This window comes from Nelumbo nucifera, chromosome 3 (assembly GCF_055504915.1).
Source record: "Nelumbo nucifera cultivar China Antique chromosome 3, China Antique-T2T, whole genome shotgun sequence".
Taxonomy (NCBI): domain Eukaryota; kingdom Viridiplantae; phylum Streptophyta; class Magnoliopsida; order Proteales; family Nelumbonaceae; genus Nelumbo; species Nelumbo nucifera.
Genome location: NC_142651.1, coordinates 58,805,823 through 58,950,001, shown reverse-complemented (window position 1 = coordinate 58,950,001; position 144,179 = coordinate 58,805,823). Strand labels below are relative to the sequence as shown.

The 144,179-nt window shown below is 37.5% G+C and overlaps 1 protein-coding gene and 1 long non-coding RNA gene across 9 annotated transcripts; one reads left to right on the top strand and one right to left on the bottom strand.

The window, feature by feature from the left end:
* Nucleotides 1-8,073: 8,073 nt before the first annotated feature.
* On the bottom strand, nt 8,074-11,307 carry LOC104602156 (uncharacterized). 2 transcript variants are annotated; one of them, XR_002022926.2, is made up of 3 exons: nt 11,166-11,307; nt 10,775-11,078; nt 8,074-10,473 (listed from the first exon to the last, which is right to left on the bottom strand). It is a non-coding gene; the product is annotated as an uncharacterized LOC104602156 (long non-coding RNA). The 2 variants fall into 2 exon arrangements; XR_736036.3 differs by having other exon boundaries at nt 8,074-11,078.
* Nucleotides 11,308-35,979: 24,672 nt separating this feature from the next.
* Nucleotides 35,980-100,842, top strand: LOC104602155 (uncharacterized). Of its 7 annotated transcripts, none has more exons than XM_010265749.3 (9): nt 35,980-36,351; nt 36,755-38,022; nt 40,683-41,388; nt 41,497-41,583; nt 57,436-57,603; nt 85,634-85,731; nt 98,755-98,854; nt 100,290-100,388; nt 100,475-100,842. In XM_010265749.3, exons 1-9 carry the CDS (start codon nt 36,262-36,264, stop codon nt 100,535-100,537), a joined length of 2,679 nt encoding a protein of 892 aa, XP_010264051.1. In that variant the 5' UTR covers nt 35,980-36,261; the 3' UTR covers nt 100,538-100,842. The 7 variants fall into 7 exon arrangements, with proteins under 7 accessions (XP_010264051.1, XP_088757209.1, XP_010264050.1 ...); XM_088901083.1 differs by having other exon boundaries at nt 57,403-57,603; nt 85,634-85,718; XM_010265748.3 differs by having other exon boundaries at nt 57,403-57,603.
* Nucleotides 100,843-144,179: the final 43,337 nt, after the last annotated feature.

Here is a 144,179-nt window from a genome sequence, read left to right as displayed (position 1 = left end):
GAGGCAATTGATCTTACCTTTGTGCTCTATAGTGAGAAAAATGGATTTCACCTTCGTGGTCTGTAGAGAGAGAGAGAGAGAGAGAGGGAGGGATGCAGATTCAGTGAGGGAGTCGAGGTTCGTGGGAAAGCGAATCAAGGTTCGAGGGAGAGCGAGTCGAGGTTTAAGGGAGAGAGAGAGAGATGCATATTCATTAGAGAAGGAATTGAGGTTCGAGGGGAGAGAGAGAGAGTGTTAAGGTTTGAACTTGGAACAAAAAAATAGAATGAAAAAGTGGGGTACAAATATTTTTCATGCTGCAAAATACATACATTTTTTGCCCCAGACCCAAGCTTCATTCTGGAAAGAATGAGCCTTACAGCAAGAAATTTTTATCCAAACACCTTAGTCTCATGCATTTGTCTAAAATGAGCGAGAATTAAAAGAATGAAGTCCAGAGCGGTGGCATGGCCTAAATTTCTGCAAGAACCATGTCCTATAATCACTGTAAAAAAAATTTAGCTTCACAAAGATTTTTGACCAAAAAAATGAGAGGGTTTGGTGTTGATAAATCGGGTTGGATTCAAATGTATGTATTGCTTTTCATCTGGTGCCAGATGTCAGTCATCGATTGGTGGAAATAAATCGTCAATCGCTGACACATCTTCAACTCTTGGCTTTTCTATTTACAAATGCAAAAAATAATGGGGAAGAGAAATGGAGTTCTTTGTTTTTTTAATTATTTTGAATAGAAAATCAAAATAACGGAGAGGGGAGTAGGGGTGTCAATTGGATTGGATTTGGTCCAATCCGGTCCAGTCCAATTTGAGTCCATTACAAATGGATCTGGTTCAATCCAGTCTAATGAATATTTTGGACCATTTTGGACTGGTCCAAAAATTGTTCAATCTGTTCAAATTCCTGTTAATTTAGATTGGTTTCAACTCAAACCTGGTCCATTGACACCTATGTTCTTATTTTTTATAAATGGACCAGATATTGACTCAATCTAATAGAAATTCATTATGGATGAACCAGGTCCAAGCCAATATGTCATATTAGTCCGTCCAGTCCATCCAAATTCAATATGTCTTATTGGTCCGTCCAATCCATCTAAATAGATTTTGATTTGGACGTAATCCAACCCAAAACCGGTCCATTGACACCCTAAAGGGGAGCTTCTCTTTTATTAATTTCAAATATTAAATGGGTGCATACGTGTTACAACACGGTCGGGTGACCAGCCCAAGTTGTAAAATGTTGTCTTCAATTCATCCTAACCCTAAGTTTTCATATGTTTCTAAACTAAATAAAGTTAAATGTTAGAAACAAAAATCTTGTATCTCAGCTCAATAGTACCTCTAAGAGAAAAGATTTAATGGCAGTCGCTCCTACCAACTCGCCTCCTATATCTTTTATTGCTCCCCCTATCCACTCTCTATTTGTTTTTCCAAAAACTAAATTCCTCCAATACCCTAATAGGATATGGTTCCATGATCATTACCTCTCAGAGCATTTGGGCAAAGTTTAATCAATTCCTATTATTATACATGTTTATTTTCTATTATTTAGTGACAAGATGATGATTCCAATGATTGAATTCCTATAATTGGTGAAATGGATTGTTGGATAACTATTCAGGAAAATATTGATAAAAAAATTGTTCAAGCAAATAGAACAGAGGTGGATTTGTTGAGATTCAGGTTTTGAATCAAAGGGTGATTCGAGAATAATTTTAGTTTGGTGTAATGAAAACTACAGGGATTAAGAATACTGCTAGTTAGATTGGGATTCACTTTTTATCAAGGTAAGTAGCTAAAGGGTTCTATTAAAATTTGACAAAGAAAGGAGGAGAAAAGATAGATATAGATATAGTAAGAAAAACTAGAAGTATAGTAGAAGGTATTGTAAGAGAAAGATTATTTAAATGGTTGTTTGGCAATTGAATTCCTTTAATGATGAACTTGAGAGATGTCATAAGTGAAGGCTGGAGGGTCTCCCAAGGGAAGGCTTTACTTGCTAGAAGAAACTGGATAGAAGAGCTCTCCCCTATTGTAGATGTACCATTAGCCAATGCTCAAGAATTTTGAAATTATGAATGAACTATGTGTCAACTTTGATTCTGAGGCATCTAACAACTGATAGCAAAAGGCATTCACGGAAGTATGCAAGGAACTTTTTGGAATATTGTTGTTGTAGAGGCGTTGCTTTGTTTATAAGTGTTTCATTAGGTATGAATGGATTGAGAAGACAAAAAAAAAGAAGATTTATGATTTTGTTTCCTTAATTTTTTAATAAATTTAGAAAAGAAAATTAAGTAAAAAAGACAACCCAAAAACAAGTTTCTCTCCTATAACATGGCATGGACCAAAATTATTATTTTTTTCTATGAGTCCATATCAAATTTTCAAATTGAAGAATTCACAGAACCAGATAATCAGTAAGATATCTTACCAACCATTTGGTTAGCACTTGCTTTTTTGGTATCAAATTCAAATTTTCAAATTGAAGAATTCACAGAACCAGATAATCAGTAAGATATCTTACCAACCATTTGGTTAGCACTTGCTTTTTTGGTATCAAATTCAAATTTTCAAATTGAAGAATTCACAGAACCAGATAATCAGTAAGATATCTTACCAACCATTTGGTTAGCACTTGCTTTTTTGGTATCAAATCATTGCCTTTGCCCAGATAGGGGTTGTACTTCATTTTTCATTTTTTTTTGACTTCTTTTGAAGGGTTACACAAAGGGGGGTAGCCCATTACCCCCCACCCAAGTACAGGCGGGATTCAATCCCAAGTCTCCGTTATGACCAATAGGAAACCTTACCAACCAGCTAGTGGGCACCTTGCTAAAAAATAAAATATGGCCCCTATGAGAGCATAGACAATGATTCAATAACAAAAGAGTAAGGTGCCAACCAATTGGTTGGTATATAAGATCTCCTGCTGACTGTAGTTGAGACTTGAGATCGAATCCCACCTGCACCTAGGTTGGGAGAGCTATGGGTGATTTTTTTTTGGCATAGTACAACACTTTTCCCGCAACAATCTAATAATTCTTCTCAAAGGTGCAATGATGGGAGCCGATAGCATGGCTGGAAGCCGCATGTAAGTAGCATTGTTAGACCTTGGAACAACTCAATCCGTTCTATCTCGGCTGCCTACACCGATCTTTCCTCTCTATAATCTATTGGACTTTAATCTCACTAGAAGATTAAAATCCAATTGGTGTTTGATTGATAAATTACATGAAAAATACACTTACACATGCACCTTAAAAGTGGTTTTAAATTTCCACTAAAATTAGTTCTTTAACTTGTTTTCTTTTCTTTAAAACCTAATTCCACATTGGAAAATTATTGAACTTGATTTGATCTTTTAAATATGAGCTTGTTCACACTCCTTAAAGTTATTGAGAAGAGAATATAGAGATTTGCTACCACACAATGGGCATGTACGCGTGAGCGTGCATGTGTGTGGCACAATGAGGCAATTTATAAGTGCACTTTGCTCGCACCCTCATGATTCACAAGAAGTAGCATTAATTTTTTTATATAAGGAGGTGATTCACAATTAATCAAATAGCAAATTGTGATTTTTGTAAAATCACAAATTGTAGATGGCTGTCTTTGTCAAATTGTAAGTCGCAAGTTATGAAATTTGTAAAGTTGCAAATCGTATACTATGGATTTTTTTGCAAAATCTCAAAATCACAAGATATGTGAAATCGCATATGGTGTGATCCGCACACAAGGGTGCATTTGAGGCTAAACAATGACCATTGACATTTTAAGTAAATCCAATAGTCATGACTTGATCGAGTGTGATTAAGGGACATTATTCAAACATTAAAAGTCTTAACCATTAACTAACTATGAATAGTCACAAAGTTTGAAAATAGTGACTGCACAAAGAGCTTCTTCAAATCAACACACTATAAAAAAAACTAGCCTTTGGCAATAAGAAAAATTTATTCTCAATATAGGAAAAATTGTTACCAAATGTTTTACTTACAAGTGAACAAGTCGTTGCTAGCGGAGCCAATGTTAGAAGTTTTAAACAATAATCAAGTGTTGCAAAATATGTTTTTCCACAACAATTGGCACTAATAGTGGTTTGCAACAATTACTTGCAATTGTTGCCAAAGTTTCTGTTTTAGCAATAGTTGATAAAAATCGTTATCCATATAGATTTTTAGCAACAACTAATTACTTGTTTTGCAACAATACCGTCCCCAACAATCATATTTATTGTTGCTAATTGTAAATTTGCAACATTTGGAGAATTGTATCTAATAATCATTTTAGGCAACAACCCTTGTAGACTGTTATTGAATGACAATAATTAAGCAACTGTTGTCCCAAAGTTCCAAATACAACAATCATATTAGTTGTTGCCAATTTACAATTAATTGGCAACAATTGAATAATTGTTTCTCATCAATATTTATGGCAACAGGCTTTGCAAATTATTGTTAAATTAGCTACAATCAATCAATTGTTACCTTAAAGTTCCATACACAACAATCAAGTTAATTGCTGCTGACCAGTTGTTTCTTATAAATATTTTAAGCAACAAACCTTGTAGACTGTTGTTAAATGGGCAATGATTAAATTGGTTACATTTCTTAGCACCTATATAAATTGTTACAAATATTATAATACCTATTGTTAAAGACCAATTAACTATAACTAAAAATAAATTAGGAGTCATTTGATAAATGTATATAGTATAACATACTCACTTTAAGCAACTAAATGAAAATGCACCTATGAAATGCATATGTAACACATTAAATTATAAAAGATAAAAATTACATCCTGGCTATAATTTATTTTCAATTGTGTTAAAAATATATTACAATTTCCAAATTGTTATCATATAAAATTAACAATACAAATTTAATCCAATGTCTCCATCCACATATTTGGAATTGTGCCTTGAGCTAAATAACTATGGTAGCTAGTTGGTTGAAGATGTTGAATAGTTCATGAGAGGTTGATTCCACATATTGAAGAGCTCCAACTTTGTTCTACATCTAACTGTCTTGTAATGGGACATTTGGAGAAAATCTCAATCCTTCATAAAATAGAACATAATAAGTCAAAAACAAAATAAAATGAACCAACATCAGGTATACCACAAGCTAGCTATTATATAGCGGAAACACGGCCAAAGCCTAGTTGAATTGGCTACGAATGCTTCAAGAAGCAATTTAGGCCAAAACCTAGTTGAATTGGTTAGTTATTATAAATGGCAGTTAATTGAATGTTATTGAATGCATTTTTTTCCTGTTTGCATGCTCTAGTAGAATTTAGATTGTGAAACTTACTCATATATGCCCTTGCAGTTGTTGGGTAATCAACCACAACCCCACATTACAAGAAATTGGGGTTTGGATGACAAAATTTTTTAAATTTGTTGTTAGATGTAGTAATATTGTCCGATAGTTTATACTTATTTGTCAGCATGCCTATTCATGGGCCGAGCTTGAGCTTGGTTTTTTCCAAAATTTGAATGGGGCCCGACCCAAAGCCTGAGCCCGACACAGTATAAGCCAGGCCCAAAGCTTGGATTGTGAATAGGTGTATTTATCAACAACTTTGATAGATTTATTGTTTTACGGAAACCAATTTTATCTATCTAGGAGGTTTAAATGAACCATCTTTATATTATGCATTTAAGGTGATGAAATTAAAGACTGAGTTGATGGTTCATAGAACCATCATTATAATTAAATATTAGACCGACGGATTTTTCACTTTAAGCCAGTGGTTCAATGAACCACCGATTATAACCTATTCACATTTTTTTTATCAAGAATCAAAAAGGGGGAGGGAAAAAATGTGTGACCATGCGAGGGAGGAAATTTGAGTGGAAATCTCTGAGCTTGGTTTCGGTATTTAAAGAATCCAAATACGAGGGAAAGAGGGAAAATGCGAGAGAAATGCTATAGAATATGATCTCAAGCAGAAATCTTTGAGTTTCCCCACCCATTCGTGATTTTTGATAAAAGAAAAGAGGGGAAATACGAGAGGTACGCAGATGGAATCTCGAGCAGAAATCTCTAAGCTTCCACGTTCCAACAAGTTCAATCCGTTTTGTATTTATCAACAAGAAAATAATCTTCTTTTTTCTCCTTTCTGCAAAGAAGGGTTTAAAAGAAATCATCGGGAAAGAAGAACAAAGCTCTTTATTCTAGTAATATTCTTCTTATTTTAGTCATTCTTTTCTTTTCTTAATATTTTGTTAATTTTTTTGATAGTAGAATATATAACATGAATGACAACACTCTGACACATTCCAACATATACATTGTAGATTTTCAACAAATCTAGTGTGTTCTCTGATCAGTGATCAATTATAGAGCTTTCAGATAGAATCAAGGTCAATTAGGTATGTTTTTTTTTAACAAAGGACATTTTTCCACTTGAATAGTGGTTGAAGAGGTTAATTCAAGTAACGTATTTCTTCTCTGATGGTTACTTTTGAATGCTTGTTAATGGAATTTCTAGTAATAAATAGCCTTTCTTATTAATATTATTAATTATTTTAGTAGTAACCATAAAGAATTTAACAAATTACATACTTTACAATCAACTTTTTTTACCCTAGAAAACTAAGTTTTGCCAAGATTAGTGGGTCTCAAAACCATATGTACTTGTGAAGTACATGGTTTGTTTCACTTATAAAATCAGTGATGAAACATCATTTAGTGGGTCTCAAAACCAAGACTGCCCTCAAATAGGGAATGGAAAACCAATTCCAAAGGTATTTTGTGAAATTAACAAGTAAAAAAAACATGGTGATTAACAAATTTATAACTTCCTATGCTAAGAAGATGCTTTGTATTCTAGTTAATAGAAGAATGAAAATTTAAAAGATAGAATCCACGTAAAAAAGCAAACTTGCAATGAATACAAACTTGGCATTTACTCAGCAATAAGAGCTGGCTACACCTACAAGTTTTTTCTAAAACCAAACAAAATCCCTCTCCAAACACCCTGTACCTTGAAAATGCTAAACAACCAATTGGATGGTTTAGATAGAAACAGGAATCGGAATTGGAAGCAATTGGAATAGGGTTTATTCCCAAGGGAGGAAGAGGGAATGGCCTTTTCCTTAAATAGGGGAATGCCATTCCAATCCCAATTCCAAACCCCTATTCCTTAGAAAGAAAATGAGGCCTAAAGTCTTTGGTATGGTTGTCTTTTCAGTCTTTTCCTCAGATTAATTTTATTTAAGGGTCATTATCTAATGTTTGTCCTGGCTTTTCACTGTTTTGAGAGTAGTGGACTGGATATAATCCTAACCTATGTCATTTGTTTGTAAAAGGTGGCCACTCTCAGATTTAAACCTTCATTCTTATTCTCATTAGACTAATATGTTACCATTGCCCCAAGCAATCACCCCTATTGTAGATATAATGAAAGGTAATTACCCAATGGTGGTCCCAACTATCTACGATCTTAGGAGGGATAAATTGGATATGAACCTAAACTTTGGCATTTTTTTCATACAATGTGTTTGCTCATGTTGCTTTCATGTTGATGGCATTCTCCCTTCATTGCCATAAACGATATGATCTTGGTAAAAGTTTTTGTAGAGTTCTTATATTGGGTAGTGGCTCAAAATAACTTAACTATCAATTGGTTCATCTCATTTGGCTAGTTAAGGCTTAGCATTCTCTTTAGTTTCTGAACTTATTCATGTTCTTATATATCTTCACATCCAACTTTTAGTGCTTGCTAGTCATAATTTTACTTGATTTAGACATAAAATTTTGTAAAATACAATAAAAGAGATATATGAACATGAGCAAACTTTTGTTTTCTCCCACTCAAGGTGCAACCTCACTCTTAAGGCTGCGTTTGGAAGGAGTACGAATACAAATTTGTAGAGTGCAAAACAAAAATGTTTGGTTCATGTGAGTGCAAAGTGGTTCAAGATTTACATACCCACTTTGCACTCAGCTCATTTGTTTTCAAAGATGCAAATAAGAATAGGATTTTTGTGGATGTTTGGCCTTTTCATCAATGCCAATACAACTGTCTTGCTACCCAATGGTGTTTCAACTACTCATGCCATTAAACAAATATAAAAAATAACAGATTCATTAATAAATTATAAAAAATAAAAACTGGGCAGAGATGAACTGGCTGAACTTAACGACTTATTGAAGAAATCCTTGTTACATGTAGCTATTAGTTTTCTCCCAGCCACAAAACCAAAAATTGAACACCAATAGTTAACACATACATTAGAGGCCATGGAAATCACATATGCTCCAAGGAAATCACTTCCTAGTTCAGCTACAACACGGCAATTCTCCTCTTGGCAGTTCTCCTCTTGGAAGTTGACCTCTCAAGAGCATTAATTTCCCATAGTTTCCTTTTGACCTCTTCTGTCAAATGTACTATCATATATGCTGCCAGGCGCCAGCCATAGAGTTGGGTATGAAAGAAAGTTGCTGAGGGGGTTTCTCACTTTCTTGTTAACTCAGAGCTGAATCAGAGCTTGACCCCACAGATGCATGATGAATCAATGTCATTTGAAAGAACATCTTAGCATGAGAAATCTTGGTTTAATTAATAAAGATAAAGATAACTCATCAAACTGGATTTCTAAAAAGGACTAAGCCAGTTGAAAGAACATCTAAGTTTCTACTAACATACACTTAAAACTAAATTAAGCCCTATAAAGTCAAAGAAGCACAATTGATTACTACAAATACAGAACAAAAAATGTAAAAAAAAAAATGAATAACCATATCTGAAATTGCCTCTTTAAATGACTAAAATCCTTCAATAATAAGTGATCCTAACTTTTGGCAAAAACATGCAGACCACAAGAAAACATGTCTAGAAAAAACCCACAGAAATGGCAATGAACATGCTGATAACAAAACATATGATACTACAGATTAAATTATGGGAATACATTATAAAGACATTAAGAGGCAGAGGGTAATATCAATATTTAGATGGTCTGCATCTAAATGGTCTGCATCCTCCTCTGATTCTTCACGTAACACACATTTGTTTGTTAATTTGATATTTCTCTCCATGAGCTAGTCTTGCATTAGGATCTTGACAAGGGCCACTACTAAGTGAATGCTTCCCTTGGAGGAAGTAGATTGCCTCCGATCTTTGTGAAGCCTGCAGTACATTTCACCAACCCTTTGCTACTATTTTGGAAAAAGGGGATAGCAGGTCCCCTTGTCTTAATCCCATAAAGCTTGGAGAGTAGTCCTTTTGTGATTCATTTAATCAAAATGGAGAATGAAGTTATAGATAGCCTGTTGTGCATAAGGTGAGATAGAATAAACAATAAAACTTACAAATTACAATACCACATGCCTCTACCTCTCTCTAAGAGAGTTTTTTTTTTTTTGATAAATTTCTATCATTTATCAAAAAAAAGCCTCTCTCTAAGAGAGATGCTTTATATTAACACTAGATTGTCCAAATTGTAAACTAGAGCACAATGGGTTGATATTACAGTTGAAGTCATTGAATATTATTTTCTTGTTAAGGTATCTCATTCCTCCTACTCATTATAGTCTAATTACTCCAATGCTTCTCAAGCTAGCACTAGCTAGCTTTCCAGGAAAGAAATGATGTAATCTTGGTAGCAACATGAATAATTAATCTGTAGAGCTTCTCTCAAACAAGGTAACTTGAATACGGTGGTATACTAGCACTCCTACACTAACAAGGATCCAATTTTCTTGGACTGTACACACAATGCTTTCAGCTATTACTTACGTCAACACAAATTTTCAACTGATTAGGTAGTACTCATGGAGACAAATGGATCTTAGCCAAGACAAAACCAACATGGTACTTATGGAGGGCAACAATTCTTACCCTAAGACAACCAATCATCAGGTCTACCTCTCTACACATTCCCCAATCACAATGGTATACTACCAACTCAACAAAAACTTATGTATGAGAAAAAGATATTACACCATTGAAGACTTTTAAAATATCAAATAACTGAATGAGGACACCAATAAAAAATAAATGAATAACTGAATGATGAAACAAATGCAACTTAAAACAAACTGCCTCTAGACAAGACAAAAGACTCCCCCTTACTAAAATATGTACTCCCTTAGGTATTTCATCAAACATGTACATGGCATAATGAATATTGCTGCTTACTGCAACATGCATTGCCAAGGATCCACCAATAAGGAAATGCTGCAATTGAGGGTTCCATAACCATACTAACATCAAACAGCCATTATGCATCTTACTTGCTGTAATCAACGATACATCTCAACAAACACTTGCTGCTTACCAGCCCAAGAAAAGAACCCCTGTTCTTGTAGGTATAGATCTGAAGTTCCACCAATTTGGTCTATCCAGAATCTGCTAGAAAGCTGAATATGAATTCTAGCAAGAAGAACTATAACCCATTCTTTCCTCTTGGAGGCAACAGAAACAGCAAACTACAACTCGCTTAACGAACACAGTATATCTGATTACAAAAAAAAAAAAGCTGAGCAGAACTGCATGAGAAAAAATATGGCTAGAATGAAATAACTAATAGCACATAGAAGATTTGTTCACCGGAGCAAACAAGAGGCTAAACTAAGATTTAGAGTAGTGATATTGGACCACCAGGACTTTTCTAACACAAACCAATGAGAGAACATAGGGGAAAGAAGACATACCACAAGTTAAGACAAAAACCCAAAACACCAAACAAGGCAATATTAAAGTCTTCAAATATAAAATTTTCTTCCTCAAATACCACGTTTAGACCCTGAATGCCATACCTTGCTGAAGGCGATTCATGAGAGAATCGTGCACAGTCCCGTTTGACCGAGATGTGAATGCCCGTGATCTGCTCGGTATAGTGATGGATTTCATGGCCGACGTCTAACCGGCATGAATACGCCGACATGAAACGAGTTCCCCGCGGAGCAATACTCCTAACAATTTGAAAACTCCAACAAGGTACAGGATTTTATCCATCTTTTTTTTTTTTGGCTCAAAAACCTCTGTGGTATCTATAATAAGAATTCTCGTTCCACAATTCAATCCTCCACTCTTCCAAGAATTCTCGACGAGGGAAGTGACCTAAAATCGAAAAGAAAATCAAAATGAAAGTTCAGATCTCTCATTACCTTGGCAGATGGATGGATTTGGAGTTCAGAGCCCTCTTACCTTTATCGCAGAACCTTTCTCTTCTCTACGGAACTCTCGAAGAGAAAACAGTCGAAACCTATCTTATTTACTTTGAACAAAATCGTGGCAAAATTTTCTTCATTTTTTATAAAGCAATATTTTCACCTATTTTTTATGCAAATCTTGGTCTATACGCATTTTGCATCGAAAACAGGTGTATTTTTGAACTTTCAAACGAATGCAAATCTGAACCGGAATGCAAATTTGCAACGGTTCAGATTTGCACTCCAACCAAACGCAGCCTAAGGAAAAATAGAATTACATGAAAATACATATAACTCACTAGAAGAGAGATTAAACAATTACAAAAGAGAATAATATACTGTAGAAAGGTTGGTTGATCTAGCTCTTTGGTTTGTTTATTACTATTTCATTCAATATTGGTTGGTTTTGTGTCTTTCTCTATGTGAGCATTATTTGAGTTAATTCATGAGTTATTTGTGAGTGATGATAAAGATGTGATTAGTGAAAATATAGTGATTAGGGTATTTCTTTTCTCTCCATTAGCTATCAACGAATGTATTTTATATTCTTTTCTTTATTTCATGATTAAAGAAAAGATGTGATTAGTCGTCTCTAGCTTAAGTGGGATCCATTTAATGGTGGGTCTGGAAATATTAATCTGTTGTGTCTATGAGGTAGTTGGTGTTTGACCAAAAAATTGCACTTAAAACCATTTGTCATATGGTTATACCAGAAAATTGCACTTGGAACCACTTGTTAGGCCAGCAATAAAACTGTTCAAGTAGTTGATCTTGTCAGACAAACATTGGCTAATGACTGGGAATTAGGCCTTTTAGGTATAACCAACTATTATTGTGTCAAACAGAATAAGCCCAATAAATAATAGAGCTGTCTCTAAGCATGTTACTTGTGTTTTTTCTTTTGAAGAAAAGAGATTTTTAATTATACAACCTATAAGATATGGGTTGAGACAATGTCTATCTATTTCCTTATAGGCGGGGTGGGTGTACCACATATCAGGCCATCCAACCAAGTGACAAGTTGAGAATTAGTGGCACCCTTCCATAGTAGTATGCGATTATGACATGCTAAATCACCATTGAAATTAAAGGATAAATTATAAAAAAAAAAATGTGCTTTTGAAGTAGGATAGTGAATAGTCAGGGGACAAGATGTCCATAGAATGAGAATCTCTGAAATAAGTATACTAAGATGGATAAGTGGTGAGAGTCAAAAGGTAAGTGAACTTAAAGCAAATCCCAGATTTTTTTATAAAGTAAGGGGATCACTAAGCTTTTTAATCATGACACCATTTAGTGATGAAGAATGTATGGCTGAATTTAGTGAAGGGGCCATTGCTTGGTGCAATTGTAAAATCTAACGCTGATAAGTGTGTGAGGGTTCAAGTCTGAGGGCATCTACTTTGTGTAAAAAAACAATTAGGTCCATATAGAGACCGCCCTTCCCAATATTTTGGATAGCTAGAGACACTATGGGTAATGGTCCTTCAATGGAAGATTTGATGAAGGATAACTTAGAAATAGTTGAAGTTTTTTACAAGATGTGAAAAAGTCCAGTAACATGGTTAAAAGTAGTGGGAAATTTTTGAAGACTTGTACTTTGAGAAAAGATATGATGCATGGAACAAAATGGAAGGAAAATATATTCTTTGTTGAGTCCAAATGATTTGGATGGAGTGCAATGAATATAAAAGGGGATATGGTCCTGATGTTGTTACCATTGTTACTCCTACTGATGGTACTAATATGCAAATTGATATTTTTTGTGTCAATATGAAAGAGTATAATGCTTCTTGGTTCTTGTGAAGCTTTAAGGAATCTGTGAAGATTAGCAATTGAAGGTGTAGTCATGTCATGAACTTTGTCACACGCAAGTTAATGGACTATGGTCCATCTAAACTTATGCAAGTTAATTCTGTTGCTAATAGCGTGGTTAGATTGGATGTAGAAAGACCTTTTTGAACACTAAGAACTATATACTTTATGAGATACATGTAGCCATACCAAGAATAATCAACAATAAAAGATGTAAAATAAGAATGTTGGTTGTGTGTCCTAACATTTAGGGGATCACATACATCCATATGTTTAAGGTTCAATGTGCCTCTACTTCTTTTAGGCTTACTTGTAAATGGTCATTTTGTCATTTTGCCTTGAAGGCAAGGTTTACAAATTGGTAGATGTTCTACTATTAGAGAATCTAGAGTATTATTCTTCACCAACTTTGTAATTTGTTCTATATTTATATGGCCAAGTCAGTAATGCCACAGGCATGTTGAATTAATAGTTTCTCGTGTTCTTTTCATGGGGATGTATTCTGAGGTTGTTTCAGTCACACTTGTTTTTAGAGAATTATAGAGTACATAAAGACCATTCTTAAGTTCTCTATAAGTAAAGAATTTGTTATTCAATATAACTATAATCTTATTACTAAATAAAATAGAATAATCATCCTTACGTAACTTAGAAATTGAAATCAAATTTCTCCTAAGTTATAAAACATAAAGACAATCTTTTAGGGTAAATATCTTTTCTGTAAAAACTAAATCTACTGATCTTATAGTAATAGTTGCAATGGTTGCAAATGTACCCATGTAGAGCATGATCTCATCATCACTCAGTCTTTTGCTTTCCTTGAACCCCTACAAAATGTTACATGCATAAGTAGAAGCCCCATAGTCAATACACCAAGAGGCAAAAATGACCAACATGTTAGTCTCTATGACTTGAGTTTCGAAAAAACCTTTTTTTTTTCTTCTTGAGGAATTCTAAATATTAAGGACAATTTCTCTTCCAATGCCCAGTCTTCTTGCAAAACTAACACTCATATAATGATCTGTCTCTCTTCTACTTCTTTGAATTACCACCCTTATTTTGAAGCCTCTTCTTACCCTTATGTTTTTTCTTGCTAGATTTATCTTCTTCAATAAGCATGGCTATTGACTTGTCATTTTTAATCAATTCCTTGACCTTTTGTAACATATTGCTAAACTTTCACAATCTAGCTTTTAGCTTGTTCATGTTATAGTTGAGGATAAGCTGGTTAAAGGATGTGGGCAGAGAGTTCAATATGGCATAAGTTTTTTGTATCATCATCTAATTTAAAGCCAAGAGCCTCTAGTTCATTTACGAACCCTACCATCTTCATGGCATGGTCATGAACCGACTGGTTCTCAAACATCTTAGTTGATCATCAACAATTTGAGGACCTTTTGTCATGCAAAATGATACTACTCATACATGACCTTCAAGTTACCCATGATTTATTTATAAGATATTATTTTATCAAATTATCTCTAAATAGAGTTGTTTAGTGAGGTGATGATATAACAATGGGTAAGAGAGTTATTCTCTTCCCATTCCTGATATTTTTTCTTTCTTGCCTTAGAAGCTCTTTCACCAGGACGTTCTGATGCCTTGTCGTTGGCAATTATGTGTAATTTTTTAGACATAAGAACTAGGTTAAGGCTACGGATCCAGTCTGTGTAGTTGGGTCATCCCTTGAGTTTGTTATCATCTAGCAGTTTAGCGAATGGTTTGTATGTCATTTCTAACAAATGGAATGAATAATTAGTCCATGACCCGATTATTGTTTCATGTTATCTACCATAAAATGAACTTTTATATTCCATTTCCATTTGTTTAACTCTAAGATTTCCCTCTATCTCAAGGATGTAGACATTATTGATGCCTCTAGAAATGTGGGAAATCAATAGCGGCATGAGGCCAAGTGTTTTAATTGTATAACCCCATCACTTTCTATTGAGGATCATAAATCCACTCATGTCTCATGAGTTTCCCCTTTGGCCTCCACCAGAAAAGGTTCATAGTCATTTTATGTCAAATCTTTCTAACCGATAAGTGTTGGCCCGTTATGTCAGAAGCCCCAAGGTATCGTGAAAGAGTCTTCCATTTTAGGATAGGCCCCTCCCATTAATCTATGACGCTTCTATCATCCAATGAAGCAATTCAACTGACCGCCTTAGTGAAACAGATGGCCCAGTTTTATGGTATATCTCTACCCACCAATTCAGTCTACTTTCATGCTAATGGTTGAAAGCCTTTAAAGATGTCATCTTATGATATTCCCTATCTTCTACCACTTATATTATTGATGAGGGAACAACTATATCAGTCCCTATGTTGGTTTTAGGTCTTACCACAATGGCTCCCATTGACTTTCACAAAGTCATATTTAAGTGGATCCTAAACGGGCTAAGGTTTCCACAGGTTCCCTCTTTAGAGGGGAAATAAGAGAAGGGCCCATTATGAGGGAGATCATTCAATGATCCATGAACATCATGGCAATAATGTGCATTCAGCCACGAAGGGCGTAGAGAGCCACATAAAGTCTTTGTATGGGTCAATCACTTATGGCCCATGTACAAATCACATTCATATAACACATCACACATAATTGATCAAGAATCAACTTAAATCTTATAAAACTCAAATCCATTTAAATTAATACATTATCATCACATTATTGGACCCAATTATCTAATAAAACTTATCTTGGTATATGAGCCCAACTGTAAAAAGCAGTTCGGTCTATGCTAAAATGGGCTTATCTTGCTTTAATCTAAACCCATGTAAGGTGGACCAAAACTAGATCAAATCGGCCTAGGGTTCGATGCCCAAAACATGCATCAATTCATAAATATTATGATCTAAAAAATCTCATGTATGATTAACAATCAAATCAGAAAATAATCAGCAATATAATAGAATTAAACAACTAGGGTTGATAGCGTGATGGTCCGAATTTAATCCTGACAAATTGCAAGAAACCATCGATCTACTACTTCCACATCAATCTCTTTCTCCATCGTTCTACACGATCTCTGACCTGTTCTCCAATGTAAACAAATCTGAAAAAATGTGTTGGATGATATGACTCCTAATTCCTAGACGAATTTCTTCATCAAAATTGCTTCTTTGGCAGCCTCACTAGCAGCAATGTGCTCAGCCTTAGTCATGGATTCTATTGTGGACCTTTGTTTAATAGTTTTTTAACTCACTACACAGGATCTCAATATAAAGATGTATCTAAATGTAGACTTTCTATCATCTGGGTCAAATTGAAAGTTTACATTTATATATATAACTGATCATTTATAGTGAACTACCAATGAAGATAAGGAAATAATCTTTAGTTTTTCGTAGGTATTTTAGTATGTTCTTCATAGTTGTTCAGTGTTCTTGTCCTAGCTTAGATTGATATCTATTCACAACACTAATAACATGAACAATGTCATGTTGAGTGCACAACATAGCATATATGATGCTTCCTATAGCAGAGGCATAGAGAACCATTCTCATGTCCTCTATCTCCTCAGGGATTTAGGTGACATTCCTTTGGAGAGAGTGATTTCATGTTTGAAATGAACAAATCCTTTCTTAGAATCTTGCATGTTTCTTTTGACAATCTTGTCAATATAAGCAGATTGAAACAATCTAGGTAACCTCTTCGATCTATCTCTATAGAGTCAAAGTCCCAAGATATAAAAAGTTTCTCTAAGATCATTATGGAGAATTGTTGTGAAAGCTATACTTTCACCATTGCTTACATTCCTTCATTGCCAATGAGCAGAATGTCATATACATATAAAATTAAGAGTGCAACCTTGTCTCCTACTATCTTTTTATAAACAAAAGGTTCATTCGGATTTTGCTTAAAATTAAACTACTTGACTGTTAAGTCAAAATGGATGTTCCAACATCTAAAAGCTTGTTTTTAGATCTCAACTTTTCCATCAAGGCTCTTCTTCCTCATAAAGATCTATTTGCAACCAACTACTTTAACCCCAGGGGACAGGTCCACAAGAGTTCAAACTCTGTTGATATTCATTGAGTCCATCTCGACTTTCATGGCATCTACCAACTTCAAAGAGTCTATGTCTAACATAGCTTTCTTATTAAGTTAAGAGATCTTCTTTACTGTTCATGGCTTCCATTAAGTAACTTTCTTGATCATATCCAAAATGTACAGGAGGTTTAAACGCCTGAGTAGATCTTTTAGGTTAGGTATCGACATATAGAACTTATGAGTTATCTCCCATAACTCTTGAGCTCTCCTCATCAAGAACTCTTGAGCTCTCCCATAACCCAGGGGACAGGTCCACAAGAGTTCAAACTCTGTTGATATTCATTAAGTCCATCTCGACTTTCATGGCATCTACCAACTTCAAGGAGTCTATGTCTAACATAGCTTTCTTATTAAGTTAAGAGATCTTCTTTACTGTTCATGGCTTCCATTAAGTAACTTTCTTGATCATATCCAAAATGTACAGGAGGTTTAAACGCCTGAGTAGATCTTTTAGGTTAGGTATCGACATATAGAACTTATGAGTTATCTCCCATAACTTCTTGATGATTATTGCTTAGGTGTATTCCTCTTTTAAGAAGTGGGAATTTCGACTAACAATGACATTTTATTCTCTTGGGTCATAGAAGAGATACCGAATGGAGCCCTTAGGGTAGCTTACAAATAAGCAACGGTTGGTCTTGGATTCTAAATTGTTTGCACTTGTCTTTTTGATGCGTTCTAGACAATCCCATACTTTAAAGTGTCTGACACTTGGTTTCAATTACAAAGAGTGCAAAGCCTAATATTCACTTTGTCTAACGAAGGGGTCGATCCTATCACTATGATGACCCACTCAAGTAATTTCCCAAACTGTCCCAATATGCCCAAGTATTTGATCCTTAATGAATCTCACTAGTTGTCACATTAAAGACAATCCAGTCCAATACCTAGTGCAATATCATAATTAAGTCTAGGGTTAAGTGCAACTTTCTAGTTTTGTCCATCTATCTCTAAGGTATAGGGCATAACTGGAAATTGGTATGGGTTTAGTGTTTCTTTTAAACACCCACTAGCTGTGCTTGGAGTCTAATCGTAGCAGCTAAGACAAGCTACTTCACCAATTTGACATCACACTAGTGTCAGCCTTGGTAGGATAAACTCCTCAAGTTTATCCAATGACTGAGAACATTCTAAACTAACATAAATCTCACAAGTGTCCAATTTAAGGAGTAATTCACAAAAAATACCAATTAACATAAAACAATAATATACTTTATTCATTTACTGATAAATATTTGTGCACATCAATCTGATTGGAGCAAAGGACATACATTGTCTAACAAGAGATAGAGAGAGAGAGAGAGAGAGAGAGAGAGAGTTTTCCATAATCTTGTAAGGATGGTCATTTTCACCTTGGAAGACCAACTTATTTCTGGATTTCCATATCAATCAATATATTTTTGCTACTATAATCTTCCTTTATTGAGAACAATCGTCTTCATTATCATTCAGCCACATGGCAAACTAGGATTGAAAGTCCTATTGCATTGGGGGGCTTGAGTTGAGAACATATACCTTTGCAATTCTAATTGTTCACCACATCTTGAGTAGGAATCATTAGTAACATGTCTTTCCTTTAGCTTCATCAACAAGGAGATTGATCCTTTCACACATTTCTAGATAAAAAAAATTGACTTTTTAGGGCAGTCTTGAGTTTCCAAATATTTTCAAAGTATTTTCTAGTGTAGAAGAGAGGAAATTTAAATTTACCACTTTCGAGCCTTCCTATAGAGCCAGGGGGTAAGTTGATTTAACAATAAATTGCCATCTTTTGATAGTCCCCATGCAATAATGTCTTGTACCATTAACCAACTTAGAGGTATCTACAAGATACCTTTCACCTCCTCTTCTACGAATATACTTCTAAGGATATCTACCTTCTAGGTTCGAGCTTGCTAGTTTATGAGCTAAGATGCCTTTAAAGTTTAAGAATTTGGAGTTTCTTGATTGAATTTTGAAATGAGGCAAAGTTGGGACCTATGAGTCCTCTCAAACATCAATATCTGCTCTGAACCAACTCTCTAGATAACACCCTTCTTCAAGAGGTCCCTACCATGGAGAATACTTCTCTAAGCCAAGATAGATGAGATCCCAAAAAGGTTTCCTAGAAATGAAAATATATTTAGAATCTTTGCCCACATTGCATCCTAATTTTTCAGCAAGCTCCAAGCAACCTTTACTATGGGTGATAAGTTAAAGAAATGGAAATTTCTAAAGCCTAAACCTCCTTTAGATTTAGGGAGAGAGAGGTCCTTCCGAGCTACTCAATGGGTTATCCTCTCATTTTTTTGGTTCCACGAAAAGCTAGCCATTGCCTTGTTCATCTTTTTACATACATCACTAGTGAATGACCCCGTACTAAGTACGGGGAATCAATAATGTTAAATTTACATTATGGAATCAATATTGTTAAATTTATTTTTATTAATATTTTAGATAATTTTTAAAATTTTTAAAAATATTTATTTCAAAAAATAGCTTTTCAATAATTATTAGAATATGGATAGTTTTCTTTTGTTATGATATTTAGAGGGTTAATGATTAACTGAGATTGATAGAATGTAGGCAAAAGTAGTTATGGATAACCACTTTTGCATTTTCTACATTTTTTTTAGGAATGAATTGAAAATGGTGGTAGTGGGTTGTGGGCTTTAGCAACAACTTCTCAAAAAATGCCATGTGTCTAGATTTCCAGAAAAAATGAGAAGGCCATGTGTCTGAATGGTGGGGAGCTATAGCTTAATAGTGGGTTGTTGGATTTAGCAAGAATTTCTTAGAAATTGCCATGTATCTAACTTTCTAGAAAATGAGAAGGCCACTTGCCTGAATGGTGGTAGTGGGTTGTGGGGTTTAACAGCAACTTCTCAAAAAATGCCATGTGTCTGAATTTAAAAGAGCCACGTGTCTGAATGGTGGGGGGTTGTTGCTTGAAAGGCTTCCTTTAATATATATATATATATATATATATATATTGAAGTTAAAAATACATCATTGAGTAGATCGAAGAGGCTGAAGCTAAGGCTTTTATATGAACTTCCTTATTTGAACTCATAGGATTAAGCTCTCTAGGAAATTAAAATATACAAGAATAGCATTAACTCCTTGTTTTCTAGAGCCTAGAACTCCTTGTATGCCGCAGTTTTAAAAAGGAAAGAGTTTGATAAGTAGAAAAATAAATAAATCCTGTTTGTACTAATTTGGGATATGATAAGGTGTTGAATCCCGTCCAATTGGTCGAGCATAACTTAGTTATATGACCTCTACTTCAGAAGAATTTCCTTGATCTACATTTTATCTCCATGCCCATTTAATCTCATCAGTCCACTTCTCTCTATATATTGATATTGATGGATCCTTTCAAACTAAAACAAGGAATGCAGCTAGGGTTTTGTTATCCTAGATAATACCAATAATGTTGTTTATGCAGCAAGTCGACATATCAAAGCATCTAGATCTCTATAGGCTAAATGGTGGTCCCTCCTGGATGGACTGATGCAAGCAATATAGATGCAAATTAAATCTCTTGCTTTAGTTAAGGTTATTGATAGTTTCTATGGTGAAGAGGAGGAAGATTGGACCATCAAGCCTCTTAGGGAGGAAACATGGAATCTCATCAAGTTTCTTGATATTATATGTATAAACCATATTAGCATAGAACCTTGAATTTATAAGCCTACAAACTAGCTTATGCTTGTAATGCTTATAAATATAACAATATAGTGTGTGAATAGGGGATGCCCATGAACTCTTGTAATTATGCCTTGAATGAATGAAGTTCCCCCTCTTTGTTTTTTGGAATATACATATAAAGCAAATTGGTCCACATCATCGTGCATTTTTTTTCTCCAAACCCCTTTTCTTGCTTTCTCATTAATTCCCTCTCTTTCTTTCTCTCTTTCATCCATCCCTCCTTCCTTGTAGCCACGTGGAAGCCCTCTCCTCTTTACTAGAGTCCCATTCCAATCCCCTCTCTCTCATGCTCTCAATCCCTTTCCCTGCCCCATAGTCAAGACACTCTACCCCATCCCTGCCACATCCCCAGTGTCACGCGGGTTCAGGGCAAGATAACCACTCTTCAATGTTGAGCGAGTTCAGGGGCAAGGCACCCCACTTTTCATTAAGGACGAAGAATCCACGAATTTCCCTGCCCTGTCCCCAGTATTAGGTGGGTTTAAGTAGAGGTGTAAATTGGGTCATGTTGGGTCGACACGACACGACCCGCATGTGGCCCGCACAAAGCGTGAGTCGTGCCATGCTGTCCCACGAGGTGTCCAGGGCCGTGCCTCCCTCCTCTAAGATAATTTGGGGGGTCAATTTGGCACGGCCCACAACTCGAGCCCATACAGGCCCATGCCATGCCATGGGTCGGGCTAGTCCATGGGCCAGGCCATGCCGCACACCAAGCCAAGCTCAAGGCAAGGCACCCACTCCCCATCCAAGGTTTTTAAAATTGGATCGGATAGGGAATCGTTATGGGGTCAAATGGTCTGACTATTTGATCCGAATGGATGACCCATTCTGACAAAAATAAAATAAAAATTTGAAAAAAAGACAAAAACTGTTGTTTGGGTTGACGGTTTTACTGCCCAGGTCAGCGGTTTGCTAACCAAATAAATTGTTTTTAGACCAAAAGCGGTTTTGAGGTGAAACGGTGTTCGGTTCCTAATTTTTTTGGTTTAACCATCTGGTTTGATCTAGTTTTGAAAACATTGTCCCCGTTAACCCAATATTCAATTTGATAATAGAAATGATCAAAAGGATATATTGACTTTAATATTGTCCCCGTCAACCACATGAATTGTTCCCATCAACCACATGAATTGTCTTTAATATTCAAAAATGTAATTTTATGAAAAATTATTATACTTGTGTAATTCTGAAAATTTATTTAAATTTTTAATAAATAATTCATTTTCTGTATAAATGGTTTACTTACAGATTCATACTAATTTATCTAATAATTTCTAATTTAAACTAACCAATAATTTCCTTTTTCCAATATTATACTAATTTATCTCAATAATTTGTGTAATTATTTGTTCCAATTATAGTTTTCCATTTCCCATAGTCATTTTATCTTTAATAATTTTCAATAATTTGCAATGAAAATTACATAAATTTTCAATGGTTTTCCAAAATCTATCAAATGTAATAAATTTTCCTAAATTTTCCAAAATATTCTAATAATTTTCAATATTTGTTTAATGCATTTTAAATAAACTTTCAAATACTTTATATCTTTTAATTTCAAAAATTTTATTTTGGGAAAATATAGTTTAATGAAAATTTTTGAGAAATTTATTACATTTTTGTAACTATGGGGATCTATAGAAACTTTTTTTTAAATTGTTATTAAATATATTTTTTATTTGGTAGTTTACTAACAAAATTACACTAGTTTATCTTTTATTTTTCAATATAAATTAATTAATAATTTCATTTTCCAACATTATAATATTTTGTTCCCCCATTTGTATTTGGTTATTAATTATAATAATAACAATAATTAAAATTTTATACTCTTTGATAATTGTTAAATATAATTCTCAATTTTATAGAAATTAGTTAAAGAGTTTTCAATTTCTATAAAATGTTGTTAATTAGTTAATTAATGATAATATATTTATTAATTTTTTGTAATTTACTAACTGTACTAATAAGAGTATTTAATTTTTGGCAATTTACTATCCGTATTTATTATCTTTTGGTAATAACACTACTTAATATTCATCGAATATGGGTGGGATTAAATATTAACCGTATTTAACTATTTATTAATAAATATGAATATTTTAAATGAGGGAGAGTGGATATAGATTGGGGGGATGCATTTTAGGAATTGATTAAGGAGTGGGGTAACATGATACTTTCATATTGGTTTAAATGAGATTCCTAGAGAGATTATAGTAATATTTTTAGGTAGTTGGGTGACATGGCTTAATGGGAGTGGAGGAAAGGGGAGAGGAGAGAAAGTCAAATAGAATGCACGATGGGGATAATGGAGCAAGGAGAGGCATGGTGATGGGGACCTCCTTTTTTAAGCGAAAGTTAAACAATAGAAATATATAAGAGTACATAATTGTTTTATATTTTAACTATTTAATAAACAATGCGATCAAACTCAACCCAAGTTGGTCGGTTTTTTATTATTTCAGATTGCTTTGGTTTAATAAATATATATTAATATTTTATATTTTAAATTTAATTTTTTAATACGGGAAAGTAGGAAAATTCCCATATTCATTAGTCTAAAATATTTTATATCATAGATTTAATTTTTGTAATTTATTTTTTAATAGTATCATTGTAATTTATGAAATTTAAAGTTAATTTTTAAGTTTAAATATTTTGAACAATCTTATTCATTGATGACTTTTCTCGGTTCACTTGGATATTTTTTATGAAGTCCAGTGATGAATTCCCAGACTTATGAGGCAATTCCATGAATTTGTCCTAACCTAGTTTGATACCAGAATTAAAATTTTCATATCAGATAATGCAAAAGAATATTTTGAGAAAAACCTGACCTATTATCTCACTGACTTTGAGGTTATTCACCAAAGCTCCTATGTTAGGACCCCAAAACAGAATGGAGTTATTAAAAGAAAAAATCGGTATATTGTTGAAGTTGCAAGAAGTATTTTATTTGCCTCACATGTCCCTACAAAATTTTGGGGTGATGTTGTTCTCACTACAATCTACCTAATCAACCGTATGCCATCCAGGGTTTTGGGGTTTAAGTCTCCCTTCAGTTTTCTTCATCCAGGCAATGATCTTTTTCCTATTCCTCTTCGTGTCTTTGGCTGCACTTGTTATATACATATCCCAAGTGTTCAAGGACAAATTTGAACCAAAAGCCCACAAGTGTCTCTTCTTTAGTTATTCCCCCACACAAAAGGGTTACTGTTGTTTTAATCTGAAGGCTGACACTCGGTATGTATCAATGGATGTCACCATTGATGAGCTCTCTTCCTTTTATGATTCTTCTCAGGAGAGGCATTGTCCAAAGGGGGAGAAATTGTCACAATTATTTGCTCTTCCCCTTCCTGTCCCAGTTGAGTCTTCCGTTAAGACTCTTCCTCCTTCAAATGAGTCAAGGGAGGATCAATCATTTTATTCTCATTCCAGTGTTCCTATCCCTCCTCCTTTACCTCCCCGTCCTCTTTTTAATCGTAGGTTGTACCAACGGCAGAGCACCAGAAGTGAGCAGATTGTTTCCCCTACAGCACATGAGCCTCCTGCACTTCCAATCACAGAAGAGACAATAGGTATTGATACAGCCCCTTTGGAGTCATCCTTCTCAGACCTTGATATCCCTATTGCTATTAGGAAAGGAAAAAGGAAATGTATTGCACATTGTATTTCCAAACACATTTCTTATAGTTTGCTCTCTCCTTCATATTTTGCCTACCTTTCTTCTGCTGCTTCTAACCCAATTCCTAGGTTTGTGTCAGAAGCTCTTACTATTCAAGAATGGAGGGATGCTATGAGAACAGAAATTGATGCCCTGCATAAGAATGACACTTGGGAAGTGGTTGATTTGCCTGAAAAAAAGGATCCAGTAGGTTGTAAGTGGGTTTTTTACTATCAAATATCATGTTGATGGCATCATTGAAAGGTACAAGGCTAGTATCGTCTCTGTTGCTTCAAGATGAGTGGACCTAAGTGCATGCATGAACTGACTGAAGACACCAACAGCATATGCAATGTCTGGACGGGTCATAGAGAGATATAACAATCTCCCTACAAGCCTCTGAAATTGTTTCACATCTTTAAAAGGTTCACCCTGGCTGTCACTTAACTTATGGTTGGGGTCAATGGGAGAGTCAGTTGGCTTAACCCCCATCTTTCTAGTGTCCTGAAGCAAATCTAGGACATATTTCCTTTGGGAGATAAAGATACCCTTTTTTGATCGAGCAACTTCAATTCCAAGGAAGTATTTGGCAGGTCCTAGATCCTTCACTTCAAACTGAGTGGCAAGGAAACCCTTCAACCTTTGAATTTCATCCTTCCAGTCACCAGTAACAATTATGTCATCCACATATACTATTAAGGCAGCCATTTTGCCTTCTCCCCTTTTCACAAACAGTGTGTGATCTGATTGGCATTGCTTGTATCCCTTTTGTTGAACCAAAGCAAAGAATTTGCTGAACCAAGCTCTTGGTGATATGCTTCAGCCCATATAAAGACTTCTTTAACTTGCACACTTTTTGTTCATTGCCTTGAGCTAGAAACACGGGGGGTTGAACCATATAAACTTCCTCTTCAAGGTCACCATTCAAGAAAGCATTCTTGATGTGAAGCTGATGTAGATCCCAATTCAGATTAGCAGTAAGAGAGAAAAGAACTCTAATAGAGTTCATCTTGGCAACAGGGGCAAAAGTTTCTGCATAATCAAGTCCATATACTTGAGTAAACCCCTTTGCCATTAAATGAGCTTTATACCTCTCCACGGTTCCATCAGCCCCATGCTTGATCGTGAACACCCATTTACATCCAACTGGATCCTTTCCCTTAGGAAGATCAACAAGGTCCCACATTCCATTTTTATGAAGGGCATTAATTTCTTCCTTCATGGCATTTGTCCATTCTGGTAGTGAAAGAGTTTTTGCCACATTCTTGGGAATAAGGACACTGTCAATGGAGGTAAGGAAGGCACAAAATAAGGGTGAAATGTTCTCATAGGAAACAAAGTTGGAAATGGGATGTTTAGTGGTGCACAACCTAACACATTTCCTGTGGTCAATAGGAAGATCAAGATCATTAGCAACAGAGGAGTCAGGAACATCATTGGGAGTCAAGTTACCTGAGTGGGTATGGTCTTCCCCCGAGGAGTTTGATGGCACTTGAGGTATAACTTCTGGATTCTCCACAGCTATTGAATTTGGTTGGCCTTTGCGACGACGAGAAAAGACACGGAAAGATGGAGGATCAGGAAGAGAAGGAGGCTGAACCAATGGCGAAGGATCAGGAAGAAAAGGAAGTTGAACCAGTTTCTCCTCATGCCTACACTCCCCCTGAGGAGAAATAGGAAAAAAATGCTCATCTTCAAAGAAAGTAATATCCATGGAGACATAGAATTTCCGAGAAACAGGATCAAAGCAACAATACCCCTTTTGAGTGAAAGAGTAACCAAGAAATATGCATGGGATAGCACAAGGAGGGATAGAAAGAAGAGGGACAAAGCACCGACAACCAAATACACAATTTTGGACAGATTTTGGACAAAGCACCGACAACCAAATACACGAGGAGGGATAGAAAGAAGAGGGACCTTAGGGAAGAGAAACTGATGCGGGGCTTTGTACTCTAACCAACAAGAGGGCATTCGGTTAATAAGGTATGTAGAAAAAAGGGCAGCCTCAAACCAAAATCGTTTGGGGACATTCATATGTAGTAAACCCTGAGCCACTTCAAGGAGATGCCGATTCTTCTGTTCAGCCACACCATTTTGTTGTGGTGTGCCGGCACAAGAGCTATGATGAAGTGATCCATGTGACGCAAATAACTCCGTGAGATCACCATGAAAAAATTATTTTGCATTGTCTGATTGAAAAATTTGTATCTCAGTCTGAAATTGAGTGAAGACCATCCGCTGAAAGTCTTGGATAATTTTTGGTACTTCCTCCCGGGTTCGCATTGGATATACCCAAGTATATCTAGAATAATCATCAATGAAAGTAATGAAGTAATTGTAGCCACTCTCAGAAGGTAAAGTAACAAGGCCTCATACATCAGAATGAACAATGTGAAAAGGAAACTCAGATTTACTATTTTTTTGAAGAAAATGAGTTCTACAATCCTTGCTTAACTGACACGTTTGACAAGATAAATCAGAAACGGACATTGACTTACACAGTTCTGGAATACAACTTTCAAAGACTCAAAAGACAAATGACCAAGACAACAATGCCATAAGTACACTTTACTCTTTCTGAACTGACTCATAGACTCCGTAACATGAAAACCAGCCGTATTCTCCAGCATGTAGAGTCCATCAACCATACTTCCCCTACCAATCGTCCTCCCCGAGGCCAGATCCTGAATCACACAATAAGGGAAAAAGGTTACGAAACAGTTTAAGGAATTAGTAACACTACTGACTGAGAACAAATTCATGGAAAATTTTGGAACATGAAGAACATTAGGAAATGTAAGACCAAGAGGAAGAGAGAGAGTTCCTTGACCAGCTATGGAAGTATATGATCCATCAGTTAGTCTCACTTTGTCTCTTCCAGAAAGAGGGTGATAGGTTTGAAAGTAAGAGGACATACCAGTCATGTGTTTTGACGCTCCAGAATCAATAATCCATGGAGAGTCAAGGTTGTGAGAAGCAACATGGAAAGTTGTGGCGGGGTTACCTGACGTGGATGCAAATGAGGTTGTGGGAGGAACATCCATCTGACGAATTGCTCTACCATAGAGCTCTAGATGGTCACGGAAGGAGTTTACAATATCCTCCCTAGGGTCAGATCCAGAGAGATGTGTTTGAGTCACAGTAGGAATGGGGGGCTGATTCTCCCAAGTAACCATGTTGGCCATGTGGTGTTTCTTTGTACCTTGTTGCCCAGACCTTTTATTCACATCTGAGCCTTGCTTCTTAGTCAGATCTTGAGCCCATTTTAGTTTCCCATGGAGATCCCAACAGGTATCTTTGGTGTGTCGGGGTTTCTGACAATTAATGCACCACAATTTTTCCTTATCTTCTGTTTTTTTCTAGAGATCCCCTTTCCTGGAAGAAGATCCCACACTAGTAGAGACACCCCCTTTGTTGCCAACACAATTGTATCCCCACCAGTGTTGTTCATCAAGTTCCTTCTACTCTCTTCAGATTAAACAAAAGCATAGACTTCCCGAATTGATGGAAGATCCTTAGAACTGAGAATTTGTACTCTGATGGATTCATACATAGGATTTAGACCATGCAAGAAGGCAAACACTCTTTGCTGTGAGACAAGTTTCTTGTACAGTTTGGCATCCTCATCAAACTCCCAATCAACATTCTGGTAATGGTCCAATTCCTTCCAGACAGAGGTCAAGTCAGAGTAATATACTGATAAACCTCTCTCCCCCTGTCGACAAGTAGATGTTGTTGCCTGCAGTTGATAGATCTTGGCATAGTGTCATAGTTCTGAATATGTGGATTTTGCTTGTTCCCAGATCTCATTTGCAGTTTCATCCCACATGAAGTTCTATCTTATTTGTGGTTTCATGGAGACCAAGAGCCAAGACATTACCATACTGTTCTCCTGATCCCATCTATCATATTCAGCATTCCCAGAGGGTGGTTTTTTGATTCTTCCATTAATATAGCCTATTTTCCCCTTGCAGTGATGTATAACTTGATCCCTCTTGACCATTCTAGGTAATTTAATCCATCAAGAGGAACAACAGCCATAGGGAAGGATAGGTCGCCACCCCCACTCATTCCATTCAGCATTGTGGAGATTCCAGATGTGGCTGAATCTTCACTATTCATGATTTCAGGTTTAAGAACACACAACATCCAAGGCACACTGCCTCATAGAGCTGCTACAGAAAAGGGATCTTATGTCCTTCAGTCCACAAAAGAAGAAACACTTGCTACTTCAGCATACAACTAGGTACTTCTGACCCATGGTTTCACAGAGAGCCAAGAATAAACATTGTTGCTGCAGCACTTGGACTAATTTGTATGACCTACAATTTTTGTAGGAATCCAAAGAACAAATATACAAACATTGCAGTTGCAGTACATAACCAGGTCTGTATGACCTACAGTTTTATAGTTTTCATACAACTCCTTAGTAGAAAGAAAGATACAAGGTGATAGTTCACCACACACCTAATCGACTAACACCAACTTCAGGGTAGCCGAATAGTCACTGAGATCAACAATGTAGCCGAACAACAAGAACAATCAATGGGAGAAAAAAAAACTTCAGTCCATCAACAATGTAGCCGAATAGTAGTAACACACGAGGAGAACACCACATTCGGATTTTTAGGGCACCATCTGTCCATCGAAGGTGCAAGAAGAAAACAACAAAAAAAAAACAACCTCAGTTGAATACCAGGGCACCCGAACAGTAGATGGACAGTACCTTCTTAAACGCCAGCCTCTCTACAAACCAGAACATTCTCTTCGTACATCAGGTGGCAGCCTCTCTATAGCCGAGCAATCAAGGAAAACAACATCTGGGCTGGAAGATGAAAAGACTTTGTACCAGAACTCATTTCTGCACTAGGAAGCTGAACAGTCAGGTCAGCATCTTCTTCCTTCTTGAAGTCGAACATCAGGGACACAGCTTCTAGGAGATGAAGAGGCAACCTACTCAGCATTAGAGAATGACCTCAACTAATTTGTTTTTAGGCCTGGACGAACATGCTCTGATACCATGTTGAACAAGAGAGGAATGGAGGAAGAGAGAAAGAGAAGAAGAGAAGAGAGGAGAGGCGAGAGGACTGAATGCCTCAAAAGAATACTTCAGGCGAGTGAAGCAGTTGTTATTTATATTATACTAGTCGTACAACATAAAGAATGGAAAAATTACAGAAATACCCCTACGGTACTAAACCTGTGTACAACAACATCTGTCAACAAAAGGAAAGATCTACAGGCTAAAGAAATCTCTTTATGGACTTAAATAGTCCCCTAGAGCATGGTTTGAAAGGTTTAGGGCTGCTCTTGTTAGCTTTGGCTATGTACAGACACAGTCTGATCATACCCTTTTTGTGAAGAGGAGAGAATCATTGGCCATTTAACTGATTGTGTATGTTGATGATATTGTTGTGATTGGTAATGATGTATCAGGGATTAATGATCTTAAATCTTTCCTTCATACAAAGTTTGAGATCAAAGATCTGGGGGAATTGAGATACTTTCTTGGCATAGAAGTTGCTAGATCCAAGGATGGGATCCTTATCTCTCAGAGAAAGTATGTACTTAATTTGCTCTTTGAAACAGGGAAGATGGGTGCTAGACCAGTTGCTACTCCTATTGATATGAGTCATAAACTCTCTGCTTCAGATGGAATATTGTTGAAAGATAAGGGAGTCTTCCAGAGACTATTTGGAAAACTTCTCTATCTATGCATGACTCGGCCAGACATTGCATATGCTATCAGTTGCATTAGTTAGTTCATGCATGGTATTAGGGATTGTTACATGGCAGCAGTAGAGCGGATTCTGTGTTATTTGAAGGGTTCCCCTGGAAAGGGAATTCTATTTGCTAAGTATGGCCATATGAAACTTGAAGCCAACACAAATGCTGATTGGGCCGGAAATATTGATGACAGAAGATCTACCTCTAGGTATTGTAGCTTGGTGGCGGGTAATATTGTCTCTTGGAGAAGCAAGAAACAATCAGTTGTTGCCCGATCTTCAGTCGAAGCTGAATATAGAGCCATGGCTCATGGAGCTTTTGAACTGCTGTGGCTTAGGTCCTTGATGGAGGAACTGGGTATTGAGCATGATAAGCCAATGATGTCATACTGTGATAATCAGGCTGCCATCAACATTGCTCACAAAAACCAAAAATAGACCCAAATCAATACAAGCCGAGTTGGTGGGTTTTCGCTAATGGTTATCGGTTTTGAGTGACAAACTATGGACTTGACTAGATCGATTTGGTTGGCGAAACAACCTACAACTGAACTGAACCATCATTGAACACTCCTAATTTCAACTAAATTTATAGTCTAATCTCTAATAAATAACAATAGTTTAATCTCCAATAATTATTGAAAATTTATTACAAATGTACACAATCATTGAAAATAAGATTATAATGAAAATATAATAGATATATAATAAAAATATAATAATTACAAAAATATAAAAAATACTGAAAATATACTAAATTAGTCAATAAATGGTGTAATCTTAAATATTTAATCTCTAATAAGTATTCATCTATAGATACAAAAAATATATAATTACTAAAAATAAATTTATAACAACAATACAATAAATACGATAAGTTAAATTTTAAAAGTTAAATAATAGTTGTTTAATTTCCAATAATTATTGATAATTTTCTATTAAATAAAAAATAAAAATACATTTATAAATAATTATTGAAAGCATATTTATAAAAAAAGCAATAAATAATTACTGAAAATAAAATAAATATTAATTATAGTATACATAAATATATAATGAATATACACTATTATTGTAAAATTATTACTAATAAATATAATTTTGTTGATAGTTAATTTCTATAATTATTAATTGATATAAGTGAAATTAGTTATTTACAATATTATTTAGTTATTGAAATAACAATGTTACTTAAATTTTTAAAATATTAATTATTTATTGAATTTAATAATCCATAAAATTATAATTGTACTATTATTAATTCGTTATTAATTTTGTAAAATATCAAATTATTATTAATATTAATATTATTAATTATATTATATTTACTTTCTACTTTTAAGATGTTTTTTTTAAATTTATTACAAAATTTCATTATTTTAACTATTTAAAATTTTGTCATGTTAAATATTTTGTTATTTAAATATTTAAATAATATGTAAAATATTTAAAAATTTTAATTATTTGAATTTATGTATTTTAATGTAATTACGTAATATTAAATATTTTGTTAAATTATTTAGCTATTTTTAATGTTTTTTGTTTAAGATTTTTAGTTATAGAAATATTTAAATAATATTTTATTTTTTAATGTTAAATTTTTATTATTCGAATAGCATTTAAATTGAATAATTCGTAAAATTGTAATTTATATTGTTACTACATAATTTCATGATTTTTTTGTAAAAATATTGAATTATTAATAATATGAACATTATTAAATCTATTATTTTTTGTGTTTTGAATAAATATTTGAAATTTAGTATATAATTTTGTTATAACATTTAAATAGTTCTGAATTTTTTACTTGAAACTTTATTTAGATAGATATAGATAAAAAGTGGGGAGAGGATAAATAGGAATTAGAGATATTTTAGGTGAGAATATCTCCACTAAATTAGAGATAATTTAAGAGATAAATAGGAGTTAGAGATAATTTAGGAGATAAATAGGAATTAGAGAAAATTTAGGAGGAAGTGGGGGAAAGTGCTGCCACTTGGCTAAATATTAGAAAAGTAAATCCCTCTTTCTTTATGGTTGTTAAAAATAATTAAGTATATGTGATTTATTTATTGATTTAATGGGTAACTAGCAGGGACCCGTGTTATTAAGAGAAAGATAAATAATAAAAAGGGTCATACACTAAAATACCCCTTATAGTTTCATGGATTTACTAAAATCTACCCTATAATTAGCATTTTACTAAAACACCACTTATAATTTGCAATGGATTTAATCAATTAGGTGGCAGTGGAAAATGATAGTGTTGATCCTAATGTTCATTTAACTAAATTTAATCAAAAGAAAATAAAAATAAAAATACCATTTTTGCCCTTAATAAGACATGGGCAATCACTCTATTGGCTACATTTGTTCAATTTTGTTTTTTATGCAAAAAAAAATGTTAGGGGTATTTTTGGAATAAAAAAATCATGGGCCTAAGGGCAAAACAAACACTCCTTATTGAAATCATGGGCCTAAGGCCCCGACCTCGATTCTGAAATTAACCCCCATCCCCGATCCCTGACGGGGATGGGTTCCCCTTGGGGACTTGAATCTCCAAAATGTATTGAGATAATAGTATTTTTTTAAATAAATAAAAATTATAAATTATAAATAATGTTTTAAATATGTTTTGATATATATATATATATATATATATATATAATAATATAATAGTATATTTAATATAAATAACATTTAATATATAAACACACACACACACACACATATATAATCAGGGCCGAGGTGGGGTAGGGACCTCAATCCACATCCCCGACCCCGACCTTGACCGGGGATTCCTATTAATCCTCGTCCCCACCCCCGCCCTGCCAAAACAATCCCCATCCCCAACCCCATTGGGTTGGGGAAGTCAGGTTCTCGTCGAGGATGGGGAAAATTTCCATCCCTAAAAGTATGTTCTAATTAACAAATGACCCTAATAGAAACACATAAGAGTATACAATTGTTTTATATTTATAACTTTTAAAATAGTTAATAATTATTCATATTTTATATACTACTTTTAATAAGATTTTTATAATATAAAATAACAATAATTAATTTCAGTTAGGTTTATTTATCAAACTGATGAAAACAACTAACTCAATTAACTCAACTCGAGTTGGTCGGTTTTCTAGTATTTTAGGTTGGCTTTCTAGTATTTTAGGTTGGCTTTGGTTAAAAAATTTCTCAATTCAACTAAGTTGGATCAGTTCCACTTTGACCATTTGTAAATTGACCAAAATTGAACGACCTAACCATGGATATATATATTAATATTTTATATTTTAAATATAATTTTTAATATGAAAAAGTGGGAATTTTCCCATATTTCTTAGTCAAAAATGTTTTATATCATAAATCTAATTTTTAAATTTATTATTTAATAATCGCATTATAATTTTGAAAATAAAAGTTAAATTTTTAAATTTAAATCTTTTGAACAGACTAACCAAACCAAAAAATCGACCCAAACCAATACAACTTGAGTGTTTCGGTTTCACAAAAGGTTAGTTGGTTTCAACTGACCAACTCCCTAACTTGACTAGGCCAATTTGGTTGGCCAAATAGCCTATGACCGCATTGAACCAACTAATGAACACTCATAATTTTAGCTAAATTAATAGTCTTATCTCTAATAAATAACAATAGTTTAATCTCCCATAATTATTAAAAATTTATAGCAAAAATACACAATTATTAAAAATATATTGATAATGAAAACTATAATAATTACAAAAATATAATAAGTACTAAAAATATATTAACTTAGTTAATAAGTAGTTTAATCTCTACTAAATATTAATCAATAACTTATAACAAAAACACAATCAATACAATAAGTACAATAAATTAAACTTAAAAATTTCAATAATAGAAATTTAATTTCCAATAATTATCAAAAATTTTCTATTAAATAACTTAACAAAGTAAATTTATACATACTTATTGAAAATATATTTATCACCAAAGACAATAAATATTAATTTTAGTATATATAATTATATAATAAATATAGATTAAGAGTTTAAAATTATTATTAATAAATATTAGTTTTTTAAAGTTATTCTCTCAAATTATTACTTGGTATAAGTGAAATTAATTATTTATAATATAATGTAATATATATTAAATTATTATTAATTTCAATATTATGTAATAGTTATTTTTCTATTTTTTAGATTTTTTTAAATTTATTACGTAATGTATTTATTTTAACTATTTATAATCTAGTTATGTTAAATATTTTGTTATTAAAAATATTTAAATACTTAAATAATATGTATAATATGTAAATTTTAAAATATTAATTATTTATTGAATTTAATATTCCATAAAATCATAATTTATACTATGATTACATAATTTCTTTATTAAAATTGTAATATATTAAATTATTATTAATTTAAATATTATGTTATAATTATTTTTATACTTTGAAGAAGTTTTTTAAATATATTACATAATTTCGTTATTTTAGCTTTTTAAAATCTAGTTATGATAAATATTTAATTATTTAAATATTTAACTAATCTGTAAAATAAATACAATAAGTTCAATAAATTAAACTTAAAAATTTCAATAATAGTAATTTAATCTCTAATAATTATTGAAAGTTTTCTATTAAATAACTTAACAAAATAAATGTATACATACTTATTGAAAATACATTTATCACAAAAGACAATAAATATTAATTTTAGTATATATAATTATATAACAAATATAGATGAAGAGTATAAAATTATTATTAATAAATATTATTTTTTTGATCTTATTTTCTTGAATTATTACTTGATATAAGTGAAATTAATTATTTACAATATTATGTAAAACTATCAAATTATTATTAATTTCAATATTATCTTTTAATTAATTTTCAACTTTTTACATTTTTTTTTAAATTTATTACATAATGTACTTATTTTAAATATTTAAAATCTTATTATTAATTTAAATATTAAGTTATAATTATTTTTATACTTTGAAGAAGTTTTTTAAATATATTACATAATTTCGTTATTTTATCTATTTAAAATCTAGTTATGATAAATATTTATTTATTAAATATTTAAATAATCTGTAAAATATTTAAAATGTTTTGTTATTTGATCTTTATTTGTTTAAAGCTATTACAGATTATTAAATATTTAAAAAATATTTAAATTTGTAATCCAGCAAAACATAATTTAAATTGTTAGTACATAATTTCATGATATATTTTGTAAAAATATAAAATTATTTTTTTTTGTGTTTTTAATAAATATTTAAATAATTCTTAAATTTTTTAATCCAAACTTTCTTTAGATAGATATAGGTAAAAAGTATGGAAGAGGATAAATAAGAATTAGAGATAATTTAGGAGAGAGACTCTCTACTGAATTAGAGATAATTTTGGAGATAAATAGGAATTAGAGATAATTTAGGAGAGAAACTCTCTTCTAAATTAGAGATAATTTTGGAGATAAATAGGAATTAGAGATAATTTAGAAGATAAATAGGAATTAGAGATAATTTTGGAGAAAGTGGGGCATAGTGGGGGATGTAGTTTAGGAGTAATTTTTAGGAGAAGAGATTATTTAGCTTATTGGGAAAGTGCATCTCATTTGTTGTTTCAAAAATGACATGGAATTAGAAATATAAAAAATTCAAAAAAAGGAGAAAATAGATAAATAGCTTCTCTCAAAGGAGAGACATGCTAACATGGTAGGACCAATTTTAATATATATATAATGTAAAATTAAAAAATAAAAAATAAAAAAAAAACAAAAAGTTAGGAAGATGTGTTTGAAGCAAGGAGAAGTATGATGACATGGATGACTATATATATATATAGAATCCTAACCTAGAGAGAGGGGCTTTGGTTCAACCAGTTTTTTGGTGAATATAATCTTTGCTCAACCGGTTGAAACTTGCCTCCTATAGGCTATAGTTCTTAGATGGTATCACATGTCCAACCAGAGCAAATTGACAATTTGATATCAGACAATAGAATTCAGACTAATCGATTGTGTGTATGCGAACAAAATAATACCGTTGGACGAACAGCAATAAAGCAGATTTAGGCTAAGGAGTAAGCGACACATGGGAGACGATACACAGAAACATTGACTGACCGAGAGAGCGAGAGCAGTGTATGGCTCGGTCCGCTTTCGACGCCTCAATCCTCGATTCTACTTCAAGACTTCTCACATTGTTGGATCTCAACGAAGAAGATCACAGAAAGGTTATATTCATTCTTTTTTTTTTCTTTTATTTCATTGTCTATTCCGATTTTCGTGACATTATTTTATTTTATTTTATTTATTTATATGAATTATCTATTATTAGTTTGATTTAAATTTCAAAATATCTATCAATTATGAATTATCTTTTAAAAATTTTACTTCTGTGATGAAAATTCTATTTCATTTATTTTAATTTATTTTTGTGGATAACGGGTGTTAATTTTGGGCATTATTTGCATATTTTCCCATTCTTCTTCTTCTTCCTCCTTTTTTTTCTTATTTGACCTGGGTTCTGTTTATTTAATATCATAGTTGGGTATATTTTAGATCTAGTCTTGCTTGTCTTGCCAATGTCGATTGATAGTTGGTGCTCATTTTTTTTTTGAGGTTTTTAATTTACAGAAGCAAAATATGGAGGATTTGGACGTTGATCAGATAATTGATGTTCCTGACAATCCTGACAGAATGACAACGCGGAAGAATGGTGAAAAGAATATCGGCTCTTCAGTAGCTGGTAATTCTGTTAATGCTGATTCATTGCGTAAATATGTTCCCAATTTGCTCAGAGGCAGGGGCAAATTGATTACTGAAAATGGGAACAGCAGCAGATCTTATCCACGTTCCCAAAAAGAACTCACATTTACTGATAAAACAGAGCATGGCATTTCCTCCATTTTCCCCTTTTCAGACAATGCAACTGTTTCTAAAAAGTCTCATTTTAGGACTATGATGCCACGACAGACAACTAAGCTTGAGATTAAATCTTCTGCCCAACCTCAACATTCGGTACATGTGCCTTGTAGTTCTCATGGTCGTGGTGACAGTGATTGTCTAGCCGATAGAACTAAGCTTGGTGGTAGGTCTGGTATTCCTGAAGTATTTGTCTCTGATGTCAGAATTCAAGATGGAAGCAGAGGAAAATTAATTGACTTGATTTCAAATGACAAAAGCCCATCATATTCTACCAATCCTAGGAATACAAGAAGGAAGATGCTCTCAGGTGACATGAACTTTGATAATGGGAAGGTTGTCTCCACTGGGACTCCTAGACTTTTTAGTTGCATACCTGAGAACCATGTCCTAGATTTGACCGTCCAGAATGAATTTAGTGCAATACCTGAAAGGGAAGGTAATGAATCAAAATATCTGGCTGAAAAGGTTAGAAAAGGATCAATAGCAGCCAATGGCTGCCCTTCAACTCATGTTGTACGAACCTCTTCAAGAGCATCCAGCAGTGCCTACAAAGGGAAAACCAAATTAGATGATAATACATGTGATGATGATGGGGCAGGTCTGGATTTCATCGAAGCTATTGATTTGTCCAATGATTCTGAATCAAAAACCAAACAAAAGATGCATATATCTCCACATTCTACTTCCTCACCTAGGAAAATTGGGCAAAAGAGGCTTGTACGCAATGGATGCATCTCTCCATATAATATAGCAAAGGCTAAACATACGGCTGAAAGCCTTGGTAAGAGTTCCAGAGGTGCTAAACAGAATGACTTCACTGAAACAGTCTCAAGCAGTGGGACTTCATCTTCTGAAATTCAAATCATTAGCCCCAATTCTGAAGGCAACCATACTGCTAGGATGAAAGGAAAAGGAGTACTTAATGACCAAATTCCAGCAAAGGGGAATGATGGCAAAGCTTTACATTTTCAGAGAAGGTAGCTTCAAACACCAGCATGTCTGACTGTCTTTTGGCCGTTTAATATTTTCTTACATGAATATCAACCAATGCATAACTATTTTTCAGTTAGCAAGCATTCTGTTGAAATTGTATCTGATTCTCTTAGTACTTCTATATTATTTAGTTTTTATCTTTTTTTTTGCTGTCTTTATGAATGGATAGAGTTATTTTTGTTAATTGAGGGAAGTGGCACTCATTCTAAGACACATTTATCTACTACACTTCAAAAACTCCAGAAGCATCTTTTGATGTGCCTAACATACATGGGACATCTAGTTTACCCCACCTCTAACTAATGGTTTTGGTTATTTATGTACATCTGTTTATGTTTAGACATAAATACTCTTCAGCCAACATTTATTTATGTTTACAGCACATTGTTTTTAATTATTTTGATCAATAGCTCACAATTTTCATTATATAAAGGATAAAAAGATACAGAGATACAGATTTAGGGGAGATAAGCTTTCTTAATTCTCCCACCCAAAGACAAAAAACAAAGAGAATAAAATTACAAGATAGCCCAGAACAAGGAGTCCCTAGTTACCCCTTGTTTGGCTAACTCATCGGCAAAGGAATTAGCACATTGTTCAACCAATTGGGTGAGAATTGTGGATGGTTTTGTAGAGTGATAATTGACATTCCTACAGAAAGAAGACAATATGAGCTATGTTGTACTCTATACAAAAACAACATTTAACAGGGAAAACAAACTGGAGCCAGTTTTTATGGAACATCACACACCATTTACATTTCTATGGGACATATGGAAGAAATGGAATGAAATGATTTTTGAAGGACATTCAAGATCACTCCTGCAGGTTTACAGAGGCATTTTCTCATACACTGGGACATGGAGGAGGGGGCTTTTCCGGTGTAAAAAGAATCCAAGACAGAGCAGTTTGATGAAACAGAGACTGGGATAAGATTGTTGGATATTATTCTTGTAGTCCATTGTATACTTTTGTTTACTTTTTATTTGGGGAATTACATTCTTCCTTTTCTGTTTTGATACTTAGTGAGATATATTAGCTATACATTAGCTATCAAATGAGGAAAAGATACAAAATGATAGAAGAGAAGATGCAAGAAACCAGAATAAAATGGGGGCTAACTCTCAACATGAACCATGGACCACCTGCTCCTTTACAAGGATATATAATGCTGCACCCTAAAACACAAAAGACCCCAGAAATCCTCCCATAAAACCTCCCAAATCACCTGACACAAGGCAATGATAAAAAATGCACTTCTAGTTCCAATAGAAAATGCACTACAAGTAGTCTTGAGTAGGCCTCTATCTTGTTTTCTTTGTGGTACATATAATTTAAAAGCATGAATTTGATCTGCATTCTGATATAAGTCTCTCCTTTTGTGCTGTTACAACCTGCATATACCAATAGGACTTCTGTGTTTTGATCCATTTGTCCCATGTTGGTAGTATGGGATGCTAATGTGAGGTATCCCACATTGGTAGTATGGGATGCTGTTGTGGGGTATATATGTGTTTGGGTTCCCTTCCTCTAGCAGCTAGCTTTTAGGGGTGAATTCTCCTAAGGCACATAACAAATGGTATCAGAGCTTACTATGCCTCCCAGTTGCAATCGAGCGGTGCAAGTGGAGGTGCCGGTATTGCAGCGTTAGGCTGGGACTAGGTGGGCTAGTCCAGCCTGCATGGGTGCTGGGACTGTGGAGCGTGGTGGAATGTTATGATCCATTTGTCCCATGTTGGTAGTATGGGATGCTAATGTGAGGTATCCCACATTGGTAGTATGGGATGCTGTTCTGGGGTATATATGTGTTTGGGTTCTCTCCCTCTAATATCTAGCTTTTAGGGGTGAGTTCTCTTAAGGCACATAACATTCTGATATTGCACTGACATGACTATTGTTGTAGTTACACAATTAAATATCACATGCAGTTGGTGGGACATTTGAATTCTTTCAGGTTCCCCAGGCAACCCTTGTCTGCCTCTAAAGAACATGTATAATACAGAATTGAATTGTGTTACTTCTCTGATTCAGAATAACATATTATTGCGAAACTGTAGGCTATTTTTAACTGCCTATTAAACAACTTTGAACATTGAATCTAACTGATAGATGAATTGTAGGTTAACTATGGTTTGCCACTTTTAGATAATTGTTGTTTTTAGTATCTTTTCTTTTTTTTTTAATAAATGATAGAAATTTTATTAGAGCATAATTAAGTATTGCATGATTACAGAGTACATCCAGTGGAGGCGCGAGATGCAGCCCCAGCCATATAAACAGATTACATCTAAGCCCAGAATAATTCAGACTTATGCACCCCCTGTTTTGCAAAGAAATCAGCCATCCCGTTAGCTGATCGCCTTTCCCATTGGACTGAAATTGTCATATCTCTGACCAGCCACTAAAATCTTTTCATATATTCTTTGTATTTCTAAATTACAGTTTCATGTTCCTTCAACCACTCTATTTACCAGTTTAGAGTCACTCTCAATTAACGGTCTATCATAATTTTTAGTATCTTTTCTTGTTACTGCTGATACTCCTGATGGTTGAGATTTGAGATTCACATATGTTCTCATGCCCAACTTCTAGCATTCTGGGAACTACTATAGTTTTTCATTGGTAGCATGGTATGTTTCTGCAGAAGTTCAATAAATCTTGTGGAGGAGGCTAGTCGAGGGAGTGGTGGCACCAATGGAGATGTTTCTCAATCCTTTGAAGAGAGAAGTGTTTGGAGAAGTACACAAAATCCTTTAAGGAAATTATCTTCAGTCATGTTTGATGAGGTTGGACATCTTCCTGGGGATGATAAAAGACATGGAAACAGAATGGAAAATATAAATTATGTAAATGCAGTTAATAATAGTCCTCAGATTACTAATTCTGTTGAAGTCAGGAACCCGGCTACCATGCAGCATGGGGCCACTCAACATTTATCTCAAGCATCTTCAAGTATTATTTTCAAGTCAGATAAGGTAAACAGGAAACTTAATGGAGAAAATAAGCTAATGAAAAGACAAAAGAAACATGGTCCCCATGGTAGTAATACTGGTGACTGCTCTACTTCGACTTTTGATGACTCAGAAGTTGCTTATCTCTGTTCCTCTGGCGAACCTCCTAATGCAAGAACAACCAGAACCCGGAATCCTTGTTGCCGTGGTGCTTCAGGCCCTATAATAGAAATTGATGATATATCTCCAGAAATTAGATGTAGTAATTCTCAAGATGCAAGTCGAGCGGTCATTGATGACTCAGATTCTAGGGCAAGGCAGGTAGAAGCTGATGAGATATTGGCTCACCAACTCCAAGAACAATTTTATAATGAGTTACCAGGAGCTGCTTTTGGAGAGGTTGTTATTCTCTTTATCTGGTTCTAATTTTCTAAGAATCTTTTTCCTTGTATGCAGTGAAAAGTTATCCCTAACCAGTTCCTCTTGTATCTGTCTACCCACCAACAGATTGATGCAGGAATTGTGAGGACTTTGCAACAGGAAGAGGATACACACTTTTCCTCCTTTCGTGGGTCTCGACATTCTTCACATCATGTAAGTGAAACTTTTTACCAATATTTTAAAAAGGTGTTGGAAGAGTATGCCTCCACAGAAAGTGTTAACAAAACACCTGGAGGTATTGCCTCTCATATAGAGGCACATAGAAAAGCGTATTCCTTGTATAAGGTGCATGCTTCTATTGCACCTCCATATGAGAGGCACATGCCATGCATCTCACCCTTTTGACATATTTTATTAAAAGAAAAATAGTGTTATTTTCTCATTTTCCTGCTTTTCCTTTATTTTTGGGAAAACTTCCCTATTTTCTAGTTATTTTGTTTTATTTTATCTATTCTATAGTTAAAAAAATGCTTAGGAGTCTTACACATCTTGTGTTCTGGTTTATGCCTCATACGTCAAGATAGTGGAATGCTTTTCATCATGACTGTGCATTTTAAGACATTGGTTTTAGATGTAATTTCACAGATGAAATGGCCTCAACAACCAGGATCCAACTGAAAGCTACAAACAGCTTTATGTTTATTCATATAGAAAGTTCTTATTTCTTACACATCCTGGAATTTAATGTGCAATTGGAGATCCATGTTAAACATAGAGCTATTAATCATCTATTAAACTATGGCAGACAGTTTTCATAACCTGAAGAACACTTGCTTTGTGATTTTTGACCCAAAAAGGTCCCTAAACCTTTCAGAAGAAATTCAACATTTCCAAAGATAATTGTAATTTTATATGGAATAAGTATAATATAAACACATGAAAGAAACAAGAGAGTCTTTTGCAACAAGACAAAGAGCACTGATGAGGTAGTGTAGCAGGCGGTCAGCAAGCTGATTTCTTGGGTGTCTGTAACTCCTGACTTTAAACACCTGAATGTACCTGATTTGTTTAGGTCCCAGTCCATTTGGAGTCTGTAACTTGGCTTTGTGCCCTGTCTAGTCCTTATGTAGGTAGTTTTTCTGTTGTAACTTGTATTCTCTTAATTACTAAAATCTTACCTTACCTTTCAAATATATATATATATATATATATAAACACATGAGTTAAATAAAGAGGGATGGTAAAGGATGAATAAGAATAAATGGAAGATAAAGAATATAAGATACAAAGTTCATTTTTTTTCCAATTCAAGCCAAAGATGATTTAACATGTAGAGGAAAAGATATAAAGGGCCAAGGGTCACTGTCCAATGCTAAAAAGCATCTACTAGACATGGGTTTCATATAGAGTGGGGCTAAAGCAAGTGAACTAATTAGCAATACTTGACTTCTGTTGGTTGACCACTTAATTTTACTTGTAACAGTCTTTACCCATTGTTAATAAAATCTGTTAATTTATCAAAATAAAAAAGGAGAATTTATTCCTTGAGTAATTCTTTCCACTTCTTTTCTGTGGATTCTCATTTTGATACCACTGGATGGAGAAATAGGGCTTCTGATTATGTTACATGGATACTAGTATGATTATAGGAATGCAACATGGGTATAGGGTGTTCTATTGGTGAGTTCAAAAAATTGGATATCAGGACTTACTCGACATGCTTTTTATTATGTAATGGTATATTTATTACTAGATAAATGGTGAGATAGTTGTTGAACAAGAAAACGAATTTAGAATCATAAATCAAAGCAAACACTAAGCAAAGCAAGGGGTTAATAGGGAACTTTTATTTTGGGCTCAATCTTTTGATGCAAGCAAGATTTACTTGGTCCAATTTTTAGGAGAATCCTTTCTGCTCAAAGTTGGATAGATTCCTCTTTAACCTAGCTTGGGAGAATCATTGTGGAGACTGGAGATCTGGGGGCTAGAGCTTTACTGAGAGTAACTTCAGACCATTGCCCTATTAAATTGGGTTCCGAAACCTTTATATCAGGCCCCACTCTGTTTAGATTAGAAAACATGTGGTTGACTCATCCAGATTTTGTGAGGGAAATAGGGATGTGGTGGAATGAGGACTTAAGGGGAGTGGAGTGGAAGGGTGTTAAGTTCCATAGGAAATTGCAGAGATTGAAAGATAAGATAAAGGAGTGGAATAGAGAGTATTTTGGGAGTATTCACCCTAATTATTAGTCGTGGGATTAATGCTACTTTCTTAACACTTATCCCAAAGAAGTCAGATGCTATTCACCCTAAAGATTTTAGGCCTATTAGTTTGGTGACTAGTATCTATAAGATTTTAGCCAAGGTCCTGTCGCTGAGAATCAAAGTGGTGCTCCCGTCCATAATTAGTTAGTTCCAAGGGGCTTTCCTCCAGGGTAGACAAATTATCGACCAAATTCTCATTGCAAATGAATGTGTAGAGGATGTGAGAAGATCAAATGGAAGGGGTTTTGTTTGTAAGTTGGACATAGAGAAAACCTATGATTTAGTGGTTTGGAATTTTTTAGTAGAGGTAATGAGGAAATGCGGCTTTGGCATTAGATGGTATAATTGGAACAAGGGTTGCTTGAAATCATGCCATTATTTTGTGTTGGTCAATGGTGGGGTGAAGGATTTTTTCTAGGCAAGAAGAGGCCTGAGACAAGGGGACCCCTTATTTCCTTTTCTTTTTTACTCTAGTGGCGGATATTTTCAGTAGGATTATTTCTAAGGTGGAGAGGGAGAGGGTGAGATTAGGGGCTGGAGGATTGGTCGCAATAACATTGTAGTTTCACATCTCCAATTTGCGGATGACATTATAATATTTCGTGAAAGGGATGGTTTTAGATTGGTAAGGAATCTAAGGGGCTGGTAAAGAAGTTTGAAGGTGTGTCAAATCTGAAAATCAATTTTGGCAAGAGTTGCATAACGAGGGTTAATTTGGAGACAAGAGAACTAGAGGCTATAGTGCAGTGTCTTGAGTGTTCCATTTCTAGTTGGCCTATGACCTATTTGGGGCTTCCACTAGGTGCTAACCCTAAGAGAGTAGGTTTTGGAATCCAATTGTAGAAAGGTGTGCAAAGAGACTTGTGGTGTGGAAGAAGAACTCATCTCTTTGGGTGGGAGAATCATACTGATCGGATCAACCTTGGCAAACTTGCCACTATATTATTTGTCTATGTTTAGGATCCCATAGAAGGGGGCAAAGAGGATTGAGAAAGTGATGAGGGACTTCTTATGGGAACCAGGGGAGGAGAAGAAAGATCATCTAGTAAGATGGGAGTTAGTGACTAAAGGCCTACAGGAGGGAGGTTTGGGTCTAGGTAATGTAATTGAGAAGAACTTGGAGCTTTTAGGAAAATGGGTCTGGAGGCGGCCTTTGGAGAGGGATAAATCGTGGCACGGTTTGATAGCTAACATTCATTTTTTTTTGAGAAAAGTTTAACCAAGTTTCATTAAACTAGAAGGGAATAAAGAGAGGATGTACAAAACAGGGGAGAACCCCAAAGAGATTACAAGGGAGGAATTCTGTCACTGTACAAATTTTCTAAGCGAGCACTTAGCTTGGCTAAGCCATCTGCAATAGGATTTAACTCCATCGGGATCCAAAACAGATTTGCATTTAGACAATTCAAGGAGTCCCTTGCTTCTTCCAGGTAATGGTTCAACCTCCAAGGACCCCCTTCCTTATTCTTTAGCCATTTGATGGTATTTGCTGAGTCCCCTACTATGGAGAGATTCTGAATACCCAAACGTTTTGAAGGGATGAGAGATCCATCCTATGGACGCCCAAAGATTGCGGAATAAGGGGGCGAATTTCAAAAAAGTTTTCTCTCCCTTCAACTGGGAATCGCATTCCCTATTTAGAAAATCATTTTTTCAAGGATCATTCTTGAACCTTAAACTGACTCAGATCTGAACCAAAAGGAGTAGGAGAGAATTATACCTGATACAAAGAAGTAGTATCTCCCAATGGAGGTGTTCACGCCCAAGGAAGGATCCAAAAACTGCTCCCACTGAAGATGGCGCAGTGCAGGATGGAGCAGAATCAGCAGTGTTCTTCTCCAAGAACTCTGTCCTTCGCAAGAATCAGCAGGATGGTACGTGAGCACAACTTCCTTTCAATCCTTTCTCAAAGAACCGATGTCAAGATCCAATCTTGACTTCTCCCACAACTGGAGATCGAACCGGCAAACAGGGCTGCAAGAGCAGGGAGGCGGCAAGAGAGTATTCGCAGGGTGCAGAATTCTCTCTTTTTGATTTCAGCACTAAAGAAAATCTGATGATCTGTGTCCTCTAAAGGCTGCCGCCCCCTTCCTTTTGTTAACCTAAAAGATCAGCTCCTAATCCAATTAGGAACAGCTTATCCAAATCATATTTGGATAAGACTTCTCTTTAGGTGATAGGGATAAACCCTTATCTTATCTGCAGATTAGATTAGCTTTCTCCTAATCTCATTAAGAGGTTTCTAAATCTGAATCACATTCAGATCTGGACTCTCTGAGTGGATAGGGTCAAGACCCCATCCTATCTGCTAATCCATCTCAGAATTCGCCCATTTAATTAACTAAATGAATAGCCTAGTTCGAAATGGGCTTTAGGCCCATTAAGCTTATGTGCTCACTTAACCTTCCTAACTGCTGCTCAGTTGGGCTTCCTTGTATGGCGTGGGACCCAAGCATTGATCTACACATCAGCCACATGGGTTTGGCCCAGCCTTTGTTACAAGGCCTGGCCGAATACACTGTTAAAGACAGTGCACCCCCTGAAACCCATCGAATGGGCTCTATGGGCCCAACACTTACCCTAAGTGGTCCCTGGGCCAAGCCACCTTGTAACACCCAGGGACTATGGGCAGATGCAAGATTAGCCCATCAGGTATTATCCTCAATGGTCTTACATTTAACCTCTCAGCCCATAATGATCATACACTGCCCGACAAGAGAGGACCTCTCCCTCGGCTGCAAGGAACAGTGTTGCACTCTCCACTTATATGGATCCCGGGAATTAAAACCTTCTTGCAAACATTTTAGAAACCATAATATATATACTTTTATATCTCATATAAAATATACTTTGCAAAACAAATCTCAACGGTTGAAATTGGCTGCCGGCAGTCTTGGTTTCCATCAATGATAGTGCATCCCCGATCATTACCTTTGTTCGACAAAGGGGCTGATCCTATCACTATGATCACCCACTCAGATGAATTCTCGGACTGTCCCAATATACCCAGGTTTTGACCCCCGCTAAGGATCTCACTGATTGGTACATCAAAGACAGCCTAATCCGACACCTAGTGCAGTATCATAATCGAGTCTTGGGGTCGGGTGTAACTTTCCAGTTTTGCCCATCAATCTCCAAGGTCCAGGGCAATACTGAAAATCTGGTCCAGTTCATAGATTCAATTAATCCTACACTGTGTGTGCTTAGGGTCTCACCCTGGCAACTGAGACAGGCCACCCCAACCGACTTGGTGGCACCACAGTGTCAGCCTTGTCAGGATAGGTCTCCCCAGACCGACCCACTGGCTGTGAACATTCTAAACTAACACGAGTCTCATTAAGTGTCCGGTTTAAGGGTATTACACAGAAACATACCAAGGGAACATGAATCAAATACGCACTTTTATTCATTTACAATAAACTCATAAAGTACATCATTCCGATTGGAGCTAAGGGCATACAAAACTGTCTAACACTTTTTACTATTCTGATTCCAGTTAGAGCAGCCAACACTTCAGGCTTGGTTGAACCTGTAAATCCAATTGGCCCACTGAAAACCCAGTGAATCTCATCTCTTTCATCTCTTAAGATGCCCGCAATTCCAGCTAAACCTGGATTACCTGCAGCATTCCCGTTGAAGTGTAAGATCATCCCACTATCCTTAAATACTTCCAGTTGTCTTATGAGAGTCTGAGTGAAGTGTGGAAGGGAAAGAATGGTTTGAATATTTCTGCTATGATCATCATTTGAGAGATCTTGGAACAGCTCTGAATTAACCACCCAGAAGCCACAGAGATAGAAGATATCTGAAATTAACTCATCGGGAGATCTGAGTTTATTTTCAAATAATCGCTTGTTTCTTTCCTCCCAAAATCCCCACATTACTGCATGTAGCACCGTTTTCCAGTAGACTTTGCCTCTTCTGCTTAGACCATAACCTTTCCACTGATGAGTGAGGTCTTGAATATGTTCTGGGAAAACCCAATGACAGCCTATCAGGTTTAAGAAGTGTTGCCAGATCTTTTTAGTGAAATTACAGTGTATAAGAAGGTGATCGGCTGTTTCTCCATCTTGCAGACACAAGCAACAGGTGTGAGGAGAAATGTAACGTCTTCCCAAACTCTTCTTCTGAAGGAGATCACAGGTGTTTATTCTTTGAAGGCAGGCTTCCCATACAAAAAAGCAAACTCTAGAAGGGGTGTTGCTGCACCAGATTTTTTTGGAAGGGAATGTTGAGCTATCTTCTCCAGTGGCTAAAGCCAATAGTGACCTGGAAGAGAATTCACCATTTGGGTGAAGGGTCCACACTCAGGTATCAAGGGAGTGGGGGGAGATATAGACCTCTTTTATGGCTTGGAAGAGGGACACAAGATCAGAGAATTCTTGGTCCCTTAGGGGTCTCCTCAGCTGTAAACTTAGATTGTTGACAGCAGGAAGGTCAGGAATGCAAGAGGAAACACTTGAGTCTTTATCTAGGGAGAGGTTGAAAAGTCTAGGGAAGGAAGCTGCTAAGGTAGAATTCCCCCACCAAAGGTCGTTCCAGAATTTGATTTTTGAACCATTCACCACTCTATATCTAACAAAAGAAAAGAAGGAAGGGTGTGAGGAGACTATACCTTTCCAAGGGTTTGAAGATTTTACTCGGTTTGAGAGGAGATTGCTATCCCATCCGTTGTTGTTTAATCCATACTTGCTTGTGATGACAGCTGTCCAAAGAGGATTGGATTCAATGGGGAATCTCCATAGCCATTTACCCAGAAGAGAAGTGTTTTTTTCTTTTAGATGTCCAATTCCAAGACCCCCTTCCTCCCTTGGCTTACAAACCTGATCCCAACTTACCAAATGATTTCTTTTTTCCCCTCTCCCGTCCCACAGGAAGTTTCTTTGAATTTTCTCAATTAAATTTTTTACTTTCATTGGGATTTGGAACACCGAAAGGAAATAGATAGGAAAATTAGCTAGGGAGGCTTTTAGAAGAGTGAGTCTTCCCCCTTTAGATAGATAACATCTCTTCCAGGATGCTAGCTTCTTCTTGCACTTCTCCACCACTGGCCCCCAAAAGCTAAGGGATCTTGGGTTACCTCCAAGGGGCATCCCTAAAAAGGAAATAGGGAGGTTTTCCACTTTGCATTCCAGTTCTCAATTGAACAGTTCTAGGAGATCTCTTGTTACAGAATTTATGGCTACTATGCTGCTTTTGCTGAAATTGACCCTCAAACCGGTAATCAGTTCAAAACATTCAATTATCCTTTTTGCATTGGTGATATTCTCTATGGAGGCATCCAGAAACAAAATGATGTCATCAGCAAATTGTAGATGAGAAATAGGAACCGGGTTCCTCCCTATTTTGAACCCTGTCACTAAATTCAGATGATTGAATTTCTCAAAGAGGTAATTAAAAACATCTATCACCAGAGTGAAGAGGAAGGGAGAAAGTGGGCAGCCCTGTCTGAGCCCTCTACTTGCTTTGAAGTAACCTTTAGGTTCCCCATTAACTATCACTGAAAACCATGAGGAGCCAATGCAACCTTTCATCCACTTGATCCATCTGCTACCGAAACCCCTCAGTTTTAGGTAGTCTAAGATGTAATCCCAATCTACTTTGTCATACTCTTTTTCAAGGTCTAATTTAACCAGAACCCCAAGCTTCCTAGAAGCTTTTCTATCTTCTACACATTCATTTGCAATTACGATGCTGTCTACAATCTGTCTTCCCTTGACGAAAGCGAATTGATTTGGGGATATCAACCCTTCTAATACTTCTTTGAGCCTCTTTGCTAACACCTTGGCTAAAATTTTGTAAATGCTTCCCACCAAAACTTATTGGTCTAAAATCCTTGACCTCTAAGATTCCCCCTTTCTTTGGGATAAGACAAAGGAAGATTGAATTTACTCCTTTGTTTACAATGGCAGAGGAGTGAAAATCCCTGAAGAATTCTATTAAATCTTCTTTAAACAGTATCCCAACACTTTTGAAAGAAGAACAAGGGGAAGCCATCTGGCCCAGGAGCCCTGTCTCCATCCATGCTAAAAACAACCTCTTTAATTTCTGATACTTTGAAGCTTCTTTCCAGCCAAGACTTCTTTTCTAAAGGCAGGGTTGAGCCTTCCCAACTCCTCAAGAAATGACTGCAATCTCTCTCCTTAGAGTACAAGCTTCTGAAGAAGGTAAGAAAAGCTTCTGTGATCTCATCAGCATTCTCTACTTCACTTTGGTCCACTTTCAATTTGGAGGTGAAATTTTTGTTGCGCCTTCCTGAAGCATAAACATGGAAGAATCGAGAGTTATTATCTCCTTTAGCCATCTCACTTTCGATCTCTGCCTCCAATAAATTTCCTCTCTTCTGACTACCTTGTCCCACAATTTCCTCAAGTCGGCTCTCCTTACTTTGCCTGAGTTATCTAGAGAGCCATTTTGTTCCCTTAGATCAAACTCTTCGAGCTTCGAAAGAATTCTCCTTTTCTCATCTTCAGAGGCTCTGAACTCTTCTTTTCCCCAAACTTTTAACTTCCTTTTTAGGAATTTTAGCTTCTGTAATAGTTTGTAACCAGACCAACCCTCCACATTGCATTCCTTCCACCAATCATCTTTGTTTTTGGAGAAATCCTTGTGCAAGGCTCACACTTTTTCCAGTCTGAACAGGGATTTTCTTTTAGTGATTAATAATTCCATATTCAACACTAAGGGCCAATGATCAGAAGTGCATCGGGGCCGAATTTCTTGGAGTAAATTGGGAAAATTCTTAATCCATTCTTGATAGAGGAGAAATCTATCAAGTCTGCAACTGATGCTATTTTCCTGCATATTTGACCAAGTGAATTGTCCATTCTTGAGGGGAAGGTCACATAGGTTGTGTCTGGAAATGAAACTGGAAAAATTTCTCATGCTTCTAGTTGAAGCTCTACCCTTTGAGTGCTCTTGGCTGAATCTTGTGACGTTAAAATCTCCTGCTATACACCATGGAATGTCTTCCTCTTCATGCAAGGAATCCAACTCCTCCCAGAATCGTTCCCTCTCATAGGGAGAGTTAGGACCATACACCCCAGTTAAGATCCAATTGAATCCATTTTTAATGTTGGTGAAGAGTACCGAGATTGAGAATTCTCCTTTGTTAATCTCCAAGCCCGTGAGTTCGTCTTCTTTCCAAGCTAAGATGATACCTCCTGAAGATCCCACTGCAGGAATGGTTTTCCATTTCTTACCCCTTATCCCCCATATTTCTTTCATTAGCTTCTCGTCAACTGTCTCTTTTTTTTGATTCCTGTAGAATGACTATGTCCGAATTTTCTCTTTTTAAGGTCTCCTTCACTAAGTTTCTTTTGAGATGACCTCCCAACCTCCTGACATTCCAGCTTAAGATTTTCATCAATCCTCTCTTCTGGAATTTCCCTTGTTTGTTCTACTACCTCCTGAATTTCGATCCTGTAATCCCCATTGAAGCCTTTGTAATTCCTTTTTAGGTCCCTCTTTCCTGCTTTCTTCCTGAGAGTTTTTAATTATGCAATCTCTCTCCTTAGTTATTCCCATTTTTCCTCCACTTGTCTCCCTTCTTTCAATTCCCAGTAAATTTGTTAATTTTTCCAAACCTAGTTCCCCCGGATCCTTGCTTCCAGTGCTAATTAGGGTAGCTGTCTGAAGAGGGTCTGATTGCTTTGGGTGGGATAGCTCTCCTGCCAAACCTGGACGATCGAAGGAAGAAGAAAAATGATTAGAAGTCAGAGGGAGGTCTAAATTTTGAGATTAAAAGTCTGAGCGAGAGAGGGTGGGAGAAGTCTTGGTTGATGGCCGCTGAGCTTGACTAGGATTGGGAGAGGAGACTGACGAATCTCTTCCTTGTATGCGACCAAGGCTCTTTGAGTCTGAAAGTTTCCCGTAGTCCAGATTGATTAATTGAGTTTGTTCTAGGATCTTGACACTCCCCGAAGCTACATTCCCTTCGAATAGGCTTTGGGCCCTTTCCAATGCTTTCTCCTGAGGGTTTGGATCACACTCTGTTGCATAGGAGTTGGAATCTTCTCCTGAATCATCTTCCTCAGTAACTGATGTAGAGTTAGAGCTCATTGCAGGGGTAAGAGCATTGAAGACGATGTTATTTTTCTTCTGACCCAATCTGGGAGGAGTTTCAAGCACTGAGAGGCCAGAGTAGGAGGGGGTCTTGAGTAGGCTTGAATAACTTGGGTCTGGGTCCACCTAAGAGTCATGGGCCTTTAAAGATAAGCCCATGGTTTTGAACTGATAGTACTTCGGGTTGGGTTTCGGATCCTGGTTTCTGGGTGGCAGTTTTGAGTCTTGGGAAGTCTTTAAGAAGGATTGAGACTGTCTAGTTTCCTTCCTAATTTTGAATTTCTGAATTTCTCCACCCTTTACAGGGAAAGATCCCGCCTTTGCTCTGAGATTCGCTTCCGACTTTGCTTTACCCTCAGGGAACTTGTCTGAGTTTGCCTGCAAGAGGATGTCGAAGGAGTTGCCACGTGGAAAGGGGCTGGTAGAGTGATTCGACTCGGTATGCTGAGTTTGGGGCTCAGTTGTCTTCTCTACCTCCACAGAGGTAGAACCAGATGTTCCTGTTGAGTAAGGGAATCGATCTAGGGATAGCGTGAATGCCTCGACTTTTCACTTTGATTCTGGCCATATTCAAGTCGGAGAGGTTGAGCGTCTGAGGGTTCTTGGCAGGGCGAACTTTGGATGGGACGCAGGAGTGTCTCGATGGGCTACTTTTTCCTCACTGTGGAAAGCAAAAATCTATTCATAGTGTTCTTCACTAATTTCTCAGCTTCATCAGGTATGCTGTGTGTTCTGGGGAGGGTGTAAAATTTTGGGAAGATGTTTGGATTGGATGTTCAACTTTCAAGGATTTGTTCCCTTCTCTTTATTCTGTCTCTTTGTATAAAAATAAGTGTGTGTCAGACTTTCTTACTCCTATTCTTCCTAGGAGTCACAATTGGAATTTTGGGTTCCAAAGAGGGTTGAGAGATGCTGAAATTGCGGAGCTGAATGGGTTGTTGCTACTTCTTGAATCCATTTGTTTAGATCCTACTAATCTGGACAAGTGTATCTGGGTTCCTCATCCTAAAGGGTCTTTTACTTGTGCTTCCTTTCTTTAAATCTCTTTTCTTGTCCTCCCCTTCTCAGTCTTTCCCTGTGAAGGAAGTGTGGTATCGGCCTATTCCTATTAAAGTTGGAGCTTTTTGTTGGGAAGTGTATCATGGGAAGATTAACACTGGATATGCTACAAAAAAGAAGACCTTTCATGTGCTTATCCCCAAACTGGTGCACTCTATGTAAATCAAATGAGGAGAACTGTTTCCACTTACTAATTTCCTGTCCTTTTGCTGCAGATATTTGGGAATGACTTCTCTTTGTATGGTTGCAACCTTGCAGGCGGGCCTTGCCAACAGAGGTAGATAAGTCTTTTGACCCTTTACCTTAATTTAGCCTAAAAAGAGGGGAAGGATCATGTGGAGAAGTGCTAGAGCAGCAATAATTTGGACTTTGTGGGAAGAAATAAACTATAGAATCTTCTTAGGAAAGGAGAGAAGTAAAGAAGAGGTAAGAGATTGCATATTGGTGAGGATGATACATTGGCTTAGGAACCTGGCTTCTTTCTCTCATTGGTCCTTTGATGATTTATGGAGAAATTGGAAGGTAGTGGCGAAAAGCTCCTCCTCAACAGTAAAAGAGAAGGTTTTGTGGACACCTCCAGCTGAAGACTTTGTGAAATTAAACTTTGATGGGAGTAGCCAAGGTAATCCAGGTCCCTCAGGTATAGGAGGAGTGTTGAGAAACAAGGAAGGAAGCATTATGGCTCTATTCTCTGGTCCTGTGGGATCGGAGGACTCTGTGATGGCAGAACTGCTTACTGTCATGAAAAGGGTACAGATTTCAAATGAACTGGGTATAACAAATTTGGAGATTGAAGGGGATTGAAAGCTGGTAATTGGTTGGTTGAAAGATCCAGACTCGACAATTTGGTGTTATAGGGGTGAGATGAAATTTAAATGGCTAACCAGGAACATGAACTTGAGAATAAATTGGGTTAGGAGAACAACTAATGCTTGTATTTGTCTCAGTTAGCTAAACAAGGGGTAAACAGGGATAGCTTGTATTTGTCTCAGTTGTAATTGATTTCTGTTTTTTTCTCTGTTTTTTTTAATGTCCAAGTGAGAGGTAGCATCTCGTGCCTCTCTGTGGGAGGCTTGTATTGTTTATTTCTTATGACTATTAATATACAATCTTTTTACTTATCAAAATTTGTAAGAAAAATAATCTATAAATGATTATACTTATTATCACATTTTTTTTGATCATCAAAGAAGAATTTTATTTGAAATTAAATTTAAAAAGTTTTACAACTTTGTGTTTGGGACTAGAAATCCCATACTATTACATATTTCTGTTCCTTTTACAATGCAGCCCAAAACAATTGTTGCCTCAAAGCTCCTTGTTTAGCCCCTTGTACAATGCTAGCCCATTTGTACTCCTAACCCATTTGAATTCTGCCTCTACCTCCCTTGCAACATTTTCCACTTCCCTTATCACTTGTTTGAAAGTCCACTGAGTAGTTCTATTGTTTTTAGCCCAAGAGATGATCACCTTGGAATCCCCTTCAGCCTCAATATGCCTCATTCCTAGTTGCTTGGTTATCTTCAATCCTTGTAGCAATGCCATTAGCTCAGTTTTTAGAGAATTGCCCATGCCAATAGGTCCAGAGGATAATGCTAATATTCTCCTTTCAGAATTTTTGATTACTCCCCCGATACCTGACAATCCCGGATTTCCAAATGAACTTCCATCAAAATTCAGTTTAATTCTGTTACCATCTGAAGGTTTCCATTCCGTCCTTACTCTCTCTTTCACTCTTGAAGATTGTGCTATTTCTGTCCAGATCTTATAATGTCTGTGACTAAGAACTCTTGGAAAATATGCAAAGAGCTTACCCAATGGGCTACTTTAACTTTAATTGTGTCAATTACCTCCTCTGTTGTTCTACTCTTGTCTAAGAATATTCTGTTATTCCTTTCTTCCCATATTGCCCAACAAATAGCTGCCTTTGTAGCTTTCCACATAACCTTCCCTCTTTTCTTTGATTGCCTCAAAAAGTCTCGGTTGAAAAGTCCTGCCACATCTTGAGGGGAAACCCACCTGCAACCAAAGAGAAGACAAAAAGATTCCCAAATATGATGCACAAAAGAACAAGATAATAATAGATGTGTCAAGGTCTCACCACTTTCCTTACAAAGGAAGCACATGTGAGGAGAAAGGCAAGCATAAGGCCTTCTTTTCTGCAGCATATCACACGTATTAACCTTGCCAAGGAAAATTTCCCAACAGAAGGCTTGAATTTTTGGGGGGGATAGGCTTACTCCAAATTTGTTTTATAGGGAAGTCCCCAACCGTGTTATCACATTTTTGAACCCACATCTTGTGTCTAATTTTATCCTAAGCGTTTGGGGCTCTATATTCATATATTATAGATTTGATAAAGATAAGAATCCCCTCAAGTGTCATGATGGCGTCACTCTCTACATATTTCTGACATTTTTTCGATAGTAAAGGAAAAGAAAAACATTATTAAGATAAAAACAGTAATACATGCTCACTATGGAGTTTTCACCAGAACAGAGATCTCTTATGATGATTCCTTACAATAGAAAACATACAGAAATAAAAAACTGAAATCATTCAAATTCTGCTTAAGACTCCACCAACCCATGCTGATTGTAATTCTATTCTACTGATGTTTTTAAACCACCCTCATTGTATAGGGTCATTTTTGTAATTTTGGTTGTTTTCTTAATGTATACAATTTTTGAAAAAAAAACAGAAAAAAAATCCTTATGACCAATGCACCAGTCTACCACCACTCGCCAACTGTGTCTTTGTTCTTCAAAAGTTCATCTATTTCTTTATTTCCACACTCCCCAGCAGACTGCAAAAGGAATCACACTTCATGAAATCTTTGCCTTTTTTGGCTCCCACTGGTTCTAGGCCAATGAGATAAAAATTCAGATGACTGATTTGGAGCTGTCCTCTGCCTCTTCAAAGTTATAAAGAAAAACTCCCAAGTGAAATCCACAAAACTGAATTTGCAAAATAAATGAATCATACTGTCCTCTTTTCACGTTACATGCATATTAGGGAATTTGAAGGCCCCTATTCTTCAAGTGATCCACTGTCAGAATACTATCCATTAGACCAGCCATGCAAAGGCTTCCTGACTCTGAGGGATGGGATTACCCCCCTGAAATGGCATCTTTTCCCCTCTAAATTTCTGACCACTCTACCATAGAATGGATTAGTTGTGAAATTTCGGTTCTTGCTTTCTTCCCACTATCTCTCAAGTGTCATCTGGTTCATTGTTTTCCATTTTAACCACTTCCAGTCTAGTAATCCCTAATATACATTCCTCCACACCTGAATCTTGGACATCACACCACTTGATCTCCTCTCCTCCCAAAACATGGACTAACCATTATTTCCTTGTCACTTATCCTACCATACAGCCTTGGGCATAATTCATGTAACTTACCTTCACTAAACCATTATCCTCCCCAAATCTTACATTTTAACACTCCTCCTCTAACACAAACTTCATATAACTTTTAAATCCCAACTGGAAAATCATAAGTCCTTTTCAAATGCTTACTCCATATGTAGAAGTAGTTTCCCTTGTGCCCCACCCGAACCTCACCATGCCATACTTGCATCCCACCACTCTTCTCCACAACACCCCCTTTCCTTCCCAAATCTCCATAACCACTTGGACAGCAAGGCCTTATTGATTCTCTTACTCTCCTAATGTCCAATCTACCTTGATTGTTTTGGTCTGCTTACTTTCTTCAAACTCAAAAATGAAATCTTTTTCTTTTTCCTCCACCTTCCACAGAAAATCTCTTTGAATCTTCTCAATCTGATTATTAATCTCTGATGGAACCTTTGATAATGATAAATAATAAACTGGTATACTGGAAATTGCACTCTTAATAAGAGTAATCCTTCCCCCTAGAGACAGCTATTTGTATTTCCATGTGGCTTATTTCTTCCCGTCTATCAATACTTGAGGATGCTTCTTTCACTCCAATTGGCATTCCCAAATATGTGATGGAAAATGGCCTATCGTACAGCCCAATTCCACAACACACTTAAGTAAAGAACCCTCTATTTTCCCCACCCTACCATCATGCTCTTATTCAAATTAATCTTCACCCCTGATAAGCCTTCTAGGTTTATAGTAGCTTTAAGAGCCTAAATGTAGCCTTAATGAAATTTAATGTGTCAGCACATTGCAAGTGTGAAATAATTATTCCTTCCACACTTACTCTAAAAGCCTTCAACAAATCCTCTTTACCCATTTTTGTTATTTTACTTAGCACTTCCAAAGGAGACTTATGTGTTGTTCATCTCTGTGCTCCTAGCCTTCTACTGTCCTACAGTCCACACAAGCTCTATGCCCTACCTTGTTTTGCAATTTTGCTTGATCAATAATAACCCTCCAAATTTTGACTTTTATATATTTTAAAAGTTATCCATAGAAGAAAGGTTTATTTTAAATACATGGCAAGGTCTTTGGGCCAAAATTTGTTCCATGAATGTAGAGTGAGGAGAGGAACATGAGACTCCTTTTTGGCTACAAACTAGTAATGGTCATACTCACTAATTATTATTATTATTATTATTATTATTATTATTATTATTATTATTATTATTATTATAGTTCGACTTTATCAGTTTTCCTTGAAGACTTGTCTCTTTTTCTTTTCTACACAGAGAGACCCATTGATGTCACATTTTCGTAGACAGTATCCAGCACGTTCGTTCCAGAACTCTTCAATTCGGTCATCAAACCGTGGTCGAGTTTCAACCTCTGCAAGAATGGCAAGACCGAGAGCTAGCTTTCTTGGTCAATCTCCTATCATATCATCTAGGGAGAGAACTATTGAGTTTCCATCAACTATGGATTTTGAGACGGTATTTCTTCTTATTCCCCATATGCCATTTGATATTTGTTCATATAATTTCTTGTTACTTTTGGCTTCTTCACCAGTCTATTTTTTTTTTCTTTTTCTTTTCCTTATTGATTTCATCAATTGGTCATTTTTGATGTTGGAGCCATAGAGTCATAATTTGATTTCTGTGAATTCAGTACAATTGTGAGGTTGGATCATGCTAAAACTTATTAATGCTCTTTAATCATATGGTGGTATATCTTTTTTTTTGATCAGTAACCAGAAAATTTCATTAATTAATGAAGAAGATACAAGTGAACATCCCGGAGAGAGATAAACTCTCTTAACTCTCTCCAAGATGACAAAAACGTACAGCAATTACAGAACAGCCCAAAAGAGTTGATCCCTTTCCACCCCTTGCTTTGCCAAAACATCGGCAAAGACAATTGCACTCCTTTTAACCCACTGCAACTTGATCTCTATATCTTGAATTAAAGACTTAAACTTCCTCCTTTCATTGACAAATTTGCAGCAGCCAGTCTCATCTTTTTGCAGCCAGTCAACTACCAGCTTTGAATCCCTTCTATGATCAACCTTCTTATATTCAGCTCCTTGCCCTTCCATCACAGCCAAGATTTCTGCCCTCAAGGAGTCTCCCACATCTATTGGCCCTGAGTAAAGGGCAATAACACCTCCCTCCTCGTTCTGAAAAACACCTTCAATACCTGAAGGGCCTGGATTCCCCTCACTACTACCATTGAAATTCAGCTTAATAAATCTGCTAGGACATATGGTGGTATATCTCCATGAAAGGAAATTATGTGTTAGACAATCTGGTACTTGTGGCCGATAGGAAAAATTATAAATTATCTGAAGAACTCTAAGATTGATAGTCTTGATTTAAAATCCTCAAGAAGGATTGGGCATCTTTTTAATTTTTAACATTTTTAAAATTAATATAAAACATCAAAAACAACATGTTCTAAAAATGAGTGTAGTTGAGATGGGTGAGTGACAAGACCGTGAAAGGATGGAATTAGAAATGAGTGAGGGATAGATGATTGAGATGGTTTGGTCATGTGCATGGATGATCAATGACTGCACCAGTGAGGAGTGACTTGGTGCAAGTAGAAGGCTATAAAAGAGCAAGGAGAAGACCAAAGAAAGTGTTGATTGAAGTGGTAAGATATGATCTAAAGACTATCAATGGTAGGACAGGATTTGTATAGCCAACATAAAATAGTTGGATTTAAGGCTAAGTTTGAGTTGAGTTTAAAATTAATAGATCAAAGTCAGGGGGAAGTATAGTTATGCCTTTGATATTGGTTAACAAAATTAGGACATAATCTTCTTTATATTCATCTTCAATAGCGTTCAGAGTATGGTATATTGAAGCCTACTAACTTGTAACCTTCCATGTGCCTAGAAACATTAAGTATATTATTGCAACTCTGAAGATAAGAAATATGTTAATATGCTAGAGGAGGTATGCACCTGTCCAATCCATGGAGTTTAAACCATTCTTCATGATGATACTTGGGTATATGAATATGGTTGGTTTACTTGCCATGACAAAATACTGGGTATTGCATAATCACTTCTAGAGTATATGCATTTCTTTTATCGATAAAAGTATTGTTCTGATGGTTCAGATACAGCCTATTCAGAGAGAGAGAGAGAGGGAGGGAGGGAGAATTTGTCGAATAGGAGAGTCAATCCTTCTCCTAGTCGACCATAACTATTTACTATATTAATGAAAGATGCAAAGTCTAATATGCTCCTACTTAAGAATGGGACAAGTTACTTAAAACAAAACAGAATTGATAATGCACAACTTAAAATACAATGAAAAGACAAAGCTACCCCTACTCAGATGACTCTAACACTCCCCCTCAAGCTAGAGAATATATGTCATATAATCCTAACTTGTTACATATATAGTTCACTCTTCCTGAACTTAACCCTTTTGTGAACAAGCCTGCCCATTGACTACTTGAACTCAAGTGCTCTGTGCTTATCATGTTAGACAGTTTTGTATGCCCTTAGCTTCAATCAGAATGATGTACTTTATGAGTTTATTGTAAATGAATAAAAGTGCATATTTGATTCATGTTCCCTTGGTATGTTTCTGTGTAATACCCTTAAACTGGACACTTATTGAGACTCGTGTTAGTTTAGAATGTTCACAGCCAGTGGGTTGGTCTAAGGAGACCTATCCTGACAAGGTTGACACAGTGGTGCCACCAAGTCGGTTGGGGTGGCCTGTCTCAGCTGCCAGGGTGAGACCCTAGGCACATACAGTGTAGGATTAATTGAATCTATGAACTGAACCAGATTTCCTGTATTGCCCTAGACCTTGGAGATTGATGGGAAAAAATGGAAAGTTACACCCGACCCTTAGACTCGATTATGATACTGCACTAGGTGTCGGATCGGATTGTCTTTGATGTACCAATCAGTGAGATCCTTAGTGGGGGTCAAAAAGTGGGTGGAGGCCATGAGAGCAGAGATGGACTCAATGGAGACCAATGGAGTCTGGACTCTAGTAGATCCACCCTCCGGGGTAAAAGAAATTGGTTGCAAATGGATTTACAAGAGGAAGAAGGGCCCCGATGGTAGGGTTGAGACTTTCAAAGCTCGTCTGGTGGCGAAAGGGTACACTCAGAAAGAGGGCATCGATTATGAGGAGACCTTTTCGCCTGTGGCCATGCTTAAATTCATTAGGATCCTGCTAGCTGTAGCAACATACCATGATTATGAGATTTGGCAGATGGATGTCAAAACTGTATTCCTGAATGGAGATCTTACTGAAGATATCTATATGCAGCAGCCGCAAGGCTTCATTGCTGCAGGACAGGAAAACATGGTAATGTAAACTTAACAGATCCATTTATGGACTTAAGCAAGCTTCTAGAAGTTGGAACATCCGTTTTAATTCTGCTGTCAAATCGTTTGACTTCGAGCAGAATCCGGATGAACCCTGTGTCTACAGGAAGTACAGTGGAGATAAGGTTACCTTCTTGGTTCTGTATGTAGATGACATTCTACTCATTGGGAATGATGTAGGAATGTTAACTACGGTGAAAGTATGGCTTTCACAGCAATTCTCCATGAAAAATCTTGGAGAAGCCTCTTATATACTGGGTCTTCGACTCTATAGAGATAGATCGAAGCGGATAATAGGATTATCCCAATCTGCTTACATTGACAAAATAGTCAAGGGATACAGCATGGAAAACTCCAAGAAAGGAAATGTTCATTTCAGGCACGGAGTCACTCTTTCCAAGAAGATGTCTCCCAAGACTTTTGAGGAGATTGATGGCATGAAAGATGTTCCTTATGCCTCAGCCGTAGGGAGCATCATGTATGCCATGCTGTGCACTCATCCTGACTTAGCTCAAGCAGTGAGTGTAGTAAACAGATTTCAGGCCAACCCAGGGTAGGAGCATTGGACTGTTGTGAAAAACATACTTAAGTACCTTCGAAGGACAAAAGAGTTTTGTCTAGTATTCGACGGTAGGTCACTACAGATCCAAGGGTACAAGGATGCCGATTTCCAGTCAGACCCAGATGATAGAAAGTCTACATCTGGATATGTTTTCACGATAGGATCGTGTGCTGTTTACTAGAAAAGCAACAAACAGGGGTCACTACAGACTTTACGACCGAGGCCGAGTACATTGCCGCAAGTGAGGCTGCCATAGAAGTCGTATGGATGAAGAAGTTCGTTCACGAGTTGGGAGTAGTTCCGTCCAGCACATCACCCATCCCATTGTTGTGTGACAACAATGGAGCCATTGCTCAGGCTAAGGAGCCACGAGCCCACTCGAAGTCGAAGCACATCGAGAGAAAGTACCACGTACTGCGGGAGATTGTTGGTAGAGGGGACGTCCTGATTCAGAAGGTAGCGTCAACGGAAAATGTAGCAGACCCATTGACCAAGCCACTATCACAGAAAGTGTTTGAGAAACACGTGGAAAGCATGGGACTTCGGCTAGTACCTGATTGGACCTAAGTGCAAGTGGGAGCTGTTAGACAGTTTTGTATGCCCTTAGCTTCAATCAGAATGATGTACTTTATGAGTTTATTGTAAATGAATAAAAGTGCATATTTGATTCATGTTCCCTTGGTATGTTTCTGTGTAATACCCTTAAACTGGACACATAATGAGACTCGTGTTAGTTTAGAATGTTCACAGCCAGTGGGTTGTTCTAGGGAGACCTATCCTGACAAGGCTGATACTGTGGTGCCACCAAGTAAGTTGGGGTGGCCTGTCTCAGCTGCCAGGGTGAGACCCTAGGCACATACAGTGTAGGATTAATTGAATCTATGAACTGGACCAGATTTCCTGTATTGCCCTTGACCTTGGAGATTGATGGGCAAAACTGGAAAGTTACACCCGACCCCTAGACTCGATTATGATATTGCACTAGGTGTCGGATCGAGCTGTCTTTGATGTACCAATCAGTGAGATCCTTAGCGGGGGTCAAAACCTGGGTATGTTGGGACAGTCCGAGAATTCATCTAAGTGGGTGATCATAGTGACAGGATCAGCCCCTTTGTCGGACAAAGGTAATGATTGGGGATACACTCTCACTGATGGAAACCAAGACTGCCGGCAACCGATTTCAACCGTTGAGATTTGTTTTGCAAAATATATTTTATGAGATATAAAAGTATATACATTATGGTTTCTAAAATGTTTGCAAGAAGGTTTTAATTCCCGGGATCCATCTAAGTAGAGAGTGCAACACTGTTCCTTGCAGCCGAGGGAGAGGTCCTCTTTTGTCGGGCAGTGTGTGATCATTATGGGCTGAGAGGTTAGGTGTAAGACCATTGAGGATAATACCTGATGGGCTAATCTTGCATCTGCCCACAGTTCCTGGGTGTTACAAGGTGGCTTGGCCCAAGGACCACTTTGGGTAAGTGTTGGGTCCATAGAGCCCATTCGATGGGTTTCAGGTGGTGCACTGTCTTTAACAGTGTATTTGGCCAGGCCTTGTAACAAAGGCTGGGCCGAACCCATGCGGCTGATGTGTAGATCAATGCTTGGGTCCCACACCATACAAGGAAACCCAACTGGGCAGCAGTTAGGAAGGATAAGTGAGCACATAAGCTTAATGGGCCTAAAGCCCATTTTGAACTGGGCTATTTATTTTGTTAACAAAGGGGCGAATTTTGAGATGGATTAGCAGATAGGATAGGGTCTTAATCCTATCCACTCAGAGAGTTTAGATTTGAATATGATTCAGATCTAGAAACCTCCTAATGAGATTAGGAGAAAGCTAATCTGATCTGTAGATAAGATAAGGGTTTATCCCTATCACTTAAAGAGAAGTCTTATCCAAATATGATTTGGATAAGCTGCTCCTAATTGGATTAGGAGCTGATCTTTTAGGTTAACAAAAGGAAGGGGGCGGCAGCTTTTAGAATACACACAACACATCAATTTTTCTTGAGTGCTGAAATCAAGAATAGAGAATTCTACACCCTGTGAATACTCTCTTGCCGCCTCCCTGCTCTTATTGCCTTGTTTTCCAGTTCGATCTCCTGTTGTGGGAGAAGTCAAGATTGGATCTTGACATCAGTTCTTTGAGAAAGGATTGAAAGGAAGCTGTGCTCACGTACCATCCTGCTGATTCTTGCGAAGGACAGAATTCTTGGAGAAGAATACTGCTGATTCTGCTCCATCCTGCACTGCGCCATCTTCAGTGGGAGCAGTTTTTGGATCCTTCCTTGGGCGTGAACACCTTCGTTGGGAGATACTACTTCTCCGTATCAGGTATAATTTTCTTCTACTCCTTTTGGTTCAGATCTGATTCAGTTTAAGGTTCAAGAATGGTCATTGAAAATATGATTTTCTAAATAGGGAAGCGATTCCCAGTTGAAGGTAGAGAAAAATTTTTGAAATTCGCCCCTTATTCCGCAATCTTTGGGCGTCCATGGGATGGATCTCTCATCCCCTCATATCAATCCAGCGAGGACTTTCTTCCTTACAAAGTGGCAACCAACCTCTATGTGTTTTGTCATCTCATGAAAAACCGGATTAGATGAGATGTAGATTGCGGCTTGGTTGTTATAGTACAATCTCATAGGTTTGCTCATTGAGAATCCAACTTCTTGTAGAAGATTTTTCAACCATACTAATTCACATGTGGTGTGTGTCATGGCCCTGTATTCAACTTCAGCACTACTCCTTACCACAACAGTTTGCTTCTTACTCTTCCATGTTACTAGATTTCCTCCAAAAAATGTGCAATAACCTGTAGTGGATCTCTTGTTAGACACCGAGCCTACCCAATCTGCATCTGTATACCCAACTATTTCAAGTCTTCCTCCCGGCTTGTACAACAACTTGCGACCTGGAGCTCCCTTCGAATACTACATAATTCTAAGAACTACATCCCAATGAGGTACTCGGGGGTTTTGCATAAATTGGCTCACCACACTGACGACAAAGGAGATATCTGGTCTTGTAATGGTTAGGTAGTTCAGCTTTCCCACTAATTGTCTATATCTTCTAGGATCATCAAGCATTTCACTTGCATCACTGATGAACTTAACATTTGGTTCCATGGGTGTTTCAATTGGCTTAGCACCTATCAACCCTGTTTCTTCCAACAAATCAAGAACATATTTTCTTTGGCACAAATTTATTCCTTGTTTCGATCTGGCAACTTCTATACCCAAGAAATACTTAAACTTTCCAAGATCTTTTGTTTGGAAATGGTCTTGTAGAAAGGCCTTTAGCCTGTTAATCCTTAGTCTATCATTACCAGTTATGATTATATCATCCACATAAACCACTAATAAAATCTTTTCGGCTTTAGAATCATAGTTAAACATTGAGTGGTTGATCTGACATTGTTTTATTCCGAAGTCTTTCACCACTTCACTAAACTTACCAAACCAAGCACGAAGAGGATGCATTTTTAATGTCAAGCTGAAACAAAGGCCAATCATATATAATTGCTAAGGAAATCAAGACGCGAATTGAACCAATATTAGCCACAGGGGAGAAGGTTTTCACATAATCTACTTTCACCACTTCACTAAACTTACCAAACCAAGCACGAAGAGGATGCATTTTTAATGTCAAGCTGAAACAAAGGCCAATCATATATAATTGCTAAGGAAATCAAGACGCGAAAACCAATATTAGCCACAGGGGAGAAGGTTTCCACATAATCTACCCCATATAACTGAGAGTAACCTTTAGCAACCAGTTGGGCTTTCAACCGTTCCACACTAACGTTTGGTAAATATTTAATAGTATACACCCATTTACAATCTACAACATGCTTACTTGGAGGAAGAGTGGTGAGCTTCCATGTGTGATTGTGTTGAAGAGTAGAAAGTTTCTCCTCCATTGCTTGACGCCACCTTGTTGACAATGGGAAGATCAAGGTCAGAAGAGGTAGGCAACACTGGGGTAGGAGCAACTACAGGATCTATAGACAAGGTAGAAGCCGGAGGAGGTGTCGGTGTCTATAGATGAGTATACATGTGCCGAATCAGTGATCGTTTAGTATGAATCTACACTGGAGGAGGTGAAGGCTCAGTCACAACAGGAATAACCGGAATGGGATCACCAACTGGAAGAGGAAGAGGGATCAATGGAGAAGATGACGATACATCAGGACTTGAGAAGAATGGCATAGACTCAAAAAATATGACATCAGGACAAACAAATGACTTCCGAACGGTAGGATTGTAACACTTATACCCTTTCTGGGTCCTAGAATAGCCAAGAGAGATACACTTAGTAGAACGTGTGTCCAACTTGTCTAAATCAGGGCCTAGATTACAGTAGAAAGCTTGCTAAATTAAAAAATATGAAATAAAAGAGTTTCTTGAAGAAAGAAGGAAGAGAGAAGGAGAAGAAGAGAAGAAGAGAAGTTGAAAAGAAAGAAGAGCAATAATCTGGCCGCTTCCTTCACTTATTATTTATACTAAAAATAATAGAGCAGTACAAAGATAGCTATGCCCTTAAAGGGCGGAAAGACATAAAACAACATATATAAGACACAAAAGCATAATAAAATTTGGACACACATAACTACTGTGGTCCCCATCTCCTATCTAACAACTAACATAAAACATCTACTCATAAAAAATATCATAAAACTGATTAATCTTCAACACTCTCCCTCAAGTTGGGAGTAAATGTCACACATTTCCAACTTGCGTAGATCATGTTCAAGCTTGTTCTTTGCCACCCCTTTAGTGAGAACATCAGCCAGCTACAACTCTAAAGAGACATAAGGCAAACACACTTATCTGGTTGTTACCCTTTCTCTTATAAAGTGTCTATCAATTTCAATGTGTTTTGTCCTATCCTGCTGAATTGTATTGTGGGCAATATAGATTGCAGCTTGATTGTCACATTATAACATCCTAGGTTCCTTTGCTTTCACCCCAATCTCACTCAAAAGAGATCTAACCCAAAGAAGTTTTGAGACACCATGAGCCATGGATCTATACTCAGCCTCTACACTTGACCTTACCACAACCGATTGCTTCTTACTCTTCCAGGAGATCAAGTTTCCACCTACAAAGGTACACACTCCTGATGTAGACCTCCTATCATCTAAGCATCCTGCCCAGTCTGCATCTGTATAGGATTCTAGCTTCAGATTCTCATGATTTGAGAAAAGAATGCCTCTGCCAGGGTGCTTTTTTAGATATGCAAGTATCCTCTCAATAGTTTCCTAGTGCTGAATCCAAGGTGCATGCATGTACTGACTCACAACACTGACAACATAAGAAATATCTGGTCGTGCCGTACACAAATACAATAGTCGATTCACCATTCTTTGATATCTCCTCACATACTTTACCAACTCACCATCCACATCATTAATTTTGTGATTTGGATAAATAGGAGTGTCTGCTGGTTTGCATCTGACTGTCTCCTTGTCTGGGGGGAGATCAACTATTTCCCAAGTTTGGTTTTTAACCAAAGCATCCATCTCATCTTGCATGGTTGTTTTCCACTCAGGTTTGGGGAGCCTTAGTAACATTTCTGGGTATAGACACAAAATCAAGGGAAGAAGAAAAGCACGGTTGGAGGGTGATAAGGCACTGTAGGAAAGATGGTGTGAAATGCAATGGGTTGTACACTTTCGCTTCCCCTTACAAAGTGCAATGGGAAGATCAACATCAGTGGGATCGGCTACAACAATGGTGTTAGGGACAAGAACATTATCATCAGAAAGCATGACAGGCTCAGGCTCAAGAGGAATACTTGGAACTGTATTTGCCGAATCTAGAGTTTCAGAAAGACTAATAGAGAGTGGTGTGGGTTGAGGATGTGTGGAGTCAACCATCATCTACCGGCGCTGATATTTCTGTGAGGCTGCCCATAGTGGCTCAGGTAATGAAACTGGAGGTGCAAGTGCTGGCTAAACTGATGTAGGTGTTGGCTGAACTGATGAAGGCACCAAAGAAACAGGAAGAGGAACAGATTGTGAGTTCTCCTCCCCAAAGCTCTCCCCCTGAGGTCGAGAAGAGGAAGGTGGATTCAAAGAAGGTAACATCCATTGTGACAAATCCGCTCCTCGATACTGGGTCATAACAGAAATACCCCTTTCGGTTCTGAGCATACCCAAGAAAAACACATTTCTTGGCCTTAGGATCCAATTTCTTGCGATGAGGGCCAAGAATGTGAACAAAGAAAACACACTCAAAAACCCTTAAAGGTATATGAAATATCTCCCCATCTGGAAAAAGAAGACTAAATGGCACCTTAAACCCCAAAGTTCGTGAAGGAACACGGTTAATCAAATGCACAGTTGTAAGAATTGCATAGGAACTGAAGCACACACCATAAGACTCCTTGCTACCTCCACAATGTGATTGTTTTTTCTCTCAGCAACTCAATTCTGTTGTGGTGTATATGCACAATTGTTCTGATGAATTATCGTATATTCTAGGAGATATGTGGTCAGGTCTTCAAAGTACTCTCTGGCATTATCTGATCTAAAAACCTTAGTTCTTACTCCAAATTGTGTGAGAACCATTTGGTGGAACTGTCGTACCAAGTTTGGAACCTCATCACGTGATCTCATCAAATATATCCAAGAATATCGTGTATAATCATCCATAATGAAGAGAAAGTAACGGAATCCTCCCATGGAAGGGATATGATATGGCTCCCATACATCAGTCTGAACAATATTAAAAACAAAAGTACTTCTTTTATTACTTGGTTTAAAAGACTGTCTACAATGCTTTCCTAATTGACAACTTTCACACTCCAAAGTAGACAACTGAACAGACTCAAACAACTTTGAGAAAAGACATTTCAAGGAACTAAAAGAAAGGTGTCCCAAGCGATTGTGCCAAAGTGTAATCTGGTTTACTGACTCTGACCCATTACTATTGCTGCTGCTAACATGATGGCCCTGATGTCTCGGAATCTCATCCAGAAGGAAGACTCCATTCACCTCACGACCACTCCCAATCATTTTCTTTGACTCCAGATCCTACAAAACACAATTACTAGGAAGAAAGGTCATTGAGCAATTTAAATTTTTCGTCAAAGAACTAATAGACAGTAGGTTGGTATGAAGGCTAGGGACATGTAAAACCAAAGACAGAGCTATATCATTGGTGACTCTAGCTGTCCCCTTCCCAGCAATGGGCATATGTGAACCATCTGCTATAGAGACTCTGTCTCTACCGGAGAACAACTGATAGGAACTAAAAATGGTAGGGGCATTAGTCTTGTGCTCAGATGCTCATGAGTCTATAATCCAGGGAGGTCCCTCTTACCTGAAGTGGATGCAAGATTTGTAGTTGCATATGAACTACTTGTATGTGCAAAGGAAGAGGTGTAGCTGGCTCCTGCATTCTGCTGCCATCTGGAAGATTAGTGCTAGGTGAATCTTTCTTACTCATAAGCTGTCCAAACCTCTCCAATTCTGTCTTCACTGCTGCTACTGCAATGGATTCTCAATCAGTTTAGGAAAGAGGGGCCAAAGAGTCTCTTGTAGTGGCTACATTTGCATTTGCCTTCTTGTTCCTTATCCGGACAGGCATAAGATTTGATGAAGCTTCCAGCAAGTGTCCCTGGTATGCTTAGGCTTCTTGCAATAATCACACACCAAGTCCTTATCTTCCCTTCTAGTTTCACTACTCCCCCTGTCTCCATTCGGCTTAGGTTTTGTTATACCGCCCAAGATCAGATCAAAACAAAGAGTCAAACTTTTCTGGGACTCTTCCCCGTACTCCAATTCTTCCTGATTCTGATGCCGAACAGTAGGTCAACTTCCTGATGACTAGATCCCACAAAAAAATCCAAGAACTGGGCAATCTACAACAGATCAATTAGCCCTTTATTATTTCATGGTGACAGCAGTCTTAGAATCACCAACCTAGGGCTGCCTTACCTTCCTAACACCTGTAATGGAGATCGCAGTAGTCAGGGAATTATCAAAATGGTTGTCGCAACCTTCTACTGTCTGTAACCTAGATTGTAGACCAGAAAAAGGAGAAAAAAAGAAGAGGGTTGATCGTAGGTCCAGGAACTTGAGATCGTAGAGAGAGGAAGAAGAAGAAGAAGAAGAAGAAGAAGAAGAAGAAGAAGAAGAAGAAGAAGAATTCTGTCAAACTGGAGAGTCGATCCTTCTCCCAGTCAACCATAACTATTTATTATATTAATGAAAGATACTGATAAAACTCATATTAGATGTTCGTATAAGTTCAGATCAGAAGAAAGAGAAGGAGAAGAGAGAGAGAAGGAGAAGAAGAAGGAGAAAAGGTCACAACCGAACTAGAGAGAAAAATTCATATCCCTCTAGTCAGCCCTTCTTTTATTTATACTCTTCTAAGATATACAAGAATTACCATTGTGCCCTTACTTAAGTGAGAGCCACATCAGCTGAACAATACATATATAACTAAAAATAAAAGGACTATACTACCCTTGTATAATTGGCTCTAACACTCCCCCTCAAGTTGGTGAGTATATGTCATATAGTCCCAGCTTGTTACATATGTAGTCCACTCTTCCCCAATTCAACCCTTTGGTAAACAGATCTACCCATTGATTTTCTGGGTTTACATTGAAAGGAATGAGAGATCCATCATATGGACGCCCAAAGATTGCGGAATAAGGGGCGAATTTCAAAAAATTTTCTCTCCCTTCAACTGGGAATCGTATTCCCTATTTAGAAAATCATATTTTCAAGGATCATTCTTGAACCATAAACTGAACCAGATCTGAACCAAAAGGAGTAGGAGAGGGTTATACCTGATATGGAGAAATAATATCCCCCAACAAAGGTGTTCACGCCCAAGGAAGGATCCAAAGACTACTTCCACTGAAGATGGCGCAGTGCAGGATGGAGCAGAATCAGCAGTGTTCTTCTTCAAGAACTCTGTCCTTCGCAAGAAACAACAAGATGGTACGTGAGCACAACTTCCTTTCAATCCTTTCACAAAGAACTGATGTCAAGATCGAATCTTGACTTCTCCCTCAACTGGAGATCGAACTGGCAAACAGGGCGGTAAGAACAAGAGGCGGCAAGAGAGAATTCGCAGGGTGCAGAAATCTCTCTTCTTGTGATTTCAGCACTGAAGAAAATCTGATGTTTGTTCTAAAAGCTGCCGCCCCTTTTTCTTTTGTTAACCTAAAAGGTCAGCTCCTAATCCAATTAGGAGCAGCTTATCCAAATATTTCTCTTCAGGTGATAAGGATAAACCCTTATCTTATCTGTAGATTATATTAGCTTTCTCCTAATCTCATTAGGAGGTTTCTAGATCTGAATCACATTCAGATCTGGACTCTCTGAGTGGATAGATTAAGACCCTATCCTATCTGCTAATCTATCTCAGAATTCGCCCCAAAATTAATTAAATAAATAGCCCAGTTCGAAATGGACTTTAGGCCCATTAAGCTTATGTGCTCACTTAACTTTCCTAACTGCTGCCTAGTTGGGCTTCCTTGTATGGCGTGGGACCCAAGCATTGATCTACACATTAGCCACATGGGTTCAGCCCAACCTTTGTTACAAGGCCTAGCCGAATACACTGTTAAGGACAGTGTACCCCCTGAAACCCATCAAATGGGCTCTATGGGCCCAACACTTACCCTAAGTGGTCCCTGGGCCAAGCCACCTTGTAACACCCAGGGACTGTGGGCAGATGCAAGATTAGCCCATCAGGTATTATCCTCAATGGTCTTACACCTAACCTCTCAGCCCATAATGATCATACACTGCCCGACAAGAGATGACATCTCCCTCGGCTGCAAGGAACAGTGTTGCACTCTCTACTTATATGGATCCCGGGAATTAAAACCTTTTTGCAAACATTTTAGAAACCATAGTATATATATACTTTTATATCTCATATAAAATATATTTTGCAAAAACAAATCTCAACGATTGAAATCGGCTGCCGGCAGTCTTGGTTTCCATCAGTGAGAGTGCATCCTCGATCATTACCTTTGTCCGACAAAGGGGTTGATCCTGTCACTATGATCACCCACTTAGATGAATTCTCAGACAGTCCCAACATACACTGGTTTTGACCCCCGCTATGGATCTCATTGACTGGTATATCAAAGACAGCCCAATCCGACACCTAGTGCAGTATCATAATCGAGTCTAGGGGTCGGGTGTAACTTTCCAGTTTTGCCCATCAATCTCCAAGGTTCAGGGTAATATTGGAAATCTGGTCCAGTTCATGGATTCAATTAATCCTACACTGTATGTGCCTAGGGTCTCACCCTGGCAGCTGAGACAGGCCACCCCAACCGACTTGGTGGCACCACAGTGTCAGCCTTGTCAGGATAGGTCTCCCCAGACCGATGCATTGGCTGTGAACATTCTAAACTAACACGAGTCCCATTATGTGTCCAGTTTAAGGGTATTACACAGAAACATACCAAGGGAACATGAATCAAATATGCACTTTTATTCATTTACAATAAACTCATAAAGTACATTCTGATTGAAGCTAAAGGCGTACAAAACTGTCTAACATACATATGCTGTACTTATCACTTCACTAAGCACCTTCTCATGTACAAAGTGGCAATCCACTTCTATGTGTTTCGTCCTTTCATGAAACACTGGATTAGAGGAGATATGAACTTCAACTTGATTATCACAGTATAGCTTCATAGGAGTGTCAGTCGAGTATCCCATCTCCTCTAGTAGATGCTTCAACCACACTAGTTCGCATGTTGTGTGTGCCATAGCCCTATATTCAGCCTCTATACTGCTTCTTGCTACCACTGTTTGTTTCTTACTCTTCCACGTCACTAAGTTCTCAGCAAGAAAAGTGCAATAGCCTGTAGTGGACCTTCTGTCAGATATAGACCCGGCCTAATCAGCACCCGTGTATCCCTCTATCTCAAGACTTCCTCCACTCTTATACAACAAATCACGACCTGGAGCACCCTTCAAATACTTCACAATCCTTAGGACTGCCTCCTAGTGTGAGATTCGAGGGTTCTGCATAAACTGACTCACTACACTGACTGCAAATGAGATATCAGGTCGAGTGATGGTTAGGTAATTAAGCTTACCTATCAACTTTTTGTACCTTCCTGGATCCTCAAACTCTTCACCTGTATCACTACCCAATTTAACATTCAGTTCCATTGGTGTTTTAGCTGGTCTGTCACCCAATAACCCTGTTTCTTCTAGCAGATCAAGAACATATTTCCTCTAGCACAGATTAATACCACTCTTGGACCAAGAGGAACGGGATCCTCAACAGGAATTGGAAGAGGGGGTGATGGCAACAGAGGAGAAGTATTCGACCTGGAGAAGAAAGGAACAGACTAAAAAAATGTAACATCATAACACACAAAAGAACGCTAAGAACGAGGATTATAGCACTTATACCCTTATTGAGTCCTATAATAGCTAAGAAAGACACACTTAGTGGATCTAGCATCTAACTTGTCCATTCCAGGACCAAGATTATAAACGAAACACACGCATCCAAAAACTCTGGGAGTAAGGGGAAAAGGAGACAACGTGGGAAACAGAACAGAGAAAGGGGATTGACCTTCAAGAATAGACATGGGCATGCGGTTAATAAGAAAGCAAGATGTAAGTATAGGATCACTCCAAAAGGGTTTGGGGACATTCATCTGATGTAAGAGGGACCGAGTAGTTTTTAAAAGGTGACGGTTCTTTCTTTCAGCCACCCCATTTTGTTGAGGGGTGTAGGTACATGAGGTTTGATGGATAATGCCATGTTCCAAATATTCTTGAAAGGGTGTGGAAAAATACTCGTGGCCATTATCAGAACGATGAATTTTAATATGTACACCAAATTGATTGCGAATTTCAGCATAAAATTTCTGGAAGATAGAAAATAATTCACTCTTTTCTTTCATAAGGTAAAGCCATGTCATCCTTGAATAATCATCAGCAAAAATTACAAAGTACTTGTAACCATTATAAGACACTACTTTGCTTGGACCCCAGATGTCTGAATGGACTAAAGAAAAAGGACTCGATGTACGACTATCAACTCTAGGACTAAAGGAGACACGACGATGTTTCCCAAACTGACACGACTCACAATTTAAATTAGAAAGACGACTCAACGACGGAACAAGTAACTGAAGAGCTCTAAGAGACAGATGACCAAGTCTGCAGTGCCACTGATGAGGGGAGAGAGATGACTGAAGAGCTATTGCTGAACCACCTCCATCAAGATAATACAGTCCACTAGCTTCATGCCCTCCACCAATCTTCATCCTCGTCTTGAGATCTTGAAACATACAAGAGGAAGGGTAAAAAGTTATTGAGCAATTAAGAAACTTAGTCAATTTACTAACATACATTAGGTTAAAGGGAAACTTGGGAACATATAAAACTGAGGAGAGGGATAATGAGTCTGTGTCAACATTACCAACACTACGTATGGCTGATGTAGAGCCATTGGCAAGAGTAACAGATTGGGAAGTGGAGGACGGAGAAATGGATGAAAACACACCTGGAGTTCTAGTCATATGATCGGAAGCTCCAGAATCTATAATCCAACGGGAAGGTGTGGATGCCAGAGAAGCCGTACCTATGTGTGCAAGGGTAGCCGTGTTCTGTTGAGATGTACCCTGAATGAACCGCTCAGACTCATCCCGTGAAACTCACCATCTCCTTTCTGGAAGCATCTATAGATGTAGTGGGGATCTGATCAGTAACTTGAGATACTTGTTTGGAGCTACCACCATTTACAGCTGCATGATTTGCCCAGGTTGAAGGTGGGCCATGTAGATCATAGCAAAAGTTGATAGTATGTCCCTCCATACCACAATGAGTACACCTTCTTTGAGTATTACCACGTCCCCTACCACGGGCTCCCCTGAGTCTCATCCTCCAACACGACCACCACCACGATTATACATGCCACCACCACAACCATACATGGGTCCACCACCACTACCACGGCCATGCTAACCTCTACCACCATGACCTCCTCCTCTCGTAACTACAAATGCAGACCTATCTGACATAGTGGAAGTTTTTGTGGGTCCAACTGAAATCCTCCAAAGACGAACACACACTTCCTCAAGAGAGGGAAGAGCAGATCCACCTTGTATCGGTGCCCTTATGGGTTCATACTCAGACTTCAGCCCTACTAAAAATTTGGCCACATCCAACTGCTTTCTCTGTTGTTGCTGAATTTTGACATCAGGTGTAAGAGGATGATAAACATTCAACTCATTTCGTAAATTTCTCATACTGGCATAATAGTCCTCAAGACTCTGATTCCCTTGTTGCAGATTGAAGTACTCTTGGTACAGTTGGTAAACTCTAGTAGTGTTATCTTGTCCCGAATATAGTTTCCTTGCATGATCCCAGACTTCATTGGCTGTATCTAAAAACATAAAGTTCACACTAATTTTGGACTCCATGCTATTCCATAGCCAAGTCATAATTTGAGCATCCTCCTGCTCCCATTCATCATATCCCGGAGAATCAATTGGGTGTTTATCTTCCCTCACATGTTTTACTTTCTTTTTGGCTTTTAGGAAAACTTCAACAGACTTAGGCCAAGGGACATAATTCTCACCATTCAGTTTTATAGAGGTCATCTGCACATTCAGATAATCAGAAGGCACCATCACAATTGATTTGTATTCACTGCTGTCTCCCATGATTGCACAAGAAAACAATGGGAAGTTGTACCACTAAATTGTTACTCTACTGCCCTAATAAATCACCACACTCCACACAAATGACTGAACACCACTAGGGTTCCTAGTACCAGGTTTCAGCAACAACACTCACAACTATTCACCACTATTTCAGCAACAATATTCACAACTGTTCACTACTTTTAGCAACAGCACTACTGTTGCCGTCTACTGTCAGCACTAGAAACTCTTACAACCCACCTCACGAATAGGATATTCAGTTCTTTAACATATAAAAGAAACTTGCTACATACCACAACTTAGTTCGAAGATCATGTACCTGTTGACTAGAGGGTACCAAGTCTGCACTGTCACCATCACAAAACCAACCCTCTTCGAATTGGGAGTAGAGGGTTTTCTACCAACCACACAAAACCACAACCACTGCACTCATTGGAGGCATGGAAACCCCCAGAAGGAGAAAACGACTAGTCCTTTTCTTTCTTTTTAGAAAACTCTCTAGGTAGAGAATTCTGCAAAACCCTAGAAAGGAATGCGCAGAACAGAGAGAAAAGGAGACAACTGATCTGAACTGATTATCGTGGCTCTGATACCATGATAAAACTCAGATTTGATGTTCGTATAAGTTCAGATTAGAAGAAAGAGAAGGAGAAGAGAGAGAGAAGGAAGAAGGAGAAAGGGTCACCACCGAACTAGAGAGAAAAATTCAAATCCCTCTAGTCGGCCCTTCTTTTATTTATACTCTTCTAAGATATACAAGAATTACCATTGTGCCCTCACTCAAGTGAGAGCCACATCAGCTGAACAATACATATATAACTAAACATAAAAGGACTATACTATCCTTGTACAACCGGCTCTAATAGATACAAAGTCTAATATGCCCCTACTTAAGTATGGGACAATGCACAACTTAAAATATAATGAAAAGGCAAATCTACCCCTACTCAGCCGACTTAAACATGTAAATGGTATACATTAACAGAACTCGCTATAAAGAAGTCTCTCATTATCCCCTTTTTGGAGACAATCTCTTTGATGTGGTAATGATAAAAAATTACTTTGAAAAAACTTTGTAAGCAATAGATGTTTTGTTGAAATTTGATAGGAAATTGGCGTAGGAGAAGATAAAATAGTTAACAAATAAAAGTAAAGGAATGGTTTATACTAGATACAAATATGACGATACTTTCATCCATTTCTTGGACTCTGATGAATGAAATCATATCCAATTGTCTTGTGTTGGAGCCTATACTGACGTCTCCATGGATGTGGTTGTAACTTTTTTTCTCTTTATAGTGTTCAAAGATGAGTTTTAACACTGCTCAGTGGTGGTTTTATTGGATTATATTGCTGATTTATTATATTACTAGCGGGGACTCGTGCGATGCACGGGATTTATTGAGAGAAAGCTAAATAATAAAAAGGGTCATACACTAAAATACCCCTTATAGTTTCATGGATTTACTAAAATCTACCCCATAGTTAGCATTTTACTAAAACACCACTTATAATTTCCAATGGATTTAATCAATTAGGTGACAGCATTGACCCTAATGTTCATTTAAATAAATTTAATCAAAAGAAAATAAAAATAAAAATACCATTTTTGCCCTTAATAAGACATGGGCAACCACTCTATTGGCTACATTTGTTCAATTTTGTTTTTTATGCAAAAAAAGTGTTAGGAGTATTTTTGGAATAAAAAATCATGGGCCTAAGGGCAAAACAAAAACTCCTTAATGAAATCGTGGGTCTAAGGCCCCGACCTTGATTATGAAATTAACCCCCATCCCCGATCCCTGACGGGGATGGGTTCCCCTTGGGGACCCAAATCCCCAAAATGTTTTGAGATAATAGTATTTTTTCAAATAAATAAAAATTATAAATTATAAATAATGTTTTGAATGTGTTTTGATATATATATATATATATAATGTAAATAATATAATAGTATATTTAATATAAATAACATTTAATATATATATATACACACACACACACATGTATAATCGGGGCCGGGGTGGGGTAGGGATCTCAATCCCCATCCCTGACCTCGACCTCGACCAGGGATTCCTATTAATCCTCGTCCCCACCCCTGCCCCGCCAAAACAATCCCCATCCCCAGCCCCATTGTGTTGGGGAAGTCAAGTTCCCGTCAGGGATGGGGAAAATTGCCATCCCTAAAAGTGTGTTCTAATTAACAAATGACCCTAATAGAAACACATAAGAGTATACAATTGTTTTATATTTTGAACTTTTTAAATAATTAATAATTATTCATATTTTATATACTACTTTTAATAAAATTTTTATAATACAAAATAACAATAATTAATTTCAGTTAGGTTTATTTATCAAACTGATGAAACCAACCAACCCAATTAACTCGACCCAAGTTGGTCGGTTTTCTAGAATTTTAGGTTGGCTTTGGTTAAAAAATTTCTCAATTCGACTATGTTGGATCAGTTCCACTTTGGCCATTTGTAAACTGACCAAAATTGAACGACCTAACCATGGATATATATTAATATTTTATATTTTAAATATAATTTTTAATATGAAAAAGAGGGAATTTTCCCATATTTCTTAGTAAAAAATGTTTTATATCATAAATCTAATTTTTAAATTTATTATTTAATAACTGCACTATAATTTTTAAAATTAAATTAAATTTTCAAATTTAAATCTTTTGAACAGACTGACCAAACCAAAAAATCGACCCAAACCAATACAACTTGAGCGTGTCGGTTTTCACAAAAGGTTAGTTGGTTTCAATTGATCAACTCCCTAACCTGACTAGGTCAATTTGGTTGGCCAAATAGCCTACGACCGCACCAAACCAACTAATGAACACTCATAATTTCAGCTAAATTAATAGTCTTATCTCTAATAAATAACAATAGTTTAATCTTCCATAATTATTGAAAATTTATAGCAAAAGTACACAATTATTGAAAATATATTGATAATGAAAACTATAATAATTACAGAAATTACAAAAATATAATAAGTACTAAAAATATATTAACTTAGTCAATAGATAGTTTAATCTCTACTAAATATTAATCAATAACTTATAATAAAAACACAATAAATACAATAAGTACAATAAATTAAACTTAAAAATTTCAATAATAGAAATTTAATCTCCAATAATTATCGAAAGTTTTCTATTAAATAACTTAACAAAATAAATTTATACATACTTATTGAAAATACATTTATCACAAAAGACAATAAATATTAATTTTAGGATATATAATTATATAATAAATATAGATTAAGAGTTTAAAATTATTATTAGTAAATACTATTTTTTAAAATTTATTTTCTCGAATTATTACTTGATATAAGTGAAATTAATTATTTATAATATTGTGTAAAAATATTAAATTATTATTAATTTCAATATTATGTAATAGTTATTTTTCTAATTTTTAGATTTTTTTTAAATTTATTACATAATGTTTTTATTTTAACTATTTAAAATCTAGTTATGTTAAATATTTTGTTATTAAAAATAATTAAATAATTAAATAATATGTATAATATGTAAATTTTAAAATATTAATTATTTATTGAATTTAATTTTCCATAAAACCATAATTTATACTATGATTACATAATTTCATTATTGAATTTGTAATATATTAAATTATTATTAATTTAAATATTGTGTTATAATTATTTTTATACTTTGAAGAAGTTTTTTAAATATATTACATAATTTCGTTATTTTAACTATTTAAAATCTAGTTATGATAAATATTTAATTATTTAAATATTTAAATAATCTATAAAATAAATACAATAAGTGCAATAAATTAAACTTAAAAATTTCAATAATAGTAATTTAATATCTAATAATTATCGAAAGTTTTCTATTAAATAACTTAACAAAATAAATGTATACATACTTATTGAAAATACATTTATCACAAAAGACAATAAATATTAATTTTAGTATATATAATTATATAATAAATATAGATGAAGAGTATAGAGTTATTATTAATAAATATTATTTTTTAATCTTATTTTCTCGAATTATTACTTGATATAAGTGAAATTAATTATTTACAATATTATGTAAAAATATCAAATTATTAATAATTTCAATATTATGTTTTAATTAATTTTCTACTTTTTACATTATTTTTTAAATTTATTACATAATGTACTTATTTTAAATATTTAAAATCTTATTATTAATTTAAATATTATGTTATAATTATTTTTATACTTTGAAGAAGTTTTTTAAATATATTAGATAATTTTGTTATTTTAACTATTTAAAATCTAGTTATGATTAATATTTATTTATGAAATTTTTAAATAATCTATAAAATATTTAAAATTTTTTGTTATTTGAGTTTTATTTGTTTAAAGCTATTACATATTATTAAATATTTAAAAAACATTTAAATTTATAATCCAGCAAAACATAATTTAATTTGTTAGTACATAATTTCGTGATATATTTTGTAAAAATATAAAATTATTTTTTGTGTTTTTAATAAATATTTAAATAATTCTTAAATTTTTTAATCCAATCTTTCTTTAGATAGGTATAGATAAAAAGTATGGGAGAGGATAATTTGGAATTAGAGATAATTTAGGAGAGAAACTCTCTACTAAATTAGAGATAATTTTGGAGATAAATGGGAATTTGAGATAATTTAGAAGATAAATAGGAATTTGGGATAATTTTGGAGAAAGTGGGGGATGTAGTTTAGGAATAATTTTGAGGAGAAGAGATTATTTAGGTTATTGGGAAAGTGCATCTCATTTGTTCTTTCGAAAATGACATGGAATTAAAAATATAAAAAATTCAAAAAAAGGAGAAAATAGATAAATAGCTTCTCTCAAAGGAGAGACATGCTAACATGGCAGGACCAGTTTTAATATATATATATATTCATTTCTTATTTTTAGCCTTATGTTATAAGACTATTTGGTGGAATCACATGACCAAGGGTATACTGATAATTTTGCTGCCTTGTACAGTTGCATATACAAGTATAATAGAGGCTTGCACCTCATGCCTTTTAGCTCTTTCCACATTCTTCTTCTCTTTTCTTCTAAACCTGAACTCAAGCATTTAAGAAAATTAAACAAGTTGGTGTTAGAGCATCAAGATCTTGGTGGTGTTTGATCTTCTCTAGGGTCAGACTAGGGTAGTCCTAAGATTAGTGAGTTTTATGAAATGTTGGAGAAGATGGTTATTGGTATGTTGATTGCCTGGTTTTAGGAAGATTTTTTGAGAGCCATCTGAAGTTTGGTTGAAGTTCAAGAAGAGTTCTTGAAAGTTTCCCAAAAGTTCAAGAAATAATAGAGATTTTTTTGCAGTAATTTCTGGTGGTTTCAACAGTGGTGCTCAGGTTTCTCTAGATCAGCCTTTATATTCTAGAGTGGGCAAATTTTGTCCTAGGGCCTCTGTAGAGTGCGTCCTCCTAATTTCCTATTTCTCCCAATTCTAAGAAGGGTGATCTTCTTCATCTAGTTCTGGATTATTTTACATATGGTGTGAATTTGTGGGGTAGCTTTGGAGGTCTTGGAATACCCTAGTACTCAAGTGACTATTGTGAAATTCGTTGGGGACAATTATTTGGAGTGGTCTCAATCAGTACAGAAGTATATTGGAGGGCATGGGAAGCTAGGATATTTCACAAGTTCTGAGGTAGAAATAGATCCTCAAGATACAAAACATTGAAGATGGATGTAGTAGTATCTTATAGTGATATCCCGGTTTGTGAATTCCATGCCACCCCACCTTAGTAGAAATTTCTTATGGATGAGAACTGCAAAGGTGATTCGGATAATATTGCAAAAATGTATTCCTAGATGCTAAATGTTACTTATGCCTACTAGTTGAAATCAAAGGTGAATATTCTCAAACAAGGAGAGAATCCATTATCAATGTATTTATCTACCCTGAAATCTATGTAGCAAGAAATTCATCTCTTGGAAACCATAATTTGGGAGTCCCAAGGATGTACTAACTTACAAGAAGCTTGTAGAGAGGAATCAAGTGTTTGAATTTTTGGGTGGGCTGATCTAGAGTATGGCATTACACGCCAACACATTTTTTACCAGGGATGATGTGACTCTCTCTCATGCCTATGTTTTGTCATTTTGCTCCTTTTACAACTACGTTGAAGGTACAATAGATGTCTGAAAAGGGTGATGGTACTGATGAGAAGGAAGCGTTTGATTTTTTTAAGAAGCCCAAGCACATTCATGAGTCTTGTTGGAAGCTTCACTCCCATCTCATACCCCAGAGGTTTAGGAAGAATAATACCAAGAGGGTGAGTGTCATAGTTATCAAGGCACCACCTGGTTTTACTATTGAAATCTAAATGGTACAAAATTATAGCCTTCCTTAGTAGCTAATTCATATGAAATTTCTCTATTAAATACTTGTATTTTTGAAATACGGTGCAACCATACCTAACTCGAATTAGCCTGAACTTGAACCCGATCAAATGGTTCAATGGTCTGATCTGGTTTGGGTCAACATGGTTCACCAATACCCTTTCCAAATTAACTTGAAATCCGGTTAGATGGTTTGGTGGCCCAATTGGTCCCTAACTTCTATGCTTAACTTGTGGGAGTTTTTTGAGATGAATTATGGTGCTGATTGCTGTTGTTTTTATTGGGTTATATTTGTTTCTATTTTGTATTTTCTGTTTCTTAATTTTAGCTGTGCTATAAAGCTGCTTGGTGGAGTCACACGACCAGAAGTATACTGGTTGTATTACTACCTTGTACAGTTGCATATATAAGTGAATAGAGGCTGATGCCTCATAGTTTTTGGTTCTTTCCATATTCTTCTCTTCTTTTCCTCCTCCTCCTCCTCCTCATCATCATCATCCATGCCTTATCCCAACGAAATGGGGTTGGCTACATGAATCCTGTTTCACCACTCCATTCTATTTAAAACCGTATCCACTATTAAATAGTTCTTCTTACTATTATCCACGTCCTTTTTGGTCTACCCGTATCTATTCTAGCCCCTTCCATTTGTAACAAATTACTTCTTCTAATTAGAGTTGTTGGCGGTCTTCTATGTATGTGACCAAACCATCTTAGCCTACTCTCTCATTTTATCACTTATTTGTGCTACTCCTAGGTTTCTACGGATGACTTCATTCCTGATCCTATCTTTTCTAGTTTTTCCACTCATACATCTTAGTATTCACATTTTTGGCACATTCATTTTCTGAACATGTTGTTGCTTGACTGCCCAACACTCTGCTCCATACAACATAGTTGGTCTTACAACAGTTTTATACAAATGCACCCCTCCATTTTTCCCAATCTTCTTTAATTCTTTGGGTGACATCCTCCTCAATCTATCCCTTGTTATGGATTATTGAACCATGGTACTGAAAATGGTCACATTGAGTTACCTCTTGGTCTCCAATCCTAAGTGTATCTTGATTTCCAAGACTCACCATACTATCATAAGCCTTTTTTTATCAATCGTCTCAAAAGAAATACAGATTCCATGGTTGATCTCCTTGGCATAAAGTCAATTTGGTTCTCTTACTCTGAAACACTTGTTTCAAGTCGCAATCTTTGTTCAATTATTCTATCCCAAAGTTTCATAGTGTGGCTCATGAGTTTAATCCCTCAGTAGTTATTACAACTTTGTATATCAACTTTATTCTTAAATATAGGCACCATACTGCTATTTCTCCAATCATCAAGCATCAACTTATCTTTTACTATCTAATTAAATAGCTTAGTTAGCCCATAACAAGCCTACCTCTCCCATACCTTTCTACACTACTATTGGAATCCCATTAGGTCCTAATTTCTTTCCCTTCATCTTATTTAGTGCCTCTTTTACATCAGTAGGTTTAACTCTATGAAAGTATGTATTATTTTTAACCTTATTTAGCACCCTATCCCTGTTGTTCATTTTATAATTTTTCAAAATAGTTTTTCCATCTTTGTTTGATTTCCTCATATTTTACCAAGACTCTTTGATCTACATCTTTAATGCATCTAACATGGTTTAAATCTTTGCCTTTTCTTTCTCTCAACTTTACTAGTTTATGCATTCCTTTTTCTCCCTTTTTAGTGCCTAATTTATGGTGCATCATAAGCCCTACATTAGCTTCATTCACTTTCTTTTTAACTTCCGTTCTTATAGTTTATTTTTTTCCAATTTTTTACATTTTTAGTTTTTCCTCCGTTCTTTGTAACATGCTCGTTTTAATCCGACTTCATTCCACCACCAAGTTTCTTTAGTATTTTTCCATTTCCCTTTAAATTCTCCTAAGACCTTCTTTGCTACTTTGTTTTAATGTTTGCTATTTCAAGCCAAATATCATTAATCTTTCCTTCTAAATTATATTTCCCTTCTATTATCAACTTGTTTCTAAATTGAGCTAGTTTTTCTCCTTTTAGGTTTTCCCACCTAATTCTTAGACACCTATTTTCTTCCCCATTTCTCTTCCATTTCTTAATGTGCACATCTACCACCATTAATCTATGTTGTGTTGTTAAGCTTTCTCCTGGAATAACTTTGCAATCTTTACACATTATTCATTCTGTTCTCTTAGTGAGGAAAAAATCTATTTGACTTACGTTTGATCCACTTTAAATGTTATTAAGTGTTCATCCTTCTTTTGGATAAATGTATTTAAAATTGCCATATCATAAGCTACTGCAACATCTGATATTGTATCTGCTGATTCATTCCTCTCCCCAAATCCAATCCTCCATGTACCATATCATATCTTACATTTCTTTTCCTTACAGGACCATTTAGGTCTCTTCCTATAAAAATCTTCTCTTCATTTGGAATTTCTTGGATTAATACTTCTAAGTTTTCCCAAAATTGTCTTTTAATGTTTTCTTCGAATCCCACATGAGGTGCATAAGCACTAATTATGTTAATGACTTCCTCCCCTAAAACAAGTTTAATTAAAATTATTCTATTCCCAATTCTTTTAACACATAATTTTGATTTTTTAAATCCTTATCTACTATTATCGCTACACCATTTTTGTTATTCACTTTTTCCGTATACCATAATTTGTAGCCATCAATTTCTTTAGCTTTTTTGCCCTTCCATTTAGTTTCTTTTAGGCATGCAATATTAACTTTCTCTCCTCTTCATGGTGTCTATTAATTCCATAGTTTTTCTAGTTAATGTTCCTACATTCCAAGTGGTTAAACAAAGTCATGTTTCTTGGACTAGATTCTTTACCTGCCCCTGTCCAGAATGATGTGGGAACCCTTGTCTATTTGACACCAGAGCAAGGCTTTGCCATGGTGTGTCACTCATGGGGACCATCCTAGCAAACCCCCCACTAAACACTACGCTTGGGTTAGTGTGTAGTGCGTCATTTCTGAAGAACACCCTAGCATGAGCATGAAAAGACAAATTAGGATCTATATTTATGAGAGTTTTGGCAAAAGTTTTAGTGCCGGCTACCAACCTGGCACAACCCTCTATCTGGGCTTGGGACCCGTAGTGTAAGACAAGCTCACACTAGTTGAGTTTTTCTTCTTTTTTCGTTCTCTTCTTTTATTCTTTCTCTTCTAAATCTGAATTTAAACATTTAAGAATATTAAACAAGTGATAGGAAGCAATAATTATTAATGTTGTAAGATAAATGGAAAACTCAAAAACATTCCAAAGCATTTTGTATGGAGGTATACAGTAAAAATAGATACGGTTGAAACCTTGAGCAAGGGAAATTTCTAGTTCTATAGGCATTCTCAATAACCCATATTTCTCTAGCACTATTCTAATGGAGAAAGAAGACTTGGTTATTATGTCCTTGTGTGCACCTGATGCAAGAAAAATGGTGATACTGTCGATCATCTATTCAGTTGAGTTGCATTGAAGTGCATTTGCTGTATTTTCATATTTCTCTCACCTAGGGAACTGGTAGGGATCATTAGTTTTCAAGGTGCCAAGGCGAGGCTAGGCGATAGGGGGGCGCCTTGTTGCTTAGTCACCTAGGTGGGCGCCTAGGCGGTGGATTTTTTTTAAGTAAAAACATGTATCCTAGGGTAGTTCCCTAGGTTCCATAATCATATTTCCTTAATAGATATCCATAATTTTCATAAGAAAAGTATAAACTTCATGTTAAAGTATAGAAAATCAACATATTCCAACATATTCATGAGAAGAAAAAGAAGAAAGAAAAGAAAATTCAAAAAATATAGGGGCTGAACCCCTATTTCTGTTGTAGAAAATGTGTTGATTGGACAACATTTTATGTTCTTCCTTACTTATTGGTTCAGTCTTTGAGGGTTCAATCCAGCATTTAGCAATGTTTGTGTTGATTAAACCCTAACAAATAAGAAAATAATAAAAAGAAATTAGTATATAAGCATACAAAATGAATATTTTAGTTTAAAAACGTCTATTTTATAATTATAACCTCAAAAATTTAAGAATATAAGTTTTTTATAACACGCTATAGAAAACTACTTGGTGATTAGGCATGGCGACCCTCCAAGGGCGCCTTGTCACCTAGGCACTCTTGACAACTATGGTGGGGATCATTGAGAATCAGCTGTATTTATTACTCCTTAGTTTTGAAAGGGCTGGAAATTAGACAATGATTTATTACATTTCCTTTTAGTTCTTATTGTGCTTATATCAATTTTTATGTTATAGCCGCTGATCATTTTTTTTTAATCTTATAGCCATTATGACATGCTAGAAGAAATTGTTTCTTGCCTGGGTAGCTTCCATTTTCCTAGTCTCATTTCATGCTATATTTTCTTTATTGTATTATATTACAACCTTCAGTTTTTTTTGGTTTTCTGCTGCTTCTTGCTTTTTGATATTACTTATTGGGCAGTTAGCTTATTGATTTGATAACTAGTGGAATAGTTTCTGTTTCTGTTCTTATTGTACATGAAGTCTCAATATTTCTTTATCATGCAGAGAATCCATATATTGGAAGCATTGGAAGCTAGGGTTGGCAACAGTAATGACGTAGGGATGGCTGCGCACTTCTTTCAAGTTCAACGCGATTTCAATGAGTAAAATTTTTGATAATACTAGTTTATTAGTGTACAATTATACTATTCCTGTGTAAATATCTGGTCTTAGGTAATATGTGGAAAACCATATGCCCTTCTTTTTCAACTTGACATTTTCTTTTTTCTGATAGTATTAATCCAAATGGGCCACAGGAAATAGAGGAGGGAAAAACAAGAATATTGAAGGCCTACTCCATGAAAAGACTCATCTTTCATCATCCAATGCACAGTGCAATCATATGAGTTGATGTAGACTAACTGATCGATAACCCAGGGAGAAAGGTAGAGATAAAAAACTGGGTTGGAGACCACCACCAGGAACCTTTGGTGAGAAGATTCAATCTCAGATGGAACATCATAAGTAGGGAGTATGTAGATAGGGTGATAGACCCAGCTTAGTGCAGAATAGGAAAGATGAAGGGGATGATCGACACCTTGGTTGTCCTCACAGTGCATACTGGGATGTTTCCCAACTCAAAACCATTAGGTGAACTTGATAGTTCACATGTACGTGCTCTGGAACTTCTTGTATTTGAGTTCATATCATCTAAATCTCTCCCATGCATCATTCCCTACTCAAAGTACTGTTTCATTGAATTTACTCTTGTTTTGTGCCTCACCTTCTATTACTGTATACAATTACAAGGTGCCACAGGTTATCTTGTCACACAGGGCAAGGAGGTTTAGGGGAAAATGGAACAGTACAAACTACAAAGAGGGGAAGATTATTTGGGAGCTAATCCAAACCATCTTTAGTGAGATGGTGAATGCTGAGCTAGAGAAGATTGTGGGGTGTGGAGAGGAGGGTGACACTTTCTCCATGTATAACAGGACCAAACCATTAAACCAATGCAGGAAGAGAACCACGATAGGGATCAACCAAAGGACCCAACTATTGAGCTTGAAGAAAAGTATGGGTGTGATGGTCACTTCTTCTAAATATGTGAGAGATTGAAAGTGTAATATTAATTACAACAAGGAGGGAAGTGGGAAGGAGAGAGGAGGGGAGGAAGATAAAGGTGAGTAGAGCTTGTTCACAAAAGGAGTTGAGATGAGATTATTAGCTGGAATGTAAGGGGATCGAATAGTGCTAGAAAGACCAATAAAGGATTTTTTGAGGAGAGCTAAACCACAAAAATATTAATTCAGCTAAACTAAGGTAATGCAATGTTTTGCAATGGTAAAAAACTGATCTACTTTCATTCCATTGCTAATCGGCATATTTATACAGTAAGCTGCTGCAATAAATAGAAAACATCTTCCTAAATCAATTCCTATAATTAAGGGACTAATTATTTTAATCCCCATATTTAAGGGATTATACTTTTCCACAATCCTAGGAATACATATTCACACAATTCTATTTTTACACAACTACCAAATATGCATCTACACCAGTGACCCCACGTTTTCCAACACTCCCCCTCAAGCTGGTGAATAGAGAACCTCTATTCCCAGCTTGGCTACAATTCTACGAAAGTCTGTACTATTGAACCCTTTACTAAGTACGTCGGCCAGTTGTCCTTTTTTAGATACATAGGGAGTGCAAATCAACTTGTTGTCCAGTTTCTCTTTTATAAAGTGTCGATCCATTTCGATGTGCTTCATCCTGTCATGTTGAACAGGGTTGTGAGCAATATTGATGGTTGACTTGTTGTCACAATATAGTTTCATAGGCTTTTCTCGTGGAATCTTCAAGTCTTCTAAAATTATCTTCAACCAGAGTAATTCACACACTCCTTGTGCCATAGCCCTGAACTCTGCCTCTGCACTTGACCGGGCCACTACGTTTTTCTTCTTACTCCTCCAAGTGACTAAGTTTCCTCCCAAGAAGGTACAGTAACCAGAAGTGGACCGTCTATCTACTGGAGATCCTGCATAATCGACATCTGTATATGCTTCAAGAGCCAGTCCCCCATTCCTTCTGAATAAAATTCCTTTCCCTAGATTGGCTTTCAAATAGTGCAGAATTCGATGAGCAGCCTGCAGATGAACTTCTTTAGGGTTATGCATAAACTGACTTATTACACTTACAGCATATGCAATATCCGGCCGTGTATGTGCAAGATAAATGAGTTTTCCAACCAGTCTTTGGAACATCTCCTTGTCTACACTTGCATTCTCGTTGGCTTCTCCAAGTTTATGATTGGGATCTATAGTCGTGGAAGCTGGTTTACATGCCATATTTCCTGTTTCTCTCAAAAGATCAACAACATACTTTTGTCGAGAGATAAAGATGCCTTGTTTAGAATGTGCAACTTCAATTCCGAGAAAATACTTTAGTCTCCCCAAGTCTTTTATCTCAAATTCACTGGCAAGGCAACTTTTCAATGCTTCCTTCTCCTTTTTATCATTCCCAGTAACGATTATATCGTCCACATAGACTAATAGAGTAGTAACTCCCCCTGAGGATGTGTGTTTGATAAATAATGTGTGGTCACCTTGACTTTGCTTGTAACCTGTACTAAGCATCACCTTTGTAAACCTTCCAAACCATGCTCTTGGAGACTGTTTGAGACCGTATAGTGCTTTCTTCAACCTACAAACTTTGTTCCCCTTAATGCCTTCTCCAAAACCCGGTGGAATGTCCATGTATATCTCCTCTTCTAGATCACCATCGAGAAACGCATTCTTTACATCAAACTGTTGCAAATCCCAATTATAGTTAGCAGCCAAAGACAGCAACACCCTTATTGTATTCATTTTAGCTATTGGGGCAAAAGTCTCATGATAATCTACCCCATAAGTCTGTGTATATCCCTTGGCTACTAGTCGTGCTTTGTACCTTTCTAATGACCCATCAGATTTGTACTTAATTGCAAACACCCATTTACAACCTACAACCTTCTTGTTTTTCGGTAGATCCACAACTTCCCACGTGTTGTTCTTTTCTAGTGCCTTCATTTCCACTCTCATGGCTTTTCTCCACTCCTTATTAGAAAGTGCCTTGGCTAGAGTATTAGGAATTGGAATGGTGTTAAGGCTGGCTAGAAAACTTTTATGGGATTTAGAGAATCTTTGGAACGACATAGATTTGGCTAAAGGGTACAATGGGCGTTTGGTACATTCTCTGGTTCCTTTTCTCAGGGCAATAGGTAGGTCATACTCATACTCAGACTGTGAAGGTACAGGTTCAGGTTCTGAACATCCCTCAATTCTAGGATTAGGAGTTGAATCTTGGACTTGCACAAGTTGAGGATCTGATTTTCTTCTCCTAGAGTAAACCTGCATATATCTCACATCATCATGCACATCATTGGTGGGGTTAACAATGCCTGGATTTGGTTCAATGGTTGGGTTGTTTGATTCTTGTTGAGGCTCGGAAATGTGGGGTTCAGAGGAATGTGACTCAGAAGGATGTGATTCTTGACGGTTGGATGACTGTGAGGAGGGTAATACATCTAGGGAGGGTAGATCCGAGGCCTTATCTTCCATTAGTGAGGGCTCCCCCTGAAGATAAGGTTGAGTGAAAAAGGATTGTCCCTCCTCAAATGTGACATCGATGGAGGTGTAGAATTTTCTGGTGGCTAGATGATAACATTTATAACCTTTCTGAGTTGGGGAATATCCCAAGAAGACACACTTGATTGCTCGTGGATCTAATTTTCCCTTATTATGGATATGAACAAAGGCAGTGCAACCAAAAATTCTTGGTGTGAGATTATTTGAGGTTCGAATGTCAGGGTAGAATTGAGAGAGGACTTGTATTGGGCTTTGGTTGTCAAGAACTTTAGATGGTAGTCTATTTATGGTGTATGCAGCAGTAAGGACATCTTCCCCCCAATATTGTTTTGGGACCCGGTTTTGAAAGAGAAAGGCTCGGGTGGTTTGCAAAAGATGGCCATTTTTCCTCTCAGCTACCCCATTCTGTTGGGGAGTGTTAACACAGGAAGATTCATGCACAATGCCTTCTTTCTGAAAAAATGGGGACAAATTCTGATTAGAATAATCTGTAGCATTATCAGATCGAAACCTTTTAATTTTCACACCAAACTGAGTTTGGACCATGTTATGGAAGTTGGGAAGAATGGTGCCCACATCAATTTAGACTTAAGAAGAAAAATCCATGTGACCCTAGTGCAATCGTCAATAAAGGTGATGAACCATCTAGAACCAGTAATGTTGGGAATTCGAGAAGGGCCCCATATATCCGAATGAATCAAATAAAAAGGAATTGAAGATCTTTTATTGCTGATTGGGAAAAAAACCCTTTTGTGTTTAGCAAATTTACAAACATCACAATGACCGAAACGAAAGCGATGACGCCAAATTAAATCTTTATTGGAGGTAGATAAGAATGACTTGTGTGTGACATGCATAACAGTGTGAGATGGTTTGCTGGTTGCTTCAAGGTAGTAGAGTCCATCCCTTTCCTTAGCAAGTCCAATCTTTTTCCCCGAAACCTGGTCCTGAAATACACAGTAAGAAGGAAAGAACACAACATTGCAGTTCACATCCTGGGTGAGTTTATGTATAGAGATAAGGCTAGTGGATAACTTAGGAACATGAAGCACGTTTTTAAGTAATAGGGATGGAGTGCCACTGTGGTGAAAGAACTATCAGCAACATAAATTTTTCTACTACTAGGACAGGGTGTATAGGTGAGAAAATGTAGTGAAGAGGGTGTCATGTGGTCAGTAGCTCCAGAATCAAGAATCCATGGAAAAACACTAGCCGAGACATGTAATCCTAGAGATAAAGACTCACTCGAGAGAGCAAGAGAGGTAGAACCACTTCCTGGTTTCAAGGATCTCAGGAAACTCCTTAGCCTTTCAATTTCTTCATCATTAAATGGCCCCTGACTTGAGTGTTCTTGCTGCGGGATTGTGGAGACATTATGGGCCTGTTGAACTGCTTTCGAAACTCCTCGATTGCCCCATTCCTTGCTGGATGTGGGAGGTTTCCCATGAAGTTTCCAGCAGCGATCTTTTGTGTCTGGGTTTCTTGCAATAGGTGCACCAGAGGTTATCGTTAGAGTCACGAGTGGTTGTGTCACGGGCCAAGTTGTGATTGTTCTCACCCTTTGAACCACTGTAATTTCCTTCCCTTTCCACCATAGCATCCTTCGGGATCTTTAGGCTCAAGCATGATTCCACGATGGCTTTCCTCAGCTCTGACAAGGGCTATAACTTCATTCAATGGAGGCACTTCTTCTTTGCCGAGAATTTGTATTCGGACCTGATCAAATTCAGCATTCAGTCTGACCAAAAAATCATACACCCTATCTCTTTCAATAAAATTCTTCAAGATCACAGCGTCATCCGGGCACTTCGTCTCAAGAACCCGATAATGATCAAGCTCATGCCACAAATTTTGCAGCAGATTTGCATACTCTGTAACACTTCTGCTCCCTTGTTTGGCCGCCACTGTCTTCAATTTGACCTCATAGACACGAGCAGCGTCATGGGCTTTGGAATAGGTTTGTCGGACAACGTCCCAAATAGCCCTTGCAGAGGGAAGAAGCATACAAGTATCGCTAATCTCGGGTGTCATTGAACTCCACAACCATGACATAATCATGGAGTCCTCTTCGTCCCAAGCATCAAAATTTGGCTCGCCCAATTTTGGCCCTGTTCTAAGAAGGTGACTAATTTTTCCTTTTCCCTTCAAATAGGTACGCACTAGTTGTGACCACTTCAAATAGTTCTGGCCATTCAGTCTATATGTTGCCTGAATATTCTGCAAATCATCGGTGTGAGGATGAAAATTCGTTGCTCCTTAATCGGTTTGGACGGGAGCACTTGTTGCAGTCACGTCGGACATTGCCAATGGAGGAAGAATAAGGCTAGCAGGAAAGGAGAATAAAGAAGGAGGAAAAGAAACACTGCTAGTTACAGATCAACACTAAAGGCCAGAAAACCACAAAAAAAGAACTAGCAATGAAGGTCGAAAAAAAATCTCAAGGTTGGCAAACCTAGAGCTCTGATACCATGTTTTGCAATGGTAAAAAACTGATCTACTTTCATTCCATTGCCAATCGGCATATTTATACAGTAAGCTGCTGCAATAAATAGAAAACATCTTCCTAAATCAATTCCTATAATTAAGGGACTAATTATTTTAATCCCCATATTTAAGGGATTATACTTTTCCACAATCCTAGGAATACATATTCACACAATTCTATTTTTACACAACTACCAAATATAGATGCTAACTACCAAATATGCATCTACACCAGTAAACCCACATTTTCCAAACCTTATTCCTGATCATGTTTCTGGTTTTCAGTTGGATTTTACTAGCCACAAGGTACCCTCTATCAAGAGGGGTACAGATTTTTTTCCAAGTATGGAGACCATTATCTTTGATTTGTATTAGATGTGAATCATTCCAATAAGAAATAACAGTGTAGTCTGAAATTACAAAGAAAGAGAAGAAATAAGAAAAATCAAAAGAGGAAGAAGAAGAAGGGAGAAGAAGAGAGTTCGATCTATCTTCTCTCATTTCTCCTAATTTTTTGTATTAATTTAATCTCAAGAGAGTGATTACAATGATGCCCTAAATGGGGCGGACAACTCATAAGCATAACTTAAAAGAAATAAAAAATAGTTAACAGGTCCATATGGACAAGGACCATTAACATAAACATAACAAATAAAAGAAGAAAAAATAATAATGCACTAGTGCCCATTTGGCCCAGTCTCTCTACGCTCCCCTCAAGTTGAACATAGATGTCAATCATACCCAACTTGCTTATATAATGTATTAGCTTTCCTTTTAGAATTCTCTTCATCAAGACATCAACTAATTGTTCTTCAGAAGCAAGAAATGGAATGCAAACTTCCCTTGTAGCAATGCTCTCTTGTATAAAATGTCTATCAACCTCAATGTGCTTTGTTCTATCATTTTGGACGGGATTTTGTGCAATGTTGATGGTTATTTGGTTGTCACAATTAGACTTGTTCATGGGTCAGGCTGGGCCGGGTTTTGTCTATGTAGTAACATAATACACTTAGGCCCGACCATGGGACCTAGGTCTTTAGCCCGAGCCCGAGCCCGGCTAGAAATTTGAAAACATAATTTTTTCTTTTTTTATTCAGTAAAAAAATGTTTTATTTATATTAAAACCCTTAAAACTAAAAAATAATAAAAGATATCACTATTAATTGAAAAAAGAGAAGAGGAACAAAGAAAAATATTGTATATATTTTTTATTAAATAAAATATTTTTTTATTATTTAATATATATTATCAAGTTGGGCTCAAGATTGGGCTGGCCTTTTTTGAGAAAGCCTGAGCCCGGACCGAAAAAAGGTCGGCCTCGGTGTTTTAGGCCCGAGCCGGAGCCTGTGGGCCTAAAATTATGTCCAAGCCCGACTTAGAACGGGCTGGCCCGTTAGGCTACCCGACCCATGAACACGTCTAGTCACAATATAACATCATTGGCTTCTCATATTCAATTCTTAGTTTCTCTAAAAGTGATCTAAGCCACAATAACTCTGAAACTCCATGGGCCATCACCCTGTACTTTGCCTCAACTGAAGATCTAGCCATCATAGTCTGCTTCTTACTCCATGAAACAATGTTCGCTACTACCATAGCACAGTAACCCGAGGTAGATCTATCATCAATACATCTAACCCAGTTTGAATTCATATATGCATCTAGTTACATATGTCCATGTTTAACAAAAAGAATGCCTTTCGTTGGAGTACCATTTAGGTAACACAAGATTTTCTTAGCGGATGCCATATGGGTGTCTCTAGGAGAATGTATGAATTGGTTGACACTTACTGCATAGAAAATAGCTGGCCAAGTCATACATCTCAAGCACTCTTTGGAACACTCCCTTATCAACCAAAAATTCACCATTAGTGGCTAAGAGTTTGTAGTTTAAGTTTATAGGTGTAGTAGAAGCAAGCTTAGCACCAAGTTTGCCAGTCGTGACAAGAAGATCAAGGACATACTTGTGTTGAGAAATTAATATACCTTCCTTAGATTGAACAACTTATATTCCCAGAAAATATCTGAGTTACCCCAAATCATTGATTTCAAGCTCAGTGTTGGGAAACTTTTTGAGGCTAAGAACTTCTTGTGTATCATCACCAGTAACTTCAATATCATCCACACAAACAATAAGAAAGGTCACGAAAGAAGTTCTCCTCTTGACAAAGAAGGTATGGCTAGATTGAGTTTGTGTGTATCCAAACGTAACGAAAGCAGCTTGAAATCTCTCAAACCAAGCTCTAGGAAACTGTTTGACTCCATAAAGGGACTTCTTCAACTTACACACTTTCCCTTGCATTTCTCTCCCATACACTCTTGGGGACAAAGATATATAAACCTCCTCATGTAGATCTCCATTTATGAAGGCATTTTTGACATCAAATTGGTAGAGTGCCCAGTCAAAACTAGCAGCCAAGGATAGGAGAACCCGAACTGTTGTTTATCCAAAGGAGCAAAGGTCTCCAAGTAATCAATACCATACATCTGAGTGGTACCGTCAGCATGGTACTTAATGGTAAATACCCATTTTACAACTGACCGATTCCTTCCCCTTAGTTAAATCCACAATTTTCCAAGCATTGTTCTTATGCAAAGTATCTATATCAATCATCATAGCATCCCTTCACTTTGATTTAGATAAGGCTTCTGATACAGATTTAGGGATGGCTTGTGTAGAAAGAGGCTAAGAAGGAATAGTAGGTCAAAGAAAGGAGGTTGCATGATAGGTTTTAGAGATACAATAGGCTGTACACTTCCGTTTCCCTTTTCTGAGGGCAATAGAAAGGTCTAGGTCTAGGAAGGTGTTGGTGGGACAGAAGAAGGCTGCCTTGTCATCTCATTAGTTATGCGAGGTGCAAGAGGCCCAGTTGAAGGTGTGGAAACAACTTGCTCATTCCTGAGTTGTTGCCTTTGATACCATCTTTGAACAATAGGATGAGAGATAAAAGTGGGAGGATGAGCAGGAACATGTGAAGACTTAATAGGAGGTGATGCAACAGAAGGAGGTGACTTAACCGAGGACTCAATAGCAACTAGAAGAGGAATAGTTGGGGACTGTGCAAATAACTCCACTAACCCCCTTGGAAGGAATGCCAAAGAAAGGAATGGACTCTGCAATTGTGGCATCCTTGGAGACAAAGTAGATGCCACGAATTGGATCATAAGAACAATATCCCATCTCTATGGAGGCATATCCAAGAAAACACACTTACAAGCTTTAGGTTCAAACTTATGTCTTTGGTGGCTATGAACATGAACATTGCAAGTATGCCTAAAAACCCAAAGAGGAAGAGAGAAAAATTCTCATCAGGGAAAATGAGGCTAAATGAGGTTTTAAAACTCAAAACCCGAGAAGGCATATGGTTTATCAGATATGTAGTAGTACGAACAATATTCCCCAAAAATTTCACAAGAACATGGGATGCAAAAAGAAGTCTTCTAGCAACCTCAACCACATAATGATTCTTCCTTTCCACCATTCCGTTTTGTTGTGTGGTGTGGGAACAAGAACTCTGATGAATAACCTCAAAGGTATCAAGGTAGGATGAAAATTCTTCTCAAAATATTCCTTAGCATTGTTAAAATGGAATATTTTGTTACGAATATTAAATCGTGTAAGGATAAATTCATGAAGTGTTGCACAATGGTTGGTACTTCATCTTGGAACTGCATGAGGTAAATCCAAGTGAAGTGTGAACAGTCATCAATAAAAATGATAAAGTATTTATCATGGTTGTCATGGTAACGCCTAGGTGACAAGGCACCGTTTGAGACTCGCCTTGCCTAATCGCCAAGCAATTTTGTACTTTTTATTATAAAATACTTTTTTGTTCTTTATTTTTTGAGATTATAATTATAAAATAGGCATTGTCAAACTAAAATATTCATCTTGTGTATTTATATACTAATTTATTTTTGATTTTTTTATTTGTTAGGGTTTAATCTATACAAACATTGCTAAATGCTGTATTGAACCCTCAAAGACTTCAAAACCTGAACTAATAATAAGTATGGAAGAACTACTATTACTACTACTACTACTACTACTACTACTACTACTACTACTACTACCCTTATATTTTTTGATTTCTTTTTTTTTTCTTTTTTTTTTTCTCATGAATATGTTGATTTTCTATACTTTAACATGAACTTTATACTTTTCTTACGAAAATTATGAATAATTATTAAGGAAATATGGTTATGGTACCTAGGGAACTACCCTAGGATTTATGTTTTATACATGAAAAAAATCCATCGCCTAGGTGACTAGGCAACAAGGCACCTAGCCTAGCTTCGCCTTAGCGCCTAAAAAACTATGGTATTTATAGCCTCTCATAGTAGGTAAATGATAATGGCCCCCACACATTAGAGTGCACAATATGAAAATGAGAAATTGATCTTTTATTACTTAATGAATAAGAATGTCTATAATGCTTGGCAAGTTCAAATAATTCACAATGAAAATTAGACAAAGCTATCCCTTTTAAACAATTTTGGAAACAAATGACTCAAAGCAAAAAAGAAAATATGACCAAAATGTAAATGCTATAATGTTTAATTAACAAACTCTGATGAAATAAACTCCAAAACCACTCCATAGGTGGTACAAGACTCTTGTTAGGTGTATCTAGCAACTATATTCCATTCGCCTCATGGCCATTCCCAATTGCCTTTGAGACTTCAGGTACTGAAAAACATAGTGGGTAGGAAAAAAGGTTATGCTGCAATTCATAGACTTTGTTAAACTACTAATAGACAAAAGATTGGTGTTAAGTTTAGGAATGTGAAGAATAGAGGATAAAATAAGGGAGTCTAAGACTCTGATGTCCTCCTTGCTGGAGATAGGTCCAAGGGACCCATCTACAAGAGATATCTTTTCACAACTAGAAAGAAGTTAATATGAGCAAAATACGTTAGACATGCTGGTCCTATGGCTAGAAGCACCAGAATCTATAATCCAAGGGGTTTTATGATTACCTGACATAGTAGCATGATTTGCAAAAGCTCGAATACCTGAGTGAGCAAAAGCAGATGAGGAGGTGTTGCCTGAGGAGTTGGAAGCTACAAATGTAGTCTCCAAATGATTTATGAGTCTTCCATACCTTTCAGACTGTGCTTTTATGACTGTCAGTTGCTTCACTCACATATTACATCTTTCTTCTCAGTAGGCCCCTTAGACTTCATGCTTATATGTGCAAAATGTTATGGGGGAGGTGGTCCTTGCAACTGTACTTGCCACCTACTCTCTTCACTGCTACCATGATATATGCCTGGGAAAGAAACTTTCATTCTTTGCTAGAATATTCCACCTAGTAATGTCAAACTTAGGATTGAGTCCAGTGAGAAACTCAAACACCTTGTTCCTTTCTACCAACTTTTTATAAGTTTCTACATCCTTAGTGCTTTCCCACACAACAATTGCCATCACATCAATTTCTTGCCACAGAGATTTCAACATAGAGTAGCTAGGCATTTCTCCCCTTGTCTTAGATTGTCCACATCAATTTCTGCATCCTTAGTGCTTTCCCACACAACAATTTCCATCACATCAATTTCTTGCCACAGAGATTTCAACATAGAGTAATACATGGCTAGGTATTTCTCCCCTTGTCTTAGATTGTTCACATCATTTTACAAGCTTTGGCAACATTTAGCTTTTGAGAGTATGTAACATTGTCCTAAATCTCCTTGGCCAAATTCATCCAATGGTAATGTTGACTTATGTGGAGTTGCATAGAGTTGACTAACCACCCAATAACTGTATAATTCTCCTGCATCCATTTCTCATATGTAGGATCAGTTTTTGATGGCTTCTTCTTACTATCTGTAAGGTACCCTAATTTACCTCTAGTACAAACATAAAATCGCATGGATTGTGCCCATGCTAAGTAATTTGTTCCATCTGGCTTAATTGTTGTCAAAGCATTCAACACAGGTTTTACTGGACCAATTCTGGACTCTGCATTCTGCTTCGTCTCACTTTCAGACTGCTCCATTAATCAAATAAAAATCCAAAAGTGATATTTTTAGCCCTGATAGACCTCACTATAGTCAATCCCAAGCTGGTAAGTAAAAAATCTAGGGTTTCACTAAACCCTGCTACTTGGGAGAAATGGGAGAACTGCAGCTACTCCTATCAGTGGCTCCTTAAAGGTCTCCGACTACAATCAATCTCTTCTAGGGATCAAAAGGAACCTTCCAAACCCTAAGCGCCACTTCCACATAAACTCCTTGACCCGTAATTTGAAAATCTCTAGTCAGCTAGGGTTTGGGCAAAAATAAAAAGCCTCAATTTCTTGGCATTCCACAGCTAGTTTTTAGATCTACAGACCCTTTACCAACTAGGCAAAAACAGCTGAGAAATAATCAGCAACTTATTTCTCCATACACTCTTCCAATCAAAGAATGTATGGGATTGAAGAGAAAAAGGGAAAAGGTGCTTTGACACCAGGGTGTGAATCGGTCTGATAAGAAATAACAGTATAATCTGAAATTAGAAAGAAAGAAAGAGAAGAAATAAGAAAAATCAAAAGTGGAAGAAGATGAGAGAAGGGAGAAGAAGAGAGTTCAATGATGCCCTAATTTGTATTATTAATCTAATCTCAAGAGAGTAGTTACAGTGATGCCTTTAATGGGGCGGCCAGCTCATAAGCATAACTTAAAAGAAATAAAAAATGGCTAACAGGCCCATGTGAACAAGGTCCATTAACATGAACATAACAAATAAAAGAAGACAGAGAATGATAATGCACTATGGCCCAGTCTCTCTACAGTATTCAACTGGACTCTTTACCAAAATCAATCATGTAATCTATGAATATGATCGATTTTTAGAGCTTTCTGCTATATTTGTTCTGTGTATTTTTACCAGTTTGCCTTTTTTTTTAATGCATATGCTCTATGTGCTGTTACACCAACTGCTGTTTGCTTCATTTTGTATCTGTGGGAATTAATCTAGAGTAATAGTTCCTTGGTGAAGCATGTTTACTATAATCCTAATAAGATCTTAAAAATCTGGAAGGTTGGTGTGGTTTATATGGTATTTCTTTCTATGCTTTTGATTTTTTTTTTCAGAAATGATTATGAGATGCTTTTGGCTCTTGATGAGAATAATCACCAACATCGTGGTGCATCTCTCAGTCAGATTAATGGCTTGCCACATTCAATTGTCCAGGTAATTTTATCTTATGTATGTGTGTGTGTATAAATGGGCAGTGTTTTCAACCCTTCATTGTTCCAGCTGGTTTTGACTGTTCGACCTGTCACCCTGTCATGATTCCAGTTTTGGTTAACCCCAAACCCACTATTATTCAAAAACCATTGAGTTGGTCAGAAATTTGCAGACCCGTGTGGTTGAACCAGTGTTTGAAAAGGCGTGGGAGGCGTATGCTTGGAGGCACGCCTCTAGGTGAGGCGCTCCCAAAATGCCCTGAGGCGTATGGCAGAGGTGCTGACTCCTCTGAAGCATACGCTTCATGTGCTCTTTTCATAAGGTGTGCTAGAGGCGTACACCTCATGCGCCTCACACACATTTTATATAAAAAGACAGAAAAAAAAGAAAAAAGAAAAAAAAAGAAAAGAAAGGGAAGGGAAAGAAAAAGAAAGAGAAGAAAAAAAAAGAGAAAAGGAAAGAAAAGAAAAGGGAAGGGAAGAAAAGATAAGGGGAAAGAAAATGGTTTGCCCCCTGCCCCTTCGGCTGGGGGCTTCACCCCCCAGACCCCCCCACCCCCTTTTCGATGCAGCCCAATTTGTTTTTTTTTGAGTTTGGGGGGGTCTTGCTCCAGCAGGTCAAATATTATTGTATTTATAATTATGAATATGTATATTGGCACATTACAAAGATACCCCCAATCTAATACCTATTCTACTTTTTCACCATTCACCAAAAAAGTACCTATTTTTTCTCATGATATACTTGTAATATTATCATAGTATGATATCGAAATGTGTCAATTTAACAAGGAGGTTTATTGTGAGATTACAGGTTAAAAGTATAGCTGTTAATATAATCAGGTCTATCTGGTCAGAACAGTAGTCCTGATTGCAGACCCTATAGGGTCTGGTTTCGAACTGGTTCTGCACATTTACTTATTGGGTTGGGACTAGGTCTACCCTGACCCAGACCTGATCCAACCCATTGAAAGCACTAAGATCTCCCCTCGAGTTTACCTGTTGACTTGTCCATGTAGTTTGGGCTTAGGTTACTTGTTCCACCCTTCCGTTAACATGCCATCTGTTTTAGTGACAAATGGTTGCCTAACATTTAAAACCTTTCAGAAGTCCATTGTACTCTTCTTGGCACCTTTCAGAAGTCCATTGTAAAGGGACATATTTTCTTGCCTTACGACTCGGTGGGAATGAAAAGTTGAAAACAAGTTTAGGAAGAATTTGAAACAAAATAAAATTTTGAGATAGTAAAACTGTATTGACTGTTTACAAATGAGGGTAGTTTTGTCAAATTCAAAATGTATATTTTTGCAGAAAAATTAATATTTTATTATTAAGGGCATTTTGGTAAAATATCATTTCTGTCTTAATTCTGTCTCTTCTTTTCACAAAACTTCCTGTAGTTGCTTTCTATTGATTGTTATCCTGTCTGTTTAATGCAGACTGACAATTTTGAAGAAGTTTGTGCAGTCTGCCTTGAGACCCCAACAATTGGTGATACAATTCGCCATCTTCCCTGCTTGCACAAATTTCACAAAGATGTAATGTTCCCCTCATCTATCCAACTTGGAAAAATTCCATTTGTGGACAATCATGTAGCAACGACTCTGTTTGCTTTGTAATGCAGTGTGTTGATCCTTGGCTGAGAAGAAGGACATCATGCCCAGTTTGCAAATCATCCATCACTTGATTTGTACATGAAGCTGAGTACTTTGCCATTTAATTACAGCAGGTTAAACTTGGGTTGCAAGAAATAACATGTTCATGTTGTAGGTAATCAGCAATCCATTCATTTATGCCTGAAATTTGTTTTCTTTCAATCTTTCGTTATGCTCTTGAATTCGAGTCATTTCAAGTTATACAGTGAAAATTGTTCATCTTCTGGAATCCTGGTATCTGTATCTATTTTCTTGAAGAGATGCTGTACACAATTGAGACAAGATGCAAGAAATTCATGTAGGGCAATTTAAAAATGCATCTTTCCTGTTTCTGCCATGGATTTCTACAGACTGATTGTTCGCCTTTGAACTCATTTTTGAGTGCATTATGCCTGATCTCTATACGTTCCATCTGGGCCTGGATTCCAATACTCGTTTCCCCTCTTAACAGGTGAATTAACTTTCCTATATTTGATTCATTCAACCACAATGTTGATCGTCCAAGTTCACGTATTTGATCCAAGTAACAGTAACATTTGTTTGTTGGGTTCAACTATGATACCGGAAAGACATGATACTGGAAAAAATTATAGCCAATCAACCAGTATCATAGTAGAGGTGACCAATTAGGAGGTATTGATCAAAATTCACGGGGGTGCTTTGTTTGATCAAAGCTCTTTCGGTGCCATGTCTTTCCGGTATTATAGATTTTCCCTTGTTTGGTCATCAATTATAGTTCTTTCTTTTATTGGTATTCCTATTTATTCAGTTTATGTGTTCTATTCATTTTTACATTTGTTTGCTCACGAGGGACTGATAATTTTACCCGGTTAAATCTCGTAGGCAATAATAATTAGAAAAGCCATTTATCAAAGGCTAGGATTTTTGTTGCCAAGTGGGTTCACCTGACTCCCATAGATAACTGAACTGATCCTCTACAAATCGTAAAACAATTCATACTTGTAATTTTCTTCTAATTTCTCTACAGGGTATAAAATGTCTAGGCGCTATGACCCAGACATTAGTGATATTCACAGTTCCAGTCTGGGTTGGCTGGTTGCTTTCCTGGACATTCCAGGTTCTAGTAAAAGTCTATCAACCACCCTTGTGACTGTAGTCCTAACTTGGAGGCAACATATCCAATAGACCAATACCTATTCAGCACCTCATGATCAAATCAGCTATATGTAAATCCAAACCTGCATTAGAACTGGGTTGATCCAATTCTTTGCTAGACAAATTAACTTAGTATTAATTGTTTTGATGACAGGGTTGGGAATCAGAGTCTGTTAAGAATGCTAACATTTTATCCCAGACCCAGTAAGTTGAAATAACCTGTGGGTTTGGTCAAAAAAAGAAGAAAAAAAAACAAAAACTGTTGATTCAGGTGGTGGTCTACAATCTGATATTTTCATTTTTTTTAACTTGTTCTTGAACTTTGTTTTTATTTAAAGAGGCAAGAACAAGCTGGTTTTCTTTTTAAAAAACAATTCATGTTTTTGAAACCATTGATAGTTTTCAAAACAGAAACAAATTTTGAAGATAGATATTATATGATTTATGAGACATGAAAATAGATCGTTAGATGAAATCAGAAGTTCAAGAACAAGTTTCTTAGTTTAAATTTTGGAAAAAAAAAACAAATATACAACCAAGAAGATGCTTCCAAAGCAGATTTTTTTGACTTGTTTTTTGAACTTACACCAAGAACAAATAAGATCCTCTTAGAAGGTCAAATCGGTTAATTCTTTAAATAGAAGGTGACTGTTATGATGGGTGTAAGTGTAGTGGTGAGGCTACGTATGGGGGTTTCTTTGAAAGACAAAGGAAGATCGGGTGTAGAAGATAGGCTAAATGTTAGGGCAAATGAAAATGATAAGATTGATGATTTCGTTATGAAATAGACCTCTATTTATAGGGAGAGATCTCAAGGTCCTAAAAGGAAGGAGCCAAAAGCATTTGATTTTTACTAGAAAAGGGAATATTTGATTTGTTATTAGTTGTCAAGGAGTACTACTAGGATTTCGTCAAGTGTCTTATGAGATATCTCAGCGATGAACTTTCCTTTTGTTTGATGATTTTCATAATTTGCGTGTGCTACTTCCTTTTGTAACCCTTTTAACCGACGTGGCATGAATGATATCATTATTTAGCTGGTGTGCCCTTATTTGGCCAATAGAGCCTCTCGTCACGCATGTAAATTAAAGACACGTGTTTCTAACATTTATTCCTAGTCCGCAGTAGTTCTACGCTTGTCGTGGTTTTGCAATAGCTTTGAAGCCCATCGTAGACCTGCGTGTGTCCAAAGCTCATCGCGGGATCACTCGTGTCCAAAACTCATCGCAAGTCTATACGCATCTGAAACTTATCGCAAGGCCGTATGTGTCTAAAACTCATTGCAGGTTTATGCGAGTTATAATTCATCACAACCCATTTCGGGTACGATTTTTCTACAAACATGCGTTGAATTCATAACTCATCATAGGCGTGCGATGCATCCAAACTAATTGTAGGCATCCGTGTGATATTGATTTGACACTCTCTGTGCTTTGATAGTTTGAGTGACTATGTACCTACAACAGGTCAGTGGTTCCTTTTAACTATTGTTTCAATGGTCTGACCCATTCAATGCAGACATCCAACAAAGGTCAATCTCCGGAGGTTAAGTAGTTGAGTTCCCTTTGGAATAGTCACATTCTCTCTTAATCCTAAAAAAAAAGTAAATATCGATTCCCTGTTTCTGTTAAGTCTCATTTATCAAAATAGTCAGTATCAGTGAAATAATCTCAATCATCCTATTGATCTACTAAGATTTTATCTAATCTAGTCCATCCAAATGAGATATAATTCAATCCAAAGTTCTAGGATTAAACCGTCTCCTGAGATAATATCAAGAATGCAAGTTATCTATCCAATCCCAACCCTTCAAATAATGCATGAAAACCTCTAAAAAATCCATGCCAAATCGAGAGTGACTTATCAAATAAAACCTACCTAAGACTAGACCATCAAAATGACCTCCTAAATTAGTCAATGTAATCCAAACTAAGCATGTGACCAAACACAGTAGTTCTCAACTTCTCATTGATAAATGTTTCATTGAATAACTACGATTAAATATTTCTTCGAGTCAAAAGTCATTGCAATGTATCTTGAACTAGTAAATGGACATGTATATATAAAAGTTTCAAATTAAAATAATATTCACATATCATATTTATTTTTGTTTAGTATAATAAATATATAATATTAGAGATATGTCCATTTTTTTTTTTAATTTTTTGTATTTTTATATTTTATTTATATCGATTTTTAAATTTTTATTATTTAATTATTGTATTATTGGTTAATCCATTTGGCCTAAATGATTGAATAGCTTACCAACCATCGGGTGAAGAAAATGATTTTTTTAGGTTAATTAATTTTCTAAATATTGATTTTTATACTATTAAAATTAATGTTGCAGATTTAATTAGTAGAATTTAATGATAAGAAACAAATATACCTTAATTATAGGATTTAATGGGATATAAGAGTTAATAGCTTATATATGGGACTTAGTGAGAAGGAATTGAAAAATGGTTTCATTTCTAGTTGGTTTTAAATTTTATATTCTATTTCCATGATTAATAAAAATATTTTCTATTTATCATATATGTGCTCAAAATTTTTTATATATATTTATTTATTTTTTATATTTTTGTGTTTTATTTATTTCAGAATTTTTATTGTTTAATTATGACATCATGGGTTGGTCCATTTAACCCAAAAAATGGTTGAACTTCCTTACTACCACCTAGATGAAAATACAGTTTTGTTTCTGGGTAGATTTTAAAAGCACAGATTTTTGTATTATTAAAATTATTATGTATTGATTTAATTAGTAGAATTTAGTAATGAGAAGAAACAAATATACCTTAATTATAGGATTTAATGGGAGAATAAGATTTAATAGCTTATATATGGAACTTAGTGAGAAGGAATTGAAAAATGGTTTCATTTCTAGTTGGTTTTAAATTTTATATTCTATTTCCATGATTAACAAAAATATTTTCTATTTATCATATATGTGCTCAAAATTTTTTATATATATTTATTTTTTTTTATATTTTTGTGTTTTATTTATTTCAGAATTTTTATTGTTTAATTATGACATCATGAGTTGGTCCATTTAACCCAAAAAATGGTTGAACTTCCTTACTACCACCTAGATGAAAATACAGTTTTGTTTCTGGGTAGATTTTAAAAGCACAGATTTTTGTATTATTAAAATTATCATGTATTGATTTAATTAGTAGAATTTAGTAATGAGAAACAACAGTGTCTTAAATATATAAATCAATGAGGAAGAATTAGAGTTAATACCTTAAATGTGAGACTTAATGAAAGAGAATTGAATGAACTTAATAATAGTGTTCAAATTATATTTTTTTCCCTCATAATAAAGATGAACCATATTGCAAAAAGACGGGTATTTTAGTTAAGAAAATTCCAAAAATACAAAACTCTACTCGTACTTTTTTACAATATAGATTTATTAGTGTTTTAAAACTTGACCCCACAACTTGAATAGTTTTTCCCTTTGGGTCAATGAGTAAGAAGCTTAACCATTTGGACTAATGGGTCAACCTATGATATCATTATCATTGACAAATGGATTAATGGTTCAACCACCCAAGTTGGTGGATCCTTGGCTAAGTAAATCATTTTTTCTTTTGTAAAATGTTAGGTTAGATGTTGACGCAAATCCCTACTGTGATTGAGCCACCAGTCTGACCAGCTAGATCAATGATAGGTTGAAACACTGGAATTTGTTGTCAATCACCAAAGATTAAAGTATTGATAAGTACTCTTGATACAGGGTGTATTGTATCCATATACATGACCACAGATATATATGGGATACACCACAATTGGATTTGCATCGCATGAGTTGTGCGTATTGGTACAATAAACATCTGTATCCCTTTGAATTGTGTTGTATCAGTGGATACGGTCCAATACACAATGATATGGAAGTATATCAATGCCTGGTTTCACGACTCTATATATTGACTGCTTTTAGACTATATTTGGGCTTCAATAAAAATTGAATTAAATGATTTAAGATTTAATTTTTCCCAAAAATTTAATGAAAACAGAAAATTATAAAAATAATTTATTTTATCTACCTTAAATGGTATAGATGTTTTACTTTACAATTATATGTAAAATAAAACAATTATATGTTAAAGATGAAATCATATTTATTATTTGAAAAACATAGAACTATTATTTATATAAAAATACTAAAAAAATTCTGAAAAATTTTATAAAAATTGGAAATTGAATAATTATAAACTGAAATAACATGATAATTATTGTATGATGTGTACATGTTCTAGAGTTTTGGTATCGTTGATTGTAATGTTTTTCTTCATATAACCTATTAAAGTTTGCATTTCTCATGTGTTTATACCTTATTCATAGATAACCCAGCTTTAGATTTATTGTTATTAATGTATTATGTGTTCTGTATACATTTCCTAATGTATCCAAGTGTTTTTGTATCTTTTATTTATATCCATGCATTTTCAAAAGGTATGTATATGTACCTTATGAGAACTGTCCATACGATACAATACAATACTTGATATCAATACGTACCTTATGAATTGAAAACTTAAGTTTTGGACAAATATTGTTACCTGGAAATAGGGGTGCAGCTTGGGAAGTTTGAACCTTAACATGGCCCAATCCAAGCTTTTCCAAGTCCTGGGTTGGATATTTAGAGCTATGGTCTGGATGGGCCTGAAAAGCTATGTGGCCCTTTATACGGATTGGACTTGGGCACTCTTTTTTTTGTGTGAGACAAGGTTTTTAAAATCGACATGGAGAACGAACCGGTCAGGGGTCTGGTTCCCAGGTTGAATGGTCCGATCGTTTTGATAAAAAAAATTAAAAAATAAAAAAACGATCAAAACTGTTTGAACGGTTAACCATCCGGGTCAACGGTTTGCTGACCAAATTAATGATTTTTGAAAAAAATCTGATTTTGAGGAAAACGAAACCGATCACCTAACTGGTTCCCAGTTTTTCCGGTCCGATCGTCCAGTCCGGTCTAATTTTGAAAATCATGGTGTGAGATATCAACTCCAAGTGGCAGAACGAAAGTTTGGTGGATCATGTAAGGAAGAAGGGAAGAGTTCATATGGACTAAATTAGCAAACCTACTAACATGATTAGGCCTGTCACTTAATCCAAGTAGTTAGAGTTTTAGGTTGGGTTGGCTAGCTTGAGCTTGTCCTCAGGGTGGATTGGGCTTGTGAAAGGGGATCGACAGTTAGGGTTGAGGCCTGTTCCGACCAAATCAAAGGTGCAGTAAAATCGATGACATGGATTAACCAAATCAACAAGGATACCGAGTTCAGATAATTCTTTACCATGCATAAAGAACTTTTTTTGATCTAAAACTTAGCTCAGAATCAGAAAATTGTGAAACTCCTTAAGAACTTACCCTCCACTTTGTGCTTTTCTCATGCTTTTTGTCAAACCAAACATAACTTAATATTCTTTCTTTGCTCCTTTTATCAGGAATTCAGGATGCAGCCATCAATATAATGCGAAACCTATGAGGTTCTCTTTCTTTTTTTCCTTTTAACAGTGCTCTCGGACAAGGCGAGATACCTGCTGTGAGCCTACAAAATATTTTGATTAATCTTGGATGGTAAAATCTTGGGCTGTCAAGCGTGGGAATGTGGGTTTAAGCTTGGGAGCAGCCATTTTGGGCCCTACCCAGTCCACCTTCCCAAAACCCCAGATGGCTGGAACCATGGGATGACCTTTTTTGGCCATCCCTTAGCACAAGGTGATTGCTGTCTCAGTTGTTTTTTATTTTCTACCTATATATATGTTCTTATATGTTCTTATATTTTAGGGACATGCAACAACTTTGTTTCATTCTCCATTGTTGAGATTTATCGTGTCAAAAAAAAAAAAAAATTGCCATGGAAGTTACCCTAAAATCCTTTCTTATCCTTTCTTTGGGCCTATTTTTATTGGGCCAAGTACTCTCCTCACAAGAATCAAGACCTCAGCCAAAGGGTAACCATATTTATGGGCATGCCATGGTCTTATTCTAGGAAGAGAATTTCTGCTTTCTGTAATGGTGCACCAGAGTTAGAGGGAAGCAGTGAGAGTATCCCTGGGAGATGGGAGCTTTGCCTAGTTTCCTTTTAGGCTATGTTTAGTTTGAAGGAAAAGATAGGGTTAGGGAAAGGAAGGAAAATGTAGAGAAACCTATACCAGGTTTGCAAAGGTTTTCCTGCATTTTTCTTACTTTCCTTACTTTTTACTTCAAACCAAACACAGTCTTAGTGATTAGATGCTGAACTGAACTCGTGCAATTCTCCTGCCATTTCTCAACTTGTCTGAGCAAATTGTATGCAGATCCCTATCATCAAAGTAAATATACAATGGGCTTTACAGCCAAACTATCTAATGTCAATACAAGCCTAATCATAGCCCCATGATGTCCATGGAAATTTCAATGGCACCTGGATATTTCGTTTCCCCAAGATAGAATTTTTATCCCTAACTTCCCATGGAAGCGTTGTCATTCTGTTTGGGGTTCACACCAACAGCACATCTGTGTTTCAAGTAAAACGCATACAAAGAGAGAGAGAGATCAGAGAGATAGAGAGAGAGGTGTTTGGTTGGACTGTTTGAGGTTACAACAGCCACGCCTTACAATGCAACACAACACAACGCATGGGCTTTTTCCTAAAATGCCTATTCAGCATTCATCTATACCAAATGTGTTTTAGGACTAGACAGACATGCTGTGTGTGGGCCCTGGAAACATTTTTTTTTTTTTTTGTTTTTTATGTGTGTATTACAAATTATGAATCAAGATAACCAACTTTTTTATTGAAAATAATTTTTTTAGACGACATAAAAAATGTTAAAGAGGAGGATTTATTTTATTTATAAATCCAGAGAGGGTAGCACGTCCCCACAGGTCACTAGAACAAATAAAAGCAAGAGGCCAAGGAAGCTTACACAAGTTCAACGAAACACAACCATCAGTCGCCAACTGGCCTACATGCGCATGGTGGGTCAGCCAATCTGTAGCCTGATTTGCCTCCCAGAAAACATGATTGTAGATGATTCCCTTCTCGCACCTCTCCTTCATCTCCCAGCAGTCTTGGATAATGTTCCACAGGTTCCATGAATGAGGCATTATTTGCTTAAGACAAGATATCCCTAACTGTAATGTTAAAGAGTGGCAATTAGACCGGTAATGTGGGCCATGTTGTGCTGGCTGGCATGGCATGGATCAAAGTGACCCAGACGCCATCTGTGCTCTGTCGTTCCGGGCCTAGGGCCTTGGCAGGTCATGCTTGGGCAGCATGCTCCCCCTCCCAGTTCAGGCCCGACACGGCCCATGGCCTGGTTCCCAGTCATGCCAGGCCCGGGCTGGTCCTACCTTATTTCTTTTCCAGTCTTCTAGTTCTAGGTTCTAGTGCAGTGTTCCATTTTTCTTAAATTAAGAAAAATTAGAAAAAGAATTGGAAAAAGTTGTCATTTCAGATTTAATGTGTACAGTAAATAAATAAATAATACAATGGATTTAATCATTCATTAATTCAAGTTGCTCTCCTCTTCCCTATTTCAAGTGAGATGTCATGTGTCTATTCAAATGGCTAGTGCTACCACTGCTGTGGCAGATGAAATTATGTCTGCAATTGGTCTTCTTCCCTTTGCAGGGATTTCCACAATCTAAAACATAGTTGTTATGAGAGTGGGACCTGGTATTATTGGATTGAACTTCATCAACAAAAGAAAAAGGATTTTGGGAAGAAATAACCATTGTAAAGAGTAAGTGTGAAAGTATGCGAATATGTAATGTAAGAGAGTATGAGAGTTGTTGTTGTGAGCCACTCCGCGGTCCGCAGTCACGACCTCTGTCGTGTTGGATTTCAGATAATCATTTATTTGCAACTAATCCAAACGGAGCCTCCATCATCTGCTCAAAAGTGGTCGAGGAATATAGCAGAAGGCTGCAGCTACGTACGTTGCATTTGGATTTGGAGAAGATGACAGTCACCATACATAGATTTTCAAATCCTCCCTCCTTTTGGATGGCAAAGACCATCTGGTACTAAAATCACCTCCCATAAGTGGCTGGTCACTAAGTTAATTTAATCACGTGGGCATATACAATAATGCTTGGCCACTAAATCTGGTGGGTGGGAAGCATGAAGAGCAGCCATGTAGTAGAAAATCTCTAACTCAGAGAGAATGTTGGTGTGTGCTTGTTCTATGAACCAAGAAAGGCCACGTAATGGAAAGCTCGTGTAAGAAGCCATACCTTAGATGTTGGAAATGAGATTGAAGAGACTTTGGGGTCGTGGTTTTTACAATGATTGGACCTTCCAACTGGCAAGAAAATACGCTTTATATCAAAGGTGTTTAGTTTCTGATCGATTTTGGGGGTTCAACGACCCTGCTTTTCAAAACATCCATTTATCATTGGTGCTGAAAATCAAATGGAAAATTGAACTGAATTTGCAAATCCATGAGAAAATGTTAACATAGTCAAAATCATTAGGGCACAAAGGTTGGTTGGATTTAAAGTAGGGGCGACAAAACAGATATGTTCTACTCGGAATCGAATGGAACCGGCCTAAGTCAGTCTTGAACTGACCCCCTACTCTATCTGTTATTCGGTAGGTTCTAGTTCCAAAAATTCTTGAAATTGATCTCCACAGGCTGGTTCTAGGGTTTTAGGGGTTTATTCTACCCAAACCAATTTGGAGAACCGGCCTTGGAACCGAATTTGTCTTGATAAAAATCCCAAAATACTTTGAGTCCAGATGTAAAAATTTGATTAACCCAAGCATTCATGGTTACAAAGAACATGGTCTTACTTAACCATTAAATTATTAGGAAGTGATTTGATCATTTTTCTTCAATTTAATATTTGTGTATAATAAGTAATGTAAAAGGTAACATTTACAAAATTTAAATTATAATGATAAGTTTGAACTATATATTAATATATTATGAGAATCTATAAATTAAATTACTCAATTTAATCAATAAAGGTAATATAGGTTTTGAATTATATCATCATCATCATTATTACTATTATTGAAAATCAAGTTTTTAAATAAAAACTTCCATGCTTTCTTACAAGGGTAAAAAAAGAATAGGTACCACAAGTAGACTTTGGAATCGATTTTGATGAGGTAGGTTTTGGTTCCAAAAACATGGAACCAACTCCTATAGATTCTAGGTTTTTCCTTGGAACAAAATTGAATCAAACCATGCTTGCCCCTAGTTGAAAGTATTAGGGTCAAAAAATATAAACCCGATTTAAATCTTGGGTTGAATTTGTGGGCAATTCAACCCAATTTGAATCCAAAAAATTTTTATGTATATATGTATGTATATATACAATGGTAGATTTGGAAATTTTTTTTGGGGATATTGATCCCGTATGTTTTGATGATAACAAACTTATTGAGAGTACTAACATTTGTGAAAAGTTAAGTGTATAGTTTTATCAAAGCTTTCCTCAAATTGAGCTTAAAAGACTTGATGACATTGATTGTGATCATTGCTGATTGAAGGCAAAGAAGAGAAGCTGTATCAATTGGTGGAATAAACTCTCTCCAAGAAAGATGAATGCTATCGATGAAGAAGAAGGCATCTAACTCTAAAGCCTTTAGCTTGTTTTTATCCTTTTAGGACTTGATGTTTTAGCCTTTAATTCAAACTTACCTCGGTTATACCAAAGCTTAGAGACTATTGGTTAAGCTATAAAATGTTATTAGGCTCTTTTTGAATTCAAAATTAGAATTAATTATGAAGGTTCCAAGTTTGGAAGTCAAAGGAGTCAATTCATAGAGTCTTGGAGCTGACTATTAAATTTTTCCAAGGTTGGATGTTGTTAGTAGTTGATACCCAAGTAATAGTTAATTACCCTTGACATGTTGATAGCCGTGTCACCCAGTAATTGACTATCCTTGAGGCAATAATCGGCTACCTATGACAACAATGTCTGGGGAGGTAAAGTAGTTGACTACTGGAATTTAATGGTTGACTACTTCATGAAGAAAACTCTCTTGCTTATTTCTTTTTCGGCTATTTGAGTTACAACATGAAGAAAACACTCTTTGGAAAAAGTTTGAAACTTCTTAGAAATCATCTCTAAGACTTTCCAATAGAGAATTGATCAATCTTATAAATCTGTACACATAAGAACTCGTTTGTCATTATTGAAAATCAAACAGATAGATAGGGAAGGAGCTCATCGGATTACTATACTGGTGTGTTTTGTATTTTTATAGGGTGTCTTCTTGGAAGAACAAGGAAATGAGACAAGGAGTCGAGGAGCTAGGATTTAGAGAGAAATAGGGTGGGAGGAGATGAATGGGGAGATAGAGAGAAGGACATTAAGTGGAGGGCACTTTAACATTTTAATGGGGAGAATCATGTCATGTAAGGTTAAAAGGCAACTCTCAAAATAGCTAAAGCTTTCCCATAACAAAAGTACAAAACTACGAAAGTTTGGGGGGGGGGGGGGGTGAAGGACTACCCACCCAATACCTTGGTTTCACCCTTGTATGTATGTTTGTATCAATCTATATATACTACTATTAAAAGTGTGAATGAGATTGTGGAAATTTTGTTTAATTAAAATACCTAATTTTTGAATTTGGTCCCTCTCTCATTGTAAGGATAGAAATGTAATTTGAGCAATCACTTTTCTCCTCATTCAAATCCCCTTCATTAAGTCTTGTATTTAAGATATTAACTCCTATTAACACTCTTTGAATCCTATTTTTGATTAGAATACCCCTATTTCTGAATTTGGTCTATCTCTAATTGTGAAGGAACAAAATGTAATTTGAATTATTACATTTGTCCTTATTCAATTCCCTCTCATTAAGTCTTATATTTGAGGTATTAACTCTCATTTTTGAATCCCATATTAATTAAACATGTTAAAGAAACATATGTGTGACAAAGAATAATTGCTTTTATCAGTAATAGAAATAAGGGCTACTATCACAAAGACCCAAAAGCACTATAGGATTCCATTTCCAAGCTTGTGAGATTGTCCACGCCACCCCCTTTTTTTCTTGAGTCCCCTTACACTATTCATAATTGATATATAAACACTAATATTTGTACTTGATTAATCCTGTTTAGTGAAAACATGTGGTATTTTTGGGCAAATCTATGATTCGGGAATGATATGATATGGAAAGAGTTGACTTTTGACCAATCAAAACCCACCCATGAATTTTGATAAATAACACTTGATTCGCTACCACATTTATGATTCCAGTTTATTGGTCAGTTGTTTTTCCAATATCATATCTTTTCCATATCATAGTTGAACCTAGAAACTTTTAATTCCGGGGTTAGAAACATTAACATCAAGGTTGTGTTTGGTTCTAGTGCAAATTTATTTGCACTAGTACAAATGCATGGGAGTGCAAATGTAAAAAATGCAAATTCTTGTTTAATTTTGTTTTGGATTTTACTTTATTCTACTTCATGTCTTAATTTATTTCATTTGTATAGCAGCCAAGCAAAATAAGCTAAAATTTGAAACAAAAATAGGTCAAAACTTACACTCAAATTATTTGCACTGCCATGGTGGTTTTGCATCAGCACAAAATTATTTGCAATGCAACCAAACACAGCCTATATTGTTGTTTCTTGAAATTCTCGCCCATATGTGGTACTAAACAACCCATTAATTATTTCATAAGAAAATGGTTTGGCCTTTCCACATTGTTAGCTTAGTTAGCAAATGCATTTTCTGGAGTATTGATTGATTTGATGAACCAGTCGATGTGGCAAGATGAAAAAACCTACCAAGCAATATAATAATAATCTTAATGTAGCTCGATCTGGCTGCTCTCGCATGTCAGGTGACTCGGACGCTGATTCGGATGATTACCTTGTTCGGGGACACGCTGTGCTAGGCTGAGTTGTAGTTGGCCGAGCTGTTTTGTTCTGCAAGGGAGACAAAATTAGAGTGCTTGGGTTGTTTTTACCTAGGGTGGGCACTCCGATGCTTAAGTTAGAGAGTTGCTTGAGAGTTAGTAGATAAGATTATTTGAGAGCTTAATCGGCCGTACCTTCACTGGTAAGAATGAGAGCTTTATATAGATGTGAGTAACCTAAGCCTTCTCACAATGGGTCTCATGTTCTCGTGGAGCTATTTCCTCTCAATCGAGAGAGTAATTACGTCGGTTACATAATCTGTGCGGGGGTTATAGTCCATTCAATTAACTATGATGTGTGCAATGCAGTAGACAGGCCTAACGGTCGATGTATTAGCGCTCCAGAGATCTCGGGCTGGTAACATATCTAAGAGACAAGTCAACAAGCTTGCCTTGTAGGTCGCCGCAAGTTCTTACAACTTGGCCGGTCTCTGAGGTAGGTCGCCATATGTTGGGGGACCTATTAACCCGGCCTGGCTGAGGTAGAAGAGATCAGCCTGGGTAAGATGTTTTAGGCCAACTTGCAGAACTGCTTTACGTACTCAGTGCTGAGATGGCATTTGAAGACCACGTGTTGTAATGTAAATCGGAGGACCAAATTACCCCTCATCAAATCTGTTGAATTAAATGACGATCTGTTATTGAATTAAGGATTCATTCCAAACCTTTGGTACATGTAAAGCTTTGCTGGAAAGCCAACAGACAGCAGCAGCTGCCTTTGTACAAAATTGTCACTACTGTGTATGGGTGTCTTCTCTCATCTCTGCAAGCATTAAAAGCCACAAAGATGCATTCGTTCAATAAATAAAGAGATCGATGCCAGCCACAAGATAAGGCTCTCGGCTCTCTGTTCTCACGGTTCACGTACGACTGGCCGGATTACTGTCCACGAAGAACAATATACACTATCAGAGAGTAGTGGCTGACATTCTTCCAAAACCCAAAAATTATTATAGGCAGTACGACACCTATCACCCAAATCATCGGAGCGCTTGATCCAATTCAGCTGAGCTCAGGACAATCCATTAGCTAGGCTCGGATCTGTTCTGAACGTGCGTATATCTGTACTATATGTTAGTAGTCAACCGTCGCTGTATCTCGTATAGAAAGTTCAGTTACAGAAGCCGAGATAATCTTTATCATAGGCTATGCAATTCAGTGAAGGATTCGAACAGCCTTTACAGTTACATTGGGAACATTTTCGTATTTCAGTGTTTTATTTCATGAGAAGATATTTTCAATGCAAGGCTATAATAATTTTGAGTTGAAAAAATTTTTTTTAACATAAATTAAATTGTTGAAAATTTTAATAAACAAACTTAATAAGTAGTGGAAAGCTAGTAGTTTGTTTCGAGCAGGTAGCGATGTGTTCATCAAATATGTTTAGCAATCCATTCCCATCATTGCATGCAATGATGCAAGTGATTCAATTTTTTTAAAACAAGCTAAATAAAATTAAAAAGGTTTTTAGTGGGATGATAGTAAGAATCATCAAAATTTCTAATGGTGTATTTGGCATGCTTTATGAGTTCCAAAGAAGTTGGGGGGGGAGGGTGGTTTGGTTTTTAGAAAGAAATGCCCAAGATGTCAACACAGCTTTTAACTTAGGCATGTGGACAAGGAAAATATGTGTGGAGTCCCTTAGGCTATGTTTGGTTGTAGTGCAATTTTGTAATAGTATAAATATATGGGAGTGCAAATGAAATAAATGCAAAATTTGGTTTAATTTTGTTTTGGATTTTACTTTATTCTGCTTTAGGTATTATTTTATTTCATTTGTATTGCAAACAAATAAAGGTAAAATTTGAAACAAAAATAAATTAAAATTTACACCCAAAACATTTGCATTGCCATAGTTTTGCATGAGTGCAAATAAATTTGCACTGCAACCAAACACAGCATTAGATTCAGTTTGAAAGGAGTACAGATACAAATATGGAGAGTGCAAAACTATGTATTTTGTATGTATTTGTATTGTACATATTTATATTTGTACTCCTTCCAAACTTAGCCTTAAAGTCTAAGGAAATTAATTATTATGGTAAAAAGTTGGTGTAATTATTTGAATGAAATTAGAAGAGCTTCCATATAAATCCTAAAAATTTACATATATATTCACTTGGAAGGTGGATATTCCCTCTACATATATATTCCATATATGGAGAGTTTGTAGGGGTTTTATTGGGGTCAAAAGCGTGCTTAGTCAAATGGGAGCCATAGAGGATAGAAAATGTGTAATTACCAACCTGAATGTGATAAACATCTATTTTTAAAATGTCTGTATGCAAAAGTAGTTTTGTTTGCTCTTGGGTATAAGTTTGCTACTGTTAGTGACCGATGTTGAATTTGACAACAAGGGTATATCAAAAATTTCCTAATTGAAATTGACAAGGGTCCCACTTGTTAGCACAAAAAGATGTTAAAGTTCTTGGGGTATGGTCTTAGGGGAAGAACAAGGTGAGAGCAAGAACAAGCATAGGCCCTATTGATTATGGTATTAAGGGGATTTGTAACTGATGTTGTGCGATCTGGTAGCTCCCTGCTAGAGGATAATTTGGATGTCAGGTTGGTGAGTTTGTTGGGTCAAACTATAAAAGAACAGTATCAGAGTACCCGAGTTGCTTTATTCGGGGTGGGCACTCTGATGATTAAGTCAACAAAGAGTTTTTGAGAGAGCTAAAAAGTGAGAGAGCTAGAGAGCTGTGAATGTTAAATCAGGTGTACCTTCTCTCATCCTTGAGATGCCTTTATATAGGTGCAAGTTGTCATGGGCTTCATGCTGCATGCTAAAGATCTCCAAGGCGACGTGGCTTACTGGTCCATCTTGCACGGAGACGGTTTCCACATAAAGCGATAGAGCTCATCCGGTTGCTTCCAAAGCGGGTGAGGTAGGAGTCAGCTCCGTCGATGGGGCAACATGATCCCGGAGGATTCAGAGACGATAGCCCACTCATGGTGGGGGTCGACCACCACATCCTGTAGGTCGCCAACTATGCTATAGCCAAGTCAATGGAGAGAGGTCACCCCTCATGTCGAGGTCCCTAGCTCAATCCTACGATGGCCAACCTAGCCCTGTGATGGTCGACCTGGTCCTGAGGTAGCCGACCTGGTCCAGTGATGGGCGACCTAGTCTTGTGATGGTTGGCTTGGTCTTGCGACCTAGTCCTGTGATGGGAAACCTGGTCTTACGACAGATGACTTGGTCTTGTGATGGACAACCTATTCCTGTGATAGGCAATTTGGTCCTGAGATTGCTGACTTGGTCTTGGGCTGAGGTGCCTACATGATGCCGAGGTGTTAAGAAACGGTTTAGGTCCTCCACGTGGTGCAATGTCACTGGAGGGCCAAATCATCCCTCATCAATTGCCCCCACTCCCAAGTTGAGGTTGGTTCAATGAAGGGAGTAGTTCCTTGTAGGTCTCTAGCCCAAAGTGACTAAGTTTAGCTGGTTCGTTGGCGTCAACCCAATTTGTCTGCCCAAGCTAGAAGCCTTTAAGGGCTGAATGTGCCACGGCACATCGCCAGCTTGACCACCGGGGCACAAGAGTGAACTCATCAGCACGAGGAGGTGGAGAGGACACTCTAAGGACATTCACTGAGTTAGGGATGTAGTCATCAAGGAGTTCCATTGTTTGCCCGAGCACCTCAAGAGCGAAGTTCATCATGCCTGCCCTTAAGAAGGTATCAAACTGTGCCATTGCTTCCTTAGCTGGTCACTCCACTCATAGGCTTCTACATAGTGTCCCTCAAGCCGGTCCTCGTGGGGGTGGTTGATGAGGTCGGTGTGGAGCCTGAAACCAAGGTGGAGGATAGCGGAGAGGGCAACTCGAATGATGCCAATGAGGGTGTTGTCGATGAGGACGAGGACGATGTTGCATGTTTAAGCAAGACAAGGTGCACTAAGCGCGGGTCAATCATCTATTGCCATCATGTTTCAGATAGGTTGGCTTGAGGGAGCCTTAATGCTAAATGTAGTTTGTCTTCCCATTCGTAAATTTTCGCCAAAGTGCGTGTATCGTGAGTTAGCTCATCCAGGTCTCCAAAGTGAGTTTCAGTTAGGTCACTGAAGTTTTAACAGGCCAATTCGCTCTTAGCACCTCAGTCTACAAACATCTCGTTACCTCGGTAGGGTTGACCTGCGAAGGCGGCTCCATAGTCTGTTGGTTGTTAACTCCCACAGGAACCATGGAGGGATTGGCCTACGAGGGCAGCTCCACAATCTATTGGCCGTCAACTCCCACGGGAACCATGGAAGGCTTGACCTATGGAGGCGGTCTCACAGCCTGTTGGCCGTCAACTCTCGTAGGGATGGAGGGCTTGACCCGCGGGGGCAGCCTCTCAGTCAGGGCTGGGAGATTCTGTCTGGGCGAGACCATTAAAACTTACCCGGGATGATCATTCTGATTCTTCCCCCTATAGGGGTTCCTTCGATCCAGGTGTTGCTGTTGTTGCTTGAGGATTCCATTACTTGAGGCTCAGAGAACGGGTGAGGACTTAGCTTTTGGGTAGTGTGTTCCCATAGACTGCGCCAATTGATGTTGCACGATTAGGTAGCTCTTTTCTAGAGGATAACTCAGATGTCAGGCTGGTGAGTTCACTGGGTTGAGCTGCAAAAGAATAGTATCAGAGTACTCGGGTTGATTTACCCAGGGTGAGCATCTGAATGCTTAAGTGAAGAGTTTTGAGAGAGCTAGAGAGTTGTGAATGCTAAATCACACATACCTTCTCTGATCTTTGGGACACCTTTATATAGGCGTAGGTTGCCATGGGCTTCATGATGCACTTCCGAGATCTCCGAGGGGACGTGGCTTACTGACCCACCTCGTTCGGAGGCGGTTTCCGCGTAAAGTGATAGAGCTCATCCGTTTGTTTCCGAAGCGGATGAGGTGACGTGATCTTAGAGGATTCGGAGATGATAGCCCAATCATGATGGGGGTCGGCCACCACCTTCTGTAGGTCACCAACTATGCTTCAACTAGGTCAATAGAGAGAGGTCACCCTTCATGCCTTGGTCCCTAGCTTAATCCTGCAATGAGCGACCTAGTCTTGAAATGGCCGACTTGGTCCAATGATGGACAACCTAGTCATGTGATGACTGACTTGGTCCTATGATAGGTGACCTGGTCCTGTGATGGCCGACCTGGTCTTGCGATAGATGACCTGGTCATGCGATAGGCAACCTTATCATGTGATGGTCGACCTGGTCCTGAAATGGACAACCTGGTCCTGTAATGAGTGACTTAATCCTACGATAGGCGGTCTGGTCATGTGACGAGAGACCTGCTCCTGCGATAGGTGACTTGGTCTTCTAATGGATAACCTGATCTTGTGATAGACGACCTGATACTAAAATCGCTAATATGGTCTTAGGCCGAGATGCATACATGACACCGAGGTGTTAAACAACGGTTCAGGGCCATCACGTGTAACGACTCCTCATGCCGATTGGCAATGACTGCCAGGGCCATTAAGAACAACAAGACAATGGGGTCAAGTGTTACTTTGGCATTTAATGAGCTTGATTAACACTCGTTCAAAGTCGTAACGGTTAAAGGAAGATTGCCATTAAGCCCAAGGGTGAAGTTCCGTAATTGCCGTCTGAGGTTTATAAAAGATGATACTACCCTTCAAAGTTGCCACATGTCACACACAAATTAGGTGTATCATAGTGTCAGTATCGACTATTTTTGAATTGTCTTCTCAACTGATTAGCAATTGCATTTTATTATAATTGGACTACAAGAAATGAGAAAATTTTTATTAGATGATGTAAGTTGGATTATGGATAAAATGGTATATCTGATAGCGTTTTCTCAAAAAAACATGGAGCCCTTTTGGTTGCCACCTAAGCTATCACATTTAAAAGCTAAGTTTAATTATCAAGGGTAATACAGATATATGTCAAATCTAAAACTTAACCCTGTAGCATATACATTTTCTAGATTTTTCATTAGACATTTTTACTCGTTATCTAAGCAACATATAACGGGCATAAAAAATGGCATATATGTCCTTTAGTCTCACTCCAAAAACTGCTACTTGTAAAATTTAAGAAATTGTTCACTTATAATTGTTCAAAAACTGTTCACAATTAAAAACTGCTCATTTATAACTGTTCAAAAGCTATCCATAAATTATAAATAGTTTTGTCTTAAAAATACTATCACATGCAAATACATGTACATGTTTACTATATATATAGTTTTCTTGCTAAATTTCTTTTGTCTAGTTAATTTGTTTCAATGCAAGAGCCAAGAGTTCGGTCATTCTTTTCAGAATTATGCCATGCATGTCTTCTGGGGTCTGCCCAATTCTTTCTATCCTGCTGACGTGGACCTTGATTATAATTATAATTAACATAAATAAAGAAGAGGATAGGGAGAATATCTTACTCAAAACTCTACGTTCATTCTTCAGTAAAATATGACTACTATCAGAACCCCACTTTTGTTTACAAAACTTAGGGGATCAATAGTTTTGCAAATCCTGTCGTACGTGATAGAAAGAGGACGCCAGTTAACTATAGACACGTGGCATGTGACATGCAATAATTTGTAGCCACGTCGACTGTAGTAATTGAGTGAAAACTAGGGGGTTCAGCAGTTTATTTCACACACAGATTGATTAAAAAAGTACTACATTAATCATTTATAGTCGCGTAGGCTGGCTTGCAGTAGTCTAGTGTTGAGAGAGGGGCAATATAATTGGGTGGTACATGTTGACTTAAGAACCAATAAGAGCCACGTAGTGGAAGGATGGGAGACTCCACTGAGAGGGTTTGCATGTTGTCTAATTTATGAGAACAGAGAGGATCCACGTATAGTAGAGTCTCCAGCCCTAAAGGCGCATTTAACCAACCAACCAGATGGTTGAAGAAATATGAAAATGAATTGAAGAAGAATCATCTGGGTCCCCAGTTGCATCTTCATTTCAGTGCTGTGCAACAGAAATCCATGACAAAAAGGAGGTGGTCGTAGCTAGGTTTTCTACTTCTGATTTTGCCTTAACGTGGTTCCCTTCTTCCATTCTTTTATAAATAGAATTAAATGTATACGTTGTGATAATTTTTTATGATGACGATAGAGAATAATATATTTTTACAATTTTCTACAAATTTTTATATCTTTTTATATTTTTGTGTGTTTTCATGTTTTTAAATTATTTATTTATTATTATTGATGTAGGTGCTTTAGGCAGGCCTCTGGTGCATCGACACGTGGCCAAGGGCAGAGCCAATCAGTGCGCCTGGCAGGGCAGAAGTCAGCACCTACCACCGGACCAATGGCGTGACCCTATGTGGCGAGCTTGGATGGCCCTATCAGGGCCGGATCGCATCCTGACCGTCTGCATGTGTCTGCCTACAGGCAACCTCAAGTATAAATAGGGCATGCCACCCCCAAGGTAAGGGGTCTCTCTTTGGCCACCAGACTTTCATCTTTCTAAATTCTCTTGCTCTCTAGTTTTTTGGCAACCACGTCCGAACTCCTCGGACCTTGTCCACCCTCTCTGCTATGCCCTCACTAACTTGACTGTTGGAGTCCCCGCCTCGGGTCATCACCCGAGGCCTTTGATGTTCTCTTCCTTGTAGGTACTCGGCCTCAACCGATTTCAGCCGACCTCAACCGACCTCGGGCAGACTTCACTGGCCCTCGACTGTAACCCACTCCAAGCTCCTCTGGTCCTCAGCCTCGGCACCCCTCGGATCCATCCACTATCCATCTCGCTGAGGAAGCAGAGCTAATTTACTGTGTTGTCCTCAGCCAATCAAAGCATCAACAATTGGCGTTGTCTATGAGAATGACTGCTAAGCCTTCCCCCCAGCTCTACAACTCAACTTCCAATAGAATGGCTAGAAAGAAGAGAACTACCTAGAACTTGGTCATTAGGGACCAACTCCAGAAGGTCCTCGACTGGCTTGACCACCTCACACAGAGGCTGGACGAGGTGGGGTGACTGGCAGGAGGCTGCCCCACTAGAGACCAAGAGCATCTCTACGGACACCCTTCACGGGCTTTGTCGACTAAGCACCCTGTCAAACCTTACCGGGCGGACCCCTCAACGTCTGACAGAAGTGGTCAAAGTGTGAGTTTGTCGTCGAGAACCCTCCAACCTCCTACCCAAAGGGAGAACAAATCCGTACGATCTCGCGAACATCGCTGAAGTCAAGAACACCGCCACCGACAAGAAGCACCACCTCCACCTCACGCATCAGACCTCCGAAACTACCTCGAAGACAGACGGGGTGACTCGTCTGCTAACCTGGAAAGCAAGGCCGACTCATCTCACTTCTGACGAGACCTGGATGAGGCCAAGGTGCCCGTCGGCTAGAAGATCGCCGGCTTGCAGGCGCAGCTTGGCGCGGTAAAAGACGAAATTCGACAAATAAAGGAGAGTCGAGGTGACACCTCGGTGGCTCAGTATGCCTTCACTACCGCCATCACCTCGGAACCTCTTCCACATCATTTCAAAGCTCCCACACTGGAGACCTACAATAGCACCTCGAACCCAGATGAACACCTGGAAAGCTTCTAGGCTCTCATGCTATTGTACAGATACTTTGATGCATTGATGTACCAAACTTTCCAGGCAACCTTCAAGGGGGTAGCTCAATGCCGGTTTTCCGGGCTCCCGCCTTGCTCCATCAGCTCGTAGGACTAGTTCACCAACCTCTTCCTCACCAACTTCATCAGCAGCCAATGATGCTAGAAGAGCATCGTCTCACTCATGGCCATCCGACAGTGACATGGTGAGAGCTTGCAGTCCTACATTAACCACTTCAAGAAAGAAGAATTTGAGGTCTGAGACCTCAACCCCATGGTCTCCATTCCTGTAGCAGTCCAAGGCCTCCTCTCAGGTCGGCCCATAAGTTCTCTGTTGCCAACATATCGCCTAGAACCAAGGAAAAATTTTTGAAAAGGGCAGAGAAGTATATCACCGCCGAATAAGCCTCGATGGACGAGTGCTGAGGTGGAGAGGCCGACCATGACCATGGAAACCACCGACATGAAGACAGTCGCGGCGACGACAACAACAGGAAGCCGCTGGCCTCATTCTACGACTAGAACACGCCGCTCAACTCCATCCGAGCACACGTCCTCATGCAAGTAGGAGGGGAGGAGTATATGAAGTGGCCTGGGAAGAGAAAAAGGAACCCCAAGAGGGGTGACCCAACAAAATACTGCACGTTTCACCGCGGCGTCGGCCACGACACTAAGGACTGTTACGACCTCCAGGATGAGATCGAGTCCCTCATCCGCCGTAGATATCTAAAGCAGTACGTTGACACCGACCTCATCACCTTGCCCAAGCAGCAACGGTCATAGTCAGTCACTCATCATCGACACCTCGGCCAACCATGTAAAAAGTTTTTGTAATAAAACAAGTTTCTCTCACCTCGCCTCAAACCCATAGCTTATACGTTCTCGTCTCGATCGAGCGACCCTCCACAACATACAACGTCCGCTAAGGTTACACATTCAAACTGGTCCTCAATCCAAGGCACACGACCCTCGGAGGTTATATGCCTAGTCGCCAATTCCTTGACCTCGGTTGACCATCTGGTTGCGGCACACAACCTTCACCAAGGTTACATGCCCGGACTGGACATCAACCTAAGGTATACGACCCTCTGGTGGCCACACACCCCCAGACGACTGGTTGGACGAGGTATATACAACCTTTACCAATGTTACATTGCCAGACTGGACGTCGCCCCAAGGTATATGGTCTGTTGGAGGTTAGATGCCTACTCACCCCTTTTGACAGGGGACCTATAGGACATCGGTTAGAGCTGACGAGGTGGCCCTTTAATTTGGCTTCGCCCTTGGAAAGACCCTCCAAGTGAGCAAGTTCTCATCCAGGCTCGAGAGCTAGCATCGACCCTCCGCTTGGGGCAATTTATGGAAGAACAAACATGTTGAAGGGAACAACTCCACCTCGCTGAGACCAAGGCGGTCCGTGGCACCGGTCGAGCTCCACGCAACCTCAGCCGCTCACGAGTTCATGCACCTTGTCCCCCAGGGGAAGGGTAGTTAGGGGAGCTATGGTGTATGCCTCCTTTTCCTTCTCGCTAAGGATAAGGGCCCGCATTTTTAGCGGTGAAGCTCAGCTCGGCCATACCCACCTCGGTGCACAAGCATATGGGTTATTGAGAGATGGAATCTTTGGAACTTGCGACCTCTCGGAAGGGGGAACCCGCCCCTACATAGAAGAAAGGCAACTATAGCAAAGGCACAAGATACTAGGGTTGTTCATAAGAAGGTCCAACCCGACCAAACCGACCAACCCGGGTTGACCCAACCCGAGTCAGTCAGGTTTTCATCAGCACCGGTCGGTTTCGGGTTGTACAAATTCATAAACCGATGGTTCGGGTTGGTTTAGGTTTTCTTGTGTGAAAACTGAAACCGACCCGAACCAAACCGACTTAGTTCCTACTTAACTATTTAAATATATATTTTGATTTTAAATTAAATTGACCTAACCTATTTAAATATATATTTTTTGATTTTAATTTAAATATATTTTATATTTAAAACTGTTAAATAAAGATATTTCAGTTTTACATAAAAACTGAAATATTTGACAACCCAAACTGGCACCACACAGGCACATGGGCCATGGGGGGCATGGATGAACTTAGAGCCGAAACCGACCAACCCGACTCAAACCGACTAGGTCGGTTTTGCTTAACACTGGGTCGGTTTTGGTTTCCATCTCAGGTAACCCGACCAGGTCGGATCGGTTGGAAAAACCTCCGTAAACCGACCCAACCCGACCCGTGAACAGCCCTACAAGATACGTAAAAATTCCACGTCTAGCAAGTATAGGCTTCGGGCCTCGACAACCTCTTCGGCTACCACAGACCCCTCCCTAGCAAACAAGACCCTCGGATGATCACACCTCCTTGGCTGGCATGAACACTTCAGCTTTTGATGAAGGCAATGGAGACCTCGAACATCTCTTCCTTGACCGATTGCCATTGACAGTTCAGGCTCACCTCGCTTCAACACCTTGGGCGCCGCCCATACCTGGGCTAGCGCAAGCTGCACCTCGATGGCCCCCTCCAGGTGCCCACGTGCCCCTCCTTTCCAGTGACCTCGCCTCCTCAACTCAGAGCACCATCACCTCGGTTAACAGCCGCACCTCGGCAGGACCCTCCTGGTGCCCACGCGCCTCGACTTTTCAGTGACCTTGCCTCCTCAGCTTGGAGCACTGTCACCTTGGATCCTGCCTACATCTTGGTGGCCCCTCCTCACCGGTGACACCACCCTAGCTTGGAACATCCTCACTGCAGACGGCTATTGTACCTCACCTCGAAGCATCATCACCCCGGGTGACAACCCTACCTCGGCGGCTTTCTCTCTGCCCGCTCTCAACGGGCGGGCACCACTCAGCCCAAGGTAGCATCACCTTGGGCGCTTGTAACTTTATGTTTATCGCCCTTCTCGCACAGAAGCTGCAAGCCAATAGCCTAACAATAACCCGCAGTGACCAAGGTACCCTCCTGGCCAAGGCACCCTCCTGGCTGAAGCACCCTCCTGGCCTAGGTGCCCTCCCCCAACGCCCTCTCTAGTAGCAAAGTCCCTAGCACTCAGCGACATCCCTACACAAGTATGAGCTAACCGTTGTTTATCAAAGGGTAAGTGAGCTGATGTGTCGGGCCGACAATAGGAATCCTCCTACCTAGGTGAGCGAAGTTGAGGCCAGCCCGTGTCAAAGCTTCCTTTTCCACTAAGGGCTCAGCTTGGCTCCACACCAAGTTGACCTGAATGACCAGCCCTCTACACCAGATACAACCATTGTCGTCTCGCATACAGTCGCGACCCGATGCCCACCTCGAGCATGGCCCAAACCTTCAACGCTGAGACTTTCCATGCACGCGGACAACACTTGATGCCAGAATTTGTCTGGTGCATGGCTACAACACACCCACTCGTCGTCTACTCCTCACATGGTGGTGATCGACTTGAAGCCAATGTCTGGCCCGCGCGCGGACCCGTCAGCTCATCTGAAGCACAGTGTTGGGGGACACGCGCACCTCGTATCCGTAGACAATGGTACTGAGCTCTCTGGATTTGAGACCAGCGCCTCTGTGCTCTTTGGCCCTCCACAGTAGCTAATGGAAGCCCATCAAAGCCGAGGACGATGTCTGCACGCCCATAGGCCAGACTACCCTCAATGAGTGCTTGGCCGTAGCCAATGTCTCCACTTTCCAAGCCGAACTATCCTCAGCAATTCCGAAATTGGCACCAACATCTCCGTGACCGAAGACTGTTCTCTCCAGCCTAGCTACAACCGAGGTCCTCACCATAGAAGGCCACTTAGTGCCTCACAGTAAAAACGACACCCTTTTCGGCTGAAGCCAAGGTCCTCAGCTAAGACCTCCACTACAACCTCGAGAGTGGGGGGAAAATGATGTAGGTGCCTTAGGCAGGCCTATGGCACGTCGACTCGTGGCCAAGGGTAGAGCCAATCAGCACACATGACAGGGCGGAGGTCGGCGCCCAGTGTAGGACCAATGGCATGACCCCACGCAGTGAGCTCGAATGACCGCCCTTTCAGGGCTGGATCGCATCCTAACTGTCCACATGCGTCCACCTACAAGCGACCTCAAGTATAAATAAGGCATGCCACCCACAAGGTAAGGGGTCTCTCTCTAGCCACCAAACTTTCATCTCTCCAAACTCTCTTGTTCTCTAGTTTTATGGCGACCTTGTCCGAGCTCCTCGGACCTTGGCCTTCCTCTCTGCTACGTCCTCACTAACTTGAGTGTCGGAGTCCCCGCCTCGGGTCATCACCCAGGGCCTCTAATGTTCCCTTCCTTGCTGGTACTCGGCCTCAGTTGACCTCGAGCAGACTTCACTAGCCCTCGACTGTAACCCACTCCGAGCTCCTCTAGCCCTCGGCCTCGGCACCCCTCGGATCCATCCACTAGCCATCTCGCTGAGGAAGCAGAGTATATTTACTATGTTGTCCTCGACCAATCCAAGCATCAACAATTATTATTGTTATTTAATTATGACATCAAAGGTTTACACATTTAACCCAAAAGGTTGAATTGTTGATTTGCTACCAAACGAGAAAATAACTCCATTTTTGTGTTGGTTTTAAATTTGTATTTTATTTTTATCATTAATAAAATATTATTCTTTATTGCACTTTTTTTTATAGGATTCAGTAAAAGGATGAGAATTATTACCCTAAATATAAGACTTAATGAGATAGAATTGGGAGTGGCACGACGGGTGACATGGACAGGCCACAGCCATAAACTGGACAATGGACCAGGACACACTGTATATGGACTCCGACTTGGGCCAAGTCATGCATAGTTGCAGACTAACTTGACCATGCCGCTCATGAGGTGGCATGGGTGGCACGACAAAGTGGGCTGGCATAAGCGGGCACCTAGCACACAGGCGGGCTCCTAGCACATTGATGGGCACTAGCACATAGGCGGGCTGACAGACTTAGTGGGTGCTTGGGCAGGGACAAGGCCAATGCCTAGGCATAGGCATACATGGGCCATGACAGGACGACACAGGCGGACATTGGGGTAAGTTGGCGGGCAAGATTTGCACAAGTACACTGTGAGTACTGTGTTGCTTAAGGAAGACCTTGACACAAGATGCGGCTAAGGTTTGGCACATGCCATGGGCGAGCTAAATGCCTTAGGCATGGGTGAAATGAGCAGGCGGACTATTGACATGTGTAGTGGCAATATTGTAAATATAGGCAGTATGACAATTCAGAAAAGTGAACCAATTTTCCAATCTCCTCTCTAAAAGGCAAATTAAGTTAATCAAATTTCTAGCCAATTGCGATATATATAGAAATTTATCCAATAATTAAAGAGAGAATAAGTGATGACAAATCAATCTCTCCATGAATGTCAGTTTGTCAATTTTCTTGTTGATAAGAGGTAATTAGAGCTATTTAAGTCTTTAGTCAACTAATGCACATTTTCTCATAGATGGAAATTAGTTTTTTTTTAAGGCTAGATGAAAATTAGTTAATGATTGAAGAGAGAATAATAGATGATAAATTATTCTCTCTAAGAATGTTAATGACTACAACCTTTTGCTCTCTAGAAAGGATAAGAAGAACTAATCAAATCCTTAATCAAAAATCAAACGAGAGGTGGAAGAGATTAAACTAACAAATCTATAAATAGGGGTCCCATCAAGAGGGGAGGGACTTTTGATAAAAAAATATAAAAGAAACTAGGTAAGAAGGCTCTTAGAGGAGGCACACACACACCCACACCCATATACCATGTTCTGTATAGAAAAAATATAAAACTCTTGGAGTACTCTTGCAAGATCCTTCTTTTCATCAAGCTTTCAAAGCCAAATTGAAGGGAACAATCTCCACCATTCTCTGAAGTAAGAGAGTATGTCATCTGACCCTCGGCTTTAATTCCAATATAAATCTTTAAGTTACAAAAACTATTTCATTAAGAGAAAATCATAGGTTTTATCTCTTTTGTAAGAGAGTTAAAAAGTAAAGAATTTGTATTCCATTTACTTTAAATATAAAAAATTAAAATTTCCCTGTTTCAATTTATACATTTAATTTGTGTTGACACAATCTTATTGGATACTCCTGGCTGAGTTTCCAAGCAACATATGATGGGCCTTGTGTTATATTAGTTCTAATCAAATTTGGATGCTGGTCTTAATGCGTGATAAAGAAGTTTTAATTTATAGGACAGATTCAACACCCTAGTGTGCTAGAATTGAGGAATCATTCAAGAAACGAGATGGGGTTTCTTTGAGAGATTGGAAATGCTCTAGAGTGATCCCTCTTTTTCGACTTGATTTTGAGTCCCTGTTTATAGAGAAAATGGAGAAATAGGTTTGGCAACCGCTATACACGTGTCTAAGGTTTCAAGAGGAATTAACATGCAAGAAACTAAAGATTTACACATGGAGATTGCTTGCAATTCGTTGTTCTTTGTAGAGGCAACCATTTACCTCAATCTAGGCTTGATTTAACGTGGTTTCATGCATCTAATGGAAGCCTTAGGCGTTTGACAGAGAGGTTCGAATTTGGGGCTCTTAATGGCATAAAATGTAAGTTAGAGTTAGCTATAAAGGCCATTTTGGTCTTTTTCAAGCTTTGAGTAGGGGAATCTTTTGATTTCTAGAGTTTGTAAGTCTAGTAGGCATTATTTTATTGGCCCAAATGGTTTATAGGGTTAATTTAGCTAACTTTGGTAAGTTTTGTACTTTAATTTTGGTAATTTTGGTGATTAATTTTGTTATATGGTAAATTAAAGTTGTGATCCATTTTGTTATATTAATTTTGGTAATTTTGGTGATTAATTTTGTTATATGGTAAATTAAAGTTGTGGTCCATTTTGTTATATTAATTTTGGTAATTTCGTATATTAATTATCCTAAACCTTTTATTTTTTGGTAATCTTGGTAATTTTGGTAGTTTAATTATTTTAATTTTGGTTATTTGAAAAATTATTCATGGTAATTTATGTAAATTATTTTATGCACTTTTGTTAAAATTTGGTATATTCCCAAAATTAATTTCACTAAATTAATTTTTATTTATTTTGGTAAATTAAGAAGTAACCATAGATTATTATTTTTTCTAATTTATGAATAAATAATTTTGGTAATACTAATTTATTAATTTTGGTGAATTACTAATTTCTAAATATAAAGTTATTTTGATAATTTTGGTAGTTTTTGTTCATTTATTTTGTTATATGGGAAATTAATGTTTGATAAATAAATTTTCATATTTTTGGTAAGTTTGTTTACTTGGGAAATTAATTTTGATAATTTAGGTAAATCAATTTTTATAGTTTTGGTAATTTAGGTGAATCTAATAATGAATGAATACAACATCGAAAATTTGTTGCTCTCATAACAACTTATTTTTATTCAATCAGCTACACAAAATCATGGTTCTCACACTCTTGATAAGCAAAATTTGGGAATAGAGAGTTTCATTTGATTAAACTATTACCTTTTTTTTTTGAAAATTTGACAAGCGACTTACCACATCATCCATTTTCATCTAAAAACATTAAAATTATCAAACTATTTAGTAAAATATATCAATGAACTAAAGATATGATATGATATGATATGCCCATTTGGAATGCCATATGATTCCTTTCACTTCAATTTTTCTTGAGAATGCTTGTGCATCATATGGTTCCTTTTTTTCTCTTTTTTTTATTTTTTGATTTTATTTATTCCATGTCATTTTTATAAACAACCTATAGCTACCCTATTTTGTGCTTTTTAGTCTTTTTGTAGCACTTTGAGCTTCAAGCATGCTTCAACTAACTTTTCAGCCAATTTGAGGGCATTTTTGGAATTTTACAAAAGTTGGGGCCTCAAGTATCAAAGACTATAGGTATGTAGAGTCCAAAAATCTGAATCTAATAACACCAAGATCACCCAAATCCTACACCATTTATCCCTTCATCTTAAGACCCGAAACTGAAACCAATTTTGATCATCTGATCAGAGTCATTTTGATCCCGAACCTTATTTTACATCAAATTAGAAATCCAAAATTATACGCATGTAAAGGTCAAAAATTCAAATCCAATGACACCAAATTACCCAAATCTAACACCATTTACCCCTTCATCTTAAGACCCGAAATTGGAACCAATTCCGATCATCCGATCATGATCATTTTTATCCTAGACCATATCCTAGGTGAAAAAAAAAATCAACCTTATAAATGGATAGAGCTCGAGATTTTGAGTCCAATGTACCAAGATTGTCCAATTCCGACACCATTAACCCCTTCATCTTGAGACATGAAACTAGACTCAATTTGGACCCTTTATTTGGAATCTTCTTCACTATAACTTCAAACCTTGGGACCCACACGACCAGATCCTTCTCCTAGCCTCTAAAACCATCTTAAGATTTAAAATTTAACCAACTAAGGAGCCTCCAATCAATCAAGCCAATCACCTAAACTTGGAATGTCCAATTTAGGTAAATTAGTGAAATTTTTCACTTATTGTGTTAATTGATTGAGAGGATTTCTCCCAAAGTTGTCTTGACATCCCCTTCTCTCAACCAATCTCCCCATAAAAACCCTTTAAACCTCAACCATTGATCTCCCTATTCTCAAATCTCAGCCCTCCATTCCCCTCTAGATTCTTCCCCAAAAATCTATAAATACCCAAAAGTCTAAAAATAATGTCACCTTAGCATGTTGCTTAGTTCCTTTGCATTTTTATTTTTTTATTCTTTGCATTTGCATCACATTAGAATTAAATCGGTCATGCCATTTTTGTATGTGTGTAACCCTTGAAGTTGTCATAATAAGATACTAGCTTTTTTTTAATTGTTTTAATCTCCATTAGGAATTCATTTAATTAGCAGGGACTCGTGCGATGTATGGGAAAACAAAATGCAATTTTTGACAAATTATTTTAATTTATATAAGTTCATATTATTTGATAATTTGACGTAATTATCATCCTAAGTTCTACTAATATTTGGAATTTAATGGTCATTTTTTACAAAGTTATACTAATTTCATCTATTTTATCATATTTTATGGAAATTAGTGGTTATTTTTCCCTAAGTTCTACTAATTTCTGGTAAATTCTATTATATAATGATTTATGATAATTCTTGGTAAATATAATATTTTATGGAAATTAGTGGTTATTTTTTTCTAAGTTCTACTAATTTCTGGTAATTTCTATTATACTAATTTATGATAATTCTTGGTCAATATATACTTATTTTTTATACTTATTATATGATAGTTTATTGGCCAATTAGTGGAAATTAGTTCTATTATATAATTTCTACTAATTTCTGGTAATTTCTATTATATACTAATTTCTTGGTAAATATACACTAATGTATTATATTTATTATATGATAGTTTATTGGTAAATTCTAGTAATTTATCGATTTTATGGAATTTAGTGGCTATTTTTGGACATTTCTACTAATTCATGATTAATTTTGGCAAATTATTTTAATGCATTTAGGATTATATTATTTGATAATTTCAAGTTATAATCCTAATTTATACATATTGGTAATTTATGTCTAATAATGGTAATTTCTTTTAATTTATATTTGATAATTTTTATAATTATTGACAATTGTTATTGTTGCATTATTTGACAATTTTAGGTATAACAGTTATCAAATTTCAAAATAAAAATTCAAATAGCAATATTTTTGACATACAATATGTAACAATCTTCAAAGAACAAAATCTATAAATGTAAATCAAAGTAATTCGTTAAGCTAAATGCAAATAACATTTTTAACTAACATTATGTAACAATCTTCAAAGCACAAAACCCAAATATTTAAAACAAAGAAATTCAATAAGCAAAAAGACAAACATTATTTTTGCTGATTTTTATTAACATTATGTGTTAAATATTTAATTATTAACAGCATTTATCAATAATAGTAAGTAATTATAATAGTTTATTAAATAATCAGTAATGATAGTTTTAATAATATTATTTAGTTATTTTTAATATAACAGTAATTATTAAATTTATGAATAGAATTTATTAACAATATTCATTAAATTAATAATTACCAAAATTAAATTAAATTAACAGTATTTATCAGTAATAGTCAGTAATTATAATAATTTATTAAATAATCAATGGCAATAGTTTTAAAAACATTTTTAATTATTTTTAATATAACAATAATTACTAAATTTATTAACAATATTTATAATAACAGTAAATATTAATTACGATCACTAATTATATATTTATTAAATTACTGTAATAATCAATAATTATTAAAACCGGGTTAAAATAAATAGATAATAGTATTTATCTAAACTGGATTTATAAAATAAAATCAGATTCGATATTTATAATCAGTAATAATTAGTAATTATAATCAGTAATGGTTATTAATTATAATCGGTAATTAATTATAATTAGTAATTAAATTGATATGGTAGCTAACTGGGCTGTCCGATTATCATTGAATTCAAATCCAATCTCAAACGTCTCAAACGTGATAATGTGATATGTCAGTCACCTTCTTGACCCGTGGGAATTTATAGAGATTCCATTTGGCTAAAGGGGAGACCACCCTTTCTCATTCTTGTATTTATGATTCTGCTGTTTATTAATTTCGTTGCAAGCCATATGTTTTCATTAGGCATTTAAATAATCATTTTGACTTCACTCCCTTGCATTAGAAATTACGTTGCATCCATCATGTTTACATATACATGCAGAAATTACGTCTGGTTACTAGGTTCTTTTAGAGGTTAAACTATTAATGGGGATTACACTATTTATTTATTAATTTAATAAATTTTCACTATTTGGGGTCTATTTGGTTCAAGGTATTAAAAGCCTGGAATGGGAATCAGAATTTCTACCGTTTGGTTGAGTGTAATGGGAATCCCATCCCCATTCTAGGCGGAATGGGATTCTCCAATATGGGGGAAAGGCCATTCCTTACCCCCCAGGGAATGTGATTCACATTCCGGTATAATGTATTTTTTTTTATTTTTTATGACAAAAACACCCACTTTGATTTCACATCTCTAATCTACCAAATTTGAAGGCTCTGAGCATCTCCTTCAGCCTCCATATTTTTGTCCATCCAACTAGTCGTTATCGTCGACCCCTAAGATTGCCACAGACCACTCTCCTTCTTCTTCTTCTTCCAAATCAATCACCCCTCTCCTTGCTACCGTCTTCCTCCTCTAAAGGTGTTGTTTATATTTTCTTTATGATTTGTAACTATGAAAATTTGTTTTTGAAGTTCTTTCAATAAGGAAAATTTGGAAATTTTGGCTGATTTTGATTTTGACTTCTACTTGAACCAAATAGCAATGATCTAATCCAATTCCAATTCCAAACTGAATCAAACAGGTGCTAGGAGTAGGTGATTCTAATTTCAGTCTGATCTACATGCGAATCAAACGGACCCTTATTGTATTTTCATTATAAATTTATTTTCAATATTATGTATTTTTGCTATAAATTTTCAATAGTTATTAGAGATTAAACTATTATTGTTATTTATTAGAGATTAGACTATAAATTAGCTAAAATTAATTATTATTATTTTAGTATTGTAAAATAGTTATTGAAAAAGTATATAAAATATAAATAACTATTAACTATTTAAAAGTTAAAATATAAAAAAGCTGTCTACTCTTGTGTATTTTTAATATTTCACTTTTGATTAACAAAACTTGTACATTACATGGTCCCACTACTATAACCTAATTTGAGGGTTATTAAAAAATGGGTCACTTACTTACACCCCCTATAGTTTCATCGATTTACTTAAACCTACCCTATAGTTTGTGTTTTATTAAAATACCACTTATAGTTTGCAACCTATTTACTTAATCGACCTTTCATTAAGAACTATTAGTTTTGTCATATGAAAATAGTAACAAAATCACCTAAACTAAATGGAAAATGTTTAAGGGCATGGACTCATGGTTGTTTATTCCAAAAGTACCCCTAAACTGAGTGAAAAATTGATGGAGGCCCATCACAAGGCCCATCTCATCCCTAGGGGCGGCAGCTCCTAGGATAAGGATAAGTTAACTAAGATCCAAGAATTCAAGATAAGCAAGGGATCCAAGAATCCAGGATTAGCAAGACTCTTCCAAGATTAGCAAGATAATGCAAGACTCTTCCAAGATTATCAAGAAAGACTCCAAGAAGCATCAAGATTAGCAAGATAATCCAAGATCCATGCACCTAGGGAGATCGGACGGAGGAGATCAAACCAAGGAGAGTTCGATCCTATCAAATTAGATGTTTAGATCTATCCTAGTTATTATTTCCTAGTTCTTTTACAATTTCCAAATGTATTATAAATACTGCTACTTTCCCAAAGTTATTCATCAATTCATACTTCAGATTTTCAGATTTTCTTGAGTTCTCTTCTTTGAGTTTTCACCACCTTTTCTCTCTCCTAGAGAAATCGGTGTTATTCGCTAGGTGCTAGCGAACGCCCGGTGCTTGCATAGCCAGCTCCGATCATTGCTTCCACGCTGCGTCAGGTGGTATCAGAGCAGGGAGTTCGCCCAGTCAGATGGCCAATCAAGACGGTAGCAGTCGCAACCCACCCCGTGACGAAGATCAGGGGTTCCCAGCTGTTTGGAGAGCAATCGAAGAATAGCGTACAGCCACACGTAACATCGAGCAGCAGTTGGTAGAGATGGCTGAACAACTGCGAACCGTGTTACGAGAGGTTGTCCCATGGAACAGGGAAAATCCACAGCAGATCGAAGGAGACAACCACGACAGACCACCCGTCGCTACTGCGTCCCGACGTCTAGTTCTTGACGACGACAGTGATGATGATTTCGAATTTGGTGGTGCTCCAGTTCTTCCCGGCAACGACAGAAACGGTAGAAATTGGCACAATCAAGGTAATTTCAATCCCCGTAGGAATAATGATGAATTTAAACTCAAGGTAGACATTCCTACTTTTAGTGGAGATCTTGGTATAGAGGGACTTCTAGATTGGATCACAGAAGTCGATAGGTTCTTTGATTACATGGAGATACCAGAGGAACGAAGGGTAAAACTGGTAGCTTTCCAATTAAAGGGAGGTGCATCTGTTTGGTGGGAACGGATGAGAGAGACCCGGATGAGAGAAGGAAGGGGTCCTGTTCGAACCTGGAGGTGCATGAAACAATTAATCAAAGGTAGATTTTTACCTCCTGACTATGAACAATATATGTTTAAATCTTATCAGAGGTGTGCGCAGGGTTCTTGTAGTGTTAACAAATATACATCTGAATTTTTGAGATTAGCTGAAAGAAACCAATTATCTGAAAGTGATAACCAGCAGGCAGCCCGTTATCTAAGCGGTTTGAGACCATCCATCAGAGACAAAATTGGTGTACAAATGGTTCTTAGTGTGCAAGAAGCAAGGAACCTAGCCTTGAAAGCAGAATTAATGTTCCAAGACAAGGCGCGTAGTGATAATTACCGCCGGTACAGCGAGAGCAACAACAGACTGACAACTGTCGACAGGAACAAATCCGTCCCAGCAGTACAACCTTCTCACCCGGCCAGCACAAGTAACGCCGGTAAGGCTACTACAGGAGGACATACTTGAGGTAATCCTTCCAACCCTCCTAAACCCAGTGACCCTTATGCAAGACCTGTTCCTATTAAATGTTTTAAATGCAATGAGGTGGGACATAGATCCAGTGACTGTCCCAGGAGGAAGGCAGTTAACATGATAGAAAGGGAGGAGGGAGAAGGTATTGAGGAAGAAGTATATTGTGGGCCTGATGGGGAGGATGAAGAGGGTCCATATGAACATGAGGAATATACTTGTATAGTAAGAAAATTAATGTTGTCCCAGAAAAATAAAGATACTTCTCAAAGGCACAGATTATTTCGTACTAGATGTACTGTCAAGGATAATTATTTAATTTAATTATTGATAGTGGTAGTCAGGAAAATATTATTTGCAGGGATGTCATCCAACAATTACAGCTGATTCCTGAAAAACATCCCAACCCATACACAATTGGGTGGATCAAGGAAGGAGGCGGCGTACAAGTGGAAGAACACTGCAAGGTACCTTTTTCAATTGGTAAGTACCATGATGAAGCATATTGTGATATTGTAGATATGGATGCTTGCCATATTTTGTTAGGGAGGCCTTGGCAATTTGATACAGATGCAAGGCACATGGGTAGGAAGAATACCTACCAACTTGAAAAAGAAGGTACACGTTATACTTTGTTACCCATAGCAGAAAAAAATATTACAAATACTCCAAAGGCACATGAAAAGAATTTCCTTACCATCACCCATCATCATGCTGAATTTGTTAACGAATGTAAGGATACTCATGAGATACATTTGTTAGTAGTAAAAGGAGAAGATGTTAGTGATGAAAATACAATTTCAACAGAAATACAGGGACTACTGGATGAATTTAATGATGTAGTTCCAGAGGAGTTACCAAATGAACTCCCTCCCGTGAGAGATATACAGCACCATATTGATTTTGTTCCAGGTGCTAGTCTACTTAACCTCCCACATTACAGGATGAGTCCCAAGGAGAATGAAATCTTACGGGAAAAGGTAGAAGAATTATTGAAAAAGGGGCACATTCAAATCAACATGAGTCCTTGTGCAGTACCTACCTTATTAACACCTAAGAAGGATGGCAGTTGGAGAATGTGTGTCGACAGTAGGGCCATTAACAAGATCACCATTGGGTACAAATTTCCCATTCCTAGGTTGGATGACATGCTGGACCAACTAAGCGGAGCTGTAGTTTTCTCAAAAATAGATCTCAGGAGTGGATATCATCAAATCAGGATCCGTCCTGGAGATGAATGGAAGATAGCCTTCAAGACTAGAGATGGCTTGTTCGAGTGGTTAGTCATGCCCTTTGGACTAACCAACGCACCCAACACTTTCATGAGGCTGATGAACCAGGTATTGCGCCCCTTCATTGGTAAATTTGTGGTAGTCTATTTTGATGATATTTTGATATACAACAAATCTATCACTGAGCATGTGGGACATATTAGGAAGGTCCTAAAAATATTGAGGAAAAATAAATTATATGCTAATTTGAAGAAATGCATCTTTATGAATGATAATTTATTATTCCTGGGATTTATTATAAGCAAGGATGGTGTGAAAGTAGATGAGGAAAAGGTGAAAGCCATTAGGGAGTGGCCGACCCCATCCACTGTCACAGATGTCAGGCGATTTCATGGGTTGGCAACCTTCTATAGGCGTTTTATTAAGAATTTTAGTAGTATCATGATTTCCATTACTGAATGCTTGAAAAAGGGGAAATTTCAATGGGGAGAAGAACAAGAGCAAAGTTTTGCTCTCATAAAAGAAAAGTTATGTACTGCTCCTGTTCTTGCCTTGCCAGATTTTAATAAGTTATTTGAAGTTGAATGTGACGCCAGTGGAGTTGGCATAGGGGCTGTATTGTCCCAAGAGAAAAGACCCATTGCTTTCTTTAGTGAAAAATTATGTGAAGCCAGGAGAAAGTGGTCTACTTACGACAAGGAGTTTTATGCTGTGGTTAGAGCCCTGAAAACATGGGAACATTATTTGATTGCAAAAGAATTTGTTCTCTACACTGACCATCAAGCCCTAAAATATCTTAGTGGGCAAAAGCAATTAAGAAGTGATTTACATGCCAGATGGTCTGCTTTCCTAGACAAGTTCCCATATAAAATTGTGTATAAGATAGGACAACAAAATAAAATGGTTGATGCACTTAGCAGGCGTGTAGCTTTCATCAAGACCCTCAGCATTGAGATTGTGGGTTTTGAGTGCCTAAAGGACTTATATGCCCAGGATGGAGACTTCCAATAGGTATGGGAGAAATGTGTGACTAACCTGCCAGCAGAGGACTTCTTTATTTATGATGGGTTCCTTATGAAAGAGGAACAGCTGGGTATCCCTTGCACCTCCCTCCACGAAAAGATCATTAGGGATTTGCATGGGGGTGGATTAGCAGGACACTTGGGAAGGGACAAAATAGTAGAAGCCGTTAAGGGGCGATATTACTGGCCGAAATTAAGAAGGGACGTGTCTACCATCATAAGCAGGTGCTATGTTTGTCAGACAACTAAGGGACAAACCCATAACACAGGTCTCTACATGCCCCTACCCGTTCCTACTGCTATATGGGAAGACTTGTCCATGGATTTTGTGCTAGGCTTGCCAAAGACCCAGAGGAACATGGACTCCATCTTCGTGGTGGTTGATAGGTTCTCAAAAATGGCTCACTTCCTCCCATGCAAGAAAACAGCAGATGCATCCGCAACAGCCAAATTATTTTTCAGGGAGATTGTTCGCTTACATGGGATACCCAAGACCATCACTTCAGATCGTGACACACGGTTCCTCAGTCACTTTTGAATGACCCTGTGGAGGATGTTTGATTCATCACTTAATTTCAGCAGTACAGCCCATCCGCGGACAGATGGACAAACAGAAGTGGTAAACTGGACCTTAGGAAATTTAATCCACAGCATATGCCGGGAAAGGCCAAAACAGTGGGACTTTTCCATTGCCCAGGCTGAGTTCGCCTATAACAATGCAGTGCACAGTTCTACAGGCAGATCCCCATTCTCCATCGTATACATGAAGGTCCCTAACCATGCACTGGACTTAGTGAAGCTACCCTGAGTACCCAGCGCAAATATCTCAGCAGAACAGATGACAGAACAAATCCAGTCCGTCCAAGAAGCCGTGAAGCAGAAGCTAGAGCAATCCAACGCCAAGTACAAGATGGCCGCGGACAAGCACCGCCGACTTCAAGTGTTTGATGTAGGTGATGAGGTTATGGTCTTTTTAAGGAAGGAAAGGATTCCCGTAAGTACTTACAACAAGTTGAAGCCTCGGAAGTATGGTCCATATAAGATCGTGAAGAAGATTAATGACAATGCCTATGTAGTACATTTGCCAGATCATATGGGTATGTCCAGGACCTTCAACGTTGCTGACCTTCATCGGTACTTGCCGGAAATAACACTCGCCTACCCTAGTCACGACTCGGGGTTGAGTTCTCTTCAAGTGGGGGAGAATGATGGAGGCCCATCACAAGGCCCATCTCATCCCTAGGGGCGGCAGCTCCTAGGATAAGGATAAGTTAACTAAGATCCAAGAATTCAAGATAAGCAAGGGATCCAAGAATCCAGGATTAGCAAGACTCTTCCAAGATTAGCAAGATAATGCAAGACTCTTCCAAGATTATCAAGAAAGACTCCAAGAAGAATCAAGATTAGCAAGATAATCCAAGATCCATGCACCTAGGGAGATCGGACGAAGGAGATCAAACCAAGGAGAGTTCGATCCTATCAAATTAGATGTTTAGATCTATCCTAGTTATTATTTCCTAGTTCTTTTACAATTTACAAATGTATTATAAATACAAAGTTATTCATCAATTCATACTTCAGATTTTCAAATTTTCTTGAGTTCTCTTCTTTGAGTTTTCACCACCTTTTCTCTCTCCTAGAGAAATCGGTGTTATTCGCTAGGTGCTAGCGAACGCCCGGTGCTTGCATAGCCAGCTCTGGTTCTCATTGCTTCCACGCTGCGTCAAAAATGTTGAAGGGCATGGATCCATGGCTGTTGATTTCAAAAGTACCCCTAACACTTTTTTGCATTGTTTTCAACCCGTCGTTCAACCGACTGGTTGAACCGTCAAGCCGTCACCCGACTAGGATTCTAGGTCCGATTCTATTAAAACCCGTCAATTGACCAAAAACCATTGATTTGGTAAAAACCCATTTGACCCGACCACTTCAACCATTAACTTGTTTGACCCAGTCACCGGGTTGCGGGTTAACTTGCACACTCAATGCATACAAACTTTTGAAGGCCATAACTTTGCACTCCAATGTCCGATTGGGGTGATCAGGTTTTTGGGTTTGGGTAACTTTTCGAGATCTATGCATCTCAAGGTAGTGCTTTGCCCCATTATTTTTGCGAAAAACCCCTTTTTTGGCCTCAAATCACAATTTTTAATATATTTATAACTAAAAAGTTAAAAGTTAATGACAACGGATAGGCTCCTATCCTTAGTAGCTCAGTACAGACTTCCCAATGACTTCGCATATAGTATTCCCTTAGGCAACTTTCCTTGGGATCATGGCCACAACGAGATCGTGGTCTTCGAGGAGCAGCTCGTAGCCAGGCTGTGTCTTCCACTCCACCCTTTCATAGTCGAAGTTGTTAAGTTCTTTGGCATTGCCATAGACCAACTACACCCGAACTCCATCCGTAACATCATAGGTACCATTTCCCTTTTCCACGATTACAACTGTTCTCTAGACCTTGACATCTTTTCTTCCATCCTTTCCATCAAGAAGAACTCATCTTGTGTTCTACCTAAGCATAGGCGAAGTTACTATATATCTCCTCGCCCCGGGTACAAGCTGTTGCACGAGCTCCCTAACAAGGTCCTGGCCTGGAAGAGACGCTACTTCGTTGTCTATAACACCGAGGGGTTGCCTTTCCCGACTCACTGGAGGGCATCCATCCAGGACCCAGGCGTCCAACTGGACCTGAAGACAAGGGAGGAGGTCCAATCTTGGGCGAAGCTCGATCTGAAGTCCGAAAACTTCGTGATTGAGGAGAAGCTCGTGCAGGTTGAGTTAAGCCCTCCTGGTAGGCCGCTAACTATTGAACATTTTTCTTGTTTGTTTTACTTCAGTGTTATATGTGACTTAGCTCGTCACTTATTGCAGTTTCCATGGATGACATCCCCGCTAATGAGCTCTTCGGGAGCATGCAAAAGGGGAAGAAGAAGAAAAGGACCTCCAAGAAGGCTCACCTCCATACCGAGACCACCACCACTGAGGTCGCTGCCTCTGCGCCCGAACACCCACCCGTCATCAGACAGCCTCCCGTAATTGACTTGGTTGAAGAGGACCAAGCAAGGCCACTCCACCCCGCATGCCCGAGGAGACCACGTCTTCAGAGCCCGTTCCAATGGCTACCACCTCTTTGGGCAGCGATACTTCGGTCTAGAGCATTTTGACTCCGAAGTTTGGCCTTCTCAAGAGAAAGGACGCAGTGTTTGTCGAGGAGTCTACTCGTTGGGATGACTTGCCAGTTGCACAACTCGGGGCCCAAGCGGCCACACATTGTATGGTGGTGTGTACTTAAACTTGGCCTTCGAGTTGCCTTATACTTAGATTTTTCTTCATATTGATACTTGTATTCTTCTTTTGGCAGGTGAATTCCTCTATCCACGCCTTAGCCTATCAATCCGAGGTGAATTAAAGTGAGCTCTCAAAGCCGAGGAGTCTTCCCGAAGTGCCCACTCCGAACTCAACTTAGCTCACAATGAGATCAACCAGCTGGAAAACGACGCACGAGCTAAGAAGGAGCTGTTGACTCTGCTGATAATGGAGAAGAGGGAGTTCGAGGAGCGCGAGGCGGCACTAAAGAGGGAGATCGAGAACCTCGAGGTTCACGTGAAGGAGCAGACTGAAATCCTGCTTCAGGCGATGGAGGAGGCCAAGGTCAAGGCCGTCGAGGAGTATAAGTCTTCGGCGGAGCTTTGAGAAAGATTGGTCGAGGCTGGGACAGCGGGCTACCGCAAGGGGTTTAAGCTCAGTAGGTGGTTAACTGGCGTGAATTTCCCCACCTCGACCTCAGTAACATCACCACATCCAAGATCACTAAGGAGAGGGTCGTTGAAGCCGCAAAGGATCCGGACTCCGAGGCGGAGAGTGGCGATGACCTACTCTATGACGAGGGACAAGAGGCTAATGCCGCCAAGGACCGTATGGAGACAGATCCGCCTGTTGAAGTCTCCGTTAAGGATGAGGAGCCCCGAACTGACTGATGCCTCTTTTCTTGGACCCCCCTTTGTAAATACTTGATTTTCCGAGCCTCCGAGCTCGGCTAAATAGTTGTAATCATTTTTTTTTGTACTCAAAGCATTTTATCAATGGAATACAAGCACTTCACAAAACTCCTTGTGTGCAAAATTTTCCTAAGTGTAGATTTGTCCCGAGCTTGTGAGTTGAACCGTATAGAAGCGAAATTTTTCTAAGTATAGATCACTCCCGAATTTGAAACTACTCCCGAACTCGAATAGGAACAATCGTTATTGTATGCCAGGGCGAGTAGACACTGTAGGGTATACACGTCCGACCTGTCTGCACCTGGGCTACTTTGTCTTACCCATGCCAGAGCGACTGGGTTTTAATGAGCCCGTGCCAAAGAGGCGACCAGGTCATAAATAGGACTTATTATGGTGCTGAGATCTTCTGTCAGCTCGACACCGCGGCCCTTAGGCTTCTAGGAGTGACTCATACTCCTCTCTCTAGCACGTGTCCATAATATCAACTCGGTGATCTAAGGACTTAGCCGTTTTTTGCTTGAATTGAGATTTACAAGTAGTATCTTCTTAAGTTGTCAATATTCCAAGCACGAGGTACCCGCTTTCATTCCATGGTCTCGAGCTCGTAAGTTCCTTCTCCAAACACCCGTCTCACCCTGTAAGGACCTTCCCAATTTGGACCGAGCTTACCTATACCGGGCTTAGGTACCATTACCTTGCAAAGGACCAGGTCGCCTACTCGGAATATTCGCTTCCTGACCCAGGTGTTATAATACCGAGCTACTCATTGCTGGTAAGGTGCAGTTCGAATGTGGGCCAAATCGCGTACCTCCTCGACGAGGTCCAAGTTGGTTCTGAGCTGGTCGTCATTTGTCTCTTCGTCATAAGCTTCAAGCCGTAACGTTGGTACTTCAATCTCTGCTGGGATTACGGCTTCCATCCCGTACGTGAGGTTGAAGGGCATCTCGCCGGTTGCGGTCTTGATGGTAATCCGACAGGCCCAAAGAACACTAGGCAGTTCATCCACCCACAACCCTTTAGCTCGCGCTAGGCGAGCTTTCAAACCGCAGAGGATAGTCTTGTTCGTCACTTCGACCTTTGGGTCAGTTTTTAAAATATTGTTTTTTTTGTATAGAAAACAAAATTGACAAAATAGAAAAAAATAGAGTGGTTGCCCATATTTTACTAGGGGCAACATTAGCATTTTTGTTTTTAATTTCTTTTGATTAAATTTATTTGAATGGATGTTAGTGTTAAATCTATAATTTTCCACTTTCATCTAATGGAGGTCGATTAAATAAATTAATTACAAGCTATATGGGATATTTTAGTAAAATAGAATCTATAGGGTAGGTTCTAGCAAATTCATGAAACTATAAAAGGTGTTTTAGTAAATTACCTATTAAAAATTCATCCCTACACCTTCATATATGGGACCTGGAAATCCATCCAACTACTTGATTAGGATAAGTAGGCCTTACTTACGATCATTATAATTGATGTGGATTGGCAAGGTCTTCGGAGGAGCTTGGAGTTCATTTGCAAAGGGGGAAGATGAGGTCAGAGGGCCCAAGGTAAATATCCCAGGCTTGAACACTTAGAGCTCGGTCAAGCCATCTGGAATCCAGTTTAACACCTGGAGCTCGGTCAGGGCACCTAGAACCCAGTCAGGACTCCTGGAGCTTGGCCAAGACACTTGAAACCCAGTCAGGACCACCTAGTAGGAGATCAAGCTACTTGGTGCTTAGGTGTAATCATGCTCGGCTAACCTGTTTGCCATGTTGCAAACGCACGGAGTGGGCCTGGGGCCCGTTGACTAACGGGGCTGTCTTACGTGTTGACAGTTCTATTGCATGGGCTGCTAGGTAATTGCCTTCTGGACACGTGGTGGAGTTCAGTGCTCGTCTTCTGTGGTAGCTCATCTCGATAGGAACTGCCTCTTCAAGCTGTAACTCGGTAGTCACTTGAGGTCTCATTCGGTCCGGACTTTATAGAAGCTCGGGGTAGCTCATTTCTTAGGTTACACATGACTTAGCGAGGTGGGCCCATGACCCCAAGGTGATTCCTGTCGACCCGAGATCACGATGGGCCGTTGAGATCTGATTTGTGGACTAGGTTGGAACTTTCTTGTGACTGCCATGAGTTCAACTTATATCAAGTAATAATTGGAGAAAATAATTTTCAAAAAAAATAATATTTATTAATAATAATTTTAAATTCTTAATCTGTAATTATAATATAATTATATATACTAAAATTAATATTTATTGTATTTCAGTAATTATTTATTGTTTTTGTGATAAATGTATTTTCAATGATTATGTATAAATTTA

Excerpts from the sequence above, each read along its gene's own strand:
- LOC104602155 (XM_010265748.3), top strand. The coding sequence starts at position 36,262 with ATGGCTCGGTCCGCTTTCGACGCCTCAATCCTCGATTCTACTTCAAGA. Across the intron at positions 41,389-41,496 it reads CAGGAGCTGCTTTTGGAGAG|ATTGATGCAGGAATTGTGAG; the intron begins GTTGTTATTCTC and ends ACCCACCAACAG. Across the intron at positions 41,584-57,402 it reads CTCGACATTCTTCACATCAT|AGAGACCCATTGATGTCACA; the intron begins GTAAGTGAAACT and ends TTTTCTACACAG.